Source organism: Channa argus, chromosome 8 (genome assembly GCF_033026475.1).
Source record: "Channa argus isolate prfri chromosome 8, Channa argus male v1.0, whole genome shotgun sequence".
NCBI lineage: Eukaryota > Metazoa > Chordata > Actinopteri > Anabantiformes > Channidae > Channa > Channa argus.
In genome coordinates, this window is record NC_090204.1 from 6254753 (window position 1) to 6398931 (window position 144179).

General features: G+C 39.8%; 7 protein-coding genes across 15 annotated transcripts; 3 read left to right on the forward strand and 4 right to left on the reverse strand.

Moving 5' to 3' along the window:
* Nucleotides 1-14156: 14156 nt before the first annotated feature.
* Nucleotides 14157-31087, reverse strand: fam20b (FAM20B glycosaminoglycan xylosylkinase). Its single transcript, XM_067514620.1, has 9 exons — nt 30864-31087; nt 29441-29767; nt 29009-29256; nt 28848-28934; nt 28641-28750; nt 21228-21399; nt 19080-19271; nt 15285-15344; nt 14157-15193 (listed from the first exon to the last, which is right to left on the reverse strand). Exons 2-9 carry the CDS (start codon nt 29567-29569, stop codon nt 14962-14964), a joined length of 1230 nt encoding a protein of 409 aa, XP_067370721.1. The 5' UTR covers nt 29570-29767; nt 30864-31087; the 3' UTR covers nt 14157-14961.
* A 1944-nt stretch (nt 31088-33031) lies between these two features.
* ralgps2 (Ral GEF with PH domain and SH3 binding motif 2) lies at nt 33032-100347 on the reverse strand. 9 transcript variants are annotated; one of them, XM_067514612.1, is made up of 21 exons: nt 100035-100347; nt 82611-82715; nt 80878-81012; nt 80416-80520; nt 79705-79755; nt 70799-70882; nt 67946-68035; nt 67756-67848; nt 66137-66263; nt 44259-44396; nt 43221-43311; nt 42903-42970; nt 42643-42781; nt 42369-42523; nt 42213-42267; nt 41561-41638; nt 40589-40694; nt 38039-38131; nt 37115-37220; nt 36657-36748; nt 33032-36584 (listed from the first exon to the last, which is right to left on the reverse strand). In XM_067514612.1, the coding sequence occupies exons 3-21, from the start codon at nt 80935-80937 to the stop codon at nt 36555-36557; spliced, it is 1761 nt and encodes a 586-aa protein (XP_067370713.1). In that variant the 5' UTR covers nt 80938-81012; nt 82611-82715; nt 100035-100347; the 3' UTR covers nt 33032-36554. The 9 variants fall into 9 exon arrangements, 8 of the variants coding, with proteins under 8 accessions (XP_067370713.1, XP_067370714.1, XP_067370712.1 ...); XM_067514613.1 differs by having other exon boundaries at nt 42381-42523; nt 80416-80523; XM_067514611.1 differs by having other exon boundaries at nt 42369-42520; nt 80416-80523; nt 100035-100346.
* On the forward strand, nt 46260-62940 carry angptl1a (angiopoietin-like 1a). Its single transcript, XM_067514619.1, has 6 exons — nt 46260-46583; nt 55774-56021; nt 57621-58238; nt 60399-60592; nt 61336-61606; nt 61738-62940. The coding sequence occupies exons 2-6, from the start codon at nt 55832-55834 to the stop codon at nt 61923-61925; spliced, it is 1461 nt and encodes a 486-aa protein (XP_067370720.1). The 5' UTR covers nt 46260-46583; nt 55774-55831; the 3' UTR covers nt 61926-62940.
* Nucleotides 100348-102950: 2603 nt separating the features above from the next.
* coa7 (cytochrome c oxidase assembly factor 7) lies at nt 102951-104772 on the reverse strand. The gene is made up of 3 exons (XM_067512805.1): nt 104434-104772; nt 104182-104322; nt 102951-103664 (listed from the first exon to the last, which is right to left on the reverse strand). The coding sequence occupies exons 1-3, from the start codon at nt 104537-104539 to the stop codon at nt 103219-103221; spliced, it is 693 nt and encodes a 230-aa protein (XP_067368906.1). The 5' UTR covers nt 104540-104772; the 3' UTR covers nt 102951-103218.
* Nucleotides 104773-104843: 71 nt separating this feature from the next.
* Nucleotides 104844-111104, forward strand: zyg11 (zyg-11 family member, cell cycle regulator). The gene is made up of 17 exons (XM_067512803.1): nt 104844-105290; nt 105416-105581; nt 106082-106293; nt 106394-106711; nt 106864-106977; nt 107066-107182; nt 107259-107399; nt 107633-107809; nt 108937-109001; nt 109204-109303; nt 109384-109434; nt 109518-109679; nt 109810-109857; nt 109960-110157; nt 110239-110291; nt 110695-110792; nt 110904-111104. The coding sequence occupies exons 1-17, from the start codon at nt 105267-105269 to the stop codon at nt 111083-111085; spliced, it is 2226 nt and encodes a 741-aa protein (XP_067368904.1). The 5' UTR covers nt 104844-105266; the 3' UTR covers nt 111086-111104.
* A 541-nt stretch (nt 111105-111645) lies between these two features.
* On the reverse strand, nt 111646-117474 carry echdc2 (enoyl CoA hydratase domain containing 2). The gene is made up of 11 exons (XM_067512804.1): nt 117057-117474; nt 116114-116181; nt 115952-116039; nt 115761-115847; nt 115558-115650; nt 115077-115133; nt 114918-114980; nt 114693-114817; nt 113877-113927; nt 113760-113807; nt 111646-113643 (listed from the first exon to the last, which is right to left on the reverse strand). The coding sequence occupies exons 1-11, from the start codon at nt 117277-117279 to the stop codon at nt 113566-113568; spliced, it is 981 nt and encodes a 326-aa protein (XP_067368905.1). The 5' UTR covers nt 117280-117474; the 3' UTR covers nt 111646-113565.
* Nucleotides 117475-121406: 3932 nt separating this feature from the next.
* Nucleotides 121407-138201, forward strand: LOC137131483 (leucine-rich repeat-containing protein 52-like). Its single transcript, XM_067512806.1, has 2 exons — nt 121407-123261; nt 134536-138201. Exons 1-2 carry the CDS (start codon nt 122613-122615, stop codon nt 134877-134879), a joined length of 993 nt encoding a protein of 330 aa, XP_067368907.1. The 5' UTR covers nt 121407-122612; the 3' UTR covers nt 134880-138201.
* The last annotated feature ends 5978 nt before the right edge of the window (nt 138202-144179 follow it).

A 144179-nucleotide genomic window follows, 5' to 3' on the forward strand; every position in this document is an offset into this window, starting at 1 on the left:
TGTCAGTTTTATTTTCCTTCCTATTAAACCACACAGGTGTGGCATCATGCCGGCTTTCATCGAACAAAGTAAAAGCTGCTTCCTCTTTATTTACTTACTTGCACTTGGTGACTTAGAAATTTCAATGCAAAGTAATTTCAAATTTCACAATGAATATAACTGTAGAGCTGAGTTATTCTGAGATACTGTAAATAATTAACATTTTCTCAAACTGACTCAAACGACATCAGCCAGATCTAAAAAAATAGTAGTGCATGCTTCAGCATTGAGTAGCCTACCAAAAAGCTGGAAATTTTATGGATGTTCTGTTTTGAGCTCTACAGCAAATTCGTTTCTGTCTTCTGAGGCATTAACCAATGAGCCTTAAAACTACAGTCTATAAACTTTTTAAAATGGTTTTATTTTCATTTTTTTGGTTAGAGATGTGAAGAGCAATTTAAAGAAATGTTCACATATGCACATCTAATCTTGTTTTTCTTTATAATTGCAGGTAAACAACACATATTAACATTCTGTTACTCATCAAACAATAATTATCAACAAAAATGCATAATCTAACTGAATAAAAAGTTAGGACAACCTAATACACGCTTTGGCTCATTGAAACACTAGCCATCTACCAGTCATGTACATTGATCTGAGGAAAGTTTGCAACACTCCTCAATGCTGGAATCTTTCAGATGTTTAAGGACATTCTTGCATGTACAGCTCGTTTCAAGTCACCCCACAGCATCTGAATGAGATTAAAGTCTGGTCTTTGACTCGGCCATTCCAGGACTCCTTTTTTCTTAGTTTTCAGCTAGATCAGTTTTAATGTTTTTTTACAGATGGTCTGACATGTTCCTCAAGATCCCTTTGATACATGGTAGAATTCCTGGTGGATTCTATGATGGCGAGCTGGCAAGGTCCCCCTGCAGCAACGCATCCCCAAACTACGACACTTCAACCTCCATGCTTCGCGGTTGGTATGAGGATCTTTTCTTGAAAATATATATTTGGTTTACGCCAAACATGTCCTCTGTTCTGGTGTCCAAATAATTCAATTTTAGACTAATCTGTCCAAAGAACATTACTCCAGACGTCCTGGCCTTTGTCTATGTCATCTCTGGCAAACTTCAGTCTGGCCTTCATGTTTTTCTTAGAAAGCAAAGATTTCCTCCTTGCACTACTCCCGTGAAAGCTCAACTTGTGTAGTCTCTTTCTGAGTGTGGAGGCATGCACTTTCACATCAACAGTAGCAAGAACCTGCTGTAGATTTTAGGATTTTTGGTGACTACTTTAAGCATCTTGCTGTCTGCTCTCAGAATGAACTTGCTTGGACGACCAGACTTGGTACGTGTGGTCTATTTTCCAGACAGCAGAATGGCCAACACAAATTTCCAGTTTTGCTCAAATTATACCTGTCAACAGTAAGTCTGCAGCAGTATAGCGAAACTTTTGTTGTGACTGTAGCAATTTCAGGCACTAAAGCTTAGAGTGCTGAATAACATCGAAGATGCTTTTTCTCTTTTGCTAATGGGGTTTTCCTGTTTGCCCCTCAAGTTAGTAATGTGGGTTTGCTTATCGTGTAAGGCTTAGGTTTTTACTTGGGGCAAAGGTGTGGTGCAGCTGTCAGCTAAGTAAAAACAAAAGTCTTATGCCAGTGTCTTTCCGTTTAGGGTGGATTCTAACAAATTCAAAGCCTAGGTGGTAAATTTGCACAACACTACTGATAAATGTTTTACAAGCTCCCAACAGGACATCCTGCCATTCCAACCTGCCAGGTCACAAGTCCACATGTCCAGCCACATTTATTGGTTCAAATCCTCTCCCACTTTCTCTAAAACAAAACAACTTTGTAGAAATCAGCTGATATCACCCATTCAAGGTTGAACCCTGTAATTTTGTCTGTAGTGACAACATTTGTCAGACGTCTGCTACGGATTTTGATGTTTGCATTGCTTAAGTAATATTACTGTGGTCATATCCACGGCCTCGTGCCACCTCGTCACCTTTTCCCACACAGACAATCAATTTATTTAAATGTTTGTTACACCTACGCTGTCTCCGGATCTTTTAGTAAATTATAACACAAAACCCAATTTATTCGCTACTTCTGCCAGGCCACTCAAGTATGGCGGGACAGTCAAAAGCACCAATAAAGAGGATGATTTTGCTGGCTCAACGTGCAGGAACTAGTGGATCACCCTGAACTCCTCCCTACCTCCCTTGAGATTAAAAAAAAAATAGTATCTGATGTCAGCATCCTATAGGGAATCCTTCTCTCAGATAATCTTTATATGGACCCATGCAACCACTGAAAACACTTCTTTGAGGTGTAGATTGTATCTCATTGTTTTATGTAGGCTGTAAAAATCTATTATCTCTATTAAAGCAGATGGACTTGGAACTCACCAAGGAGACACACATAGTGGTGTACGTTTGGTGTTCAGCTAGTTCAGCTAATGTTAAGTGTGTGTATGTGGGTGTGTTAAATTTATAGAGCTAGTGTTTGAGTTTATGATTTAGTAGCATTTTTATCATCTGTCTGCATTACCTTCCTAATTATTTTACTACATTATCTTAGTTTGTGTTTATTTTAATAATGTATTGGTTCATCCTGAATCATATGTTGTTGCTTGCCATTTTGTGTTTAATTTGTTTAATACATTACCTTGCAATTGTCAATGGAAACCCCATCTCTGTCTCCCTGTTCAATCTGTGTAACTGATCTGCCAGTAGTTGGCTTAGGAAAATCACTGTCTTACCTACGTGTAGTGAAGCTATAATGGGCCACAGGTTAGGAGTGTGGAGCAGTATCAGTAAAAAGGTTCAAAGTTCAGTATCTGCAAGAAGTTGATAAATCAAGTCTAATCTGTTGCTTGTTCAGAGGGTGCTGTAGACCACATTAGCCATGAAGAGATATGATTTCATCACATATCAACACTATAATATAAGGTACGCCTGATACTCCTTTGGTTTAAGAGAGACCAAGAAGGACAGAACCACAAGTGCAACTATTGTGCGTGTGTGTGTGTGTCACACTAACTCTATGTGCTCAAGATAGTCCCAACATCAAATTTCCAAAATGTTTCTCTAATAGAATCTAAGGTTTCTGCAAATCTACCCAGAAAACTAAATATTGTGTGTGTGTTTCTGTGGAACTGACTACAAAAAACAAGAACTAAAGTATTCGAGCCTATCTTCTCTATTCTTTTTTAGTATAATATTCAGAATGGTGATACAAACTATAGGCCTAGTGATAATACTTAATAATCAAATAAATGTTTTAAGCTATGTAACATGTAACTTTAATCAAATTACCAAATGTTATCACTGAGCTATGAAAGAATGACTGCATTAGGGGGGGAAATGTGTGGAAATGCAGCTTTACATTTTACATGAGCATTTCCAATTGACCATAAATATAAAATTAATATTTTTATAACCTTTTTATAATCTTTTATCTTTTAAAGGCAGTAGTACAGAGATGTTCCTTACTAATCACTGAGTTTCAGTGAGGCTCACCCTTGCCCAGGTTTCTTAGTAAGTTCTGTTCTTATTTAGTGCAATTTGACAAAGCCTGATGCATCACAGGATTTGCAAAGAGGAGTGTTGGAGCTAAGCCAGTGGTAGAAAACCATAACAGAGCAGATAGAGCGAGGCTGTGCAGAGTGCATTGATTTCCAGGCTCATGCTAGTGCTAGCGTAAGTTGCAGATTTATAATGTCATTTAAAGCTACAATATCAATATGAGAGGAGGGGTGAATTTATTTAATTATTTTATTTGACATATTGCTCAATTCATTTTGGTAGAAAGTGACCAAATGGAACAAAAAACTGCCCTAAATTAGTAAAACCACATTTTACTTAGCTAAAGATCACGTTCTATTTTAACAATAACCACTGTCTGTGCACTGAGATGGCCAACATATCAGCCCGTTTACGATTAAACTTTCCACAAAAATAAACCAGTTTTACTCGTCCGGTATAGAATAGTTCCAGATTTCAGGGCTTTTTCCTGATACCAAATTAGCAGTCTAACATTGTCTTGAGTCACAAGGGAGGAATTTTCCAAATACATTTACAAATTCCTCTTGTTCCACGTGGAGGTAACAAGAGCCAAAAAAATAAATAAAGTAAACCCCAATAAATCAATGTTCAGTTTATTTTGTGAGCTAGTTGGCCAATGGTACAGAAAGACGAAATCTGTCAGCATCTGTCCGTTGTTGTTTGGTGCATTTGTAATTTTGATTTGTTTTACAAAGCCTCGTGTGGAAAACAAATAAACTGAGGTAGTCAAATCATGCCAGGATGCACATTTAATTTGCCTACAGCAAACTGTCAGTCTCAAGGAGGGTATTTCCCACATACTTTATGTTGGAAAACCTGCCAAGGAAAAAACATGTCAGACAGAAGTTTGTCTATTATTAGACAAGACCAGAACCAATCAAATCACTCATTCTTTGTTCTTCTTTTACATTCAGATAACAAAATACACAGAGAGTTACGATACACTCTTTCTATGCCAAAAATACACCAGGACCTGAGTCTGAAAGTGCAGCCTTAATTCAGTTCAATTCAATTCAACTTTATTTAAATAGCGCCAATTCACAACAAAGTCATCTCAAGGCACTTTACATAATAAAGTCCAGACTACACAAGTATGTAGAGGCAACCCAACAATTCCCCCTTGAGCAAGCCCTATGCAACAGTGGAGAGGAAAAACTCCCTTTAACGGAAGAAACCTCCAGCTCAGGAACCAGAACCAGGCTCAGGATGAGCGGCCACCTGCCCTGACCGTTTGGGGTGAGTGGAAAGTGAAGAGAGAAAAGAAAAGAAAAGAGCAGCAAAAAGCAACAACAAAACATCGGACAGGTTGGTAGGAGGAGTAGCTGCACACTAGAAACACACAGCTCCAAAGCCAAGGACACCTGCAGAAAGGGACAGAGTAAGGGAGACAGGGAGGGAGAAGCACAACTTCGGGCGAGGGAAGACACACAATTAATAGCATCCAGTGGTGACAAATAAACGTATAGAAAGAAAAAGGAGAGGAGCTCATTGCACTTGTGGGATTCCCCCAACACTCTAAACCTATAGAATCTTAAGTATGAACTAGTTCAGGTTGACTGAGCAGTTTTAACTATGAGCTTTATCAAAGTGGAAGGTTTTAACCCTTGTCTTAAAAGTAGAGAGGGTGTCTGCCCCCTGAATGTGGATTGGAAGCTGGTTCCAAAGAAGAGGGGCTTCTAGATCTATTCTAGATTTTATGGGAAGCCAATTGAGAGAAGCTAATAAAGGAGAAATATGATCTCTCTTGCCAATTCCAGTCAGCACTCTTGCTGCAGCATTTTAGAGAGTTATTAGGACACAACAAAAGTAGGGAATTACAGTAGTCCAACCTAGAAGTGATACGTGCATGGACTAGTTTTTCAGCGTCACTTTGAGACAGGTTGCTCCTAATTTTAGCAGTGTTCCGTAGGTGGAAGAAGGCTTTTCTAGAGATTTTTTTTATATGTACGGGAAACGAAAAATCTTGGTCAAAAATAACAAGGTTCCTCACCGCAGCACTGGAGGCCAAAGTTAGTCAATCTAAAGTAACTATATTGTTAGACATTTCTCATATTTTTAGGCCCAAATAGAATAATTTCAGTTTTGTCTGAATTTAGAAGTAGGAAATTGTAGGACATCCGGGCCTTTATGTCTTTAGACATGCTTGAAGTTTGACTACACTGTACTACTTACAGTAAGTTCTTCAACCTTGCACTTGTAGTGGTGCAGCCGCAAACTGACTGATCCCTCAACCTAGCTGTGCCACATCAGGTTAGTGTGTGGGGCTTAGTTCAGTTTCACTTTTGGTTAAGCAGTGCTCAACGTGTCAGGTAATGATGACGAAACTGCTGACTCTCATAGTGCCCAGAGAAGGAAACAGGCAGAGAGAGAAAGCATTGAAAACAATGGGAAGCTTATTGCAAAATGGAAACTTGTTTTTATTAAAGTTTCATTACAAGAGGTGGAGACAGCTGCTTATTTTAAGGTCAAGGCTTAAAGAAGGAAGCTGCACATTCCTTTGACTGCTGTTTCTTAAAACTATTTAAACCGTCACTGATATACAATTTCTATTTCCAGAAAAGTTGTAATGTTAAGTAAACTAACTAAAAGAGAACCTTATGTTTTGAAAATCATTGGAAGTTTTTTGGTTTTAAAAATGGTACAAAAATGTGTTAGATGATGAAAATTAGATTGTACTATATATCCTCATTTTGAAATTGATGCCAGTAACATGTCCTACAAAGTTGTGATAGGGGTATTAAAAGAATGGAATAACTGTGTCATACTTAAAAAGTGGTCTGGTGGAACATCTCACAGATGCAGAGGTTACTTAACAAGAGGGCCTCTGAAACCACTGTCACTGAGCACAGTTTGTCATAAAAGTGAGTTAAAACAAGACCCAGGAACACACCACCGTTTCCATTTATAATGCAATGAGGTAAAGTGGAAAACTGTCCTGTGGTCTGACAAGTCAAAATGTGAAAATCCTTTTACAAATCATGGCTGCTGCATCCTCCAGGATAAAGAAGATAGGAGCCATCTGTTTAAAAGCCAGTGTCTGGGACAGTTAGGCAGTGCAACCTGAACACCTGTATACGCACCAATAATGCTAAACCATATACACAGGTTTGAAACAACATATGCTTCCATCCATGATGACATTTACAAAGAAATTATTTCAGCAACCTAATGTTACCCAAATGAAAAAAAAGACCCTTGTCCCAACATTTTTAGGACGTGCTGATGGCATAAAATTCAGAATGAGCAAAAAAAAAAAAGTTTTAAAACAGAGGTTTCAAATGATTTTCTTTTCATTTACGCAGCATCCAAACTTTGTATATTCATTTTCCAAATGGATTTTTAAAAAAATTCACATGCAAAGTTTTGATTTCAAAATGCAACTTGTACAAAATGTTTTATTTATGTTATATCAGAAATGAAAACAATCAAACCCATCAGTTTAAACAACAGCAACACTGAATATAAAATTGCTTAAGAGCTTGGATCAGATGGTAAACGTTTCTGTATTATGTAAGAGTACAGTACAAGGTGAAAGTATACTGCAAAACAATTATTCCATTATTATTAGAACTTGTTTTTTCATTGAAAATGTCATAGCTTAACTAATAAAATATACAAAAACCTCATATGGATTGATCATTACTTGGTTTTTGCTTTACAACTATAGGAATATTTTTTTTAAATACAAAAAAGTGGCAAATAGTTCACATATTACGATATAACAAAGTTATGGGATACAATCAAAAAGGTAAAAGCATCTTTCTCCTCCTCTCTGGTCTTTTCCCTGAGCTGTGTATGTGCCAATGTGACTGCAGCATTTGAACCTGTCTGACAGGATTTTAATTCTTTAGAAGCACCAGCCCAAGAAACACCAGATAATGTCTGGTATCATCTTAGTGATAAGAAAATAAAATGTTGAGGGTTCTGGCTGCCCACAGAGCATTGTTGTGTTGAACTTTATTGGTCTGGTATTCTTGGTGTGGCAGCCACATGTCTCACAGAGAGTGGAATCAGATTGGAGTGCAAGCTGATCAGTCACAACATTATTAAGGCCTGGTGGTTTTCATATCAAATATGATATGTTCTTTATATTAAATGGTGACCACCTGTCAGCACATACAGTGGTTAAAATTAGATCCCCCTTCACCAACAGTGACATTTGAACCTTATTTTTTATTATTACTGTCCATGTTTTACCTTAATACCATAATAAGTGTTGCCAGTGAAGGTTCTCAGTGATCCAGGTTTGGTTATCTGATGGTTAAATCGTGTCAACTGGACGTCTTTGTTCTTGGCTCCAACCAACCTTCAGATACATAATCTGTGTTGTTTAAACTACATTGTTTTCTTATTGATGAATTTTTAATTTTGTACTTGAAATAGTCATCTGCTTATAATCGGTTTAGTATTTGAGTAAACGATTTGAGGTGGCACTTGTAGTGGAATTTATTTAGGTCAGTACTTGCACTTGGGTACTTACTTGGGTATTGAGTTTGTGTAGTTCTACCACCTCTGCACACAGTGTATCACATTTTGCTGTGTATGGGGCTGTGGAGCTGCAGATTGCTCAGAGTGGTCATGCTGACCCTTGTCATTTATGACATTATTAGGACCACCGGTATTAATGTTGTGGCTGATCAGTGTAGATACACCAATATCAAATACATTCATTAGGTACTACATGACTAAAGTGAAATAAAGTACAAAATAATAGACATATTATTTAGATCTATAACTAGAAGGCACCTGAGTGCAGACGTTTCAAAACCCCACAAAAAGAAGCGGCCAGCACACAGGCCTAGAGAGGGTTTCGTTACATTAAATCTTTGACAAAATATATATTATTCAATAGTACAAAACATGTGTTTGTGTGTTTAATAGACTTTAAAGCTACAATATGCAATTTTGTGGAATGAACTTCAATCTGCTCTGCTATGCCCTGCCCAGGTATTACTTGTTATTAAATTATAATAAATAACAATGTTACAAAAGTTACATACTGTAGCTTTAAGCTTGCTGCAATAACAGTTGCTAAATTTGTCAAAAGGTATGCTTATTAAAAAGAAGTTTCAGCTATAGATGTGGTTTTCACCTCAATGAGCTACTTTCTAAAAGGTCAAGTGTCATTATTGTAATGAAAAATATAGCCGACACAATCAGCACATCAATCAATTAGGTGATTGGAAAAAATATCTAACAAATAACGAGTTAAAGTCTCTTTTGCAAAAACGGTTGATAGTAAGAGCTTTCTTAATCTGACAACTTGTGGCTTTTCAGGCCCTGTATAAGAATCAACTGAATATCTTTGGGTTTTGCAGTATTTGTCCAGCATAAAAACAAATTTAGATGTGTTAGCTTGGGTTTAAGGAAATCTCGATGTGCATTTTGGGAGTGTTTTCTGAAGTTTTGAATCATAGTGAATTATCGTCACAAAATGCAGTCGTTTCGTACTGACAGTCAGACTATAGCTGAAGCAGAGCTGCATTGGTGGAGGTAATAAACACAAGTCTGTCAACACAAGTCCTGCCATTGGTGTGAGTCCTGCTTAGTGTGTCTGTTCTCACGGTGGCAGTTGAACACGTGTGCATGGTTCCATTCGTCATTCCAGTGAACTCGGACCTTCATATAGTTTTCTTCAGAGAGCGTTTAATGGCCCACATCAAAAGTAACACTGACTCCCCAGCAGATAGCTCAAGCCCAGAGATGCACTCTTGATCTTTATGTACGCACTGGCATACCAGTGCACACTGGCCTTGTCACCTGCCCTGAGGAAGACTATACTATGGAGCCCCCTGCAGTCCTCACCTGAGGTTTGCAGGGGGAAAGACGTGGCAGGAGTTGTACTCCCCTCCACCTGCAGCTGCAGGATCCCAGTGTCCACCTCGCCCGTGTTTGAGTAACACACGTCCATATACAAAATGTAGGGTCCAGTGCACTTGACGTCGATCTTGTTGCCACTCATACCCATCCTTTCTTTGCTTTGGGTGCTATTAAAATTCAGTGTCACATTGCCTGTGTTACCTGGATGGTTAAAGGAGGGGCATGAGAAGAAGAGCACAAAGAGAGAGAAACAGACTTACAATGCTTGTGAAACCAAAAATTCATTTTTTTTTCAATATGAGTGTTAAACAAAGATAAAAATCAGATCTGAAACTAAAGCTCTTTTTTGCTACTTACCTGAAATGACATCAAACTTTATGTGCACGATATCTTCAGAAGGCTGTTAAGAAAAGAGACAAAACTGTCGTTAGAGAATTGACCTTCCACCTCTCCCGGTTGGTGGCTGGCCTTTACTGACATTATGATTCTGACTCTTGAAATTTTGTTCAGTGTTTCTTGAAAGGTCACACAGCTCTGCTCTGCTCTGTGATCCCTTGACTCTGGGAAGCTCAGAGCTTGTTTGTTTGATACAGTGGTTAAGTGACATGGTGTGAAAATAGGCACGCTGACATAAACTAGGGAAAGTTCGCACTAGGGTGATTAATAGCTGTAGTGAGAGTAGCACTGCAGCAATAAACAGCACAGCCTAAATGTAGAACAAATGTTAGTCATTAAAATGATTGTGCTACAGTAACCGTGAAGATAGATCTGTGTAGATTATCAGTCATCAAGGTCATAGGATAGCTGGACAACCTCTGCACACCCATGCTTCTGGCTTTTACATAAGGTAGTCTCATATCTGTATCTTCGCTTTATCATACTAAAACAAACTTTTACTGGATTTCAATATGACTCTAAAATTAAAATTGAAAACCACAGGTAAAAGTAGCTTATTTAAGGACAGTTATTTTTATGGTCCCCTTAAAGATAAACTCACCCAATAAGAATTCAAATACCATTGCTTCCAATAAAAGGGAAGGTCCAAGAAGAAACTCCCTAAGACATTAACAACAGCCATACTTGTTCTTACTGTCTCATTTTAAAACTCCATTATTGTTTATGCTGGATGCAGCCTCCTGTGCATGCATGACCCAGACACTTCCTTCCTATCGCTCTCTCTCTCGCTCTCTCTCTCTCTCTCTCGCTCTCTCTCTCTCTCGCTCTCTCTCTGTCACACACACACACACAAACACAGCATGAATGAAACAAAGTGGCACTGAAGGGGAAGTTTTCAGACAGTGTATTAAAAAGAGGGGAAGAAAAGGCCGGATGTAATATCTGATGATGTTTGTCTTAGAAAATAATCTGCTTCTAATATTAAGCATTTACTGGACCCTGGTTTTAAACTGATAAACTGAGCTTGGTTTGAATCCATTTGTGCATAAACAAACAGAGCAGTTAGAATGTTGTGATGATCACGTGTTTATAATAAACGTTTGAGATAAACTTGATGACATTTTGTGTACATTAAATAAATGTAGACCACAGCAGGGATATGTAACTTTTAGACTAGCTTACCCACTATCTGTGCTGTCCAGACTAACACATTATTTGCTCAAATGTCATCCAATGCTATCCAATGCTTAAATGTCAAAAATCTATGGAAAAAATGTCTTATTTTAAAGAAATATATTTCATAATAACATACAGTGTCTGAGCGTCCTGTACATTTACAGTGTTATATTCTGACAGCTTACTCACCTCTGTCTGAACGCCCCAGTAAACGTAGAGCGTTATCAACAGGCAACCGATCACCATCACGTTCTGCAGGGCGACAACCACCGCCAGCTTCCTGGCGCGCCTCTCCCTGTGCACCACGCGGCCTCCCTCAGCATCCATCCTCCTCCCGTCCATCATCGTTCTGAGCGCCGGCTGGAGCGCAGCGAGGCTTTTTACGCGTGTGGGCAAGTTGAAAGGAGGGGAGTGACTGGAAACACGGTGCTCATCATCTACAGTGTATGTTGTCGTTGCCTTTGTGTGTGTGTGTGAGTGTGTTAGAGGGAGAGAGAGAGAGAGAGAGAGAGAGAGAGAGAGAGAAAGAGAGAGAGAAAAAAAGAATAAAAGAGCGATACCAGCGCACCGAGAGTTGATTGGTTGAAAGACTCGCTAAGATACGGGTACACAAGTTGCGCCCAGTCAAACTTCCCACCTCATGTCCGGTTCAGTCAATGCTATGTTCCATAATATTCATCAGAGGGTGTAAGGAGAAATATGAACCTGCTACCCACTCTAGGATGAGCTGTGGTAGGTGGGAAGCTCATTCAGCTACAGACTAATTCCAAGTCAATTTCCTCTTTTGAGGATCATTAAATTCATATATAAAATAATCAAATAATCACAATCTAACTGCTAACTAATACTGTCCAGCTTCTGGACCTCCTGCTTGTTTTTATGCGTTATTGCCCACAAGACAAAGCATAAAGCTAAACCTGGCCATAGTGAGTCAAGCTGTGACAACTGGGGACAGTTTATTGGCAAGTCACACATAGTATCACCTTTCTTGTGTCAAATAATGCCAACAATTTCCATGGTGATACAATACACTGAAGTGAATTTGGACACACTAATCACCCACCCAGGACAAAACTCCAAAAAACAATAGGGGACACTGCTCCCAGTCTGTGGACCAACCTGCCAGTCCATCTTAGGGCTCCACAGATGGTGGATACTTTTAAGAAAGGACTGAAAACCTTCCTTTTTGGGAAAGCATATTTTAGCCAGACTTTTTTCAGATTATACTGCTGTATTATTGTCATTGTAGATATTTCTACACTGTTTTTGCATCTTCCTTGTAGCACTTTGAGATTTGCTTGAAATGTAAAGTGCATTGTGAATAAAATCTCTTATTATTATTATTACTTATTGACAAAGCCTCACTTCTGACAGAGTACTTGTATTGGGTTGGCACACTATGTTATACAGGTTTTTATGCTCCTGTGATAGTGCTGGGACTTCTGAGGTGCTTGTCTTTTTGAGTGGTGGGCTTACAGTCCTGTTTGCTGCTGCACTATTCACACCTGCTGGTATCAGCAGAAACAATCCTAGAGGGACCTCTAGTGTCTGTGGTATATAGTAATGAGTAAATAATATTCTACTGGAATTTGTGTTGTACTTTATTCGACTTTGTTTCCATTACAAGGGGGCAGGGATTGGTGGAAACAAAAGAAAAAAGAAAGAAATTCTACTGAGATCACAGAAACGGGAAAAGTCATACATATGATTAATTGTTGAATATCATGAGGGCAGCTAGAGAAGAACATGAAAATGATTTATTCTGATTTTTTTTTTAGTCTTCCTATATCTCCCTACACTATACAAACACACCAAAACTCTCATATTTGCCCTGAAATGACCTGACAAGCCCATGCATGGTAAAGAGCTGTGGTTTCCATTAGTTTCAATGTTTTGGTACACGTATGAAGAAAAACACCTGCTTAGTCTAAATGAAACAGGTGTTCTACATCATCTGGCTCGTTGTACACAAACACACAGGAAGAGGCTGGAGGTGACAGCAATACGAGGCAGGCAGCTGACTAAACAACTGCATGTGGGGAAACAGGGGGACCTGCCACGTTGTTTCACAATTATGTTTCCCCACTGTGGGTGTACAAAACACAACAAAACTCAACCAAGTGAAATAACATGTACACTTTGTCACCATGATACCAGTACTACCACAGTTAACAATCAACATGAATAAATGTCAAGTGATAAGGACAAGCTCCTGTGGTGAAGGATGATCTGTAACAGAACCACATGCTCAAGTGGGGAAACCCATCACTATGTGCTCTAGCAACACCTAGATGCAGTCCCTGGTCAAGTTAAAAGACACTCTGTAATAAAATTTAGAGGGATAGTTTTGTTTTTCTTTTTAAAGTGGTGTGTATTACAATGCAAGCAGTCGCGACAAGAGGAAAGTTTGAGTTTGTGGAAGAAGTGTTATCACAATAATCATCAGCAACCTACACACATCCTTTTATAAAGCCCCAGATAACTAATGGTGCAGGGATGATGTTTAAGAAACTGCAAAAGCAAAACTGGTGCTATAGCTTTGTTTAGCTTTAAAATTAGCAGAAGGTGAAAACCTGACCATCGGGATCATGTTGAGACATGTTGCAGCGAATGTCATGCCAACTGCCCTGAAAGTGGAGCAGGATTTTGGATGATCAGAACTCAGCTGTTAGATGGTGACTCAGTTGCAGGTGCGAAAACCACAACTGAAAACATCTCCACAGCTCAATCATCAAAGTCGGTGTAAAAGAAAAAAAAAAAAGAGAAAAAAAGTTACTTTTGATGTACAGAGTGCACTGGCTCCTCAGCACCAATATCTGGTCAAATTTCCACGCTAAATTAAACAAGTGCAGAGGAATGCTAACACCTCTGATTAAAATATTATGAAAAGATGTCTTTATTTATACTGAAAGAAGGGCATGAGAGGTGATTAAAAAAACTTTTACAGAAAGTCGAGGACAGATGAGAACTAAATCTACTTATTATAAACCTAATGTTAAATATAACCACCGAGGTCCCAGTATGACTAGTGATGAACAGCAAATGAAATCTGACTAAAATAAAAATGTGACCAACTAAAAATTATAGTAAAGTGAAAGTCCCTTCCGACACAAACATAGTAGCATCAATAGCACCAACGCATATCCGAAATCAGACTTTCTGCTTTTAAGTGGTGAACAAATGGAAAAAAAGACGAGAGAGCGAACCACAAGTAAATAGTTCATAGTTTAATGCAGATAAACTCACGCAAACTGTACGCTTACTTCAAGTCTCTGTCAGTAGCTTCCCCGTTTTACAGCATGATATGGCACTCATCCTACTACACACACACCTTTAATATTATAATCCACATATTTAACGTCGTTCATCTCATAATTCTATATCACTACTTAGTTAAATATTTACACACTGATGTAGGAGGGCTGAGTTCATTCTCTTTTCCTTCCAATCCAAGTAAAATTTTGTTCAAAGGAAAAAAATGTAAGATTTCATTTTATTTTGGCTGGAATGGACTTTTACATTTTGTGGACTGTAAGCTCCAAACAGCCAGAAACTTGGCTGATGTGGGTGGCTCATTCCCACCCCCACCCCCACCCCTATTCCACCCTAAAGTTCTTTTGAGTGTCTACATCACTCTGAACTCTGCAGTTGACTTCTAAGAAAAAGCTGGAGAGAAGGGGAGGGTTCGGCATAAGGCAGGAGTGCCATCACAACCAGCAGTAGTAGATGAAGGAGTTCATACAGCAGACACTGTCCTGAGAGAACATTTATATAGCTGTTGACACAGTTGGGAGCCAAACTTTGATCTAGTAAATTCACCTTTGAGAGCTGCTCCAGTCTTGTCAGAGTGACAAACAGTGAAGAGACAAGGGAGGAAGAAATACACAGTCTTCATTCCACCCTATCAATCCATTTGCTCACTTTGTGTATCTTTCTTTAACACCGGGCTTGATCTGCTTGGTGAGTCTACTCCTTTCATGTGCTAAAGAAATGTCATTTTGTCCTCCCTTGTCATTTCTATGGGTGTGGGAGATTCATTCGGTCTTCTATCAAAGTGTTGTCGGGGCCTTGGGTCTCCATGCACTGCTTAACTGTTGCTATGACTCCAGACAGACGCCGGTCCAGGGCTGCGAGGTGTGGCTCAGCCAGTACCGGGTGGATAGGATCGAACGCTAGAGCTTGTCGCATTGCAGAGCTCAGAGCTCCACCCTTCAGCAGGTTTAACCTGTTCCACGTGGAAACACGGACCCTGACGGACACAGAAAAAGTCAAAAACAATTATTGGCATCTAACCATTGAGAATTAAGATATTAAAACATTGCAGTTTTTGGAGTACTCACATGCAGCATTGGTAGAGTGGTGCAAGGATGCTTCGCTCATCCAGAGCTGCATTCCCAAAGCTACACACAGACAAAAACAAACAAACAAACAAAAAAACACATAAAATAAAGTGTATAAGTAAGGCAACTGAAGCCAAAGGCCTGTTTTCACTGAAGTTAGGAAAAGCCATCCACATGTATTAGCCACGCTGTACTGGTCCTGCAACAACATTTCAACATGTCTGTGACACACTTCACCCTGAAAAGTCAACTGAGGCAGAAGAAAGAGCTCCTCTTTCAGTTACCCAAACCAAGCATGAATTTCTGTTATGTTTCTGTTCCCCTGTTGTCGAATGTGCTCCTCTGATAACCTATCAAGATTATAAAGGTTGAAAAACATCCAGTGTAAGCGCCAAGCAGAACCCATCAACACACTGAAAACACTGGCATTTTGGGTTTACAACATCAAAATTTGGGCAGAATAAAAAACTAATCTGAAATATCTAATTACTTTACTCCTCTCTAGATAACATTAAGTGAAACCGTCTTTTTATAAACAATGTCCCTGCAGTGAAACTGGTTCTAACCTTTTGTACTGAAATAAACTGAAAATCACAGATAATGACTCATTCCACGCGCAACAACTTAAGCAGTTCTAGTGCAAATTACTGGCTCTAAAATTTGCAGTGTGCACTGTTTTCTGTCATTTCTTTTTATTCTCATGCTGCATGATATGGACGTGCTACAGGTGACAAAACAAACCGTTGACATTTTCCCTCAAACCCACGACCGTTTTTCCAACCGTATTTGAATTTGGATTTATTTTATAGTTAATCGTTTATGTGTTCGCACATGACAAACATCTTTCAGTAACGCAACTTTTGGAATTAGCTGCATTCATGTATAAATATATCTTAAAATATGGTCAGATGTTCATATAAATTACAATTAGAGGCAAGAAAAAGCAACCCTTGTTTTATCGTATTAACATGGATGAATATAGACACAAACATTGTGCTCAAGATAATACAATATTTCCTGCCTTTTGAAACCCTTCTCTTCTGTAGGGTCCTCTCTGTGTGGAACGCTGCACTGTGGGGCTTTTTGAGTGCAGTAGTCATGCAAGGGTGTGTTTAGCTAAACGCAACCCAAGTGATTCATACAGTTCTTGTCCTACATTATCCTTTTTTTCTGTGTGAGTCTCGAGGCTCAAACGAGTGCTTCCACGTTAGCGTCAATAACTTTTATTCACTCTCCTTAACTTCACAAACCCATTGTAAATCACCAGGTTCAGACTGACGAGCTGCATCTCCATGAGATTTAATCATTAAATTAATCAATGGCCCTAAATGGCTGCTTGTTCTGCATTGCTTGTCACACTTTCATTTACAAAAATGGCATTTGAGACTGAAAAGAATTTCACACAGCTGAGCTTCAAGTCTGCTGTCAGAAATCCAGAATAGAAATACAACTCATTTCATAGTGTCGGTGTAGAATTCTCAAAACTCAAAACTAGAAAATGTTAACATTTGGCCAAATCTGTCAGTCATGACTAGTCATTAGAGCCGAGCTTTACTGAGCCAGAAATAAATAAGAAATTCTTCAGGCTTCATGAAATTTGAAACTAAAACACAGTGAAGTGAAGTGTTGGTTTTAGGGATTGACAATCTCTGAAGTTTTTGAAAATGGTTGGGAGTTATAACAGAAGATGATACTGAACAGTGGCACGCATGGAAAACCCAGACTGTAACTAATGGAGGGAGAGAATTGCAACTACAGTAGAGAAATATGGAAGCTGCTATTATGAAATATGACCACAAAAATCACTAAAATTAAAAATACCTCTCAGTGAATTGGCAGCCATAACGATGATATGATGAACAAAGTGATATTTTTTCCATCAAGTATATACAGCCGGTATATTTAATTAAATCTGAATCTTAGTTCAAAGAGTGAATTTCATTAATGGCTAAGAGAAAATCTGAAGTACGAGGAAATATTTGAATGTAATAAATCCTTTAATTGTTAATAGGCACCAGTTAAGAGAAAATCTGTTTATATGAGTGGTTTGTACAAGAGACCAACTGACTAGCAGAAATGTTGGTGCTGGTTAGGAAATGACTCAACTCTCAAAAACAGTGAGCAAAAATCTGCTTCGGCCTGCAAGTTTCATAGAAAGAGATCCTTTATTTGTGCCAAGACATTAGGGGGAAAAAAACAAAAACTAATAATACAAACGTAATGACTACTGTAGAATATTATTTTTTCCGTTAAAGTGCTTGATAAAAACCATTTGATCATTACTTTAATGATTTACCAGTCTAAACCTCATCCTGTCGAACTACTGTATACAAACAGACAGAAAACTTTCCATCACTGGGTTTTTATAAGCAAAATCAAAACTTAAAAGAAGGGTTAACGGCACTATCTCCCCACTTCATGGAAGTGGTTGTATACCATGAGTCAGCTATAAAGTAATTTAAGGAAATAACTTCATTTGATCAAAACATTGTCATGCTGGAAAATGCCACAACAAGCTGCAACTGAAAATGAAAATACAAATTAGCAAAAAAATATAAAGTGAAAATCCTACAAAGTCATCAGGCTTTGGTGTTGGATGTGCTAAAACATGTGGGTTGAATAAAGTACAGAAAATTCCAGTAAGTCCTCGTTACAGATTCATTTTATTGCTGTGGGTATAACAAACTCACATTAGCAAACTTGAGATTTTACTCAAACTGATAACGGTTTAATGAAATTTGCAACATTTAAAAAATGTAAAGCATCCTTTTCAGAGAAGTCTTTATTCATCTTCATGTTTGGCTAATATTGCTATGATGTGAATGAAAATGTGTATGTACAATGCACATTGGTATGTGGTTTGTTTTAATCTAGTGGAATTTCTGCAGAAATATGAACTTAAACCTGATCTGATTTTCATGCAAGCCTTAAAACCAGATCAAGGGAACTAGAGTTCTTCACTATCCCAGTCTGTTTTATAACGTGTGTCATGGTATGAACAGAGGAGATTTCTGAAGGCTGAAAAGAATCACAAAGACTTACGGCTTTTACTCCACCAGTTGACTGCCAGGCAGATCGTGTACCAATGGAGAACCCTCTCTAACCCGAGAGTGATCGACCAATGTGTGTAACAAGCTGGGAGGTCACAAGGGTCCATCAGGGTAGCATCTAGGAAATGAATCCTCTATACTATTTTTGATGTAGCTATGATTTCTGAGGTGTGCAACCACAACTCTACACGGAAATATTAAGTTATCATCAATAAACTAAAGGTCAAGAGAAACTGGAGCATGTACCCTAAACATTGTTTACCAAGGATTGGTTAAAACAGTGGAACTGCAATAATGTGAGGAATAGCAGCGTCAAACCCCTGATTTTTCTCCTACAGAAATGTCGTGGAAGGAAATTTAGTATGTAGTTCATGGAAGGAAGGCAATGTACATCCCTGAGCTGAAGCTCTTCTTTAGGAGAGACGGGCTAAAAATCTCTCCCAGCTCATGTGCAGCTCTGATAAACAGTTACAAGACCAGAAACATTTAGGGAAACTTAACGCAGCAAAAAAGATCCACACTAAAGTTGGTAAAGACACACGCATACTTCTGTCACACACACATACAAAATTGGATAATTTTGTACCATAAATCAATGATTACGTTTATTTGTTTTTGCCTCATTTATTTTTTTGGTTTCTTTTTATATTGTTTTTGAAAGGTGTGAAAATCGGATCACGTTTTAGGTTATGTTTAGGCAAAAGAAAAAAAGAAAATCCTAAGCGCCACTGAAAATTCTGCTCACCTCTTGGCATTGTCCAGCAGGATGAGCATACTTGCTCCGCCATCATCCTGGAAACTCTCATAGTGGTGTCGATCAGCGTTACCAATAAGATAGTCAAATATGGCAGTATCGATGACATCCAAAAGCCTTGGTCCTGCATCATACGGAGGCATTTTCTTCACCGCCTCACAGTAGCTCTCATCATACTCCCACCTGGATAATTAGCACACACATATGCCAATTCACTCACAATATACTATGCAGATGGTGTCTGGTAAAAAATGTATTCAACGTAATTTGATGATTGTTTTTGGGGGGGTATCTTTTTAGGTGGACTCTTCACTTTTAGTACTTGTTTCACCTTTAACCGACAGTACAACTCCATAGAGATCAAATCAATTCAAGTAAAAATTTTGAGCAAAATTTTGAAGTTACACTTCTGGTGTTTAAAATATTTAACCTAAAACTCAGCAGGTCCACTGTGCTCAGCAATGAGAAGCTGGAAGTGAAATTATGTTTAAATGCACCCCTCAGTTTTTATGAAAATTTAGCTTTTGCGTAACGTTTCATAGGTTCTAATTGAGTGAATGTAAATGCTCTGATATTGACTTGAAAACACAACGCTGATTGAACGACAACACTGATCACAAGCTTGTGAGCCGATGTTTGTCTCAACATAATGTGATCAACAACTGCAGAAATCCTGCTCTGCTAATTCAATTAGGGAAATGAAGGTAAATTAATATTTGGTTCATAATTATAACTTCATAGTTTAGCCATCACACTTTTAAGATACTCAAATACTGACAAAATAATACTGTATTTGATGGCATAGTTTTGTTAAAAAAAAAAAAAATTAAGGTTGGCAAGAGTTCAAAGTTATTTGGACTATGATGTTTGCAGATGAAATTGTGATTTGTAGTGAGAGCAGGGAGCAGGTGGAGGAAAATCTAGAGAGGTGGAGGTCTGCTATGGAAAACAGAGGAATGAAGCTTAGCCGCAGCAAGACAGAATACATGTGTGGGAATGAGAGGGACACAGGGGGAACAGTGAGGTTACAGGGAGCAGAGGTGAAGAAGGTGCAGGACTTTAAGTACTTAGGGTCAACGGTTCAGAACAACGGAAAATGTGGAAAAGAGGTGAAGAGGTGAGGGCAGGCAGGTTGGAACGGGTGGAGAAAAATGTCAGGTGTGTTGTGTGACAAAAGAGTATCAGCAAGAATGAAAGGAAAGGTGTTCAAGACTGTGGTGAGACCAGCGATGTTGTTCGGCTTAGAGACAGTGGCACTGAAGAAAAGACACGAGGCCGAGCTGGAGGTAGCAGAGCTTAAGATGTTGAGGTTCTCTTTAGGAGTGACGAGGATGGACAGGATCAGGAATGAGGACATCAGAGCTCATGTTAAATGTTTCGGACATAAAGTCAGAGAGGCCAGATTGAGGAGACTAAAGAGGAGATTTATGGATGTAGTGAGAGAGGACATGAAGTTAGTTGGTGTGAGAGAAGAGGATGCAGAGGACAGGGTTAGATGGAGGCACATGATTCGCTGTGGCGACCCCTGAAAGGGAACAGCCCAAAGGAAAAGAAGAAGAAGAGTTCAAAGTAATTGGTATATGATATTATTTTATAGGCCTGTGCTTTCCTTTTCATTTCCAGTACATTTTGTGCCAATAACACAATATTTTTGTACGAATTATAAAGAAAAGAACAAACTTGAAAAAGTTGAACTGCCTGAACAAATTTTTTCTGAGTAAATTAAAATTTTAAGAAACTTTAGAAATACTAATAATTAAAAAAACATTCAAGTTACAAAAAAATAATACACCCCCACCCCCACCCCTTTCAATTTAAGATAGAACATGAATCAAGTGGTTAGATATGTGATCATAGTATTGCCCACGCCCCTCACTTCCCCATCCTTTTCAACCACTCAAAAAAGAACAAAGTAGTAGGTGGAGTGTCGTAATTTTTGATATTAGGAAAGTCCAGAACATAGTTTTTACAACCACAGACCTAAAATGCCGCCATTATGGAGGGGCTGTTGACGAAACAACTTTTCCATTTCCTTTCTAGACTCACCGAACACAATCATTCAGTTGAGTGAAAGATGTTCCCTGACCTTATAAACTGATAACTATAAAGATTCTTTCCAGGCAATCACTCAACACCCACCTGGCCAGTTTCCCCTCTCTGTAGGTGCGTCCCCAGGGGTGTCTGTGTTTCTGCAACGGCCAGACATCTGGCAGCCAAAGGGTTAATGATCCCTCCATTACCTCTCCCTCTGCACAAGCAGGTTCGCTCTCGCGACAGTAATAACACTTTCCATAGAAACATGTATTATTACCTAAAGAGAGAGAAAGACAGAACGAGAGATCGACAGAGGTGTGAAAAGAGTGAAAAAATGTGAACAGAGAGATGTTTTTCCTGTATAGCACACACTTTGCCTTTCCAGCACTGACATTAGCCGCATTAGCCTTACCTAAATGTACACACATACACACGCGCGCGCACACGCACATCAGAATATAGCTCACTGAAAAAAAACCTCTTTGTCCATCTGTGCTTCCTGGTGTAGTGACTTATTACATTTTCAGACAGGAAGCTGATATTCCTGACACATTACAAATTAATTAACAAACATTTAACTTGATAAGACGTAATAACCAAAAAAAAGCCTATTTTGTTCCTGGTCAGTTTTTTCTCCAAAATTATTTGCATAGCAAATAAAATGGCTATTTAACAAAAATAAAATAAAAAATCAGCACTGAGATATCTGCTATCTAAAATTGCAAGAGGCACAGCCAGCTAATCTGAAGGTTTCTGCATCATATATGCCGGCAAAACACTCATTTGCTTTCTTTAATGAAAAGGATGCTGTTACCGTTTGCTGTAATATTTAATTTCTAGTGTTGTAGTTCTAAATTAGTTCTATTACAGGTTTTGTTTTTTTTCTTATGAATAGATATGTTCTGTGCTTGAGGTCTTGGTGTGTGTCAGGTATTCCACCAGACCTGACTTATTGTGATCTTAGCTGTGAGTTGGTCCTGGGCTAGTTTTTGTCATTTGTCAAGACATGTTTGTCACAATAAAACCTGTTTTCCTGAGCTATCTTTACAGTATGAAACTCCATTCAGGTTCCTTATGAGCTGTTATAATGCAGTAACTAGAAAACACTAAAGAACATAGTATCAGTTTGACAATAAATATCACATACAAATAACTTTTGTAACAACAAAGGTTCACATTTCCCTTAGAGTGACTGAGAGACAAAATAATAATCATTACTGAGGTTGTAGTGCTGGTATGTAAATATTTCATAAAGAGTGAAATTGGGGGCTTGGTGGCTCAGTGGTAGAGCATTGGGCTGGTATACAGAAGGCCGCAGGTTCAATCCCACACTGCCAGGTGGTGCCAGAAAAGTGTAAGGAAGAGTTAATTCTAAATAAAAAAGCCTTCCTCAGTAATTTGGAAATGGTTTACAAGAGATCAAACATGAATTAAATCTCAACCAATAATCGGTGAAAACCACAAACAGGTTTATTGATTATTAAGACAAAATCAAAATCATTATTAATATTGACTAATATATATTTTAAAAAAGCTCACCACCATAATTTTAAAATATATTGGACAAAAAAAAACTGTCAGTTTTCACTAGCACTACTTTAATAGTAACAAGCACTATGAGGGTGAAAAATGATGATGAGGTATGTGAATAATCCAGCATGACTATTTCAAAATAAAATCTTACAACTAAAACAAAAATGTCTGCTGTAATTGGGGTGAATCAACCCTTTCAAGTTGTTCTTTATTAAATATCACTGTTGAGAAGTAAATGGCATATCTGTATCACTGCTTACACTGCTGTGTTAGTGGGAGTGGGATTCTGTCCACCTGCTGTAACCCACAGTGACAAAGGCCATTACAGAGATTACTCATGTTAATCTTATATGCTGTAAATCACAACGTAAACACAACCTAACTTACAGAACACTGTGCACTGTGATTAGAAAAAAACCACAATGCAGCACAATTATGACAGCATGGCGGCAAAGATGAGAAGTGGTCACATTTTGACTTTAACAGTCACTCAAAGATACACAAAACTTAACACCAACATTAGTAATAACTTAATTACTACCCCAAGTATCGTCACCACATTAATTTGAATCTTACTATAGAAAAAAGGCAAACACTTACTACTGACGACACAGAGATGTGGTTTCAGGTCACACCAAACATACAGCTTATGAAGCCAAGCCTCATTTTTGTGACCACAATGGTTATTATTAGCTTTCACAGGATACAAACATCAGCTAAATAACAAACAATGTTCATTGCAGTTATCTTGCCCAATGTTCATTGCAGTTATCTTGCCCAAATGGTGTAACCAAGAACCTTGTTTTCCCTGACAAAACAGTCCAAAACACACATTTTACTATGATGTAAGACATAAAAAAATTGCAAATACTCCTTAATTTTAGAATTTTGGACTAACATAAAATTACCAATTCACTTTTTCAACCACTTATATTTACTGTTTGTTTAAGAAATGGAAAGTCGCTAAAAAATTAGCTGAGCCCAGTATCTGTGTGTTTTAAGATCTCGTGGACTACTAATGCATAATATGTGAATAAACATGATGCAAAGCTTTTTGTTTGTAGAGTATTGTTTGCTGCACTATAGTATCATTTCAGCATCATCTTGGTGATGTGTGCATGTGCAACATTCGCATCCCAGGGCAGTGCGGTATAAAGTGAGGCAGGTTAATGATGCTATATGCAAGAAAAAGAAAATGTCATCCAAAAACAGTTACTTTGTCAACAGTACTTTAACAATGAGTTGACCAGAGTGTTAAATTACTTTATTGCCTCCACCAATAAAACTTCAGAGGAGAAGCCAGTGCTCTCCCTCATCCCACTTTCTTAGTGAGGCATTCATGGACCGACCAGAGCATAGATAAGTTGTGTTGTGTCATCTACAAACATTATCCAAATCACTTTAGAATGATTAGACCCTTCCAAACTTAGCTATTCAAGTAATTTAATGAAAATTCCTATATTCATATCCCAATATATAAAACAGAATTTGGCAATGTAGTTTATTTTTAATACTGTGCAACCCTACAACTGACAAAAGATAGACTGCCTTCGGCTTGTTTCGTCATCAGCGGAACACGTTCCGCCCGCTGATTTGTCATGGCTTTTTATCCTGGATGCCCTTTCTGTCGCAACCTCCCATTTTTGTCCGGGCTCAGGCATGGCACCAAGGTTGCCCTTGGTGGCTGGGTGGAGCCACACCTGGTGGAGTGGGATTGGAACCTGTGGTCTTCTGCATCCCGACCCAATGCTCTACCACTGAGCCACCAGGCCCCCCCAACCCTACAACTGACCTTGGCTCTATTTCATCCCTGACCTCCTCTCTACCATTACTCTATAATGAGGGAAAGTTGGCAGTTGGCTGAAGACTAGAGGTGCATATCTAGTGAAGCAAGTATTTGTCACTCACATTCACCCTGTGTGTTAACAACACTCTATTTCATGTTCTTTGGTTGAAAACAGATTCAGTTTAGTTCCCTTTCCACAGGAAAAATATACACAGAAACACAGGGTGGAAACAATATCAAGAAGGAGCTGAAAGAAAAAAGTGTGGATCCCCTGGAGCACCATGATCCATATCTACACACACACAGAGATCAAACTCTAAAGAAGCTGCACAAAGGTTGAGAGCACACAAAAGATGAGACATAAGTGGGGTTCACAATGTCTATGCTTGTAAAAAAAAAAAACAATACTAGCAGTATGTTAAAACACACATTAAACAAGCAATGGTAGAAAAATGGCAATGTAGCTTTCCACACGCTCTCCAATTTACAGTTTCTGTATGTCATGGTCAGCTGTGGATCAATTGGTCAGGCAGTTGTCAATGGATCACAGGTTCAGTGTCTTGTCCAGAGACACTGAACCCCCGAGCACCTTAAATGTAGCAGCCTGTCCACAACAAATTCCCCATCGACATTAGTAAAGCATGTAAGCTTGTTGGCTAATATAGAAAACAATAAGTGGTTGTATATATAAACTGCCACATAGTATTTTAAAACTCAGTAGGTTCAGGTGTAGACCACAGCTCCCTAGAACTAGTCCCCTTCCTCTACCAGCTGTACCTGGAGCACAGAAGATCAGTGAGTGACAGTGATTCATTTTGTTACTCATTGTTTTTAAACTTCACCCATTGGTTAAGGTCAGCGCAAATTTTATTTTTTTGGCGTTTTTTTATTTGATTCATAGGAGATATTGAAGATTTTCCTCATATCACGACAACAGAGAATTCACATTATAGTCTCTAGTCCCTAAAAAATGTACAGGCAAGGAGAGATTTAAGATGATTTACACTTAAGGCCATTGTTAACTTGATCATAGAGGGAACAAGGGGAACTTAGGAGAACAATAAACCTAACTTTGGAAGTCACTGTAACTCATATCCCTCTGTGTTCAGTGGTGCCAAATCTCACTGGGGAAACAAGCAAGCAGGTCCACAAAAACAAGCCTAAAGTAAGCCAGTCTAAAAACAGCAGGAACGTCCTCTAATGCGGTGGTGCCATAGCAGCAGAATAATTCATTGTCTGCCCTGTAAAGTAAGTGTTTCACATTTTACTTGCAGTCAATATTACTGCAGGCATGACAGATAAGGAAGTGATGTACTTATCCTTTCTTGCATGTGTTATTTTGTCCACCCATCTGTAATAACAAAATGTAACAAACGAAACACTGTCTGCAGTACACGCTATTCTCCGCAGCTACCTCTATGCTCAAAGCAACCCTATATCATTTTTAACATAATGACAAATAAAGTTTAATAGATTGTAACATGAGGTAACAGCATCATCAAAAAAAACATTCTCCTCATTGCTGACTTTACAACACAAAACTTAAAATATTCTGATCACAACATGATTTAACTACAGATTACATGTTGGTTGTGAAAAGCATTTAGATAAATAAATTTACTGCAGATATAAAAGCTTTAAGCTGCTTATGTTAAACATTCATCTCTTTTCTCTTAATTTGGAAATGTGCTGTGTAGCTCTCAGCTGTCTATCAATGTCAAATAAAAACATCTGTATTCTAAATTTGACTGGTGTAAGTCAGCATACCTGTTGCTTTGGGAGACAGAGGTGAGGAAAAACCTCTGTCCTTCATCTTCCTGATGTTAAAACTAGAGAAGTGGCACATAACAAACTGGCCAAGTAATGGATCATGCAACAGAGCTTCAACTTTGCAATTTCACTTTATTAGATAGGTATGGAGTGAGAAATAATATGCCTTAAATAAGCGAAAACAAGCCCAAAAATCTGCAACTTGTCACGGTCAAGATTTGTTAAAGTCTTGACAGAAAAGTAAGTGCAAAGTTACGAACTTGGCAGCAGGGTTTGTGTGTTAGATGTGAAATACTGTTCTGTTGATAGCAGAAAAGGATTTTTTTTTATCTTACACTGAGAATACACTGGGATTTACTAGACAATAGGACTTAAATACTCTTAAAGTGTAGCTTTAGTAAAATCCTAAAGTATAAAGAATAAACTACATACAGAATTACTTCTAGGAATGACACACTTCACAGAAAAATACATAAGTTTAAGTGGGAGGGATATACATATATATTTACAGTATATGTACTGTATGTTTATTCCAGAACTTGAAAGATAACTAAGGGCTCGCCATTTTGATTTCAGGAAACATCATTATGAAAATGTACCACATGAAATAAAAAACAGAAACACAGAGTATGGTGATCTGTAGAGGGGATTTCAGCACCACTTTAAAAACACAAAATGAACAGTAATGACAGAACTCCACAAATTGGTACTTTGGACATAGATTAATCCAACTACAACTAGAAATTACACAAAGTTCTTCTCAACACTTAACATGCTCATTCTTTTTTATGTTTCCACAAAGGAACTTTGAACCTTTCAAATCACTGTCAACTTTACTTGACTGTATCTTAAATAAAATAGATGGGCAGACAACTAACAAAGGAAATACAGGGTGTTTTACCATCGAGGGAGGAATGAGGGCTAAAATAACTTCTTAATAATAACTTCTTAACTAAGTTAACTAAGTTAATATAAACTTCTTAAACATTTCACATTTCTCAAACTTCTGCTGTTAGAACAGAAAAATGCTAGAAAATGGAGAAAAACTGATTGAAACCAATTAAAGAATCATGATATTTCAGTACCAATTCCAAAAATTAAACCTTTTCAACATAATTAAAAAAAAACTGTTTTTCTCAAATCACTGGTATATGATGATGGAAAAAGTGAATCATTTCAAGTCATTAACATGCTTTTACAACACATTAGTCTTTGCAATAACAAGGAGGAAAAAAATGGGCTGAAACCAAATAAGTCTTCAGGCTCACACAGATTCCTATCAGAGCAGTATAAGAGTTTCAGAAATGTTTTGACATCCTTGTGATGACAATATTTATGACATTTAAGGTACAGGATGCAACATGTTTCACATTTTTTATAGATATTTGCACCAAGTGTCTTAATGTGGAAAGGTGTGGTGGGAGCATCCCATCATTGTTTGAGTCTGAGTCAAAGGTTCATCCCTCTGACTAATCTCAGTAATGTAAAACGATTCTGCTTGATAATAGTTTTTTAAGCATTCTGATTTATTGTAATTTGATAACTACAATAGAAGTCATTAAATGAAATAATCTAGGGAATATAAACATTATATAATCAGCCCCCAGCTCTATTACAAATCAACTCGGAACCATGACAGTCTGGTACAATTAAGTGATCAAGAACTAAAGAGTGGAAGCAGAGAAAGAAACTAAGCTTATTAGCTGATGACATACCTGTCTGTCTATCTAAAAAGCCCAATACGATCATTATTATTGTTTATGCTTCTCAGTCAAAACGCCATAAAAAGACACAAGTTCTTAGTTTCGGCTACACGTCACGACCTTTGTGAAAAATATCTGCTAGTCTGAGACTAAAAGACAAAATCTAAAAGCTGCATAAACCTTGAATTAAACATTTTCACTCCACATCACTGAGAAACTGTCCTTTACGTTAGAAACTGCTGAGTTTCTCTTTCACAAAAGTGTTATTTATTACACCTCTGTATCTGGGGGGCAAAAGATTTTAAGATGTGCCTGATGTTTTCGGATGTTCATTCATCTCTCCTGTTTCACTTGACCTGAGTGTAGGCTGCTTCACCCTGTCTATCTTTGCTATGAGAAGGATCATGAATGCTTTTTATACATCTCTCTTATTCATCTCATCCACTTATCTATAGTGGTGTTCCTGGTGGAAAAATTTTGACCTAATCATACAGATTTAAAAAAAATAAAAGCGAGACAGGGTAAGCGAGACAGAGAAGGAACGTGATCAATAGAAAGTGAAAAGTGAAATCAGAGACTGAGAAAGAAAGTGGACGGGTGAGTCAAACAAAAGTGAAATCATTCATACAATAACCCCCAACTCTCAGTCTGGGATATCTGAAAACTCTTTTTCTAAAAGGGTTATTTAAGAAGTGTGGGAGAAGAAGAGAGTTAACGGAAACTCACCCTGCATGAGGAAGGTGCTCAGCAGCTGGTCTGTGGCCACAGGCTTGATCTCTGTTCGCAGGTTGATGTATCGCCCCACTACAAGAGGTGCCCTCCTGAACCCGAAGATCCTGTGGAGGGGACGGAGTGAATGGAGATAATACTAAAAGATTATAGCTATGCTCCACTGACGAGTCAGAGGGGCTGTAAGAACAAACTACTACACACCTGTCCAGGTGAAAAGCAGCAACCTCCGCATTGTGTCTGTCATAGCCAGCATAAGGCTCACCTTCAACAATGTATTCCCTGGAATATCTGAGTAACAGTGGAGAAAAATAAGAAAAAAATCTCTAATGCATATATCACAACCTCACTGAAACTCATCTGACCTTTTGGGCTTGAAGACCACTTTCTGTCCCCCATCCAGCACCAGCAGGGCTTTGAGTTGTGTGCCTTTATATCCAACATCTGCTCGTTCTATCCTGGCTGCGCTCAGGGAAGTGAGCACAGCAGCTAGCTCTGGAGTCTCCTCGGGGTACACCTCTCTCGGACCTACCCACTGGCTCGCTATCTCCCATGGAGACTGGAGGGTGTGGGTGAGGCGAGCTCCACGGGACAGAGAAAGGCTGGCTTCCATCTGTTTAGACAGGGGTAGTAATTACAGTGTGTACAGAGAAACTGTGTAAATTTTCATTTTTGATTACGATTTTAAAACACACATGACGCGAGTATTGTATATCCTTGGTTGTTCAACTTCCCAGTGACAGAACTAAATATAATTTTAATCAAAACTCAAAACAGATATTTAACCAGCACCTGACCTTGCGAAATGCCCTGAGGTCCCTTCGGCTGGCTGCAGATCCTTCACCTCCATCCAACAGAAAGATCTTGGCCAGGCCCAGAAGGAGGAGCACTGCACACAGCACCACCATGCGCTGTTTGAGCTTCATCTCCACACCGACCCCCTCCTCACCTGATGCTGTGCGTTTCCCCCCTAGGCGAATGCCCCCTCACCCCTGACGCATGGCCCCTGCAACTCCACGTCACACGCCCACCCGTCTGCCTTGTCAGACCAACTCTTCTGAAGGTTTATTTCCTCTTCCTCAGATCGAAAAGCTGACCAAACAAACCCTCACCTTCACCATCAGCTGAAAAGGAGAGAATTAAAAGAAGAAAAAAGAGAAGCAACAGAGAAATACATTTTAAAAAAATGTATTGCCAATAATATGTGTGTGTGTGTATGTATGGAGGGGCAGACTGATTGATTTGCTGCCCATCGCTCATTTCCCTCAGGGCTGACTGTGACCCAGTAGTGCAGCATCAGAATGTGAAAGTCTGCTCAGCGTATATATAGGTGTGTGTGCCACACTACAAAGGTTGTACTGTGTGCAAAGTTTTTGCTGTTATATGATGAACAGGCCCGTCACTGTATGTGCAGCTACACGTTGGGGCCACATTTACAGTACGCGAATTTGCTTGTTTTACTCCCCGTCCAACAATGGATGTGGGTAAATAGAGAACTCCATTTATCGACCCTGTCTGTTTCCACCGAGAAGCTGATGTGCATCTGTTCCTGATGTGGTGCAGCGAGGGGGGGGGGATGAGGCGACGAATTCACCTGCCGGCTAAACTTACACATATTTACAAAGTGGGCAGGAACACGGGGATTTGCCGCGTTGCATGACTGATTTGTATCTTGTCATCAAGGTACTAAAACAATAAACCTGCCACGTTTAACATTAGATGAGAGATAACGGCGGTTAAAGGTCGTTAGCGTGACGTTAAGCTCATCAAAACTCGTATTACCGACACCAAGCTAAAAAAAAAATGACATGAATAATGTCAGATGGAACATTAGAAATAAGGGTTCAGCTGGTGTTAGAACAGCTCAGCCTACACGGGTTTGGCCACGCAGGCGAACACTTTCTCCACACAATCGGTCTTTCATGATGTTGCTGATTTTTCTTTTTTTTTTTTTTTTGCACCAGTGAGAAAACGTCGGTCCAGCACTGACCAACACCACCTGAAACCTCCCGCTGGCGGCCTCACTCGGACGCTTTCTGCAATATTTATTCCGGCGATATTTGCCTTATCAGGGGAGCAAACGTGTACCGATGTGGTCGCATCTATCATGACAGAGCTAGCTACATAGCAAGCCGCTGTACACCTTGCTGTCTGGGTTAGCTAAAGCACCAGCTAGCCGTCGCCTGTTGTGTTTACAAGCTGTCGACAGGGCAGACTTACCTCTGGGCCATTTGCCGCTCACCGGACACAAAGTAGCTCCAGAGAGTCCGGCTTTACAGAGTTAAAACAGTTATCCCGCTGCTAAAAGTCACGGTGGTCTGTCATTTTGTGAATCCCACGGTGGGTCCCTTCCTCCGCCCTTTTCCTTCGACTCCTTCTCTGGCCTGACGAGTGCACTTCCGAAACACGGCGCTGCTGTAAGAGCAGCCGGTGGCCGGCAGGGGGCAGCGCTGCACCGCCAGTGGCGCACAGGGATCAACATCACTGTACAGTGTGAAGGCTTTAAAGGCATCAGAATGTAGCTGCACGTACGAGACTTGCGTACACATTTTAACAACGCCTCACCCGTGACATTTGATACTATTAGTGTTTTACAGTGTTGACTTTCAGTATGTTAGACCAGCTGTTTTCAAATAGCAGCATTACACCCGTAAATCTGCTTTGTTGTGCTGTGAAGTTACTTTTTCAACCATATTTTTAGTAGAAATCTGCTCTAGGACTCATCGGTGGTGCTGTCAAAGTTTTCCTTCACTCAGAATCAATGAGCAGCCTGACATCAGAGATATTCACTTTTAAAGGCTCATCCTTCTAACCAATATGGTCTTGACAGCTGTATTTTTTTTTTTTTACTGCAATTTCATGGTGACTATGACCTAAGAGAGCTGTGTGGTGAGGAGTGGATACACTTCGAGTTCCATGCTTCTGCCAGCTTGATTAAGCATATTATAGCTCTAAAGTGTTACCAGAAACAGAAGTACCACTTCTCCCAGTTTACGTAGAACTTGTGGCTGATTACTAATGTGTTTGAATAACCAACAAAGTTATAAAGCGTAGACTTTTCCAGTAAGTCAAGAAAAAAAAGTAAAAAAAGTAATTTCGTTTTTCAGCATCTTTCAATTTTCTCAATCCTCAGATTTGTCTTGCAACTCCTTGGTTTGTACTTTTGTTTAAAATAGATTTGAGTTAAAAACACCAGTTGCTCCTCATAACAGAAAAAACATGGTTGGTTGTTATATTTACAACAAAGCGTCGACCTAGGTGGCAAACATTTGACATGGCTTAAGTAACTTTGACTTTACACCTGTAAAGTAGGAGTTGACTCCTACTATTTTGTTACTTAAAAATCTACATATCTTGTATAACCTGTGGGAAATATCATTTTAAATAGGTTTCAGTAGCCCCAATAGCCATTCACACTGTTCTGCAACCACCACTGCAAATTGTAGCTTGAACAAGCCTGAAACAAATTAAACCCTCTTTCCAGAAAAGTTGGGATGCTGTGTAAAATGTAAAACTTTTCTTATGGTAAAAAAATGTTTCACTTATTTAATGTAGTCAGCTGGTACAAATGCCCCTTCATCAGAAAGTAAAGTAAAAAATGTTTCAGATTCGGCTAGTACAAATGTTCTGTTATCTTCAAAAGTAATAAAATCAATCAAAAGTATAAACACTTATATTTATACATAAAGTGCACTGGTCAAATGTTTGCATCACCCTTGATAAATGTATTTAAAAATAATTTCTGTTGAACATTTGAAGGGACATAGTTGAAATGTGCTGAAAGTATTAAGCTGATGAAAAGGAAAATAAATTTTTTCCCCCTCTTTTTTCATTTTAAAATAGGGAGATGCAAACATTTGGACACAACTGTAAATGTAGATAATGTATTGTCCACATTTAAAGACATTGAACACAGTTGAGGAAAGTAGCCCCATTATGCTTTTGAAAGACTGCTTCTCTGGTACAATATGCTGCTCTTATACATGATTGTGATGCTGACCTGTTGCTGATAAAAACAAAAACAGGTTAAACATATAACTAAAAAGGTTGAACCTTTGCACAACCTTTCCAGCCTTTTGCTGCCCCAGTCCCATTTTTTTAAAGACATGTCAGCATCAAAATGTTCAGTTATAACATTTAATATGTTGTCTTTCTTCTATTTATGATTAAAAACAGGTTTCAAATGATTCACAAATCCTTGCATTCTCCTCTTGAAGTTTAACACATCTTGCCAACTTTTCTGTAATTGGGGTTTGTAGTATTGAATCATCTAATCCAACCATGGTTTAAAACAGTCGCTAGCACACAGTCACTGACCAGTATCTACGCCTTTATATTCAAGGTTAACAAATGTACGTTTCAACAGAATAATGAGTATGAGACAGATGTGTGGAGTAAAAAAGGGCAAAGTGTTTATTGGTTCTCAGTCTTCACAACAGATAGCACATCACTCAGTAATGAGGTCACAGCGCTCACCACAGTCATAACCCAGGCAGACAGACACAAACAGAGCCAAGTGAATTTAAGTTCATTACCCTTGTTACCTTGAGGACCCCTATGAAGGCTGTTTTTGATATCCGTGGTAAACAGTGAATAACGCCTGCGCGGTGCACGGGACACAGGTTCACATTGGTTCCACGTCACCAAATTACAGGACAAATTCATAACCAAACCAAAAGCACTTCCTCGGATTGAAACCTTCACCTCAACTTTTAGATTTTTCATGACCAGTAAAAAAAAAAAAAAAAAAAAAAAAAAAAGATATATTAAGGGAGACAAGGAGAATTTTAAGCACTGCATAAATACACTTTGTAAAATCCAACACTGATAGTAGACGAGGACTGGGAGACAAGTGAAATTTCAACTATCCTCCCACGATAGCTAAAGATGGGATCCATATGTTAGCTTTTGGCTGATCAAAGCAATTAGTCACGTAAAACTACAAATTAAGCCTGTTTTTCAATATTCTGACCATAAACTGTAAAGAAATTATACTAAAAGGTCATGTAAACTCAGGTTACACTGAAAAAACATCACAAACAAAGTGATTTGGATATTTCTTGAAAGAAAGATTTTTAAATAAATGTATTCAAACAAACTTTACAAGATCCCCTCAAAATAGCACTTGTCTTGTAATTTTGATTTCTGTATCAGTCACATCTCTTATCTTCTGATTTGTATTCCTTTCATTTTCACAAATAACATCTGAGGTAAAGCAAAGAGAAAAAGGGGAATTGTGCTGAGGGATGGCAAGTTTTACATCCCAGCTACTTTTGTCCACAGCTTAACTGCACCAACTCTCTCAATATGCTGCATATGACAGCAGGTTAAACATGTCTGAATATGTCAGTAAAGAAAGAGCCCAACTAACATCTGTAGGTAAACTCACTAACACCCACCCTAAACTCTGTCTCACCCCATTTCATTCGAAGCCCTCTTTATCATATATTCAAACACCAGTTCACAACCAACCACGTCTGTGCTCCATTCTGCAGCTCCAGCCACAGTTGATACAGATGAGTACAGTTTCCACTTCCTATGTGCTCACGCATCCTCCTTTCTAGACACCTCAAGCCAGCAGTGAGTCGTAGCATGAGCCGGCAGTCAGTCATGCACATGATTAGGTAAGCTGGCTAGCCTCCCAGGTAGCTGGTTAGCAACCCTCCCCTTCCACTGCTCAGCAGGGATAGTAGCCTTGCTGGCCTTCCCTGTAGGGCTTCAATTACAATTTGTTTAAAAAACAGAAGTATGAACAAGCACAAATGCACACACATACTTGAGATTAACTACCACATTATCTTTGGTGTCCTCATTCATTCTTCCACAGGTTCATCAACTACCATTTCTACTTTAGTTAATATACAAAGCATTGAGCATCTTTTGGGACTAAAATGATTTTATCACAGTTTCTCTGTGACAGTTGTTGGATTGTATATTGTGCTAAGGACAGTTTTAATTTTTCAGATTAGACACATTGCAGGGAATCCAGTGCTGCGACTGTGGGTATGTTCACCTCTCTTGCTGATCATTAGTTATCAACAGCTTGAAACTAGGAAAGTGTAATGTACCCTATTGAAAGGGGAACATTTGTTGTTTACACAATGTTTCTAACAGTAGATACAGTACACGTGGAGCAGTAAAGGGACCAAGTAAACCTACAGTGTAAACAGCTGTTTTAAAACTTTTGGGTGAAAAGCACCCGATTCTTATTATCATCCACCATCTTGATCACATGTGCTCAAAAACAAGAGGTCTATAATGGCACACTGCAACATCTGGGATGTGCATCAGAAAATGTCAATCCCAGGTTTTTGCCACAGCAGCTCTATCATTTCTAATATTTCATCGTCTGTAAGAAAAACAGTGACAACAACATCACATGGCATTATTTACAACCAAGGTGCCTTTGCTATTTCCAAATCAGATGCAACATGGTGAGGGCCTAAAAACTGAGCTAGGGAAAACATAAGGGAAGAGGGGATAAAACAAACAAACAAACAAACAAACAAACGCATGAACATAAAATATTCAAAATACTTGCTCAATTGAAAAAACAAAAAGAATTTAAAAAAGTAACATTCAAATGTAACTACTAAATAATAATACTGTGAACTGCACCATCACTCCTAATAAAAAGAACATAAACTAACAACACAAAACCATATAAACAAGATTTAAAATAGACTCTTTATGGCTCCAGGTAGCCTCGAGAGTCTGCTCCAGACCACAGGCTCTAACCACATTAAGCAACAAGGAGACGTTGAGATCAAATGTGATGAGCTCTCATTTTTCTCTTTTGGACTTTCACAGTTTCAAGTCTTTAGTGTTTAGTATGTGTGAGAGTCAGGTGAACCGAGTGTCGCCTGGTGGCAGCTGACAGAGCAAACACCCATGGAGATCAAAGAAACGCAGGCTTGCAAAAAGCGGCAACTCTTATCTACCCACAAGCAAATGCATTGTAGCTTAGATTCTGGGATTATCGTACCTATGTGGAACGCAGATTTCTGTGATTTTTCCGCCCCTTCCTCATCCAAAGCAGTAATACAAATACAAACACACGTATGTACAGAACACTTAGTATATGACAAAAACTAACAAAACAAGGCTATGGGGTGTAATTTCTGTAGTAAAACCTAGACACATTCAGGAAGTGTGGGAATTGTTTCTGCTGGAGTCAACTGCGAATCAGAGCCCTTACATTTATGTTGCTGCAATCACATTTGTGTGTGTGTATGTGTGTTAGTGTAATCCTGTGACTCCAAACAAACTCAAGTGAATCAAAAGGGCAACTATTAAAAGAGTGATTCAATAAAGTAAAAAAATGTTTCAAACCATTGAAAATCCAATAGGTTACTCCGATTTAAGTATGCATGCAGTGATTGTGAATAAAAGACGGAAATCGTGCATTTGAACATGGTGGAGAGACACATATAAATAACCCCCTTGAAAAAAATTCAAAGTAGGGGTTTATTTTTGTCCATATGAGGACAATTTCTCATGAAGAAGTCCAATGGCTCGACAGAAGTGCTGAACGCTCAAAGTAAAAACAAAAGACAAAGAGCAAATAAGAGACCAGAGCAGTGGTGCAGGTCCTTGGTCAGTAGTTAACACGTCAAAAAGAGAGTCACCTCCATCCACACACACAAACTCAAATTGGCTTGAACATATACAAGCACACACACACACACACACACGGACACACACACGGACACACAGGTACTCTGGTTAAGGCAGTGGTGGCAGGTGAGGCTGCAGTGAGGCCAGAGCTAGAGTCCGAGAATCGGCGGTCAGGTCTCATGGCAGTGAAAGATCCCACTAATGAGTCAATACTCCTTATCCTCGCCTGTATTCTCTTTCTTTTCTCTCTCTTGTATCCTCTCTCCTTTGCTCAGTTGTACTTCTCTGCATCAGTCACTCAAATGACATCAGATTTGCTGGCACCTGGAAAAATGGTGAGATGTGTAAAAAGGCAACTTATAGTCAATGTGTTTCAGTGTATGTGCAGCTTTGTACCTGTTGCCTATTGCTCTGACAGGCAGCACTCAGATGTTTGAACCAGAGCAAAGCATTCACTCTGTTCCCTGCTTGGTACTTGTAGGTGTTACCTAGGAAACAGAGACAAACAGCATGAGATGCCAAGTGTCTTGTTTCAACCTGCTTTCCCAACAATTTGAAAAGATGGCTGAATTCTTACTTGACTTTGGCAGTACCACTTAAAATGTAAGTGGAAACATTCAGGAATAATTCACCTGTTTGTGCACGTGTGAATAAGCTGAAAAAAGTACCAGATATGGCACTAGCATGCAGTCACATACATAGGACGACAGGAAGGCCAGAAGTTCAGTGTGTTGAAGTTGTGTGTTTACATGTGACCCACTTTCCCTTTTTACTGCATCAGTTCAGAGGTATGAATGATTTATTTTCATCAGCCATTCCTCTTTAAATTTTCCTATTGTGTGTGTTTGTCTCACCATTCTCTGAGTCCGTCAGCAAGAAAACATCAGGATGCTCAGGATCCTCTGCCATCATGGCCATTAGACCCACAACACACACGCTCTTACTGGATGTTGACTTGAACTGGGCAGGGAACAAGTGGAAACGGGATTAATTTTCTTACTCGTAACAAGTCTGTTGTGTCTAAATGCTTCCAGAAGAAGAAATGTTAAGACAAGCTGAGAGTGTGTGTGTGTTTGAGTGTGTGTGAAACCTCTGGATGTTGTCTTTAAGCCTGCCTGTGCACAAGGTTCTCATTAGCGTGTGACTGACACACGGGGCTACAGTGATGTCACTAGTTTCATTATTTAATGAGTAGTACCATCTGTCTGTCCCCCAACTGCACAAGACCCAGTCCAGGCCTCGTTACACATAAACGCACCCGCACACACACACACACACACACACACACACACAGATTTATTGGTTTACACTTCAGTTACCCTCCCTGCCTCCCTTCTTCTCTAGATTTTCCTCTGGGCTCCTGTACAGTTTCAGTAAATATTCTTGTCAAACCGATGCAGTTCAAGGTGTCTCCCAAAGAAACACACCTCCAGCAAGATAAATTATTAACATGCTTCACTTGTTTTTAAATTAAACTGTATCCAGCTGACAATGTTGTAAATTTCCTCATGTGTCTTTTCTATTACTTCCTGTTCACCTGTGCATACCCAGTGTAAAAGAAAATCAAGAAAAAACAGTGTTTTTTGTTCAATGCACAATACACTTTCTAGGAATGAGTAGATAAAAGCTATCATGTGTTGTCTCCTTATAACACAGAGATTTCGTGGGTCATTTTGTACCGTGACTCTCCTTTTCACCTGCGGTTCACATGAAATTGTCTGGCATTGGCATGAATGTATCAAACAGTTTGTAGTGATGGACTGTTATGGATAACTTACATGTTTTCTCTCGGTGGCCTTCAGGGACTTGGCAGGGTAGTAGTACAATTGGTTTCCACAAAGCGCCACCCAGTATTTGGTCCAAGATGCCACCTGGAGATAAAGATGCAATCTTGTCATCATCTTTTCTTCAGCCTGGTACAGTCACTTGTGCAAGATCAGAGTTATTAAATAGTAATTTGAGGAAAGCTTTTTGTTTTGTCATTATAGGTCTGGTTCTGTGCTGCATCTGAGACAGGGACGGATAAAGACTGACAGGAAAGAAGTCTGTAATGTTTGTGGAAGGAAAAGTCTCTGGTTCGACTTCAGTGTGGAGGTTTGTGGCTGCAAGTAGAGTTGCCCCACCTTCTACCGGAAAAATATAGCAGGCCTAAATGTACTTCTCGAAATTTGCATGTAATTCAATGATCCCAAAGCTTTTGGGACTAATAAAAGGAAAGGTAGTAATAAAGAGTAATGAGGTAGGGCAGTAGAATTTGATAGAAAAAGGCATTTAAGGGAAATGTCTAATTTATACTCCTGCATTTTGTCTGGCTACTTTGGTAAACTTATAAACCTTTTTAGATCATCAAAGAAGTTCATAAATCATCCACACCAGCTTTGACAGCTTAAAAGTTATTTGTACTTGCAGATTTTTTTCCAGCTAAAACAGAATAGGATAACAGTAAACCGTGGCTAATGAAGCACAGGGAAAACAAATACAAGGGAAAATACAATGTGTAAAATACATGCATGTGTATAGGTATGCATGTTTTATTATGTTGCAGCCCGATACTCCAGTTGTTTAAATTCTTTATCCCCCATTAATCTACACTCAGTATCCTGTAATGACAAAATGAAAACTGAGTTGTAGAAATGTCTGTAAATTATTAAAAAGGAAAAACTGAAATATCACATGGACAAAAGTATTCAGAACCTTAGCAACAACACTCAAAATTTAGCTGAAGTGCCTCGTATTTCTCTTGATCGTTGCGGAGATGTTCCTACATCTTGCCTGGAGTCCACCTGTGGTAAACTGACATGATTTGGAAAGGCATACACCTCTCTCTAAAAGGCCTCACAGCTGACAATGCCTACTGTATCACAGCAAAAGCCTTTACCACAGTGTGTCTAGACCAGGGGTCTCCATCATGTCGTTCGTGAGCTCATGAGTGGTAGCTCTACTTTCCAAGTAGCTTGCCAGTGGGTTAATGAATCCTACATAAATTTGAAAACTTAATTAGTTATATTTAGGTGGTCACTCAGAAAACCAACTTACATGTATATACAATCAAATTCATAAAAGGATTATTTGACAATTAGTTGTCAATAAAACAGTGTGCTGCTGTCAAGCTTGATGAGGTGATGATCACTGTTGCCAACTCAGTGACTTTGTCACTACATTTACCGAGTATTCAGACCCATTTAGGAATTTTCAAAAAAACAAAACAAAACAAAAAAAAACTAGCAACTTTTTCTGGTGTTAATGGACTTTTGGAGATTCTGATGTGAAAGCATGTATCGTTCTCACTCTTCTCAACGAACAGCGGGTGGAGCCGTAGGGCCCTCCCACATCCCAAAGCACAGGCCCAGTCCTCGTGCAGCAGCCCCTCCTAGCTGCAGTCAGACCTGAAGATGTTCACCCCTCCGCCGTGTAGCGACTGCAAATGAAATGAATCGCCCATGCACAATAGAAAGAAATGCATGCAAACACAATAAATCTACATAATGAATACAAAAATATATTTATGATGTTTAAATGCAAATTGTGAGGTGTAGATACCAAAATTCCGTAAAGGTTCAGGAAAAAAGCTTATTAGTTTGTTTGGGTTGAAATAATATATGAGAATAAATGTTACAAAACATGTGTGTAGCTCTTGGCCATTTCATTTTGTAAAAGTAGCTCTCTGGGGAAAAAAGGCTGGAGAGTTTTAGGCTGGTTTAGATGGAAGCCTCCCTTTAGTTCAAACACACGAAAGCCCACTTTGCAAAAAACACCTAAAGGACTAAGACTGTAAGGAACCAGATTTTCGAGTCAAGGCACCAGCATCACCTGCCCAATACCATCCCTACAGGGAAGCATGGTGATGGCAGCAATATGCTGTGGGGTGTTTTTCAGCAGCAGACTGTGAGACTGGTCAGGGTTAAAGGAAAAGCTGAAGTCTACTGATCATCTCTATAGAGACCTGTCTACCAATAGTCCCCCATCCAACCCAACTAAGCTTGAGAGGATTTGCAAAGAAGAATTCCAGAAAATCCCCCAATCCAGGTGTGCAAAGCTTGTCCAAACCAAAAGACTCAAGGATGTAATTGCTGCCAAAGGTGCTTTAACAAAGTACTAAGTAAAGGGTCTGAATACTTACATTATGTACATTTTTTCTTTATTATAAATTTACAGACATTTTTAAAATTCAGTTTTCACTTTGCCATTATGGGGTTCTGAGTGTAAATTAATGAGAAAAAACTGTATTAAACAACTTTAGTACAAGGGTGCAACATACTAACTTTGGAAAAAGTTAAAGGGGGTCTGAAAACTTTCTGAATGCACTGTATGTGTGTGAGTATCCTTACTGTTGGCTTCTTGCCCTCCTTGAGCACAGTCTTGCGTCTTAATACCCCCTGCACTGTGACCGCTCCAGGATATAAGTGAACTGCAAGCTCCTCCGACTCCGCTGAGCTACAACAAGGCAAAGACAAACATTTCAAACTACATACAGAAACACACATGTTCTAATATGTGCATGGTCAATTTAGAAAAGAACTAGTAATAGAAGTAGACACAATCTGCAAAGCTATGTTAACATCTGCTTCATTAATAAGCATTCTTACATTACATACTGTGTTTTGGTACATATACTTCATCTACTTCTGTATTTTTTTGCCCAGCGTGGAATTTCATAGATATGAATCCTTATCAATATGAACACTGCTATCCGCACAAAAAAGAGCAGAGAAGGGCCAAGGAGCTGTGCAGATTGTCTGTCTGGAGGATCAGAGCAGGAAACCCAGTGCCAGAGCCTAGTGTAGCCAGATGGAAAGAGGGATAGAGAGAACCATCCCTAACTGAAAGGGACGCCTAATATTCATGAAAACTAATCTAATAACCGAGGAGTCTGTTCCTCTCTACTTTAGGAATGAGGATGTAACAATTTGTGAAAAACTGTGAAATATCTTGCTACAGGTCTAGATTGACAGGAAGTCCTATAGGTGTGTGTGTGTGTGTGTGTGTGTGTGTGTGTGTGTGTGTGTGTGTGTGTGTGTGTGTGTGTGTTAGTGTGTCAGATATGCAGAAAAAATTCCAGAAAGCAAAAAGTACATTGATGGTAAGCAGCAAAAGATGAAGCACCATAACCTGAAACTGACCCTTTGCCCTCCACGTGATTTGTGATCTCTCTCACACACAAACACACACCCCTTTCCTATCACAAGATTACCACAGCACTACAAACACCCTAAACACTAACACACAGCAGCCCTTTGTAGAAAATGAGGGGCATAAAGTGAAGTAAAAAGAGGGTTTGGTTCAGGTCAGGTTGTGTGTACCTGCTGGGCCTCAGGACTCCTCTGTAGGGGATGCGGGCCACTCGGGTCACTGGGCCCAGAGAGTGATAGAATCGAGTCCTGTTCAGAATAGGATAGGATGGGGGGCACGGGACACTGTTAAGGCAGTGTGGGTTTTTTTTTTTATTGTTTGCCTTTAAATTGCATATGTTAGGGCTGGATGGGAGAGCGCTCATTCGGTTAGCAGTTATTGATGGATGCGTGTTTGCAGTGTTATTCAAAACATTGAGGAAGTGTTTTGAGAAGGTTTATATGACTTTCAGGCTAGTACATTCTTGAGCTGAGAGGTTTTTTTTTTAAATTTGAAAACTACTGAGTGTGGCTCCAAGCATTTGTTGGCAGACTTGGACTACTGGTTGGGGGATTTCAATGCACTTAATATATTTCAGGCTGCCGAAGAAGCAGAAGCATCTGAGAGCAGCGTTGAAGGGATGAGGCCTTGGCTGCAAGGCTAAAAGCAAGGCTGGGCATGGCGTGTGCGAGATTTAATGGCACATGATTTTGCAGAGCTGTGTCTTGAAGCCAGAGATTTAAAAGCAAATTAGACAATGACGTGTGGGATGGAGGTACTTTATGATTTTTCTTGCAGATGTGATAAATAAAGCACTGCTGACATGGATTGTCTTAGGCTTACCTCTCAAAAGCTGCGAAAGACATCTCTTCACTGAGCTCAGAGCCCTCACTACTCCCTGTTTAAAAATAAAAAAACATCACAAAAAAAACATGGCATGCCACTGAAAATATGGTCTTCTAATAATCATCCTAGAAAGTATACATTTTTAAGTTTTACCAAGTGAAATACCACTGGACAGGGTGGAACTCTCTGCTTGACCCCTGGTGGGACTGTGGCTTTCCAACACACTGTCATCCAACAGGTGGCGAGAACCAGCATTAGGGAAGGTAGCGCTTTTAAACTCTACGGTATTCATCTTGTGCATAAAGCTGCTGAGACACATATTAAAGCAGGCAGAGAAATAATGGCAGATGTGTCAGTATTTGTTTTCATCTCTGAATTAACTGTTGTTGACTAATAAAATAAAAATTTTCACATGAGAAAAACTGACTTGTAGCCCAGGCTATGGCACTTCCTGTGCCCGTGGGGCAGCAGGTTCCTGGGGGAGGGAGGTGTAGCCGGGACTTTTGGCCCTTCACCCATTACCACACCCTTACGGCTGCAGAGAGGAGATGCTGAAGCTTCCTGGCCTTTAGGCAAGAGTGGGATGGAAGGTCACATTTATAAACAAGGTAGAAAAGAGAAGTAAGGAGATGATAAAGGAGTTCATTTGACATTTTACTCTCACTGAATAGCTACAGTGAAACTCACCAACAAGATCCTCTTTAGAGGCGTTTGCTCGTGGTGTGCTGGTGCCTGGTTCAATCTTCTGTGACAGCCTAAAGAAAAGATATAGATGTTAGCATCAGCTTGAATTCTTCTGTAAAAACAATGGGGGTGGGGGATGTTTGTTTCATTTGCCAAAACACATTATTAGTATGATTGGCTGAGCAATTAAATTAGAAACAGGATTTAAAAAAAAAAAGAGAATTTCCTGGCAGGAAATTGCTCCCTTGACTTCTTAAGAAATTATGAAACTTTTGTCCGAGTTGGCAAAGACTTGCTGTTAATATCTCATGTTTGTCTTACTTGTAATTATCGTCCTCCACAAACTTCTGCAGTTCCTCAATATACCTGACTGAGTTCAGATACTTCTGCACATGAGGCAACACTAGTATATCTGAAAGAGATGAGGTATTAGAAGATAATTAGACATTTGTGTGTGTGTGTGTGTGTGTGTGTGTGTTGCCATAAAACTGAGCATCTCAGCAACTGAACTTCTCTGAGCTATTAACTGTTTCCCATCTGCAAATGTTTCTTCAGTATCCTGGGTTGATAAGGTTTGTGTAATGTAAGTTCAACTACAGGATAAACCCTCTATACACCTATCCTGGTGTCTCTACTGCATCTAAAAGCACCCATGACAGAAAACATGTTGTATCTCAAAAGCAAGACTGGATAAACAACACAACAGCTAAAAGCATGTCAAATATTTTGGATTAAATAATGAAATGCTTCAAAGTAAATACACAGCCTATATTTACAGCGATCAGGCATAACATTATGACCAATTGTGCAATTTAATCCAATCCAATACAGCGGCCCTGCCATGCTTTCAACTTCACAAGGTTATAATTTCTCGGTTTTTATGTTGAAACTCTCAGACAGGTGATAATTCTACTATGTGTTTATTATTGGATCAAATTGGGAGGTGGAGTCGTACTGAAGTGTATTATAAAAAGAGGTGGTTCTAATGTTTTGGCCACACTTTTTTTTTTGGCCAAAACATTAGAAGCATCTCATGTTACAATGCATTAAACGATAATGTAATGCCTGATTGGTGTAAATTAAAGGATTTTTTTCTTTTTGTGACTGTTGAAAATTCTAAGAATTCCATTTCCTGGCATATGAAGAGATTACACATCAGACACAGATCATACACAGATGCCATTTCCTTCCGGGCTTTTTTTAGACTCCCGGCTCTCATCTTTGTTAACTTTTATTTTTCCACATGATGGACACAATCAGATCCCTGAAATCAGTTTAGACTCTAGTTTTGCCACCCACTATATCACACTGCTATCTAATAGTTAGGAGGCTAAGATGTGTGCGCACATCAACACTCACCATAGGTGCAGGATCTCTGCAGGTCTGATATGATTCTAAGGATGTTGTTCATCAGGTTCGATCTCTGTTCATTATCTAGTATGCTGTCTGTGGCGGGGTAGGCTGAGTCTATGTACGTCAGGTCAGACAGGTACATCCCTAAAATAGAGCAGCAGGCAGAAAAAGATGCAACATGTTACACTAAACTAGGAAAAATAAACAGCCATCTTTTCTCATGCTCTCACTTAGTGAGCTGTGGGCCTCTGTGGAAGCATAGGGAGAACAGCATCCAGAGATGTAATTTTAAACAAATGGGAAACACAACGACTTTCCTCACTGAGCACATAGCTCAGCTCATTAGAAAGAAAGCATGCAGACAAACAAGGATGGACATAGTAATACAGCCAGATTTCCTTGGATGCATGACGTAAGTGCTATGCAGCTGTGCTTTTCTAAGTGTGCACTGGTAACTGCAGACTGCTTATTTGATAGCATATGGACCTAAAACAGGCAGTAATAAAAAAACACTCTGCTAAAGCTCTATTTGCATATACTTTGCTCAAACTACTACCAGACTATCTTGCACCGATCTGCTCCCCATGGGTCTAAATACCTCTGAGTGTCAATTGGATGACACTCAGCCTTTCTCAGCCTTTTCAAGCCCATCTCCCCGACTTTGAGTAGAGCTAAGATTACCAGTCTCTCATTACATAAATATTAACATTATGAAAAAACCCAGGAGTAGCTTTCCACTGTTCTGAAAAGAGATATTAACAAGCTTTAAAAGTGAATTGATGGTATGTCCTCCTTTCCATTATGCTTTTTCTTGCTCAATGTTTCTTTCACACGCCAGTGCCAAATTGAGTCCAGATGTAAAAAAGTTATCACACACATAACACCCACCTCCCCCTCATACTTGGGAAGTGGTGTTATAGTCAGATGTGTGCGCACACACACACTTACAATTCTTTGCATGTAAAAATAAGCAACAACAGATCTAGCAGATAAAAGGACCAAACATTGTCTTACGGATACACCCACCCCACCCCCACACACAGACACACACATATACACGCACACAGATTAGAATCAAAGAGAGGCTGAGAGTACAAGGAGCAGTTTGCAAGCCTCTGAAAACTCAGCTGTGAGGGGGAAAAGTGAGAGATGAGGGGAAGAAGAGGAAGATTGGGTCCTAAATACTTAACTGTTATTGCTGCTCTCTGAGATTGTCAAGTATAGCCGTGGTTAGTCCTGCACAAATCCATACTGCTAGGAACACCCATGGATAGAAGCATGCTCAAAGAACTTGTGTTTAGTGTACATAAAGTACAAATTGTAAGGATTAAGTCAGCAACAAGTTTAGAATGAGGAAGTCATAAAGCAGGGAGAAAAGATCCCCTGTGTCTAGTTACCTAGAAGAGATATTTTACCAACACATAAATAAATCTGTCACATACCTTAACATATTGCAGAAAAGGAGAGGAGTGATAACAATCAAGAAAAGACTAAACAAACACCATGAAGCAGCACTAACTGTCTGCCTCTATCTACTGTTCTCATATGACCAGCTAGACTTCAACAGGAAGCTTTTGAGACACCTCAGCAGCATTACAATCAGTTCTTCCCATTACTGAAGGAGAAAAATGAGGTTGTAATAGTGAAAGAAAGGGTCAAAGTAGAGTTTGTCAGTGCTCCAAACTCAGCAAAACCTATCCTGAATTCAAACAGGTCTAATTTCCAGTCATTTGATACGATATTTCAGAAGAACCACAAATCCCATTGTTGAGGATGGGAAACTTAATGAGGCAGTTCTGTTATTCTCTTCTTCTGCCTTTTTCCATCAGAGTGACATCAGAGGCAGAAAGGGCCACTCTTAAAAAAAAAAAAATACAGAGGGGAAAAAAAAAAAAAAAAAAAAAAAAAAAAAAAGGCAGTCTCCAACTCCAACACCCACACCCTCATCCCCCTTCTCCTCCCCTCTCTTCCTCCTTCCCCTCCCTCTTTTACTCTTCCCCATCCTTTGTGAAAAACTCAAAGCATCAGTCATCAGAGCTCAGTCTGTTTAAGTGGATGGTTTTTGAACTATGTCAAATTCAGAACCTGGGAAGAGTTGAGTCTACAAACAAGAACATTGTTGGGAGTTAGGCCTTTTTACAAAAGAATTGATACTGTAATTTTCAGCAGCAGGACATAAGGAGTGAGAGAAGGCGATCACCTCAGAAGACTGGGACAAATGGAAAGAGACAGAGATGAGTCCTGAGCACTGCAGCTTGGTGAAGATACAATACAATACACAGGTGAAGCTATAACTGCAGGAAACAGACCCCCACTACTGGTAACAAAAAGGTAAATGTTGCCTGGGTACATTTTTTATTTTGGGTTCCTGCTAGCAAGATAGTGTGTATGTGTAAGCACGAGTGTGTGTCTGGGCATCTGTGGAAGATCTTAAGAGTTTAGGGAGGCTAGGACACTGCTACTGAAAGTTCTGCCTACAGATTCTGGGTTTCCTCTAGACTCTAAGGACTATGATTTACTTACTAAAATGCAGGGATTAATTACACTGTTTCATGATATTTGCATCTACAGGATAGCAGTTCATAATGGACACAGGTTGTGTTATTAGAATTGTTAATTGAGCAATTTAAAGACAATTTTTAAAAAATTCATTTTGAGGCACTGGTGTAAATCTGTCTACATAGACTGCAAAGAAAGAAAACAATCAGACTCTTAAACCGTTTTGAAATTAGGAGAGCCTTATCAAAGAGAAACCAAAAGCTAAATGGAAAAAAAGTGAAGAGAAAGAAAAGTGAGGCATTCCAGCAAAACATTTGAGGGAGGCTGGTCTGATCAGACAGAGCGATTTGAGCTCTGGAGCCAGGCTTGTTTATTTTTACTTGGCTTTTGGTTTCTTAATACAGCACCATCTGAGCCTGGCTGCTAACAGTGGTACTATGATGGAGTCAGATTAACCTGCTGGAGTCAGGGTTAGATCAATGTTACATATCGTGATGTGGTTACTGGTCTCTCAACACAAATCCTCCTTGTTACATATGGAGGCTGTGATATCACACATTTAGATGCAAAATGCACTGTAGCTTGTGGAGTCCTTGAAAGTGATGGTTTCAGTAAGCCTTCGCAGGGTTGTGTTTGATACAACATCGTGATGAAGCAATGTAATTCAACGTTAACCACATCCTCTATCGCATACACCCTTTGGAGATTAGTCACTTTAGTCACAACCTTACCATGACATCAAAAACTTTGAACAATAATAGCATCAATCTGGTACCAACCTCCAATTATCTTCAACTGTTCTTATTTACATCCTGGCCTGTTGGAAGGATCTGTGGAAAATGTTCTGTTTGCTTCACAGCCACATCTGTGAATGGTGTAAATGACCATGACTGACACACACACACACACACACACACATCTTCAAAATGTCTGCATTTAAAGTAAAAGGTGAAATAAGGATATGGCAAAAGGCTAAGATATTTTAACATTTTACAAGCTTCCTCGTATTACCCAAAGAGTAATAAATCACAAAATCAATACCTGCAACAACAAGAAGGGAGACAGTTAAAATGAAGAGGAGGCAGCTGCAGCTGTTTAAGAAATATCCAGAACATTGCGTGCTCAGCAGCAGTGCTAGGCCCTTGGGTTCACCTGAACCCCGGGTGCATGGGAGACAGGCCAGGGAGAGGGCTTTAAATGGGTCATTACAACCAATCCACACATAAAGTAACCGCTCTCTTCACCTTCACCCCTGACTATAAATCAAAACAGAAAATCTGTTTGATTTTTTTCCTTTTTAAAAGTTTTTAAAGCTTCATGGACAAGTCAGTAAACAGCCATCAGGTAGTGCTTGCTAGGGCTGTCAGAGATGGTTAACCACTACCCTCCCCCCAATGCACGACTCTGCTGGAACAGCAGGAGACTGAGAGCTCACTCAGCCAGAATTAGGCAGCTGCATTTTTTTAGGGGATGGGAATGTGACTAATTGTATCTCGTCGTATAACCTGAGGTTGTAAGTGAATCCTTTACAGGCAAAGATGTACAACAGGCAGTACGGCCGATCTTACAACAGAGCCGCATATAGGAGCGGATACAGATAACAAACTGGATACAGACATTAGCTTGTTCTAAAACACTGCTCTTGCGCTGTTCTGACCACATGCAATATATGTGTGTTTTTTGATCATATATTTGTTTGTTTTATTGATTTTCAGAAGCCAATTGACTGGGTAAATGGAGATCTTCCTCAGTATAGACTGTTATCCTCAGGAGTTGATGGAATGAAAATGGAAAGTTTTATGCCATTAAGTGTTAGTATTGAGCACCAGCTGTTATGTTCAAATATATGAGTGTAGATAAAAGTGGCTTCCCACATCCAACACCTTGGATTAAAACAAGATCCATCTTAAAATTGTGGTTGATTGGCGCTGGAAAGAGAGATTAGCAGCAAAGGTATAGAATTTAGGCATAAATTGCTTTTGAGAAATAATGTATTTAAATTTGGTTTAAATGTGTCATTTGCAGTAGAAAAATGTTATCTTATATGAGTGTCACTCCTTTAAGCATGGGCCAATGTTCAACTCATGTAAAGATCTTGGTTTCTGTACTTATTCAAAAGTCTGGTTTCTGATTATTCATCTGGCATTCAGGGATTCATCTAGCATTCCTTTATTTTATAGAGGTAAAATGTAACACAATACTACATAAGAAAGCAATTCAAGTCATTTTTTTAAAGTCATCAATTTGCACCGGTTTTGCCTATTTGTGGGGATATGGGAACCCCCAAATGTCAAACACAGATGTGAGATAATTCCACTGGAACAGACTTTTACAGTAAATAATAAATACCTGAGCAATGGCTCAGTCCTTGCGTACTTTACCTTTAGTTATAAAAAAAAAAGCCAGTTTAGTGGTCTCTCTGAAGAGAAAAAACTTGCCTGTTTTGTAATTTAGGTGAGAATATCAATGTAGTACATTTTATTCTGTAGTGTACATTTTGATTAGATGGATTTTTGTTGTTGTAAAAACTATACAATTTATGGTTTATGAGTTTTTTGAAACTTTTAAATTGTGTTTTAGGGAAGGCATTATTAAAGTGAATGTATGACACAAATAAAATGGAACTGACATGAACTGTGGTCAAGTCTCAGTACAGCAGAACAAACAGGACTCATGTCTTAAGACATAACCTTACATTGTATGTCACAGAGCCTGGTGGCTCAGAGTAGACTGACATTATACATCTTTTTTGGGGGGGAGATAAGCCTTTTCGGCTTATCCTGTGAGTTCAGGGTAGCCACACCACATCATTGTCTGCATGTTGATTTGGCACAGTTTTTACGCCGGATGCCTTTCCTGACGCAATCCTCCCAAATTACTACCGTGCTTGGACCGGCACTGCACAGCTGGGGATGGGAATGGGCTGTTGGGGGTTCAGTGACATTATACATCACAGTGTTAAAATTATAGCAGGAGTGTATCGGAGGAACAGCAACAAAAATTTAAAAATCTCTGGGTCGTGCTGTTGCAGCACCATGAAGATCTTTCTCTTAATGAGGGCTTGGGTACAGTTGAGTGGACAGGTCACCGTAAAAAGGAAGAGGTCAGCCAGGAGTTCGGCATAAACAAAGAAGGGGAGGCATAACTATGCAGAGTCAGTGTGTGTCTGTAAATGTATGTGTTGATTCAGGTAATACAAAGCATGCACAGTTGGAGGTATGACCTTAACGTGAGAGGTTACTCAGAATGTAGTCGTTTATGGGTAATCTCCTAAATATGAAAATAATCACTATTCACACAAACATTTTATTAATGCTCTAACCTTTTACTGGTCCCTCCTTCCAACCGTCCTTCCTTCCCTAAACTGCCTAGAGCTATGTCTGACTGTTCAAACCTTAGCAGCAAAATGTGTTTATTAGAAACCAAGTTTCACTTCACTAATCTAAACTAATCAGAAAGCAAAGCCACCTCAACAAGAAAGTTAATAGCCAATCTCTAATCCTAAGGGATTTATTACTGATATACAGAGTAGTTTATGGTGATGTCAACAAATGTGATTAAATGTTATGGCTACATTTGGACAAGAAAAGTGGAGTTTGATCTGCAATAGGAGAAGCAAAGAGATTAGAGTCACAGAATAATGGAGGAGGGTGTTGGGGAGTTAAACGACCTAATGATAATGACTACAAATGACACATAGGGAGGTCTAATATGAACTCTGTCTCCCTGAATACCCCAACCATACAAACAGAGCCTTGTACTCCTGTGAGTTAGTGAGTGAGTTGCAAAAAAGAAAGAAAAATGTTTTCCACAAAGACCAATTGATTACGGGGGTAGTGGAGTAAATGGGTGGGGGCAGAGGTAGAGGAAGGGTGGGACTGCACCCTAATCCCCACAAATAGACCTCTGACCTCTACATCAGCCCACATGTTTAGAGTTTCAAAACAGAAGAAGGAAAACAGATGGGGGTCTCCCTCCCTGGTAATACAGTAGCAGGAAACAGGCAGTGGGAACCCTTGTGGAGTTTTATTGGGCTGCTTGTATTCTAACCACGGGCAAATTTCTTATTAAAATGAACCACTTAATCTGAAAATATCTGTGGTTTCCACTTTATTGTTCATTTTGAATTCTAGAGGGAGGGTTCATAATAATAAAGCGAAGAAAGTCCAATCCTGATTTGTGGGGATCTGACTAGATTTTCCTTTTAATATTTCAAAATCACATTGCACAGTGTTGCCAGTCTTTGGATGATTCCTTCACATTTGGTAATGGAGATATTGTAAGGTTTTCCTTGATGTTAGTGCTCCTCTCAGCGTCCATGCTGTTTTCCTTGTTTTCATCATTACTTCATAATGTCAGTACTTTTACTACTCACTTCTTTAACCCATCTTTGAAACTTCCTTTTAGATATTTTGTCCGTCTATATCAGTCATTCTTTGTTCAAAGCTGATCAGTTTATTTCTCACCCGTCACTTCCTCTTAATCTCCCCTTTTTTGGTTCTGTGAGGACCTGCTTTAGTAATGGCACAACAATGAGTAAATTGGTGCATTTTGAAGACAGAGTTAGGTTGTGTAACTTTGCTCTATTGACCATCGAGTGGCTGGTGACATAATGTATAGACTAAAAGCTGGGAGGAAGTTTGTGTCTGGCTTTGTACAGCGTAGCTGGCTGGGCTCCATGTTTTCATGTAAAGCAGTACTGCTGTTTATTGATGCTCCTCTCCAAGTTCGAACCCTCTCCTCTCGCTACTCACTTACTCCCTTTGTTTTTGCTCTTCTCCTTTTCTTCTGACCGCTGATGATGTGTTGCCTGTTTCAGAGTGTTTTGGACTTGTTGTGGGAAAATTTGAGGGCCATATGGGGGAGTGGAAGCTGCAGATTTTGAAACTGGGAAATACATTGGCTATAAAAATAGAAATAAATTTTGTCCAAGTCTTTCTCCCCTGCTTGTTGAACTGCAATCCATCAGGCTACAGACTGACACATCAGAATTGCTAAATCACTACAGGAGACAGGAGATTTGAAACCCACACAACATTGTCAAAAGATACTTCTGGCAGTTAAAACTGCCTCAATCTAAATTTCACACTCTCACAGACTATGGTTCATGTTGCGTATGTATTTTGAATACTACAGCATTGACTGGCATACACACACACACACACACACACACACTGCAGTACTTCTTTTTGTTGATACATCTAGAAATGTTTATTAAATTGTTTGATTTTTAAATAAACAACCCACGTTCATAACATAATTAATATAATTATGTTAATTTAATTAATGTTATAATGAATATTGCTACATCATGGGAGTGAAAAGCTGACATGCTGAGCACATTTGTTGAGCAACAGAAAATTATATTATTCTTAATTTGTTAAGAGGTAAACTAACTGACTAACAAGTTCACCTTCCAAGAGTACAGTGAGTCGAATTATAAAAACATATTTATCCCATCTGATTATTAATCTGATTGATAACTTTTTTCTCCTTTGCTATGATAGCTCGGATCAACAAAATTATATGATGTGCTCCAAGAGGTTTTTTTCCCCAAAACTACAAGTCTAACACAAGGCTTTCTGATGTAACAAGATTGCCAAAAAAAATTCTTCCTGCCTAGGAGTAAAATAAGCATCATTGCTTTCTGGCAGATGACTTCTGATCATTTCTTCTCTTACAGTATTTAGAAAATGGCTCAGGCACAAGGCCAATCCACATTCATGTACAACATCAGATCCTACAAAGACAATCTAAGCAGATGAAAGCCAATTGTACAAACCTCCACACACACCTCTGTTTGTGTGTGTGTGTGTGTGTGTGTGTGTGTGTGTGTGTGTTAAAAACAATCATGTGAGCGTATTCGTTTTGTGAAGTGAGCATGTCAGCAGTGGATTTTTACTGCTATTATTAGATAAAACAACTCAAAGTCAACAGCCATCAAAAAACTCTTCTTCTTTGAAGAATTTAAAAGAGCTGTAAAAACCATCAGATATGTTCATCTCAAACCACGGCCAAAGACAAAAAAAAAACAAAAACTATATGTTACAAAGCAAAGCTGCAGACACATATGGCCCTTTTCTAAGTTTCGTTACAAGATAAGAGTAATAGTTAAAACAGTGAAATAATTGGCTTTTGTTCAACTTATAATTACTCCCAGTTGGACAATTTAGTGCGGTAAAAAGACCCAAGGAATTTGGCTACACAAAACTACTGTCCTTATACTGTTCTAATAACATCCATTAAAATAAAGTAATAGCTCAGAGAGAAACAGGGGGTGGTTAGAACAATTATGAAGCCACTGTCTCCGTACTATTAATACCCATTAAAGGGATGAGGACCCAGCAGTGCCCTTGGAGAGATTTATAAGCTCTAACTGTTGCCAAAACATAAAAAGGAGGCAGAGTTAGAGGCACAATTTAAATCCTTAATTCCACATAGAGATTCACTGGTTCCACATGGATGTTATGGAACACAAGAACAGTTTCCCAGGACGGCTGTGTAAACAAGAAATTTAATAAATCGTACTCACATAGGAGAAAATTTGTTCCAGCTTCTTTTATTGGTTACCATCTATAGCTTTCATATGGTTCTGCCTAACATATTTAGCTGAAAAAAACAGAAGGAGCATCAAACAGAGAAGGTGAAGGGGAAGAAAAGTATGCAAAAAAGGAAGAAAAGGAAAGAGTACGGGGGATTAATAAACAGGCAGATAAACCAATGCAAATCTGCTAAGTGTAAGTTGAAAAAAAAAAAGACAAGAATATTTGCATTTATGAGACGCTCTGCATTAATTTATGCTCATGATGTCTACTTAGAAAATGGAAAACGGCCATTATCCACTTCCTTCCACACCGTCTTTAATCCACTAGAGCCCAAGCTCTTCCTACTTCTGTTTTTGTAGACACAATTTGGTGCTCTAACGAGTTCTGACTGTATCCAAAATTTATCAGAAGCCCCTCTAATAACATTTCGAGGGATGTATTACCCAAGTTTGTATCAAATCAAAGCAAACTATCTTTGTCCATCAAATGAAAAAATGAAATAAATAAATAAAAACAGCAGTTAAAACTTTATTTGCTTTGTTGCACTTAAAGGGTTAAACGCACATACACTGATACCGTGGTTTTACAAGGTGTTCCACTCAATGAAAACCTTGTACCCTCGCAACACACTTTTGACCTTTCACATTGGCTGGAATGTCTTTGATATCTTGTGGTTCCATGAAAAACATTAGGCACTTCATACTCAGAATCACCACCCAGGAGAAAAATCAGACTCTGGGGGAGAAGAAAGGAAAGAGGGGAGAAGAATGGAGGGAAAAAAAATTACGATGAGAAAGTAATGGGACATGAAGTGACAGCTGATGAATGAGCTGTGATCTTGCTTGGCCGTGACCATAGTGAATATGAACACCTTCTGAGACACCCCCATGATTGTAGAAAGGATGTTATATTTTGTAAGAAAAGATTGACTTGAGAATTGATACTGCTTATGTTGCTGTTTAAATCATTAGCAGCTCTCACTGAGGTCATCAAGGATACAGTACCTGGTTGTGCTGGCTGACACACCAGCTGCTGGAAAAACGCATCACCGTGAAAATGAATAATGTCTCTGGATGGTCATGCACACATAGCATTCAATCATAACACACACACACACACACACACACACACACACACACACTATAGACCTGCTGTATTCGCTGTAATTTTGTCTCATATCGACATCATTGCAAAGTAACAGAATCCAAAAATGTTGGAAGAACCACAATGGCGTCATTAGGAAGACACATGGGGCCAGAACTGCATGATATGGCATTGACTGTGATGAATAATGTGAAGATTAGGAGGACTAGACAATCTTGGCCTTCATGCAGGCTACATAAAGCAGTGTGTACATCTGCTTGGACGTGTTTTTGTGGAGAAACTTGAGTAGAATTAGCAGGGATACGAAACAAAGTACAAGTACATGTTTAGGTGAAACATACACTACCCCTACTAAACAATTCTGCTGGATGTATGAAGCCTTGTTGTGCACTGATCTTTTTTTTTTTTTTTTGATGATCAAGTATGCCGTTGGGGGAATTACTAGAAGAATTCTCTGAGCCACAACAGGGATCTTGAACTTATTTTGGCATTCAGGTGGATGATTATTCTTATCTGAGTTAAGAATTTTAAGAACAGAGGGACACATATGTTCAGACTATAAAGGCCCTTAAGGCAAACTTGTCATCTATCACAAAATATGATGGGATTACATGATTGCATGTTTATAGTGCTGGTTACTAAACTAAAAACAATGGTGAAGCAATAAACTCATAAATATAGCGAAGACAGTGCATTAAGTTTTAATAGGAAATTACACAATAAGAAAATTATGAAACTTGAGGCAATGAGGTAGTAAGCTACATAAGTTAGCTTTATGAGAATATTATCATCTTTCCCCTACTATAAATAAAGCGGGACACACATACAGCAGTCAGAGGGCAGTCTGAGTGCTGTATGCGAAATGTTTATGGAAAAAAAAGCATTACCGTGTACAAGAGAGTGGGCGTTTCAGAAGAAGAAAAACCTTCTTTCAACACTAAGGATAGATTAAGCATAAGGCAAGATACCAAAGTAAAGCACAGACAGCTGCCACATATCAGTCCACTTAATACATGAAAAAACCTAAAAGACCTCAAAAAATGGGTTGTCTGTCTGCAGGGAAACTAACTGAGACAGAAAGCAGACATCCTCCTGTTGCCTAGTCATTTCTTTCAGTCTTTCCATTCCACATTATGTGGAACAATAGTTTGATACATCTGCCCTTGCACAATTAGTACATTTCCTTAACAATTATTTGAAACAAATATTTGAAAAAGTGTCTAATAGATTTTTATGGCAGTAATTTTATCAAGTCTGTGAGAACACCCAATAAAGCACCCCTGCAGTTTTCAGTGTATACGTTTTGTCAGTCTTTGTAAACAAAGAAGTGGCTGTTTCCGACTCTTACATTTTACGATGCTGTATTACAACAGGAAGATCTGGAGGGAGCTTAAGTGGCAGTCCATCTATCCATCTAACCAGCCAACAGTAATGCAGGGCCTCATGTGGAGCCTGTATGCCCTGCTCTGCCTCTCACTCTGGGAGCAAAGTTATGGCAGGAGCTCCAGGGATGCCCGGAGGACCAAAGAGCATTCACTCCATAGAAATAAAAGAGCTCCTCTGGATCCTGATGCCAAAAAGTGTTCATACACCTTCCTGGTACCTGAGCAGAAAATCACAGGTTTGTTAACCTTTTTACTTGTAAACCTTCAGTTGTATCCATCTTTGTTTCTCAACCAGTCTTTTATTACGATCCTAATTCCAGGATGTATAAAAAGTAAATAAAAACAGAATGCAATGACTTGCAAATCTCATCAACCCATATTTTATTTAAAATAGAACAGAAACAACATATCAGATGTTGAAACAGACATTTTACCATTTCATGGAAAATACTTAGATCTTAAAAAAAAGTTAAAATAGGGGCAACATAAGGCTAGAAAAGTAGTTGCCGAAAGACAAAAAGAATGAACGAGCATTTGAAAACTAATTAGGTTAATTGCCAACAAGTCAGAAACATGACTGGGTATAAAAGGAGACTTTCAGAGTGGCAGAGCCTCTGGAATATAAAGATGGGCAGAAGTTCACCAATGTAAGAAAATGTATAAAAAAAGTTGTGGAACAATTTCAGAAAATTGTGAAGATCACACCATCTACACTATATAATTTCAAAAGATTCAGAGAATCAGGAGGAATCTCTGACAAGACTGAAGGTCAAAACTGGATGTGAGTGATCTTCTGGCCCTCAGGCAGCACTGCATTAAAAACAGGCACGATTCTCTACTGGACATCACTGCATGAGCTCAGGAACACTTTCAGAAATCCCTGTCTGTGAACACAGTTCACTGTGCAATCCACAAATGTAAGTTAAAGCTGTATCATGCAAAGAAAAAGCCATATGTGAACATGATCCAGAAACGCGGCAGTGTTCACTGGGCCACAGCTCATTTAATATGGTCTGAGGCAAAATAGAACTCTTCTGTGGTCAGATGAACCAAAATTTGAAATTCTTTTTGGAAACCATGGGTGCCCTCTTCTCTAGACTAAAGAGGAGACGGACCATCCAGCTTGTTATCAGTAGTTTAAAAGCCTGCATCTCTGATGGTATGGGGGTGCATTAGTGCGTGTGGCGTGGGCAGATTACACATCTGGAAAGGCCCCATTAATGCTGACAGGTACATAGACATTTTAGAGCAACATAGGCTCCCATCCACAACGTCCCTTTAGGAGAAGGCCTTGCAAGACAATGCTAAACCACATACTGCATTCATCACAACAGCATGGCTTTGCAGGAGAAGACTCCGGGTGGTGAACCTGCTGCAGTCCAGACCTTTCACCAAAAGAAAACATTTGGGGCATCATAAAACAAAAAACAACAAAGGCCCAGGTCTGTTACGTAGCAGAATCCTGCATCAGACAAGAATGGGACAGCATTCCTCTCCTAAAACTCCAGCAAATGTTCTCCTTACTTCCCAGATGTTTACAGACACTTGTTAAAAGAAGAGGGGATGCTACATAATGGTAAACATCCTCCCTCTTCAAACTTTTTTGAGATGTGTTGCTGCCATCAATGTCTTAGTTTCATCATCTGATATGTTGTTTATGTTCTATTGTGAAAAAAAAACATGGGTTGATGAGCTTTGCAAATCATTGCTTTTTGTTTTTAATTTACGTTTTACACATTGTCCCAACTTTTTGGGAATTTGGAGTTGTATAAGCTTTTTCCTTTTCCCCTAATACATTCTTGACAATCTCTTAAATAATGAATATCTGTCATTAGGTCCAATCTGTGCCAGCACCACAGGCCCTGAGCCAGACAAGGACAGAGTGACTCGCATGGACATTGCAGATGTGCGAGAAGTGCTCAATAAACAGCGGCGTGAGATTGAGACACTGCAGCTGGTGGTGGATGTGGATGGTAACTTGGTGAACGAGATGAAGTTGCTGCGGAAAGAGAGCAGGAACATGAACTCCAGGGTAACCCAACTCTATATGCAGCTGCTACATGAGATCATTAGAAAAAGAGACAACTCTTTGGAGTTAGCCCAGCTGGAGAACCGTGTCCTCAATGTGACCTCTGAGATGATGAGATTGGCTTCCAGGTACAAGGAGCTGGAGTCCCGGTTTGCCACAATGGCTGGGGTGGTCAATAACCAATCCATTCTCATCTCTGCACTGGAGGAACAGTGTATGAGAACGCTGGGACGCAGCGAGCTGCCCGCAGTCCCTCCGCTGGTACAGGTGGTGCCACAGAATATACCAGTTAATAATCGTTTCACCAATGAGATACAGAGGGACAATAACAACCGGGCCTTTGCCCGAGGATCACGTATTGACTCTCCTACTGCAAGCCCCTTTGGGATCAACCCTCCACCACAGGGAACACTTACCTCAGATGGTATGTACGCATTTTAGAAATACAGTAACTGATGAAAAAATTATTAACTGAACAATGATAAATAATCAATTAATTCGTACAACTAAATAAAAACTATAATTCACAACACAACTTCTTACAACAGTTGGTATTGCTGAGGCACGCTTGGCTCATCCTTGGCATGGTTCAGAGTCAGTGAAATCATACATTCCGATGAATCCCACTTGGCCGCGGTTGTGTTGGCTGCAGTGCACTGAGCATATGTACTAAATTAGTAGAATGGGAATTAGGCTGTTATGAACAGCATTCGGAGACTTGGAATAAATCAACTGCTAGGCTTAAGTCAGATTGATGTACAAGAAATCAAAAGGGAAGGTATAGTAAAACAAAGTACACATTTCATGAGTGTGGTTCAAAAAGACCCATTGAATCAGATATGATTCTTTGAGATTGATAAGGCTTCTCCGCACTTTCCTCACAGACAGTCTGATTATGACATGTGACTAAGATTATCTACAATATGAAACCAATTTGCAAGTTTAGAATACTGCTTGGAAATGGAATTGAAAAATTGGTCAGGGTTGTTGTAGTTTGGTTATATGAGCAGATGGTTAAATGAATGAAATCATGCGTAGCATCCCACAGATAAACAGGAAAATAAAAGCAGCTTAGTTTGAATAACAACGGGCTATTCTCTTGGTAGACACAACACAGTTCAGAGGAATGTTGTAGCAAAGAATATTTTTGAATCAGATAATAAAATCTCTGTTTAAATGAGATACTTTAAAATTCTATTACTATCACATTACTTGCCATTGGATAGTAGGGCAAGTCCAGCCTCACTTAATTGTGAAAAACTACAAAAGTCTATATTGTAGTGTGAAGTTTTTTTTAATACCACTGGTGCCTATTATATAGTTTTAGCACTTTTAGCAACTACGCTAAATAATGACTGGCATTCATCAAGCTCAAAGCAAAGACAAGCAAATTGGCTATCTAAAAAGATATAGTCCTTTTGGAGGACAAAAACCAGGTGAGGTGTTGAAGTGGTTACTGGAGGTAAAAAGGCAGGAATAACCTTTCAAACCTGTAAGTATAGTTCTCCAAATACCTCTTTAGATCTTGTTGAATAAAACATTATTTTTTCTATCTTAATAATATAGATTGGCATTTCACAATACTAATTTTACTTCATAATGACTGCCATGGTTCAATAGTGTACATCTAAATCAGGATGGAAAAATGTTTACACCAAATCCAAAGCCGAGTCACCAATAAGTACTAATTGGCTTTCCTCCATGTAGGTTCACTTCTACCGTAAATACACATTGTCTGGCCACAGTTTGGTCTAGCTGAGCCCTTTTTAAACCATTATGGTTCAATTAATGAATATATTTTTAATCTTAACCCCATAAAGCTCTATTTAAAGAAAGTTACCAGAAAGTAAAATAAAAAGGAAAGAGAAAAGAAAATTGCAAGCTTTTTTAGCTATATATTCATGTGTATACAACAATGTAAGTGTACACATGCATGGTGGTGTAAAATTTAGACTGAAAATTGTTTTTAGCAAAAGAAGATATTTTCCAAAAATGTAGCCACAATCTTACATCTCCTCAAACCAAGGGGGACTAGCAAATGTTCCTTCCCCTCTTTCTCTCCTGTTTCACTTGTCTGTATGTTTGAATGATTATGATGACTTTTGCATATGCCATAGAAAAAGAAGACATGAATTTCAGGCACAGCATGGCATTAAACTAGCTGTGGCTCAGGAGATAGTTAGGTGTAATAGGAACGAAGAGGATTTTTTTTTTCCTCATCGTCCTCCCGGCTTATCCTGTAAGATCAGGGTCACCACAGCGGCTCATTAGTCTGCACATTTGGCACGGTTTTTATGCCAGATGCCCCTCCTGATGCAACCATCTCCAATGCTGGGGATGGGCGGTTAGGGGTTCAGTGTTCTGGTCAGGAAGACCAGGGCGCGAACCTCCAACCCTATGGTCGGTGGGCAGCCAATCTACTAAGTTAGCCATTGCCGACCCACTTAACAATATGCCCAATGTGCAAATTGCAATATGATACTATGATGTGGACAATAGTGATATGCAGTAGGGATCTCTTTATACATCTTGATTAAACAATTTTTGTTGTCCTTTTTCTCAACATCAATCTTTCCAAATCCAGGTCCCTTTAGGGACTGTTACCAGGTGCGACAGGCAGGTCATACCACCAGTGGCATGTACCTACTTAAGACAGATCGTAGTGATCATTTAATCCAAGCTTGGTGTGAACATGGGCTTGATAATGGAGGTTGGACGGTGCTACAACGTAGGAAAGATGGCTCGGTTAACTTCTTTCGGAACTGGGAAAACTACAAAGTAAGTTCAGTGGTCTTGTTCATTGAGCAATTTTTTATATTGGCAAAAAAAGAGCTTTAGGGTGGATTAAGATAATGTCAAATTATCTTATAGCATGAGGAAGCTCATCATTCAGATTTTTTCCTTTTGCCTAACACCTAGCAGTACATTTCTTCACACTGGAAATCACAGCCAGGAATGGTGGCCAGGAACACACAAGTATACACAAACCGAAATCCCCAGTGTGCTGAGAAGGAAATGCAGCTTTATTCAAACCCTATTAAAAATGATCCCTTCATGCCATTCCTTCCATGTGTCAGTCTTTGCAATTGAGATGTGATCCAAGACCTTACAGAGCTGGTAGGGAAGACAGATGAAGGAACACAGGTTATATAACACCCAGACAAAAACAAAAAAGACAGAGAACAAAAAATAATAAATAAATAAAATTAAAAAAAAAAAAAAAGACTGTTCTGTCTATATAAAAAAAAGATGGAGAGGAAGGGCAATAATTTCCCCCTCAGTCATAAAATCTGATTTAGGAGTCAATACTTCCATGTCATGGATCAGAAAAAGAATCAGTCTCTAGCACAGCCAACTCACCACAGTCTCTGTCAACTAATTCTTTTCAAATGAGAAACTACAGATCACAACCTTAACACATTATCATCTCAGCGAGAAGCACATTGGATTTCATTTTACTGAACTGTTGCAACCAGACACTGTAATGAAAATAACATGCTGTGGTGCTTGTCCCGCTATAGAAAGGCTTTGGCAACATAGATGGAGAACACTGGCTTGGGCTGGACAATATCTACAACCTGGCAAAACAGGGGGACTATAAAATGATGGTGGAGCTAGAGGACTGGACAGGAAAGAAGGTGTATGCTGAGTACAGCAGCTTCCACCTGGAATCAGAGAGCGAGAGCTACAGGTTGAGGCTCGGTACTTACCAGGGCAATGCTGGCGACTCCTTGAGCAGTCACAATGGCAAACAATTCACCACACTTGATCGTGACAAAGATGCATTTTCTGGTAGGGGGAAACTGCAAATGAATCCCAAATGCTTTTGGATTTCTTATATTAGCTGAAGTTATTAGATAGCCCATTCTTTGCCCATGCACCATACTCATCTTGTTTTGTGATCCTGTGCCTCTCTCCACTAGGTAACTGTGCTCACTTCCACAAAGGTGGCTGGTGGTACAATGCTTGCGGACAGACCAACCTGAATGGTGTATGGTACAGCGGAGGAGTTTACCGCAGCAAATTTCAGGATGGAATCTTCTGGGCAGACTATGGAGGAGGTTTCTATTCCCTCAAGTCAGTCCGACTCATGATCCGACCGATCGACTGAAACCTCTGACTTCGGTTCCTTTCAAAAGGCACCCGAGTCTCTATCATTGTCTTTTTCTACCTATAAAAATACTGTAAAGGCAGGAACAGAATTCTCTGCCATTGTTCAACTGTGCCTTGTAATATAAAAAGGAAGAGCAGGTGGCATGTGTTTGTGGCCAGATGATATTGACTCAAGCAGTCTGTGTGGTGGCTGGATCTCAATTTGACTCTATTGAAGAAATGAAGACAGATATCATTCCCCTCTGTAAGTACCTGCTCTGGTCCACCTTACAGTTTGGACAGCAATGGTCCATTAATCTCACTGGGAACATTCGGTATAGTCCACAAGTGTCCTATTTTACTTACTGTTGTAATAAAGGAAATTGTCATTTGCTAAAGAAATGATGTTTCTTCTGAGCAGCTAATGGTAACTTATTGAAAGAAGTGCTGCCCGTAGCATTGGGCTTTGCATGTATTGAGATGTTAAACCTTAGTAGTATGAAAACTTATACAATACATACAAGTTGCGTTGACAGTTCAAATAGCTGACAATCAAGTAAGTAGAGGGCAGGTGTTGAAAAACCTACTGTCTAGTCATATCTGGGATTTTTCTGGACTTCTGGGGTTTCATTTGATCCCAACACAAAAATGCAACACGTTTTCATCCAATGTGCATATTGGTGACCTGGCTTTGGTATGTAAATATCTTTGGTTTTATGTGTTAATTTAAGAGGTGTGATTCTACTCAGGCCAAATGTTCACAATGTTGTTACTCTGCCAGTCTTTGTTATTTATCACTGTATTTATAGTAAGTATAGTCTTGGCCAATTTATATTTAGCCCTATAACGATACACATATTGGTATTTTTGTGTCCAATATAGAGATCAATTAATAACCCTTGAACAGAAGCACACACAAAGATACCATAACAACAAATCCAGAATGGATGTCTACTTGACTTGAGGATGGAGAAATGTGACATGCACTGCCAGGTTTCATTCAACTCAAATTAAAAATTTTTGAAAACACTGAACCGTCTTTCAATCTTCACTCAGCTTCAGCTTCATCTTCATGAAAATGATTGTTTAAAGTGTGGCCCCTTCCTTGATAGAAATCTATCCCAGCATGAATTTTAAATGCATACAGCATGCAAAATAGCTCTATATGATGATATAATCATCTGATATGACCACTTTAAATAGGTTTGATCTGAATTGAGTACATTTAAGTCAAGAAGGCCAAGGGCATTTAAAGGACGACTTCACCAATTTTCAACTTTCTACAGTTTTAGTTTAGGGTATGAATGTACATTAATGCTTTTAAACGTGCCTCTGACTTCCCCTCCTCCAGTGGAGCTCTAGAAAAGCAGGTTGACCATGATTACAAACTCCATAGTGTGAACAATAAGAAGACATAATCTGCACTGAAGGATCCTCCAAGTGAAGTCATCCGGAAGCATTTTCAGCTAGATTTGAGATACTTTGATATAGAGAAGTCAATGGGAAGTTTAATGGCATTAATATACATGTGCTATCCAAGTTCAAATCATTGAAGACATCCTTTAATAATTAAGGAAAGTGCAAAGAACCAAAATTAACCAGTGAGAGGCTATTAAAATCCTATTCATCTTGTTCTGAATAAGAAAGGCCAAATGAGAGCATTACCAAATAAGAGCATTCAAGAAACATGTAAGAACCAGACTGAATTACATCTAGGCAGAGACACAATTGAGGATGATACTGAACGTAACTATAATGGCATTTAGAGTAAAATATGCGAGTTGGAGAGACACGAGAGATAAGATAAAGAGACAGAAGGAGAAAAACATGCCTTCCACATAAAGGCCTAAAATACAAATGGTCTTGGGGAAAAAAAAAAAAAAAAAACAAAACAGAAAAAAATACCAAAAAGGCTTCCCCTCTTCACCCTTCACTCCAAGCTGCAAGTCAAAACAGATAGGAGTTGTGTGATGCAAACACTGCAGGGAAGTGAAGCCAAAAATGCAAAATAGTCAACACATTTTAGCTGACATAGAGATACGCAGTCAGCCAACAAAACTGGCAGGTAAACATTGTGTTTCTGTGCTGACTAAGAGTTCAGGCTACTCCAGATCAGGAAAAAAAAAAATACTGTTTAAAAACAACAGGAGCACTTTGAATGGATGGCTAACTAACCGTGTTGGAGAACAGAACAAGCAGCTGATCCACAACAGGAACTGCCTAAATTTGTAGAACTCCACAGGGAAAATGACTTATTTAGACTTTTAAAAGGTACTGAGAGTTAGTTACATTTTCTGTCAGATTTTAGGCAGATGTTGTTTTAAAAGGCAGTTGTATCACCCCGTTAATAGTCACGCCTTTCATTCAGCTGTGCGTTTCTATCTGCACCTAATTCAATTCACTTCCCTAATTCCAGAAATCAGCTTTACCATTTACATAACAACAGGTAACATCAGCCTTTTTGGGAAAGCTGATTTCTTAAGTCTATATAAACACTGTCTTATTAAAAACAAAGCTTAATGACTATACAGCAGATGCATTGCTCTTTTTGCAGCTTCTTACCACCAAAGATAATAATCAAACCTACAAATGGAAATACAGCAAAGACAAAAACATGTCAGGAAAATGGACATGGTATTTTTAGGCCACCCCTGTATATGGAGAATTTAGTTTAAGCTTCAACAGGTACTGTGTTTAGTGAACAAATATGTAAACATACACATGCACGCACACACACACACACACACACACACACACACACACAAACAAAAGCATTAAGAACCCCAACCTATGTTTAACAATACTTACACCCACCCAGCACTTATTCAGGGAGTAATGCTCTGGAACAAGCACTGGATGCTCCAGCTTCCTGCTCATTTATTCCCACTTTCTCTCATAGGAATCTTGTGGATTTATTACAGAGGGGAATGTCCGAGAACAAAAGAACAGAATTCTCCAATGTGTGCCAACATGGCTCGCTCCAGCCCTGAGGACAGCCAGCTGGTCACACATCACACATCAACAACAAGCTCAAACCTTAAGGAAAACAATCCCACATAGACATAGAAGACTACAAAACACAAAAAGAAGACTCCACCCAAACAATGACTAAGACATACATCACTGAAGCGCTTACCAAATGAATAGTCTTTCTTTCTTATTCAAATAGCCACACAAGCATGGCATACAGTTAAAGCGGGCAACTGTGTGCAGTTTCACAGCAATAGCTTTGCATTCACCTCATGATTCGTCATTACTTCCAGACTTCCATGAAAATGGGAGGCTTAACGTTCCTTTAATGACAAACAGACTCAAGCACTCCATGTTTGTGCTTATGTCTGTGTTTGTTTGCACATACTTGAGCAGCTAAGTTTAATCACGCAGCAGTAGCTATGATACAAGGCTGATGGTAACATAAAAACGATTGTGGCAGTAAAGTACAGAGATGTCTAGTCAGCATCAAGTCAAAACAAGAACAAACAGTACAGCAATAAAACCACACACATGGGCATGAGCATTTCCTTGCTGTGGAGCCAAAGAAAGAGGGGTATAAATATTGCAGGAAAGGAAAAATACATTTATATTACGTCTCTTAGCTTTGTCACTGATTCATGTATCTGTTCCAGCTAAAAGTAAGTTCTAGATGTTTCACAACAGAGCTGCAAAAACAAGTTCCACATTCATTCTCCTCTATTCAAAAAAATAGAGCAGAAAAAAAGTGGAACCACAGATGGTAAACATGACTGCCTGATTAATGACTCTGGCACTGAATAATCCATGAGATAATGATAAAGTAAAAACAAATTTCTAGAGTAGAAATAAAGCCAGTAATAGTTTGTTTCTTAAACCCAGACACTTGTCCTAAGTTTAACCTTTACTCTCTAAACAAGCCCTAAAGATTATAATTTTTTTCTTCTCAGCAAGTTCAGGGTCTCCACAACGGATCATTGTCCGCATGTTGATTTTGGCAGGGTTTTTCTTTTTTACGCCGGATGCTCTTCCTGACAAAACCCTCCCCAATTTCCACTGTGCTTGGACCGGCACTGCACAGCTGGGGATGGGAATCGGCTGTTGGGGGTTCAGTGTCTGCCCAGGGACACTTCGACATATAGCCGGGACTGGCGATCGAACCACTGACCCTGACGTCCGTGGACAACTGCCTTATCCACTGAGCTAAGATTATAATAAAAAACATAATTTAAAGATGGTGTATAAGTGTATGTCTCCTACCTAGGTATGGTATGCATGAGACCATACTCTGGCTGCTTATGTAGTCTCGCAGACGTTTATACTTGTCTTCTTTGGACATCAGGAAGTCAAGACGATCAAAAGTTGCCTTGTCCTTCCGACTAAGTAACTGCAAGGTACAGTGGGGCAAAAAGGTTAAACAATTTAAAGAGACCATGAAATCTAAATGGGGGTTATATTATGTTAGCAACACATTAAGGGGAAATATAACAGTCAGAAAAACAGTCATAGAAATAAAATTACTTAACTAGTAAAACACAGAAGGAAAAGTCTAAGAATCAGCAATAGGCCAAAGAAAGGGACTGAGTTAGATTTGATTTTCATACTACAAGGTACTCAGAGGTAGTAAATTAAGTGTTATGATAATTGCCTGTTTCTTAGCCAGCTAGGAGTAGGCACCTTTTTTTCATCCTGTATCTTTACTTTTTAGTTTACTTTGCTCCAAGTAATTCCCTAGCTCTCTCCCGTTTCCTGTCAGCTCTTGACTTGTATCTACAACAGGCAGAAATGCCTAAACATTTGGCAAGAAATATTCACAACAGGTTACTTGAATTTAAAGTGCACCACATTTTTCACATGTTCTTAAAGCAGAAATATGCTCCAACTCTTATCTTAATGTGGAGAGCTCCCCTAACACAGACTCAATAAACAACACTGGTAGCAGTGCGGATATATTCACTTCTAAAAGCATTTCTGTTCTGACCAATTAAAAATAAGCAATGATTTCTTCTTGTATAATAACTTTGTTAACTTTTTAATTTATTGTCAATTAACAACTGAGACTACGTAAAGAATTGTGTAGACCGCGATAGTGCGTCATAAGTAACACTGCATCAAAGCAGGGAGAGGACCAGCTGGGCAGATCAGAGCGTACAGACTTAGAGTCTGACGTTAACGCTAGCTTAGATTCCACACTGTAACTTTAATGGACGAAAACAGCTGTGAAGATCAGATGAATGAATCAATAGTAGAACAGACCAATGAAAGCTACAGAAATTGTGTGTTTGAGTGTGCTTGTGTTCCTCCTCTTTTGTCGTTTAAGAGGCATGTGTGCCAGGTCCTGCCCAGCAACAGCATTCACTGACAAGTTAGGAGTCTCCTTTGGTTTTGTGGAACCAGGGATATAAAATTTCCACCATTACATCAGAGCATTGTTATATTATTATATAAGCTCTATGGCTTTAGTGATAACACTGCAAAAGATTTGTTGCTCTACACATAATTGTTGTAGATACTACTTCAACTAATTCGGTTTACTGTAAAAAATGTTCACATTTACAAGTCAAAAGTCGCTACTACTTAAGATCTACTAAAGTCTGTATAAAGACTGTAGGAATTTCATTGAAGGTTGTAATTACAGCACTAAGGCCTGCTGTGAACACTACCTACCATTTTATGAGATAAAACTTATTAAGAAGATTTTAAGGTTTTCTGAATGTCGTAACTTGCTCTCTCTCGCCCTCTCTCTCTAGTTTACCTATGTGTTACTTTTTATGAGCTTTAGCTTATGTGCCCAATCTTTTGGCAGCGCGACTTTCTTCTACTGACATTGCTTTACTAATAACCCCAACTTGGCTTCAGAGTAGGGTAAACACACTCACCGCCCATGTTTTGGTGAGCCTGAAGATGGGAGCACTTTGTAACCCTGACACCACAGCCATGGCTGCATGGAAGTTGTTTATGTCAAACAGTTTCTATGAAGTCAAAGTAAAGGGAATCCATTAGGTTGATTAAACAATGCGAGCGTAAAAAAGAACACAAAAGCGTGATGTTGTAAGTGGACAAGCATACCTTGGCAGTGCGAATATAGAGACTCAGCACCTCTGCTCGGATCTTCAATGTCTGCGCATGGAGAATCTCTCTTACCACCCAGAAACTCGTCTAGATAAAACACATATGCAGATGCACACATGAGTGCACGCACACACCCACACACCCACACACAAACACACCCACACACACACACACCCACACACACACACACCCACACACTAAAGCGCTGGGGAATACTCATAATCTCACAAATTCAGGACACTGCAAACCTAATGAAGCTGAAAATGTAATTGCTTGTTTGTTTCCTTCTTCAAAGCTCCATGAGTATTTCAGGTATGCTGAAAGACAGAGTTTTGCCTTGCTGTCTTCAGACTTCAAAGTCCAGAGCCAAGGGCTGCAGACAGTCATTCTCATGCTCAGCTCTGGACAGAGACCAGTAAAAAGCAGAGAAGGAGAGCACAGGGCAGACTACTAATGCTCCATTAAAGAGGATTAGAAATTAGCTCTTGAGGATAAACAAGAACTTCAGGAGAAAAACGCTGATTCCAACTGATTGCACAACAGATGCAGAGCATAACTCCTATTATGTCAACCAAGAAAGAAGGAGGAGCATGTGTGTTTATATGTCTTATTGAGGACATGGCCAGTCCAAGACTGATGTTGGAAATCTGTCTCTTTAGGGAGATCGCTGGTAAGCCAAAGTCCTGATTACACATACACAGAGAAAGAGAGAAGTCAGTGAATCAATGTTTAGGCTCTGGGGAGAGAGGGAATGGAAAGAGGAAAAGGGAGAAAAGTGAGTGAAAAGAGGAGGCAATGGGAGGGGAAGTCAGATTCAATGCTGCAGGGCTCTGAGGGTTTTCAAAGCCCACAGCTGTCTGCACAATGTGTTCTGATAAGACAGGCAGCTTGGCCTTCTCCACTTTTACAAGACCAATTCTACTTTAACCTCTTTTAGTTTCTGAATTTTTTTTTCTCACTTTGCCTATTCTTCTTTCCTGTGCATATGTGTTTGATTAATGGACTTCCCCGATGTGGTCAACATTCTTCCATTAAAGCCACAAACCACTCTGTGTACTTATGTGTACTCCTTATATATCCATAATGAGCACAACCTACAGCTATAGCTACAGATTTGCCTACTCCTGGAAACAGGGGTATGAGATTTGTTTCAGGGAAGAGGTGAGGAGCTGAGGAGTGAAGACACAAATTGGTCCAGCTACTCTCTTTTTCTTCCTGTCTTTTCTTATAAACACATGACATACATGTATCAACCTACATTCAATCTATGTGGGCACTGTGTATCCACAAAACAGAGGCATATGGGTTTAATTTTCGACATTTGGAGTAGTCAATAGGGAAGATGGAGGAGTGATGAAAATAGACAGGAGATACAATAACGGTAAACCCCGACTTCCACTGGCTTCCATTTTAATTTGCGTCTCATGCTTTGAGACAGTTATCTCATGTGAAAAGAAGTCTCCCAATGTCAAGATTCTTAAATATTGTCTCATCTGTCTTCCACCTTTAGCATACAGTAGACTGGAATTTCCATTGACTGTAAAAAGTGATTCCAGTCTGGGAGCAAAACAGTCTGCAGCGTCTCATTTGCTTTTCTTAGCATTTTACATCTAAGGTCAATCTGGACAAAGTATGTCTCTGAAATTCACTATACCACCGGGGTTCATTACAGTACATGTGTCCCCATCTGTCTTGGCCTGAAAAACTGTCCAGGGATGAGATCACTCATGATGTTGCAGACAAGTGTATGTGTTACTGAGTGAAGGGTTGGGAATACGGAGGTTGTGCAGACAGGGTCCAGTTCTTTACAGATACTGTATTATGTCCAGCAGCACATGTTTTGGAGCTGTGTTTACGAGTGTATAAAGGACTCCAGATGGAGCTGTGAGGTCCCAGCGCTTCAATAACTTAAGTGGCGAACGGCAGATCCTGCCACAAGCTGATAGCTAATGGCCAACCTATTAAATGGCCTGAATGGCAGACCTGAGGTGATGGTGGGTCAGATTATAGATATGCCAACATGTTCAGTGATAGACAGTCTGCTGCTGTAATAGGGCTGTGTATGTATTTCTGTTGAAATTACACAAATGTGATATCTTCTTTAGCTCTTCCCTTCTATTAGAACACAGACTATTCTTTTTGGTTACAATTGTTGTGCATTATTTATACAGGGTTTCAAATTATTGTCTAATTGCATCATTTTTAAAGCGTTGCTGGTTTTCTTCTGCACTACTGGCTCCCAGAATATTGTGCCATCAAAACATTGACCGAGGAAATCAGAAATATGGCTTTGGTTCCTGCTTTCAGGGACTCTCCATTCTCCTAGTCTTATTCAAAATGCTCATTTTCCTTGGCTTCTAGCAGCTGAAATGTGTGCAGCTAACATCTTGAATCACTGTTTGGGATGTGCTATACATAGGAGTTTCCACAGCAACACATTCTTGTTAGATCATCTTATATTTATATTGGAGGGCAATGAAGTGGGCCATAAAGGCCTGGCAAAAAAACTAGAAGGGGATTAAAAAGAATGGCTGTCTGTTACATCATTACCCACAGCAGCATGCTGACGATTTCACAGGGTACGGGGGAACACGCCACTCACCCTCTTGAATAAATTTTAAAATGTTCCTACACACGCTGCACCAACTTGCGAAAGCACAATAACTTTACAAATGCCAGGACCAAGGGCCAACTGAGGACACAATAGCATGCCTTTCTTCTGTCCTAAAGCACCTGGGGACTATTTATAATATATGAGTAACTGACAACGTTTTTTGGAGCATTTTTTTCTCTTCTTGTGGGTAATTTTTGAGGGAGTAATGAATTAGATATAGGTGCTGTGTTTCTCACCTGATTGAACCTGCGTGTGAAGGCGACAACATTGGGAGCAGAGCTGTGCTTCTCCTTCTTGTTCCAGCCACAGCTTGACAGCTCCTACAAAACATAGAAGCGAGTATGAAAAAAGCATTATTTACTTGATCATTTGTGTATACATCAGGGTTTTAGAGAATGTGCCTAGTCAGACGTCACAGGTGGAGGTGAGGTGATGGTATAATAAAACAGATGAGGAGGAAGAGAGAAAAACTGAAGACAGGATCCAGTCAAAGAGTCAAAGTAACATATGGCTGCTCTGTAGAAACACTCGATATAAAGCCCCACATTCATTAATGGTTAAACTACTGCAATGCCATGAAGATTAGCTATAAACTAAACGCTGCTCAATTACATTTTTGAGATACGTTCATGCATGTTTCTTATGCCTGAATAAAGAGCACACACACACACACCATACATTTTGCTGTGAATAAAATGTAGAGTAAAATGAGCCTGTAATATGTCAACACTGCAGTGACTCCACAAAACATCCTACAATAATGTTCTTGACATCAGGTTACCAGAGACCAGTGCTATATCTTCCAAATAATTATGTCTGCCAGCTGTCAAGAAATTAGGCTATTCAATTTAAACAGAAGATCCAAAACCTTCACATCTTAAACAAATGTTTGATTTCTTCTCTACATACAGTAAATAATAATTTCCATTCAATAAGCATTTCCTGATGTTAATGCTAGTCTCATAAAGCAGCAGCTGTGGAATCAGCAGCACTGATAGACGTTTCAGTAAACTATATTAAAAGAAGGGCTGTGACTTTGGAACTTGAACAGACAAAATTACAACAACACAGACATTTCTTTCCTTGTACCAATTTGGCCTCGGCTGCTTTGCTCGTGATGAGGCAAAGACATGAGACCACACAGGCACTGCAAGGGGAACCCAGAACCTCCTTTGGCCCCCTCAGGCTGTCCTTAGGCCAGGGACACTGATGTAACAGTAGGAAAAATGTTGTGCTAGCTCTCCTCCTAATCCCTGCCAGCTCAGGCGAGTTGAGCTACAATATGAACAGTTGATTCAGCTCCCCCTAACAATACCCCCTGTGAGGTAGACTGCCTGTTTCAAAACAACAACCTCCAAAATGACACACAACTGTCTCACCCAGAACGCATCAGAAAGTCATGCTCATTTATGGGTGATCCTTTGACTGGTTAGATGCAACCAGAGGGGGTATAAAGTAACGGTATAGAAATGTTAAATGCAGACATTATTACACGGGCGAGGTGATGTCTGGGGGCCTGGGTTGCCTGAGTCAGGACGAAGACATGACGAATGGAAAAAGGAGAACAGAGTGAAGATGAAGGAAACTCTGAAACTCTGAGACTGTTAAAGTCTAAAAATCAGTTAAAAAAACCGACAGCATCTTCCCACAGAGTTTACAAGCCTGTGTGGAGCGCTCTCAGAGCTTATTGACCTTGTTGCAGGATTATAGGAAAAGCAGCAGGTAGTGAGACATAGTTTATTTAACATTTGTACTTTTTAAATAAGCGCTTCCCTTCTTCCTGCCTTTGTGTCAATCATTCTCCACTAAAGCTTCCACACACAACCTTAAATTGCATAATTCTTAAACAAATGTTCCATAGTTAGAGTTAGGTGGCGGGATTTGCATGTGTCACAGCTTAAGCCACCACCTGACCACCCAGGTAGGTGGTGCACCCAAAAACGAACACACAGGAGGTGATTTTCCACCACATGGTACGAACTCAACTTGACACAGTTTTTTGGTTTTCCATTAAGAGAAAGTTGTGGATGGTACCTTTTTTGGCATCATCTCTGTCGAGGTTCCAAGTGAGTCAACACCAAGAAGTAGCGTGGAAACACTGCAGACTACTAATTCGTCAGGAAAAAAGAATTACTACCACTATGGCGCCTTTGAGTAACAGCAGTTATCTCGTCCTCACTACTCAAAAGAAGTATTCCCTAAGTTTTCATGTTTTTTTTCCATCAATCTTTCCTTGTGCTGCCTTCAGCTTAGTCTGAAACAACGTTTGTCTCCTTGCTGTGTCAAACAGCCACAAACAGAGTCACCATGGTTTTGTGCAGCGCCACTATGACGACCAGCTAAATTGAGGTAGTAGATTGCAGTGGAAAATAAATGACCTGCTACCAAAAGTGAGTAGAGTCAAGTAGACTCTGTGCCATGCAATGGAAAAATGCTATTATGTCTCCCTCAATTCATCAACTACAACTCTACACAACTGTCAGTGACTCTGTCTTCTAACCTCATGATCCATCCACCCATCTGTCACTTTATTGTTCTTCAGATGTGTAATAACTAAGCCCAGTTTCCTCATGTGCATTTACACAGCAGGGGACCCATCTACAGTCTCTCCAAAAGCAATTAAGATTTTATTTCCTTTATTTTTCTTACACTTTTATAGGCTCATTTCACACTCAGCCATTACAAACTGCGTGCATTTTTTTAACATTCTGACAACAGTTCAGTCTTTGGAGAAAGACTTTGACAAGGTAAATCTGGTAAGAAGAGGGCTTTAATTGCTGCAGAAAAAATGAAAAAACTTTCACCAAACCACAGACAGCCTGTCATTTCCACATTCTGGTCTGGCTCAGCACCATTTTCATTAAAGCCCAGTCCTTTGGGGCTGCTGGAAGCTGGCTGCATTAACAATGTTGGGCATGTACAGTTAACACCAGGGCCAAACCAGCTTTAACGTCTGCCTTAAATTGACCATTTCTATGTCTCGTCATATAGTCACTCTGCTTTTGTTTAAAACAAACTATAGATTGTACTCAGATATATTTGAAGAAGTATTATATAAACAGGGGTGCAGGCTGAATACAACAACCAGCTATGGCAACGCCACAAACTGTGATGACCTCATGTGAGATACCTCAGCAATGCCTTTTGTTTGTGTCTACATTGTAAATGGAAAACTCAAGTGCTCGATTGTAGGGAATTATAAAAAGGGAGGCCAAGCCAAAGCTCCGATAAAGATGACAAAAGAGAGGGAAAAAGGAAAGTCAGGAGAGGAGGAAGCAGTCAGGATGGAGAAAGAAGATTAGACACAGGAAGAGAGCAGATTTTGAAACCCTACACCAAGTGTCATGTATATAGGTCATCGCTATATAGATTTACCAGTTCTCTTCTTCTTCAGTTTGAAAAGAAAGGGGAAAAAAAACAGAACAGAAAACAAACAATAAAACGTGTTACAAAACCTTTTAACTTTAAAATAAAAAGGTTAAAATGGATTGTTGAGTCTGACAGCTCTAAACTATAAACCTGCCAAGGACCTAGAAGCAGAAGCATCTTCTGTTAGCTTGCTGTGCACATCATGGAAAAAATTACTTTTGCAGGACTACATGTGGTGTACATGACTCTTATGGTGCTTTAGCCCATCTGTCATGGCGAGCAAAACGCTGTCATAGTCCATTTGCCAAATATATTGTTATAATTACAGTTAAAACCTAAAAAGAAATACTAAACAATTATTTATTTGTAAGTACTCTTCCTCTAATTCAGACCAGATCCCCCTTGATAAGGGAAAACTCGTCAATGTGTTTTTTCTGTCTCCTCTGCCAAAACATTATGTTCTCCAAATTCACACCATGATAAATGTGTATAGACCATCATGCTGACAAGCTGTAGTATGTTTGCTGTATAGCTATTATTGTCCAATCCCAGCACTACTGAAAAAAGCCGACTACAGGGCCCTACAGAGAGCTGTATGTAACATCTCAGTTACGGTTGCAATTGTATGACAGAAAAACACAGTATGTGAGGAAAATATTTTACTCAAAATCATTGCTGAAAAACATAAAGATTGGTGATGAGACAGGCATCACAATGTGAAATGTTACCTTCCTCCAACTACAAGTCATCGTTGGTTCACATGAGACTTTCAGTCTGTTCAGAGGATTTTAACGCTGGGTGACCAGACATGTGAGAAACTGATACCTCTTAGGGTTACGTAAAATGCAATCCAATAGCTACTCCCTGAGAGCTGAAGCACAACCTTGCCAGCCAAAGCCACTAAATTACTCACTTGGCTGTTGTCATGGTTGTGTGTTAAAAACAAAGCCACTCTTCTAAATCACTTTTTTCCTGTTTCATAAACATTCAGCTGTAGATCATCAGCAGCACGTCTGATTATGAAATTAGAAATGGCCCACAAGGACAGAAGAACAGGAGAGATGAAAAGAAAAAAAGTCCTCCATCTGTCTTTTATTTCATCACAATTCCTCTACACTTTCCCTTTTTCCTCCTTACACATCATTTCACTCTTCGTTTTCCCTGTCAGCTCATCTAGCCATGCTATAGTGAGTAGCTACTCAGTCCAGGTCCCCTCAATGAACAGAAGCAACCAAAGCTGCAAACCATTAGGCATCAATGTATGGCAAATTTAAATGATAAAAAGGATTTAATGACAAAGTCTGTTGTCCTTTTCTCCACCTCTCTCTATAATCCATTTTGTCTTTTTAATGGCATTTTATTTTGCAAACCAACAGCCAAGACACACATCATCAATTCAGCTGAGGGATGTGGATTAAACATCAGTCTGCTCTGTACTATAGATTATTTTACCATAAAAAACCTTCTGCTTTCCCAATCAATTATACATGCATTCCACACAGAACATAATACTCTGCTCAACAGCATTTTGTCAGGTTGTCCACCATCTCTCTGTACTCTGATTAAGAGCAAATAGCATGAGTTCTTGGGTGCAGGATGTTAATGACGTATGAGAACTCACATGTACAGTAATGTCTTAAGAGCTGTCATTTACCATCATCAAAAGCAGATGTGTTTAGATTCTGTGTTTCTCTCTAAAATCTGCTGTTTTGGAGAATGGCATTAATTTTCCTTTTGGATATACACTCAAAATTTGGGAAAAAAAGGAGGATCCTGAAAGTGGACTATGATAACTGGCCCAACTTAAAACTACCTCCTCACATTGTTTTAGTGCCTTCATCCACAGTTCCCATGTAATCTTTTACTGCTATTGTGACAGACGGTGGTCTTTTCTTCCTCGTCCAGGGTTTGGCCGGACTCTTCAGGCACTTCTCCATACATCTGCTCCATGTCAGCCTTGGAGCACTTGAGTTAATAAGAACTTCTGTTCTACTGAAATCACGTCTGGGGCAATATTTTCCAGCTCATGCCAGAGTGTCTGTTTATGCTTCATATACACATGTAAAATGTTGTAAACATGAGCACACATTATGCCGTTTGGATGCTTAGCCTGTCTCTATGCCCCCCCCCCCACACACACCAATATTATATTAAGACAGTTATGATGTGTTTATGGATAGAGGAAAAATAAAATCTTAAACACCGAAATCAAGAGGCCAAGTCGTGGCTAAGTATTTTAAGTCGCCAGACCAGTTATTATAGAAATCACCAGAGCCTTTGAATAACAGCAAAAATGGGAACATTGAAGCAGCTCAAACATGGCAGACTGTGGATACAGAATTTTTAAGCCATGCAGTCAACAACATTTGCAATATGCAGCAATAAGAGTCAAGGGCAAGTCTATGCAGTGAGCACAGAAAGTTAAGTAAGTAGACATGTTTTTAATCAGTGCGATCACAGACCAGCAACAATTGGAACCACTCTGGTGGAAAACTTGATTCGTCTATTGTTTGTTATTATGCGAAAAAGTCAAAATATGTCAACTTGAAACCGTCTGAAAAACATCTGGACACATCAGACCTTTGTAATGCAAGAAACTCTCCTAGAGATATCACAACCAATTAGGGGCTGATTCCGTCACAACTATTTAAACAAAGGAGAATTACAACAGGTCATGGAAACTAACGCACTATGTGGCCTTTTTTTATTTTTATTTTTTTAATTCTCTCACTCATCTAAAAAGGTGCAGCAAAATGGGGATATTTATTCTGTATCATTTCCCCATTGACTTCTAATTATATCCATATCTGTCCATCTATCAGCAAGTAAAGCCAGTATTTTAGCTGTCACGTGTGACACAGACTTTAAAGGGTGTTTAAAAGGCAAAAAAATGGGCTGCATGTCAGTAAAAACACCATTACACAACTCAAGGATTTAACCAAGTTATTTAATATTTTCCTATTTAGGGCAGTGAGCTGAATGAAGCAGCAGGTGTTTACACACACACACACACACACACCTGCTTTTTCTATCTTATGTCTGTGAGGGGAGCAAAGAGACTGACAGCAGTGGAAACTAGCTGAGTTCAGCTCAGATGTAGCTGTTTTTTAGCCAGTGCTCTGAGACAGAAGCAGGGTGAGAACAGGAAAAGTCTTGCTAGTGCAATCTGTCCCTGCCAGGATGCTGCTGGGTCACTCTGCATACTGTACACTCTGCTCCTGCACTGCATCCAGCCTGCAGCCTTCATATTGTCAGCTTGTCTTCTCCATCTGCCCACTGATTCCTTTCCCAGTGCCCCTTTGCTGACTTTCCTATTGTTTTTCATTCCTGTCTATTCACTTCACAACAAGTGAAACCTCATCCTGACAGACCGTACCTCTAAATCTCAATGCTGAACCATTACTTTCCATTACATTTTACAATATCATTGGTCTGAAATGCAGGGAGACATTTTCATTAGGCTTATAAAGCCTTCTTAATGGGTCAGCAAGCTAAACCAGAATGAACATGGGAGCATGTCTGCATTCAGAAAAACCTTTATGGCCTCTGTGTGAACCTGGCCTAGTGGAGTTAAGAAGATGGGGCTTACATCCAGACATCATTAATAAATTCCCTTCAGGGGAAGAAACAGCAATACTCTAAAGACAAGCCCTGAAAAAAAAACCTGTCCACAGACTTTAATACATCTTTTCCATTACTCAGACACAACAAACTTTTTACAGGACTCAAAAGGATACAATACACTTTGACACTGTTATTTAAATTAAAAGGAAACATTGGCCTGATTGGAGGAGTGTATGAGCTGTTATCTGAGACTAGTGAGACTAGCATATGCAACACCGGGAGTCAGACCGTACCACACCACACTGGGTTGTGGTCTGTAAACACACATCTTAAACACACATTGTCAATGCTTGCTGTCAGGAAGGACCCAGTGATCCAAAAGAGAAAAGCTTAAAATTGCACTGACTCTCACTGCAGCAACAGACAAGATGTAAAAAACCTGGTAAGACACAGTTTGTCTTTTTGTGCATAGGGATAGCAACCACATGGAAACTTTTTAAAAGAAATAAAACAGAAAGAGAAAAAAAAATCAGAGAAATAAGAAACAATTTTTAAAAAAGTACACATTTTTCAACTGTCTGTATTTTTTATTTTACTTGTTTCTGTTTGTTTAATGTGCCTCACTAAACAATTTGATGTGTGATTGGTACACGTGTCAAACTTCATTATACACTATTTTAGTCCTATCACTCAACAGCCTTAAAAAAAAAAAAAATATTCAACACACTTTTAAGTGATTAAATTTAAACAAATTAAAAAGTTATTGAAATTTACTTAAAAGTCTTAAACCCATACTAAGTAAAGCAATAACTATGATGTTTGGGGTTTAGCAAAAAATAGCACTTACAAGTTGATCAATATATTTAGTAAATATAAATCAACTTAAGAAACACATTTTTTATGTACAGTCATCTACACTAAAATAAGTTTGCATTTAATAAATATTTGTGTAAAATTAATTTAGATTTACTAAATATTCATGTTTATATGACCTTAATTTCCTAGGTCAAGGAATACATCAAGTTCTGAGTCTTTCTGTGGCACATGTCCCCTTGAGGTCAGCACGGTATAAGAGACTATTTACCACGGTGATAGAGTGGATAGCACTACCACCTCACAGCAAGAAGGTCCCTGGTTTGAATCTACCTGCCCACCGCGGTCTTTTCTGTGAGGAGTTTATCCCTGTGCTTGCATAGGTTTTCATTCGTGTACTATGGTGTCTTCCCACAGTCCTCAGACATGCATGATAAGTTTATTGGTGAATCTAAATGCTAATATAAGATTTGTCTGGTTGTGTAGGTCTCTGGCCCAGAGATAAGACTGGTGACCTTGCCAGGGTGTACACACCCAATGACAACCCTGCTAGGCTCCAGACCCCTACGACTCTAAACAGGATAAGCAGTTACAGACAATGAATGGATGGTAGGTTGGATGTCACCTTGAGCAGCAAACACATTGACCAATTCAATATTAAAATCAGAGCAACATGGTGACCATTATCTATTAACAAACCTAGTACACAATGCTAGTTACAAACTAATTGTGTTTTCTTGGCATCTAGATAATTGTCACACTCCCCTCAGGTAGGGTTCAGTAATCATGCCCCTTAAAAAAAACATAAAAAAAAAAAAAATCAAACATGCTATGCCTTAACAGCTATATGGTGAAACTTGATGCAGTACAAATTAGGGACACTGTGACCAAGCAAGAGCTCAAAAAGTTAATTACCTACTGCTACGTAGCTAACAAATAGTAAGATAATATTTTTATTTTTTAAATATAGTTAGAGTTTCTTCTTAATAAACATTTATTTGTGCAACTCAGAGTTACAAAATATGATACATGACATTTCTGATTTAATTATTCTTAAGAAGCTGTGCAATTTTGTGGACAGCCTAGCACAGCACAGCTCTAAATGTTTATGGAACACAAACCTACCTGAGCATTATCATACAGGCAAGATCCATTGTGGTCAAAACCAAAAAGTTCCATTTCATCAAACATCTCTGTGTAGTGATTTTAGGAGGAAGTGGAAGTTTTTTTTAAAACTAAGGAGTTTGAGTGAAAGTTTTGACTTTTGTTTTTCCTAACTCAAAATTTAGTCAATATAATTGAACTATATGTTTTTTTAACAAAAAAATAGTAAATTACAATAATAATTTATATACATAAAGTTGTCAGTTTGCCTAGAGATTCAGGAAAAGCTCACCTCCGGCTGGATGGCTTTGAACACAGGAGCATCCATGAGCGTAATCTGGCCCTGCAGGAGATAAATCACAACACATGTCACACTTGCTACTTTAAAATTAAGACAAACTGACCAAATGTGGTCACAAACGGGTGATATGCTATTTCAAAGCCATTTCTTATGAAGCAGGTGTGTTTGACAGTGTTCACTTTTTGTTCCCAGGGCTGTTCTTCCACTTATAGCAGATTAAAATTAAGCTGTGTAAAGAGGCTGTGTAAAAGACGTGAAGATGCTTGAAAGCAAAGAAGATCAAGAGTGCCCCCTTGTGGCGGAACAGGGACCATTATTACAGCCAAGTACAAACATTAAAATCTGTATAATCAAGAGGAAAACTCATTTGATTTATTTTAACTGGGAAACCTGAGCAAAATTATATCTCATAAAAGGATAATTCAACATTTTTCCCAGTTCCTATCTGATTATAGCTGTCATAGAAAAAGTTTGCTCAGGTGCAGTCAAGGTAAATCTATATATGGCTTGTAGTCGCTGCCAAAACATCATCAATTATTACTAATTCAAACTCTGACCCCATTTCATGTTCTATCATCCTATCCCCTCCTGTCTCAAGTCAGCCCATAAAATTTGTGCTTAGTTAACATTTTATTTTTCTAGAGCACTCACAAGTAGTTAACTAGACAGAGCAGCGCATGCACAAACACAAACTTCACTTACTGCATATTCTTCAGGGGTGACCTTTAGGACATCAAACACAACAGCATCAAAACTCTTTTTCAGTTCAGATGAAACCTTATCACTGAGAGATTCTGAGCTGCTGCTCTTCTGGAGAGAAAGACAGAAACAAAGAAACACACACACACAATAAGTTGCTTTATGAGGTTCAGAGAGTTGAGATGCAGCATCAAGAAATGAACACAATGGCTGTGTTGTAAATACGCTGTCCTGCTCATGGAATTGAGAGGTATGCAAGGTTTGAGCTGAGTAAGCTACCAACATGCTATTTAAATGAGAATCTCTAAGAAATGTGTTGACTTATTATCCAAGTCAGAAAATAAATAATGAACTATACTTATTAATCATATACTAGAGCTTCCAGTGCTGAAATATATTATAAGAATTCACAGGGTAAATTTGTGAAAAGATGTGGATGCAGATCGAGAGTGGGAGTGGCATCACCTCAGAGACTGTTGCAGCGGTGGTGGTGATGCTTGATTGGCCATTAGGGAGGTCCATCATTCCCACACCAACAAGCTCTAGCAAAGGAGATCATTCATCATCCTCAGCTGCAGCAAAGCCCACCGGCCAGGCCCTCTGAACACACAAACAGACACACATACACGCAAACAAATACACAGTATGTGGGAGTGAATGCATTTTACACCACATCTCCGACACAATATTACTGTCCCTCCATTCAGATCAGGCCTCTTATGCAGCTCACAGCAGGAGCAGGACCAACAGCTAGTTGACACAGGTTAATCTAGGTATCTCATTCACCATTACTCACTCCTAACTTAACTTATAACTTTAAACTCACGCTGAGAAATTAGTTATGTTTAAATCTGAGATGGTGGTTAAAGTATTGAAAAGGTTTGTGCATGGTATATGGACGCACTTTCACAGCCTGTAATTTTCAACACGAGAGAGGGGAGGACAGAAGGAGCTTAGACTGAGCATTAGGAAGAGATGTTTTTAGAGAAAGCAGCTGTCCATTAGAGCCACAACATTAAACAGCTTACAACCAACTCTTGAGTACTACCTACTACAAATACTACATATACTCTGAGGGACAAGGGCTTCCTTTAGTGGATGAGTTAATACCACGTACGTCATTATTGATGCTTGACAAGTGCACTGTTTACTTTCGTCTATCAAACACCAAAACTTAAAAAAAAAAGTACTCAAAGCTGTAACTTTTCCTGAAAGGTTCACTCAATTTCCACAACTTACACAATTTTTTCTATGAACCACATAATCAATACATCGTTTTAATACGAGCAACTAACGAATGTTACACGAGCATAATCTTCTTTAGATAATAGTTAACAATCGTAGAGCTTCAGAAATTCACAAATTTAAATAATCTGAATCCCCACCTGAATATTTGGATAGATTGCAAGACAAATTATTTATGTTCAAGGATATTATGTTTGTGTCTACATCTTTCACTGATACACCGGAATTGTAATTGTGAAATATTTTATGACCATGGCAATATTTAATTTTCATTAATATGTTTTCCTGCCTAGGACTGAAAATTCCTTGGAGACTATTCTTTGCCAAAAGCACAGAGAGACTGTAATGAAAAAATATAAACCACTTAGAATACCAAATGCCAGCAAAGGCATCCCTTATGTAATTGCTTGTGTGTGCGCGTGTGCGTGTGTGTGCTCTTCCCTCCAGAAGAGCAGCAGCTCTGAATCTCTGTCTTTTTGGCTCAAGGCTCAAACTGTAATGGTCTGTGCTTCAAGAACTATTAGCTGGCCTGCACAGTGGCATTGTGCTAAACCAAGAACAAACAGCAGTACATCATGTGAACTTCCTTCATATGGTTTGACAGTAGATAATAATTGCACAGGAAGTAATAGCTACTCTGTGTTTACAAGTCTGAGTCTGTCTGTTCTTCATCTGTAATTACCTCACTTCCTGGTATAATACCTACATACAGAATGATCCTATCTTTCTATATGAGGTTTGCTAGGACAATGAATAAAATGTCCTTTGGGAGATTTGCCTACGGTTACCATGCACATATAACCTACTATATCTCATATCAACAGCTACAACTAAACTTTATTAAATATATATTGTTTATATGAACTACCCTTCTTTGTTTAAAAAAGGAGACACGAACAGCACACAGACATACCTCTGCTGTGTCCAAACCTCCAAAATAAGGCTCTACTTACCAGTTGTGTGTCAGATGAGCATAGTTCTGGAAGTGAGGTTAGTCTGTCGTTCTGTGTTGTCGTCTTTGTCGAGGTCTGTCTTTCACTGAGGCCAGCTGCTGGTGTCTGTGTGAAAGGAAAGGAACAAAAGAGAAAACAGGGAGACAGAGAGAAAGGCAGCATGATTCTAATGAACATATAAACCCACACAGCAGTAGTTGAGCATCGGGTTGTGAGGCAGAAGGCCGCAGGTTCACCCGTCCAGCCACCAAGGGCCAACTGGGTTCAGGTCCCCAGTCCAGATTTAAAAAATAAATAAATAAATCGGAGAGTTGCAGCAGGAAGGGCATCTGGCATAAAAATTCATGCAAAATCAACGTGCGGAACACTGTGGCGACCCTTAAAGGGACAAGCTGAAAGCCGCTGATATACAAGCCATAAGTAACAAACACAGGCCCCCCCGAAAATAAACTCATGATGGGATAACTAACCATTAGCTAAACACAGGAGAGAAAGTTTAACAAGAATAACCAAATAAATTTGCACTAAAATGTCTTTCCTGTTGTGCCTTGGTGCAATTATATTCATATATTCATTTATATTCTATAACTTCATTTTACAGAATCACTGGGGCTTTTTGCCTCTCATTTCAAAATACAGCAATCATTTTATAATCCCATTAGGTGTCAGGATGTACCCATCATTATCAGCCATGACACAGCAAATTAACCCATGGCCTTATGTTACCTTATGGTCCCCACGGAGGAAGATGCACAGATGTGGAGTTTGGGGAAAACTTGCCGCTCGTACTATGAATGGTTATTGTGCACTAGGAAATACTCCTAAATGAGTTATTGGAACTGGTATCAAGACAGAAGAAAATCTAATCAGTGCATAAATTGCACCTAAATACAGAAAAAACAAAATCCCTAGATCAAATAAATTAGTCATATCAGGAGTGTGACGCTCGGCTTTCACACCATTTGTCTATGGGTGCAGGTAAAAAAAAAGTGGTAGCATGCATGATGCTCAGTCCTGCATGTCCTACTGTGAAGGTTATGAAGGGTATACTCCACAGGCGGGACCTTTTTGGGGGCTAAAATGATCTCTCCAAGACTTACTTTATACATGTGTTTTTTCAGAATATGTAGAGAAAAGTCAGGGGAAAAGGAAAAAAGGAAGCCACACCACAGTACAAGCCAATCTGCAGCAAAGCATGTTCAGCCATGCTGATTGATTTTTTTGTGCTTAGAAAAAGATTTTCTCTCAACAATCAGTCCATAGAAAGCAAAGAGTTTGACACTCAAGATTTAACAGTATATGATTTTGATATTTCAGTTTGCATTGTGTATATCAACTGTAAATCATATCTAGCTCCCTGCCTCTAGACATTACATGGTTTAAATTAGCCAGCAGGTGTCTCACTACTCTAAGAGATAAAGGCTGTGTGCTGAACTTAGTGCAACTCAGTATCACTGGAGACAAATGCTGCATGTTGAGAGACAGCAGTTGGCCATTAGAGAGCAAACAGTGGAGTAAGATTTCCACAACAAAAGTAAACTCTAAACCTTTACAATAATAATCCATCAGATTTGAACTCAAATTAATTTAATTTGAGTTTCAAACAGCCTTTGTGTGCTGGGAATGTAGAAAAAAAATGTCTACACAAACTTTACATACAGGTTAACATCTGCAGCCTGTGTGTTATTGTTGACAACAATGTTCACCTGCTTACACCCAGATCAAAAGTAAACAACCCCAGCGAAAGCATGCTAGTGCTTGTCTACTGTCAGTTTGTTGTTTGTCTGAATGATTTGTCAGTCATCGTCCCAAATACCAGACCAGTTTTTATCTAACTTTACACACACACACACACACACACACACACACACACACACACACGCTACTTACAAGACACCCTTCTCATCCAAGTGTGCTTCGGGATTGACCCCATTTCTGCATCACAAGGACAATACTTCCAGAGGACATGACTTGGCTTAGAAGAAAGAGCAGAACATAACAAAAGAAGAATGACAGAAAGTGGAGTCATGATGTTGGAGCTTATAGCTGAGGATGTCTCAATCTCAAGCTAAATGGGACTCAATACACAGCATAGCAGGTGTTGTTGAATCAGACTGTCAGCCTCTCCCTCCCTCTATCCATCCTCCTTATGTTAGTAATTTCCTGAAAATCTTTCTGCATTGATAGACAAAAATATTTTCCAGCCAGTAAATGGTATATATGCAATATGTACCCCAAGGGCCATATACTGCAAACACAGGATGTCAGTGTTTGTGGGAGTGTGGGAACAACTTCAGCACTTACTCAAGAAAGTCATTTGAGTCACACAAAATTAATCACCAACAATTTTTGAATTATTATTGAAATAAAAATTCCAAAGAAATTTTGTTTTCATATGTGAAGGAGTTTTTAACACAAATGCCAAAGATCTGATGGCAGCAGCTTCTTAAATGTTAAAAAGTGCCTTTTCCCCTTGTCTTACTTCAGCGTAAGTCTTTTAGTTTTGGATGTTTTAATAATACAAGCAATTATTATATTTTTACTTTAACTTAAATCTTACAATCCTAAAAGTACTACTAATCCCAATATCATCACATAAAGTTCTCAATGGGTGAGACAGGCTGAACAGCATAGCATTAAATAGCATCTACACTGATTGGTACATTACCGGAGAGCAGAGCAAATAGTTGATCCTAACAGAATATTGATCCCACCCAAATGGGATATTAGTATGACATGGTGGGTGGTAATATTCTGGTAAAAGTGCTTTTGAAACTGTCCCATTAGCCTTGACCGTCTGTTACAGCACCTGTTTTAGTCAAATGTCACAATAATAACATTTACTTTTAATAGCATTTACTACTTAAATAGTGGCAGTGCATCCCAGATGTCTCTATGTAGAAGAACTGCTGCAAGAATCTAGCATTGAATGACACCAAGCACCAGAATGCTCTGAGCTCTAATCTCATATTCTTTCCTAGGGTATGGTTATACATGTCTACTCAGAAATCCAACATGGTACGCAAACAGACAACAAAACACAAAAGGGAGAGCCTGTGTATGTATATGAGAGATTGAATGTGTATCAGTTTCTTGAGCTGTACCTCAAGTGTAAGCTTAAAAGGGTTAAAAGCTGTGAATAAAAGATCAGATATCTGTGATTTGTGTAGTGGTCAGCATTAAAAGTGAGTTGTGTTACTTCGACAGCTTTGATAACTGCAGCCCAGCAAGGCTCACTTCCCAATCTGCTCCCACTGTGCTAGAGAGCAACACAAATGTCCTGGTCTCTCATTCTCACAGCAAGAGTCAGTGATGTTCTAATTATAATACTCTTCGTATTTTCACTGCACAATTACTTTTAAAAATAAGAGAGTGAAAAATCATTTATTTCTACATACATTTCATCGTGCTTTATTCAGACCTGCAGTGCCCCCTCTGCAGTGCCCCCCTCTCTGTCACTGTCTTTATAATGCATGCACTTTACAGACACTTGCTTTCTGTTTTGCCTAGCACCAGCAGGGGTCGATGCATGTTAAGAGCAAACAGCAGACGCACCAAAGTCAGGGAGCCAAAGTGGGTCAGTGTGTTGAGCTGTGCACTGAGGGACGTGACAGCCCATTAAGCTGTGCCCTCTTCTTCTCCAGTACACACACACACACACACACACACACACACACACACACACACACACACACACACACACACACACACACACACACACACACACACACACACACACACACACACACACACACACACACACACACACACACACACACACACACACACACACACACACACACACACACACACACACACACACACACACACACACACACACACACACACACACACACACACACACACACACACACACACACACACACACACACACACACACACACACACACACACACACACACACACACACACACACACACACACACACACACACACACACACAGACTACAAGCTGTTAGCATCTGTAGACCTGCAAAGTCAAAGCGGTTATCTTTTAGAAAAATTATCTTTGAAAAGCCTGTAACTAACCACAAAAATAGTTGTGGCATTTCAATAATGATATGCCAGCAAAGCCTAGATCAAGGCTCTCTAGGCTCTAGTCAAGCCTCCCAGGGGAACATTATTGATCTGGTGGTAAGAGTGCACAGGTTGATCACACACAGCATGTGGGTGCATGTCATACCCATTCGACATACACTGCTTTTACTCTGCAGGTTGACTGTTCAAGGAGGAGATTGGTGGCGCTGCATGTGGACTGTGAATGTGTATCTGCGTGTGAATTGGAACATGACTAACAGTCCCTTCACACCAGCACTTAACATGCCACTGATGTCCTGATCTATCTCAAGGTCAATAAGTGGACAGAGACATGTTTGTGGTAGTTTGGACCAGTAGGAGTTGACACAGTTTTTATGTAACACCTAGGCATAGCCCAAAAAGTGGTCACAGATCTACATGCACAAATAATTACAATATAAAGTGTTTAAAACAAAAACACATTGCTGAAAACCCGAACCTCCACATAAAAACAATGTCTTTCCTTTGCACCCAGGCTGTCTCACGGTCTTCTGGGAGAGAGGCTTACTTATTTTCACACACTGAACAGTTTTATCTTTTTGAGGAATCCCTCAATTGTTAGCCAACACATGATATAGTTCTTGCTGCTTTGCTATTAACACAGAAAACACAAACAGGTAGTGAACTTTCATTTAATGGATACACAATCATAAAAGAAGCCTGTCCACACCTGATTTGTCTTAATAACTTAATAACAACACAAAACCAAGTCATAAAGTCTAATATTAATTTATGCATTTTAAAAGGGCAACTTCACAAATTTTTTAGTTTAGGCTGTAAATATACAATAATGCTTTTAAACTACTCTCTGACTTCCCTATATTAAAATATTTCTTTGGAAAAGCAGGTTGACCACGATCGCAACCTCCATAGCGTGACCAACAAGATGACATAATCTGATCCGAAGTTTCCTCCTAGTGATGTCATATGGATGCTTTTTTAGAGCCAGATGAAGAGAGATTTTCTAATATATAGAAGTCATGGAGAAGTTTAAAAGCATTATTGTATATTTACACCCTAAACTAAAGCCATGGGGAGCAAGTTGAATATTGGTAAAGTACAGTACTCACACACAACTACCTACCCCCCCCTTGTCGTCTTGTCCCTCCGTGCCTTTAGCTCTCTGGATTGATAATTAGGGTCAGGCTTTACAGAAAGGCTGTGCAAGCCTACCATTGCTTCTGTCTTCTTCTCCCACATTGCTCATTGACACAGACTGACTTGGTATGTATAACTCTCACAGAGGTAGAGAAACCCTTCAGTAAATTTCCTGCAGTCCAGCACCACACTATAGGGTGAAAACTACACAAACTATACCTACGCATACAAAGACTCAACTGATGCTAGTATCTTATTACCAATCATTAAGAACCTATGATGCCAACCTTATGAGAAGTGGCGTGTGTCAGGGCCCCAGAGCAACCGGCCATCATGTGTGGGTCAAGCACAGGCCTATAGTTTGTGTGAATCTGTGTGCCATCTTCAGCCTGATTTATGGCCCAGATTGGAATGGGCATGAAGCCCAGTCTAAGTTCAACTCTGCTACTGAAGCCTGGGTGACCAATAAGTGGGGAGAAAAAAAGAAACAGGGGGTGGAAGAGGAAGCTGAGAAAGTGCAGAGGTGGCAGCACGCTGATGTTTGTGTCATTCACTGCCTGGACTATTACCAGGGAAATGCCAGTCTAACAATACAGGGCAACAGAGCAGTCAGCCAGAACAGTAATGTTTAAAGGAAAGCGATATGATCTCTATGTCTTCCTCTATGAGTCTCCTAGGACTGGCACTAGTCAAACTCACACCAGTGAAACCTCTTCATGGACGACGAGCAAACACTCATTCAGGCTTAAAGGGATTCTGTGCACCAGATATATGGGTAAAGCCATCACACCATTACAAATGAGACAATGTTCTCCGGGTACATGTGAATGAATATGTGCATTCACCCACAGTTTTTTGAACTACAGTGGCTTTTATTTAAATATAACTGGGTTCATCACTAATATATTTTGACATTGATTTGTGGGCATTTATTTTATCAGATTAGTAAAAAACAAATATGAATATTTATCTTTCAGTTACTATCCAGAGAATTTACGACATTATGATATTGTATACTGTATTTTAATAATTCCATAGACAAACATTTGGTGACAAATTTGTCAATACTGCTCTCCTTTCGGCTTTATCCCGTGGGTTCGGGGTCGCCACAGCGGATCATTGTCCGCATGTTGATTTGGCACAGTTTTTACGCCGGATGCCCTTCCTGACGCAACCCTCCCCAATTTCTACCGGGCTTGGACCGGCACTGCATCGCTGGGGAAGGGGGAATGGGCTGTTAGGGGTTCAGGGTCTTGCCCAGGGACACTTCGACATACAGCCAGGGCCGGGGATCGAACCACTCACCCTGTGGTCCGTAAGCAACTGCCTTTACCAACTGAGCTATAGCCGCCCCGGTGACAAATTTGTCAATAAACTGGGTTAATTTTACTTTCACCAAATGATAGTGTTTATCAAGCCCAACACTGACATTAACTATAACTACTAATCCTTTAACTGGCATTGTAACCGTGCGGTTGACTCTGAAAACGTTGGCCGTTTATCCTCATTCACCTCTATACACAACATCGATTATATCCACTGGGTGGTGACGATGCTGTGAAGAAATAGTATTGTGTGAAAGCCGTTGAAAAAAAACAGAAGTGACTCGGTGCTGCACAGCTCCTCAGAAATGACATGGAATCCATGTAAAAGTTGAAGTTAAAAAATCTTTTCAGATAGAATTTTAGACACCCTAACAATCATATTTTATTTGGGCATAAATCAGATAATAAAATATATATATCTATGATTTGTCTGGAAATAGGGTCAACCACTCAGTTGAGCTGCCACTGCAAGGAGGCAGTTTGATCAGCCTAGCTCAAGAGCCTAGTCCTTCGATTTGTAAGCTACACAGACATAATTATATCAAAAAGTTTGCCTAATTGAGAACACATTACAAATATCAATCCCGATTCATATGTGTAAATATCTCAGTTGTGGCTTATATACTTTTTGAGATAGAGCTGTCTGAACCCACACATGCAGTTCTGGATTGCAGATTAGCGTCATTCATTTGATGGTGAGCACTGCTGTTGAACAAATGATCACAGCCAACCAGCTGGTTGACCTGCATAAAAATTCTACCGTCAGCAGTTTTACTTCTCATCTAAAGTAGCATGTTTCAACTGAGACATTATGACTTCCTAACAGGCGACACTAGAATTAAAAATAAACAAAGTGGAGTTTTCTAAATGTTGGAAAATATGAAAATAAAAATGTGGCAAAATAACTCTTTGCTTGTACAAAAAAAATGTTCCATTGAGTCAACTCTTTAGTCTAGTCATTTGGACATGGAATGTTATGGCCTATACTTAAAACTCCTGTAAAATAATTTGAGAATATTAAAGTAAATGATAAAAAAAATAAAAAATAAAATTACATATTTAAAAAAGTGTTTCCTTACAAAAACATACATTATGGAATCTAAATTGTTTTATAAATATCCTGATCATATAGGATGCCAACTTCTAACACGTATGAACTAACAGACATACACTGGAATTCTGACACTCTTCTGACTTTTAGGAAGGTTGTATGTGTGAATGCAAATGTCAGAGTGAAACGCTGCAAAGATTATCGGGACAATGTCCTTCAAGCCCTCTAGTGCAATGTCCGTATCATGTGCATGTAGCCCATTGCTCTGTCCGAATCATCAGGAGGATTAAAAGCGAACAAGTGGGTGTGTTGATGATGTTTCTATCACTCAACTGTTGTTGTAGTCTAGTGATTGAACCTTTTTATATTAGATGCATGGGTCCGATGTGCTGCAAATAAAACAGTTTCCAACTGTGTTGGAAGTTTTATATCATGTTGTGCCTCCTGGCCACATTGATCACACATGAAAATTGAGCAGATTTTCACGTGCGACAATCTCCCACTGTGAGATTACATGTCGGAAAAGCCACTACACAATGTCCAAGGCTGAATTCGACTAACATGGTCTGAAGCTCATATGTGAAACAGGCTTATGTATAAAAGGCAGTTGTAAAAAGGTACCTAATACAAACGCTTGCTCTGGCAGGTTGCATAGCTCACTGCTTAAGGTTATTACCCCCTTAACAGACAGAAAGACAGGCTCTGCATGTGAGGGTAGGGAAAAAAGACAGCAGCAAGGAGAACAGGAAAAAGAGGAGAGCGAGGCACTAGTAGGTCAGGAGAGAAGAGACATTCATTACTACAGCAATCTGGGACTCAAGAAACCTTCAGGCACCAAAAGCTCTTAGTACATTTTTACATACAACAAAGCTAATATGAATTACACTATATATAATATTTCTAATACATTATCTAATATTTAATAGTCTACTTATATGCTGGTCCTCTACCAACATGTAAATGCAGGTTCGTTAGCATTGCGGCTAAAAACTAAATCCTATGGGAAAGACCGTCATGGTACCACAAATAGAGAAAAACAGCATTTTCGTGGACTAAATGCTAGATGAGCCCACAGGGTATTTTGAGCAAGAAACAGATTTAGACTCTGTCTGAGATATAGCATGCTGAAACCTGACTAAATGTACAATTACATGTGCACAAAAACACAAAACACCCACAGTCCTGGCACAACTTCAATCTAGAAATGACACACTCTTTAGTTCACATTGAATATTTGGGGGCTCCATAAAGGTCAGCAATGCATCAAAAATGGACTGTAATACAATATTTTAAGAGGTAGTTTTATGAGGTATAATGAAATTAGAGGAGTGGCTTGAATCCTAAAGTGCTTCCACTTCACAAAAAATCCACAGACCATGTCCCGTCTCTATAAGAATGAGCTCATCCTCTACCAACAAGTTATCTTGTCCTCGTTTAGGTGGGCCTACTATTCTGAGATCCCAAAAAAAGCAGTGCACCAACCACTTCTAAAACACAGATTGAATTGTCTTTAAAAGTAATCATGCTATAAGCTAATTACCATTGGTCTGAGATCCTGTGTTATGAACATCGGAACTGTAATTAAAATTGATTTGAATATAACCTCGTTTTGCTAATACTGCAGAGTTTGCATATTTGAAAAATTTTGATCCAAAACTCAATTGACTTTGAGTCTGCTTCACTGAGCATGACTGGGATAACAGGCCCTCCCATCCAGCTTAACACATACACACAGTGTATCATGCATGACTTCCCCCAACATGGCATTGGCTCCAGGGCCTGATAAACTTGCCAATTACAAGTTACAACAAAGTCAGCAGTACTGCAGAAGAACAATTGAGTAGGTAAATTGACGAGCAGTGCAGAGAAATAAAACGTGTGTGGTTACTACAGGTTTTATATTATCTATCCATCCCTCTCTATCTATTTATACACACACACAGTCAACCAAAACTGTTCAAAGAGGAACAACATGCACACAGTTGTTTACTCTTAAAGTTCACTAGGCCAGAGGTCACATGGGATAATAAAACATGACACCACCAACTCAGGTCAAGGAAAAGAAGACAGATTCAAAAGGACAATAGTAAGAAGTTTAGTCTCAGATAGAACCAGAGAGCTGGAGAAAGCAAGACAATGACAAAAAAAAGCAAATCAGAAACAACAACTCAATGTGATGAAAACTTAGGCGAAGATTTCTTACTATTCCCATTAGACAGCACCAATAAAAGATGAATTCTTGTGAGTGAGTGAGTGAGTGAAAAATGGAAGAAGAGCAACAGCTGAGACCGGAGAAACAGCTGTATGTCTTTGACGCCTGCACTACTCCCCTCCCCCTCTTAGTCATCCCCACTACCCCTGAATGTGCCCCTCACACTACTTTTCCTGATCCTCCTCTCTCCCACAGAGCAACATGGCCAGGGGCTATGCTGTTTGTGTGGGGCACCCAGACACACCAATTACAATGTGTCTGAAATACACAGATGCTACTGGTTGGAGCCTCAGTTCTTCTCTTAGGACAAAAACAGACAGCATGCATGTGCCACTAAACATTCATTTTTTGACTAAAAATAGGAAAGTCATCGTTTCCAGCAGCAATGTTGCCATCCCTTCTTAGTTCCCAAAGTCTTTCGACCCAAATAACCTCTGAGGCAAAGGGAAACCAGATAATCATCACATAGGCCTGTCTATCAAGTCTTTCTAGGTACTTAGATTTTTGTCAGTTTCCAGGCCTTAACACTCATTGAACACAGCAATTTTTCTCTTTTTTTTTCTCCCCTCTTCCTTTCAGCTTATCTCATGAGTTCAGGGTCGCCACAGAGGACCATTTGTCCACATGTTGATTTAGCACAGTTTTTACAATGGATGACCTTCCTGATGCAACCCTGCCCAATTTCTACCGGGCTTGGGACCAGCCCTGCATAGCTGAGGATGGGGATGGCCTGTTGGGGGTTCAGTGCCCAGAGACACTTCAACCTGTGGTCGGGAAGAGCGGGGCGCGGACCCTATGGTCGGTAGGAGGCCAACTGAGCCACTGCCGCCCCCCAAAACTCATCTGATACAGCAATAACAGTCACATCTATGAGTTTCTTTTCAATTGTTTTCACAGGACAGACATATTGAATCTGAGCATATAAAATAAATGCTGCAAATGACTATTAATACAAAATATTGAAAATTTATACCAACAGCTAATTTGTTTTAGCAGAGAGCCTAAAACCTATTTGGTATGTGGTAGGAGGAAACCAATAAATTCATAAAAGTTACATAAATGCCATATTATGTAGAAAAATGTAATGCGGTTTGAAAATCTTTCAAGTTAAAAATAATGAGTTACAACTTCTTACAAACTATCTAATTGTAATAATTTGAGGTTTAAAAGTGTTATTTTCTACACCCTATTTTTTCAGACACTTGAGTCTGCAGTGTATAACTACAGGCATGTAGGTGCAAGTCTCCTTCTGCATGTTGAGACGCGACCTGTGGGAAACCTGACAAAGGCGACAGGAAACAGGTTGTCTCAGTCGCAAACAAATGTTAATGGAGTCTTAAAGATGACATGAAAAACACATCTGCACAAGCAGTGAATCATCACCATTCACTCAGAGGAAGTGGATGGGGGGGAAGTAGGCAAAGAACAGAACAGGTGGCGAGGATAAAGTCTTACAGTTGCATGCATAATGTAAAGGAAAGACCACAAAAGAAAATGTTGGGAGAAGAAAAAAAAACCAAAGAGAAGAGAGAATAGAGTGTGAGAGGTGGAATCTCATTTGTCCTTATCTGATGTATTGTCTTTGGTAGGGTTCAGGACCGAGTTTCCATGACATAACCAAGGCTTGGCTCCCAGTTCAGCTCCCAAAGCCAAAACACTCAGGGGGCTTAGACAGATAGATGAGGCTGTGTTGTGAGACCACAAAGACTTGCTTCCAGCACTGACACAGACCGGTGGTTTAGGACAATATGCAAGGGAAGTGGAAGGGTGCGGCATCTGTCTATTTCTGTACAATTGGGCCAATGGTGGGATAACGGATAACGCTCCATATTCTGTGTCTGTAGAGTCATAACCACAGTTCTGACGCCTACTTTACTCAAAACACCAAAGCACATAGACCAGTAGTAGGACCAGCACTCAGATGTTACAGCTCTAAATATTAGATACATTCCGTTTTTCCAAGCCACAAGACAGAGTTTATGAGTGGATATACTTGGTTGCTAGTTAATATTTCGCTTTACTATGTAAAAGATAATGCAGTCTACTAAAACAGCCCCACATAAAAGTGTTGTGCTAATATTTTGTTAATCTCCTCTCCTTACTATTCGTGAGGGAAAACCCGGTGTTCTCCAGCCTGTGTGGTGTCTTGCACTACACATAAAGCATTGTTGCACTGTCCCTTTTTCTCTGTATTCTCCAAATGAAACTTCCTCTAGTGAGAATATCACATATGCAGGACCTGCCTCAAAGTGTCAGGTGGAATGAGAGTCTTATAGCTGGCAACCTGCAAGCCTGTGTCCTTTTATTACAATCCTGTTCCTGAACTCACCTTTGGCCCTTGGCCTAACAACAATTAACACCTCCAACCTGACATACATCAGTTAAGTCAACTGAGCTAATGGCACCTTTTAGTTTTAGTGAAAAATAAAAGTTGACCAAGGACAAATGGGGTGTAGAAAATAATCTACTGATCATAAAAAGTCAGTATTTCTACATTAGGCTTCATTATAAACTCTTTTATAGAGCATTTTTCATCCTGGAGTTTTTTACTATCAATACTGTATGTGTGTGTTTTAACATCAATAATTTGTGTTAAATTAATAACAACAATATCAAGGTTTCCTTTCAACAAAACCAATTAATTAACATGTGCGGCCTCCAGAGTTCTGTATTTTATTTCTTGTATTAAAAGCCTCATAGCAATTTGTCATATTAGTCTCTCTGAATATAATTTTTTGATTGATGTGTTTTTGCCATTTTATTATTGATCAGTGATTGATCTTTGTGTCTGTTTCCCTGCGTGTTTTTTTCTGTGTATATTTTCTGACAAGTATTTTCACTTTGAGTTCAGACACTATTAACCTGAAAAAAAAACACATTATTGGAAACACACAATGTTTTATTTATCCCCGCCAATATTATAAAACCAATAGTCTTGTGTTTTTCTTTTATTATATGCCATATGTCGCCCGTCCCTTAATGTGGATGCATTTCATTGTCAAATTTAAAAGCTATAAAAATTGGTGTCCCATATTTTACAGAAATGTGACCAGGCTTGTCTATACTTGCATGCAGCAAGTATAATAATAATTGATATATGGCTCAATGTTTTACTGTTCTTTGGCAGACATGCACCACGCAAATTTTATCCTCACTATTTTCATCTGGCCATATCTGATAGATTCTAGCTGACAAAGGCTAACTGAAATATAATGAGTCAATATTTTGAAAATGATGAAGGCCCCGTCAGCAAAAAATCTGAACTGATATTTCAACACTAGCCACAAATACAAAAAAACCTACATACACACATTTTTATGAGCTTGACCATGAATCAGGCAGCCCTGAAATTTCCTCAAAATTTTTGCCAGCCTAATGCTGGATTCAAAGCTCAACCTTCAGTAAGAGTCACTCTACTCAAAAGCATGTTAGGTGAAAGATAGAAGTATGATGACAATATACATTTTGAGAATTACACATATATTATCCATTTTATATAATGTTATGCCAATAGTCTGGTTAGACATCCATCTATATCCGTCATATTTTGTAACATTTATATAGGAGTACTCGCAGAGCAAAAAAAAAAAAATAATCCTTTTTCCAGCCATATGTTCAAGACAATAAGGTCAGAGGAGTTCTGCTTCTTTAAAGCTTAGTGCATTTTCGCACACCTGTTACAAAGCCCTAACGGTAAACAGGTATCACATACTATTTAAATAGCTTATTTGTGTATCTCAAATGCAGTATCAAAATTTGACATGTACTAAAATCTGCCCCAGAAAGAGATCCAAAAAAATTAATAACCAAACCATAGAGTAAAGCTTCATGTATGTTCTTACGCTTAGTACACTAAACATAGGAAGCAAGAAGTGTCGGGTCCTGTGCTTTGGGTCCTATGAATGTAGTTTCTATTACTGTAGCACAAGTGACATTGAGTAATAATTACATAAAATGAAATTTAGGCAGCCAAGGGACAAAGATGCCAAGACCACAATATAATACAACATACAAAAAAAAAAAACACAAAAAAACAAAAAGGTTGAAAATACAGTGATGTAAGGGGGACAAATTTGTGGAGCAGCTCATTGATGTGTGAACCACACCCTTTAGTGGCTACGTTCAGGGTAGAACATCCTCAAAGCGCAAGGTCTTCTGCTGTTGTTCAGCCAATTGCAGTGTGCCTTTAGCAGGATGTATGTCTTTGTGTAATTTAAGAGAGAGATCAGTCACAAGTGAGCCTCTGTGTACAGTGTCCACTTCGCTGTTTGTGTCCAACTGTTCTCAGTGGCTTTACTTCCCCTAAACAAGAGTGGTGATTACAACACAGCAGGAACCACATGGTAAATACACTAATAACAATAACAAGAGACTGTTTGTACTACTTCCTGAAATGCGGTTCTGTGTGAAACGAAAAGCACAAAGCCAAATCTATGCAGTGGAAGACAATGCCTACCTCTAAGATTTATGAAGAGAAACAAAGGGCATGCGTTATTCTCGTCTTTTATCTCCCTCTCACACAGTCAGCTAGTCAGGTGCTAGCCAAGCTTACAAAGCTCACAACACCCACTTCAACCAACTGCCAGCAACATTAATAACACCTCATATATATAAAAAGGTGTTTATCAAACACACAGTCATACACAGTAATTTTATCAGTTCTCCAAAACAACTTGCAGGGAGGTGCAGGGAGCTTTTATATTACTCTCAAAAAATAACTGGAGTTGGATGGCTTTGTAGAATCAACATAAAAACCAGAGCAGAATGAACACAGATAACTTGCTCTGTATTTGTTCTCATGCTGACAGAGCCGAGGCTGGAAAAACATCAGAGAAGGAGTGTGACGACATGTGACTTCACACTTCCATCTGTGCTGAATGGATATGCCAGACACATGCGTAAAGTTACCCTGGCAACTGAGCAACAACACTGGTTGAAGATCACAAAGAGTAAAAGCTTGATGCAGACCAAAACGTCACTGGAATTTGTACAGCACCCAGAAAAAGGCTAAGATGACTGCTTACACACCAAGAAGTCCCATAGTCAGTAATGATCTATATATTGTTTCATACAAATACACGTACCCTGCATCTAGCAACATAAAAGTACTCTGTAGTGAACATGACTGAATGCAGAGCAGAGAAACATAAACTGAGAAAGAGCAGGGGTTGACCTTGGTGACGCAAAAGTGCAACAGTGTTTTATTCCTTCACTTGTAAAACAGACAGCTCTGAATTGGAGAGGGGAGTTTCATTTCACACGCACAGATGTAATCTCTAACTAATCACATTTGCAGGCCTTGGACAGAGCAGTTACACCACAGTGCTGAACAGATGGGCCTATGTACATGAGGCATCTCTAGGATTAGCCTGGGCTGGAAGCTTGAGGAGGTATGTAGAGCTCCAGAGGGATGGTTTCTAAAATGTCACTGGAACACAAATGTGATTGAGAGGAGGATGATTTTCTCTCTCTGAATGAGTTTCAGTTAAGAACTTATATCCTTCAAAGACAAAGCACTTAGCCACAGGTGATTGTGTCTTATACACAAAGTCATGTAAGCAAAAATAAAAATAGTACTCTAACCTAGTGAGCTTCAGCAAAACCTCCAGGCACTCACAGTTTATGTTGGCAAGCAACAGATATGCAATGTGACGTTTTTGTTTACAGGCAGGAAGAGAGACAATGAACAGGAGTAGGCCAAAGAGACACAATGATAAATCAAAGCAGAATTTGTAAATATGCATACCTATGCCACATGTGCTGCTGAAGACCAACAGCACAAATCTGAATAGAACACTTAGTCAACTATGTTTTATTGGATTAAAACATAAGCCCAGTAAACTAGTTGGACAAATGTTTCTGATGCACACTTTACACAGACTGATCACTCTAAACTTTGACATATAATAATTGGTAACAACTTGCAGCTTTCCCCAAAGTTTGGCCTTAACCAGACAAAGTCAATCTGAAGAAATTCCAAAGAGATTCCTTCTCTTGCATACAGAGAAATGATGACCTCTGGTATTTGGAAAGTATTAGGTTTCATCTCTTCATTTGGGTTAAGTTTAACTGTGGTTTTATTAAATTAACTAACTAACTGATACAAAGCAGTCAGGACTGTTATGATTGCCATTATCAGCATTATCAGATGAACAAATACATTCAGCATTTCTTTCATGACATTATAGCCAAAATTAGATTGTTTTTGCATAATGTGCCAAAAGCAACAGCCCTGTAATGTGCCAAGTCATGAGTCTTAGGCAGTGATCTCTGGGTCAAATGTGAAGTGTTGAGAACTGCAGATCTACACAGCCATGCTACATATCAATATGATACATTCCTTAGAAGTGTTTGAAATGGGGTGAGTGGGGAGAGGTGCCAACAGAACCTTCAGCTTAAAATAAGTCTTTGACAGCTAATATAGCTGGCTCACTCATGTGTTAAAGAATTTACTACTATGCATATGTTTATATTTACAACATGTCACCAGATTAATTTTTAAGGAAAAGGTCAACACACATTCCTAAAGTGGGGACCCTCGTTCTAAATTGGGAACAAATTCAGAACATAAGAGCTAAGTTAGAGTCTAACTAATGATGACTGATATGATACGTCTACATATTGATTTTTAACTCTAACACTGTTGGGCATATAGTTACAAGAAAGAGATGCATACATAATTGAAAACTATCGCTTATTTAAATTGATATTATTGATCCAGAAATTAGATTACATTATAGGAGGGCGCATGTAGAATAGCTTGCTGAGTGTTGGTGCTGAAATGTTTGGTCTTATTTAAAACGCATCTACCAGCTGAACCTGGGAGGAAGCTGTGCTCTCAAAAGCCCCATTTACATGATTTGCCTATAATGACGAAGCGGTCTCCCCTTTACTGGGGGTAACATTTGTGCCTGTTCTATAGCCCAAAAATGTCATAGCTAACGCTGCTTATGTTACCCCCGTGCACAGTATTGTTTGTGGGTGAACCCACGCCACACCCTGAGCACCCCCCGGAAGAAAACTGTGCAGGGGGTTCACCGCCAATCAGCTATTCGGAGCAGAGCCCCTGCAGTGGGTATGGCTGCTAAATAAGGTCCGCTGGGCTAACAGCACAAACTGGTCAAAAACTAGTCTTTCTTCTCCATAAACAGAAGCAACCCAACGTTAACACTTTGTTAACTCGCCTCCTATCCCCACTGCTTTCTCGGAGATTTCCACATTAGCATACCCCTCGCTAGCTTGTCTTGTTAGCTTGATGAGGGAGTGCATGTTTTATTGCTCGCATTGGCGTTGTGTCAAACTCATCGGTGCCGCTTTTTGATGTGTGGTGGGACGACGGTACCTACTCGTAGGTAAATTACAAATTAAAATAAACTAATGTCGTATGGCTATGCATACACTGCATTACAGAGTGAGTGGGAGTTACTTTGCGTTTATCTTATGGTTTCTCTCACATCTCATTATACGCTCCTCTAGGTGGATGCCGATTTACTCTGATAAGGAAGCATCCTGCATATAAAAACAAACACACCCAAATCGGCCGTGGGGCTAAACGTTATGTTGAATTGCTATATCGACGACTGGGGATCTTCAAAATTAAGCCACCAAAAAACTTTGCCTTTTACTCCTGTAAAACTCACCGCTGTACTCCGTTGTCTTGTGTTTTTCGGATATTCCAGTGGGTTCATGAGAGGCCAGCAGACAGCTAACAGTTGCAGGCTAACACGTCGGACACGACGATGCTCCTCGCAACAGCTGTGTTCTGTTTTGAATGAGGGCTAACGGGCGGAGCTACCGACCAACAAATCAGCCCACCCTCTATCGAAGTCCTGGCTTAGTCTTCCACACACAGACCTTTTGTCTGTGCTTCCATCATCTACAGGTTGCTAATACAGTGTCCGTTAAAGCCGTGGCTGATGAGACTCGCGTACCTCCTGGTTATGGTGTTGTGTATGGAATAAATCGCCCAGAGAACTTGAAAAAGTTCATGTCTTTGATTGTGACTCCCTCTTGTGGTCCGACCATAGTTGTGCTTTGCTTTGCCCCAGTGTCAGTGAAACCACACTATATACTGAAAGTATCTTAATGGAAATAAATGTTTGGGGTTTTTTATTTGTTTGTTTGTTTAAATCTTATTCGGCTTTTATTACTCATAAATAAGAGTTGTTCTGACTTAAAGTCTCTGAAATGATGACTGAACACTCCTTATAAACATCAATCAACTCATCAATTTAAATCTATAGTGTGTAACATTCATATGTTTTTAAATATAATTATTTAAAAACATTAAATATAATTATTAAATATATTCAAAACATTAAATATAATTATTTAAAAACATTGAATACTGGACACATCCAGTACAGATATATTTTGAGCAAATCTTGCCTCTTTGACCAATCAGAGAACAAGAAACATTTCTGCTTGATTTGCAGGTTTTTTATCATTCCTCTGTATTGTAATTGATCCAAAAGGTGCTATTAAGTGGTAACTGTACTTCTGCTAGTTCTTGAAGACGTTTCACCTCTCATCCGAAAGGCTTCATTAATTCTGACCATCAGGCATTAGAGTTGTTAAGTCTTTGACACTTCAGTTGTCATCTTGAACTTTTTTTTCAACCAGGTTGTTGGAGTCACATGAGTTAAAGTGTGAACCACCGTAGAACCACCTCGGGAGTGAAGGCAAATATAGCATTGAACATGTTGGATAAGTTTGATAAGTGGTGTCACAGGACACTTCCTCTGTTAAGAGAGGGTCTTTGGAGTCTGGCATGAATCAGTTCATTTATATGAATTGTTATTTATATGAATCAGTTCATTTATATGAATTGCTATTTATATATTGTCATTTATATGAATATTTTTTTTATATCAACAGATGAAGTAATTTGATGAGTTGTTTGTGTCTGCAGTTTGCCCCTCTGTGGAACCAGGTTGGCTTCAGGCTATGTACAAAAGCAAAACAGGCCTTACACCTGAAAAATACAACACCTACATCTGAATAAAATGACAGTGAATAACACTGTCATTTTATGTCAATAGCTAGATCTGAATGACGCATGTACACTATATATCTGACTGTTTTATTCGAACCATGTTACATAGTACAGTTTTAGTCAGTAGGCACTGAAGTTATGAAGAAGTACTGATCTTCTTGTCCACTCTATTCTATGTCCTAGGATTGTTCCTCAAGCAGGTAATATGTCAGTTTGGAGATGTCCTGCACTTTCTCTTGCAGCTCACCTGAATAACCACATGGCTGTTATATGCCTCCTTCAACCAGTCAAGTTGCAGTTGCCCACAAAGCCTTCATATGATACTAGCAGAGTCTCTTAATGCAAAGGGCTGTAAAGTTAACAAAACTGTAATAATAAAATGTTAGATAGAAACAAAAATAAATACCTTTAAATTTTGATCTAGAAATGCTCTTTTTGGAAAAATTTTTCTATAAATCTTTTGGGGCATCCCTGTTACTCATGTTTTAAGATATATTTTATGCTGTATCCAGTAATGTGTGCAGGTGGTTTTAGGATGATGTTCCCAATTTTACTGTTTGAATATATGCATGATGTTCGCAAGGGTTAATTGCATTTTGCTTACACTGTATAGTGAACAGTTAATGTGTCAAGCACTTAGAAGCTTTACAATTTGAAACTGCACATTTAGAATGTTCTAGACGTAGATGTATACATGTATACATGATGATGTATCATTATTGGTGCAGCACCTGTCTGCATATAAAACGGTTAATATCAACTCAAGCTTTACCAAGTGAAATTTTACTCTTAATTTTTTATTAATCACTACACGTTTTGCCATAATTACCATAATCAGTATTCTTTAAACTACATTGTTTTCCAAGGGGAGCACTTTTACTTTTGTACTTTAAGTAAAGTGGAGATAAGATGCTTAGTACTTTTACTTGAGCCACAGATTAGAAGTGGTACTTGTAGTGGAAAATTCTTTAGGCCAATTCCTTGAGTATTGAGTTTGTCTACTTCTACTGCTTCTGCACACAGTGTATCACATTTTGCAGAGTATCAGTTGTGTAGCTGCAGACTGCTTAGAGTGGGCATGCTGACCTGTTATGGCTTTAATTTTGAAGCTGTTCTTTCCTTGACCGTCTTAACATTACCAAAGCCAAATAATTTTACATTTTTGAGGCACATTAGACAAATCTGTACTATACTGCACATTGACGTTACCGGCACCAATTCTGGTAGTGTTTAAAAAACTGTTTTGCTCTTTTAAAATCAGAAGCATAGCTAGACTTATGGCCATCGCAATCTATTTTAGTTGAACACTTCTTCTGTCTACACACTCCTGTACATTTTAAAGCATGAACTTTACCTCAGGTTAGGAATTTGAAGTGGTACTCCTTTTTGCAGTAAAGTACTTTCATAGGCAAGTACACACACTTTTACTAGAGTATTGAGTTTTTGTACTTCTGCCACCTCTGGGTATTATACACAATTTCTCTGAAGGCTAAGACATTCTGATAACAGCTCCAATTCAAGTTGCCCTTTAACCTTAAAGCTTGTACTTTAACACAACAAATGAAAGGCATTCATTTATTAATATCAATAACAATATCAATGTTATTGCGTTTACATTGCTTGTATGCATTTTGGCATAATTTGACTAATACAAATGTTAACACTCCTCCCCGAATGTCACCCTCTTCACATTTTAAATGAGGTAAACGTGTCCATTTAATTGTTTTTGTTTCAATCACAACTAAGTGTTGTTTGAATACAGACATGTCCTCATTCAAATGACTTAACTTAACACCACAACAATGAAAATTGAGTCAAGTGTGTCACATTCAATCCCCAAATTTGAGTTGTCGTTCCTTTTCTAAACCATGCAGCTTCCTTGCTCTATTCTTCAGCTCTTCTGCCTTCTTTTCATCCTTCTCTGTACCATCCCCAAGTCTGTACATGCGGCTTGCATTGGCACAGCCCCACACATGTCCCAGCTCACAAGCCCTGTTAGCGTACTTCAGAGCCAAGGTCATATCTGGTGCCAGCCCTTTTGAATCGCCCTTTATGTACATAGCACTGAGATTAAAGCAGGAAGGAGCGAAGCCACCTGAGCAGGCCTTCTCATAGTACATCCGACCTACTGTAAAGTCAGGTCCTCCTTCCAAAGCTCGTCCATCATGGGCTAACAGACCAACATTGTGGCAGGCATCAGCAGACTTCTTTCCTCCAGCATTGCAGGAGCGCATGAAACAGGAGTAGGCTTTTTTCAGACACTCAGTCACTCCACCTGATGGAAAAATGTATGAGTTGGACAGAGGTTTTTATGCAGGAAAATTATGTGAAAAAGTATTCAAATCCCTTCCTTCCCTTAAAGTGCTCTAGCAAAGTGACAGAGAAGTAGTAATTTAAAGAATTAAATTTAATTGCTGAATATTTAAATGTGAGTATATCTAAAAATGTTTTGGGTCTAAATATTAAAGTAACTTACAAGAGCCTAGACTGTTGCATTAAAGTCGCCTTTTTACTCTGACCAAAGAATAAAACTGTATTATTTATATGAAGCATTAATCGTATTTAGCTGAATTAAACAGTTAATGTCTGTGTTTTGCTTGTAAAACCTTATTATTCAATGTAGCCAGTTCTTCAGACTTCTTAATGTGATCCTAAATAGTTCTATACATAAGCAAAGAATTAGTACTATCCCATATCTGCGATGGCTATAAAACTAACTTTAAAATGTTTTAACCTCATAGCATTTTGTCCTGAACATGACAGGAGGTAAATGTGTCACACTGCTGCTTCACCTTTCCCTGTGATGTGGTAAGCCCCCAGTTTATAGCAGCTCTCTCCGTGCCCATTTGTCTCGCAGTTATGTTTGAGCACTTGTGCTGCAGATTCATAATTTTTCTTCACCCCTTCTATGTAGTCTGCGAGTCTCTGACACCCTATTAAAAGACACACAGATATATTATGAGGTTAATACATCAAGCGTTCAGTTACCAGCTGGTGTTCACGGTTTTAACACTACTGATGTGTGAACAGCGCAGGTATGTTACCTTCAGGATCCTTCTCTTTGTAGCACTGGAAGCTGTACTCCACTCCCAAATTGTCCAAAAACTGCTTGACTTCGTTTTCATCTTCAAAGTTTACAAGTCCAGCCATTTTTCCCACTAGTAGAGACACTACATATGCTGCTAGTTATGACCTTGATGAATGGGTTAATGAGCAGTTTTAAAAATTCGTCCACTTAAATATGAATTTAAACTAGGCAGTTCACCCCAATCAACTCAATTGTTGTTAAAGCCTGCATTAATAAAACAGGAATAATAATTATTATTATTATAGTTTCACATTAAAGAGGTAAAGAACGCGTGAGCACGATCGTCTTAATGTGAAGTCTACCTGCTTCCGGGCTTCCGTAGTCCAGCCCCATTGATAATGTACTTCCTGTGCCGTGACCTTTGTTTACTGTCTGATCAAAAATAGACCTACCTGGCAACTGCGGAAACTATTTTCTCAGTCTGTGTCCTTAATTCAGAACTGTGGTTGCTACAGGGATCACTCTTTATCTTTTCAGTATGAATTACATCACAGCAAATAGTTGCCGACGTTTTTGCACGGAGAGCGATTTGCCACAACGGAGGCGAGAACAAGTTAGCTAGTTAGCTGGTTCGCCGTGAACGCTGCTCTGTGTTCGGTTCCTCCTGTTACTGTACTGTTAATCACACCAGTATAACGTCAGGTTTACAGAGGGGTAAACACCGCAAAGTCGAACTTAGAAAAATTGAGCCGTTCGACGACTAGCAAACGAAGCAGCACCATTTCTCAGTGAGACAGACACAAGTCTCAGTTGCCCGAATTAGAAACTATAGTTTTCTTAACTGTGGCCATGGCCTGTAGTGTCTTGTACGCGGTAAGTTTCAATTTAGTTGTGTGACGCATTTTTATCTGTTCAACCTTTTACAAAACAATCCATATCTATCTTAGCATGTTACAAAAATGCATCCACATCATCAAACATCCTCGTATCGTTTTCAGGACGAGGCGGCTCCAGCAGCTCTGTCAGACCTGTGCCTGACCTATGTGGGTCAAAATCTGGAGTATTTCTGTGTGAAGCGTCCTGATGGTTCGCTGTGCTTTAGAGATGCTGTGCTCTTCCCACTGGGGTTAGCGGATCAGCTGTTAGCCAAGATGGCCACTGAAGGTAAACCTGAACCTCAAAAGACAATCCTGAGTAAATAGTCATAGTTATTAGTCCACTGCTGTGAAGAGGTATAACTCACTTCTTACACTATTACTTTACAAGATGCACTGCTAAATGCCAACCTGAATAAGCATCGTGAGTTTACCCAGCATTAGGCAGACTCTCAGAAACTCCACACACAGTTAAAAACATTGCCATTCTGATTTTAACTCTGTCCGACCAACTCTTGCCATTCTAGCTCTCTGTCTCTTTTTCTCACTCTAGTCCCAACTCCCCCTGTTCTTTCATGCAACTTTCAGCAGTGTATAAACTCGGGAAATACCAATCAAAAACATGCAAACATATTGCCAAGTTGCCAACGGAATAACGTAGCTCTTCTTTCATACCAGCAGCAATGTTCTCCAGAACACAGAATGTGTACTGTGACAATAAGCTGTAGTAACGTAACTCAGTATTTTTGATCCAACCTTAAGGTGATGTTCTCACACATTTTACTGTAGGTCTATTAAACGACAGCACAGTGGGTGTATTTCGGAACTGTGAATATCTGCGGCTGAGACGAGCCTGCATCCGTACAGCACGCATCTCTGCAGAGGCGTTCCAGAAAGGTCTCTGTCGTCACAGACTGTTGGAGCTGGATGCTGCCAGGGTCAATGCAGACCTCACTATTCCAGACATTCTACAGGGACTGGCCACCAATAAATATTGTCAGGTAAACTGAGAGAATTGTGATAGTTAACCATCTGTACAATGATCACTAGTAAAAGGATTAAAATGTATTGCTTGTTGTTGGTTTTTCAAACTTCTTGCAGGAGTCTGTCCAGAGACTTGTCTTAACAGGTCTCACCATGTCCTCACTTGAAGAACCAAGCCGGTATTGCTTTAGCTCTCTGCAAGGCCTCCGCTCCCTCTCCTTAGCCAATGTCGACTTCTATGACTCTGGGCTAGTTGATGTGTGTTTATTGCCTCGACTGGAGAGCCTCGATCTCTCCAACACCTCAGTCACCAACCTCAGTCCACTGCTGGGTCTGAAGGAGCGGCTGCGCTCACTAACCCTATACCAGCTGAAGAGACTGGAGATGAGTACGGCTCAGCTGCTGGGAGTCATAGGCCAGTTAAATGTTCTGCAGGTGAGTGAGCAGTTGGTGTTAAGTTAGTCCTTGTGCTTTTACTGTCAAATTTGTTTATCATGTATTGAGACAAAGATCCCTGTGATTTCACGTGCTATTGCTGCTTGTGTCTATCTGTGTGCTGTGATGTGTGTGAAACCCTGACTTTCTAGCACCTGGACATCAGTGATGATAAGCAGTTTACCTCTGACGTTGCTCGTCAATTGCTTGGACAGCCAGGCATCCTGCCTGCTCTTGTTTCCCTGGATGTGTCAGGAAGGAAACAGGTGTGTGTGTTTGCATTTGTCTATGAATTTTTCTATTAGATTGAAGAGAAAGTATGTGTCCCTAAAGCCAAATGTGTGAATGTTGCAGGTTACAGATACAGCTGTTAAGGCATTTGTTGAGGAGAGACCAGGGATGACCTTTGTGGGACTTCTGGCGACAGATGCTGGTTTTTCTGACTTCCTCTCTGGAGAAGGAAATCTAAAGGTCCGTATAGATGCATATATTATAATTAATAGCTGTGTAGAAATTTAGAAAGGTTATAATTGTTTTTTGCAAACAGGTGACAGGAGAAGCGAATGAGACCCAGATCTGTGAGGCCTTGCGTCGGTACAGTGAAAGGGAAGGTTTTGTTAGAGAAGCTCTGTTTCATCTGTTCAGTCTGACCCATGTCATGGAGAAACCACGGCCCGACATCCTTAAGGTAAACCCTTATTTCATTTTTTCCAGTGCCATATCTTATTGAAACAATGTAGATTATTCTGAAATATGTTTTTATGGTTATGCAGTATATATGTCAATACACTGTTGTCCACCTTTCCTTTCCGTCCAGAACTGTTACAGAGTAATATGTAAAGTCCTACATCCTACAAGTTCCTCATCCAGGTCAATTATCATAATATTACTTCCCTCTTTTCTTTGGGTTTTATTTTCTAGCTGGTTGTTTTGGGCATGAAGAATCACCCTGCCACTCTGAATGTCCAACTGGCAGCCAGTGCCTGTGTGTTCAACTTAACCAAGCAGGATCTGGCAGCGGGGATGCCAGTCAGACTGTTGAGTACTGTTACTCAGCTCCTACTGGAGGCTATGCGGACTTTCCCTAATCACCAACAGGTAGCTGTATGCCATTTCAGTCACAAAGCACTTTGTCCTAAATCAGCTGCATGTAGCATGCTTCCTCACATGATTTTATTTATCAACTTTTAAATTCTGTGAATGAAATATGATAAAACAGATGTGATGTGTGATGGACATGTTTATTTTTATTTATTTTATTTTTTTAAGGGCCCAGAAAATCACATAAAATTCAGTGTCAGTATTCCTGTTCACCCGTTGATGCTTTTCTAATTTAAAAATCAGTTTGCAATTGCTATTGGTCGTTGATGTTTATGTGCTATTATTAAAAGAAGCAGAATGAAAGAGAAATAAAATGTCAATAATCCTAATGTTAAGATTACAGTACTTTAGAGCAGCACAGAGTCAAAGAAAAGAGGCACCATGACTATAACCACTTTTCTAAGTATTAACTTAATGATTAATCCACAAATTGTTCAGACAATTTTACCAATATTTTTGTATATATTCTTCATTTGGGACACTCTCCTAGTTGAGAAACATCTGAGAGAGGATGAAAATGCAAATCTATGTGAATTGTGACAATCTAAAAATTCTGATATGGCTTAAAAATGTAGCTTCCCTTTTTTGCTTTCTTTACCGTAAAGCACTACTGTAGTACTGAATGTTGAACTCAGGTCTTGTTCATTGAAACCAAGGCGTTTTGGTTCAGGAACTGAGCAGATGCAGGGTGGATTACTTAGCATGTTAATTTATATGGCATTTATATTTTCCTAACTGTTGTTTTCAAATATATTAAAGAAATGTGTATTAAGATAAAATCTGCACAAGAGGCAACAAAACACTTCATTTGAACTTAAACAACATTACATAGAGACACTGAGAAAATTTAGAAATTATAGGGGTGGCAGTGACTCAGTTGGTAGACTGGCCGCCTACCGTCAATAGGGTTGGAGGATTGCGTCCCGCTCTTCCTGGGCAAGACACTGAACTCCTAACAACCCATCCCCATCCCTAGCCATGCAATGCCAGTTCCAACCCCAGTTAAAATTGGGGAGGGTTGTGTCACTTGCGGACTAATGATCTGCTGTGGTGACCCTGATAAGCCAAAAGGACAAAAAATAAAAATAAAATAAATGTTAAAAATATATTTTTTTTTTGTACAGCTTCAGAAGAACTGCCTGCTCTCCCTGTGCAGCGATCGCATTTTGCAGGAGGTTCCATTCAACAGGTAAGAAAAGAAAAAATACATTTTGCTATTAACAGTTTTATTATAATGTAATATGTGGTTTTAATGTAGCGTTTAAACTATTACAAAGTTATTTCAATAAAAGTAGACAAAAGACAAAAAGTAAAATAATTGGTGGTTGATTACTTTCTATCCAAGTAATCATTACATTAGTATCATTATCCTCCCTTTTCCTGTTAATAAGGTTTGAAGCTGCCAAACTAGTGATGCAATGGCTCTGCAACCATGAAGACCAGAACATGCAGAGGATGGCTGTTGCTATCATTTCTATATTGGCTGCTAAGGTGTGTATTAATGTCTCATTTGCTACTTATTCATACATTTTTTGCAATTTTGGTAGACTTTTAAATGTTTGCTTTTCCAGTTGTCAACAGAGCAGACAGCCCAGCTGGGAGCAGAGCTGTTCATAGTTAAGGTAAGATTTTCGTGCCAGCTGTATTCTCCTCCTTTCCTAATTTACCAATTCAACGTGGTAAATATGCTCTCTCTACGCTGCAGCAACTGCTCCACATTGTGCGTCAGAAGGCAACTCAGGGTGTGGTCGATGCCACCCTCAAATTTACACTGAGTGCACTCTGGAACCTAACTGATGAATCACCAACAACTTGCCGCCATTTTATTGAAAACCAAGGCCTAGACCTGTTCATTAAAGTTCTAGAGGTACTTTGAAATGGCAACATATAAATTAGTTTATTTATTTACCATACTAGTTAATCATCAGTTATTTAAATGCTGCTCTATACTAGCATGTATTGACCTATTGTTGTTTTATATCTATACATCTCTGCAGTCCTTTCCCAGTGAGTCTTCTATTCAGCAGAAAGTTCTCGGCCTGTTGGTGAGTTCACCATTTTATTATTACCATCTAGAAAAAGTCAATGTTGAATAAATGTGCAATGGCAAGACTTTATTATTCCATTACACACCTTTTGTTGTGAAGAATAACATAGCAGAGGTCGGGGAGCTGCATGGAGAGCTGATGGTGCAGGGGTTCCTGGACCACATCAGCACACTGCTGCACAGCCCAGAGGTGGAAGTCAGCTACTTCGCTGCAGGAATCCTTGCACATCTGACATCACGAGGACAGGAGGCCTGGACACTCAGCCCTGCTCTTCGATCCTCACTACTGAATCAACTGGTAGGAATAAGCAAGACTAATCACAACTCATAAATATGTACAAACTTATTTTGTAATGTTTCATACGGTTTTGTTCTGCAGCATACTGTCATCATGAAGTGGCCTCCACCAGAGTGTGAAATGGTGGCTTACAGGTGAGATACATGTTCTGATAACTAACAGTAAGTAGGAAAACAAAATAGCTAACAAATACTTTTAAAAACATTTATCTTACAGATTAAATGAAAGTGTTATCTTGACTTACTGACACAGAGAGAATACATAATAATAATAATAATAATAATAATAATAATAATAATAATAATAATAATAATAATAATATAAACAAACACTTAATAGCAAAAAAGAATAAATGAATGAGGCATCTGTGAAAGATCCCATTTAAACAAATACCTTGAAAATGAAGTCAGCAATATGTGCTTGATAACCTTGTACTGAGATTGGTACTATGTGATCTTTTGTTGAATACACGATCAAATTGTCACAACATCAGAACAATAAATGTGACATGGTTTTCATATCGTCTTGTTCCTGTAGGTCATTTAACCCTTTCTTCCCCCTGCTTGAGTGCTTCCACACCCCTGGTGTCCAGCTGTGGGCAGCGTGGGCCATGCAGCATGTCTGCAGCAAGAACGGTGAGACAGACATGTGCTCATAAAAAAAATGTTTTCTCACCTCACCAGTTACTGACTCACCTAGCCAAACCACTCACTTATTTGATATTGTGTTGTCCTGTGTTACTGTAGCCACTCGCTACTGCAGCATGTTGTTGGAGGAGGGAGGCCTGCAGCAGCTGGAGCTTGTTCATAACCACCCACAGACCCACAGAGATGTCAAACTGTTGGCTGAGAGCATTCTGGAGAGTCTGCAACGCCACAGAGTCCGCACTGGCCAGCCCGCACACACACACACAAGTCGCCACCTGTGACCATGGCAACCTCATAGAGGTAAAAACACATACAGATGGAAACAGTTTGTTTGTAAATCGATCTCAGACTGGTGGGAGATTATTTATTTTTGTATGCTTTCTTTTTCAGAAAATATGGCTCCCCGATCATGAAGACATTAAGCTAGGTTCCATCAAAGAGGGAACCCTGTCTGTGTGTGTGGTGTGTGTGTGTGTGTGTGTGTGTGTGTGTGTGTGTGTGGGTGAGTGTGCGAGTGAGTGAGTGTGTGCATACTGTGTGCACAAATACACTTTATCAAAAATACCCAGAGAGTATACATTAAAGGACAGAGACTAAATAATTACATGCACACACACAAATCTTATTTATTTTCTTTGTTTGTTTCAAAACAGGATTATTTCTAGGAATGCTAATATTGTGACAAAAAATATGCTAAACTGTTGGTAAAATTTCAACTTGAGATTTGTCTCTGTACTCACTCTTGTTAGTCTGACTGTGGAAACTTAATGATGTTTGTACAAAAAACGTGAGCGCACACGTACAAATCTCATTTTGGGTTTGAACCTCTCAGAATTTCGGCTTAGGGCCAAGAGTCTCTCTCTATGTGAGGGGGTCCTGTTGTCTGGATTGGTTGATTAGGTCATTAAATATATGCATGGCACTGCTGTGACCGCAAGCATGCTGGAGACTGTCTTGAATGCTCGCTCTGTCGATTTTAGGAATGCTTGCTTGTTTGTTTGTAGCAGTGTTGTCTTCACTGAACCCGAGCCTCTGTTTCCCCAATACCACTGTTGCTCTCTTCTTCATTTAATCTTTTATCAGCTAATGCTTCTGATTTGATGTGACAGGACATGCACCAATGGTGTGTTCAGTCAGATAAATGTTCAGAACATTACAGAGAATTATGGAAAAGATAAGATGGTTCAGTCATTTTTCCTTGTCTAAATGTTTGGCAGCTTAGCGATGTCATTTGCAAAACCAGATTAGCTGTAAGTAAGAAAAAGCATAGTAAAAACATCAATATAACACTCAGTTATATCTGACGTAGTGCACACCTCCCTTATTTACTCAACGGGCAATAAAAAATGTGGTCAGCATGGTTATGATGGATGTGTATTAAATCCCAGCTCTTTGCCGTTAGAGAAAAGTTGTGTATATAATAGTATGTTCATGTCTCCGTGTGTTAAAGGCAGAGACAGCACCTTGGTGTGAGCAGTGCATGTATGTATGTGTGTACAAGTCACTACATCTTTAAGAGTGTATGTAATTTGTACATAGAGAGGGGTGGGAAACTACGTCATTTGTTCAGGATTGGTTGAATCATTTGCATGGAAATTATTCTGTTGTATGTTCCATTATTTTGTTTTTTCATGATTTAGAAATAGTTGTTAAAAAAGGAAAAGCACACCATTCATCCCAAAGTGAACAGGGGTTGTTGTTGGAAGTATTTCTGTCCCGACAATGCGACATGATATTACTATCATGTCATTTTAGCAAACACTAGACTCTGTTTTCCAAATTACAGGTAATATCAAGCTGGATTATACAAACACCAAACAGTGGGGGAAGGGAGGCAAATTGTGGCATCTTTGGCTTTCAGTTTACACTCTCCTCATTCAGCTTTTATCAAGACCTTTATTACCATTTTTTGTGCAATCAAATTTGTTACTTTTACAAACTGTTGTCAAACCCTTTCAAATTAAAACCTAAAACGCATTTGAGGCACTGTGGGATTTGGGCTCAGCATGAATAACTTGCGCGAAGGGTCAATTTTTATAAATGTCTTGTATGTCAATGGAAAAATATATATTTAAACAAGGGTACGCAAACAGCTGTCAGCAAAATATCAGCCCATTTAAAACATACCCCTTCTTGTTTCACCTTCTCACACTATTTCAATGTAGTGAATTATGGCATTATTGTCTTCTGTGAGTTGTGGTACTGTATGACTTGGCTAATTCTGCATGTGTCCTGGGCTGATCTCAACAACGGCAAAGAGCAGAGTTGAGCAGAGAATTTTTATCTATAGCTCCCAATAATCTAGATTGTTTAGCTGAACTCCTGAACGTCGCCCTGGATAAAGGCCAGTTTGAATTAGTTTTGTTCATCAGTATTTAATACAGATGGAAGCTGCCAAGTAAAGATACTATGACTGTGCCATGTTACTGCTGAGAGTCATGTTTGCAAATAAAGAATGTACATTCCCAAAAAGTGGCGGTGACACTTTTAGTTTGACCTTTTTATTCACTCACTTCCAAAGACAATGTTTTTTTCACCAGTAAACTATGAACTGAGAGTTAGACTTTTTTTGGGGGTGGGGGTCTAATCTTGAATCTCACTAAAGCAAGTTCTCATTCTGACCTTAACTAAAGTATTGACAGTGGCTGGGATGCACACAGACAATCAATTGCTGTTAATTATCTGTCAGACATGAGATTAAAGAGCGAGTGTGCATCTGTGTAGATATACATCTGTGGGAGGAAAGAATCCATAGTAAAGATTATTCTCCAGTGTACTGCGGAGGTCTCTTCTCTATGAAGGCAGCCATACCCTCCTGTCTGTCTCGTGTGGGGATGACCTTAGAAGACATGGATATAACCAAAGCATAGGAATGGCCCAAGTTTATAGGCTGTTTAGAAATCCATAAAGGAAGAATCATTTTAATAAATCCGGAGTAGAGATTGTAGGTCTTACCCTGGCATAACACATCCTTTCTACGGCCATTGCTGAATATATGTCCACCTGGAAGAGATGTTTTAGTCATTATAGTAACCGATTTTGAAAAAATATAGTTGATCTAGCCTTGCATACCTCAACACCTCTGTTCATTGCCTCTTTTGCCATCCTCACAGCGACAGGAGCCTGGGCAACAGAAACCAAAGTTTAATCCAAGCTCTGACCTGATGACAACTAGGCTCATTTTAATGGATGCACAGGGTGCTAAAATTAAGTCCCAAGCTTTAAACTGTCTTTATAATATACATATAATATACTGTCTTTTACAAACAAATACATGGCCAAGAAGTGCTGTGTTGATGAGATTGTTTCTAAGGCAGAAACCTTCACACTCAACTAAAGCAGGCTGCTGTTTCTCATTTGTAGCAAACATATCAATTAAGTCTAACCTATATATAGGATGTGTTACAGTTTAAGCTGCAATTACATATGTCTAACTGTAAAATAAAATGTGTTCTTGGATATTATCCCAAAATAAAATTTTATGAATATTTTTTATTCTGAAGGGAATTCAAAGAAAAAACAATGATACCACAATGCTGTAAAAGCTTCATGTGCGCTTGATCTAAATGCTCATGAATTATCTTCACGTCTTGTCAACCGATCTAATCTACACAAGTACAAACAAGTGTGTGTGTGTGCACACGTGCACGCTCTAATTGTGGTCCATTTCTCCACTTGACTGCTACTCTGGCCCTGGTGAATTGCAGGCATCTGAACTAGACTGAAAGAAATATGGAATGACAGAGGCCTGAGGAGGGAGAAAGTCAAAATGACAAAAAGTGGACAAGAAGCAGGGGAGACTAAGCGGAGGAGGAAGAGGTAAAACAGAGGAGGAGGAGGAGGATCTTAGCTGTAGCAGAGAGGAAAAAAACGTGTTTGTATTAAAACCTGCGGCAGTATCTCTCTGGCCAGGCTGAGTGCTTCTCTGTAGGCAGCGTCTCCTGTCTGGTTCTGCTCTACAGCCCTGTTTAGAAGCCCCATCTCCAGGGCTGTCTTCCCTCCCACACGCTTACCTGATATCAGAGTGAGATTAAGTCAGATGCAGAACCCCTGCAGAACATTAAACATCCAGTACCTATAGCAACATCTATGTCAACATTTCTGTAACAGCACCTGTGAAGATGAGCTCTTTCGCCAGAGTCATGCCAACCAACCTCGGCAGCCGCTGACTGCCCCCTGCAGGACAAACCACTTCAAGGTCAACTTCTCACAGGTGATAAGTCTCCCTACTTTGACAGAGCAAGGTCAATTAGTGACCTTGGTTTGCCTTACCCGCTCCTGGGAGCAGCCCCCGTGTCGTCTCAATCAGACCCATCTGTGCTGAATACGCTGAAAGACACACATACACACAGAGGACAGCTGAAGGACTAAGCTGCTGTCTGCCCTAAGGCTGCGGAGGACGTAATGCAACCAATCACAGAGCTGCCATGCTTAATATGACCAATTACATGCAGATTCATCTACATGTAATTGGTTGTTTTGCCTCACAAGCCAAACGCATCTTTTGTCCCTCGGCTCATTAACAGATAATCATGGGTCAAAACAACAAATGTAGAAGAATCGCCCAGAGTGCAATTTACCATCCTGAACCATCCTGTTTAGACTCAACCACTGATCTAATGTTACTGGACAGGTGACAGCTGTGAAGTGAACATGATATCCCCTCTCATATCACCTGAAGGTAAAACAAAAATGCATTAAGGTGTGAACGCAGACTCATTGCGTTCAGCTTTCAGAGATGAAGGTGACCCACCAGCAGTGCGGAGGTCACAGGCTAATGCCAGCTCCAGTCCCCCTCCTAGGGCAACACCATCAATCGCTGCAATGGTCGGCACAGGCACAGATGCTGCCAGGGTTTTAAAACAAAGAGAGGAGGGTTCACAAACACATGTGGGACACTCTCTGGGTCTGACTTTAGCCAAAATACCAGCTCACTGAATTTTACATGTCTCTTACCAATCTGATTCATAAGTGATCGCAGGCCGTGTACGAACAGATCTGACTCAGTGTTGTTCATCACAGCTCTCTCTTTGAGGTCAGCCCCTATAAGTACACATCAAGACAAACACCGTCACACAACGTTCGGACACACTTTGATCACAAATCCCAACACATGGTAGGTTTCAGATATTTCGGGGCACATTTACCTGCACAGAAGACCCCTGATACTAAGCTCTTGAAGACAACTACACGCACTGCTGAGTTATTGGACAGGGTGGATAAGATCTCCCTCATCTGCACACACAGGACAATATATCTCAGTTGGTCCACTGTGTTTATGTGGGGGTGTGTGTGTGATATCTGCTCACCTGTGACACAAACACATGGCCCAGGGCGTTTCTTGCCTTGTATCGGCACATCAACACCTCCACTATCCCTAAGAAATAGCAACAGGAGAAAGAGAGAGGCACCTGACTCAAATCAAAATAGCTAAAATAGTGCATCTTGTCAGGTCTGTGTGAAAGTTTATTCCCGTCTGGAAAATAAAAATTGTTAAATCATTGTAAAAATGTTGGCAATGGCAACAAAAATTTAACAGTGAAAGCAACTGCATATGTGGAATTTACCTTAATGATCATTAAATAAACCAACCATTTAATGAGGTAAACCATGATTAGAGTGGCACAAAAACAATGGCAGTTAAGAATTTGGACAATAATGACATAAAAAAAACGCTCAACATTGAATGGCTGAGGCTTTTAAAATGTGCTACTTTAGTTTTCCTCATGTTAAAACTAATTACATGTATGTCTCTTAAGAAAAAGGGAGACGTCTAAAAGGGCTTTTGGTGGTAAATGACGTATAAAGACGGAGATACTGACTTGAATGACAAAATAATAGACGTATTAACAATCGATACTGTCAAACCAAATTAAATAAACCATCACTTCATAGGTCATAATCATAAGCTTAATTTTTTGGTTTTTTTGCTCTTTATAGTTTTATATATTTATTTAATGTTTACTTGCCCCTTTGTTAAGTCAGGATAACTCCCTTTTGAGTCACATTTGTCAAAATTAGCAGGACTAGATTACATGAGTTGCAGAGAATTCACCAAGTTCTTTCAACACATCGTTTTCCATAAATACAATCACCTGTTTTTGCTCAGCAAGTAGTTAATAGTATGGTATCAGAAGCAGAGTTTAATGTTCTCTTAAAACTGTGCGTACGTGCGTGTGCACTTAATGGTGACTTTGTCAGTGTGAGTTTGGACATTAGTGAATGTGTGTGTAGGGATCAGTGTGTCCCTACCTTCGTCTTCCCCCTCTAACCGCTTCAAATCCACCTCTACGGTATCTGCAGCCTCTGTGTGCAGCTTACGGCTGTGTGCTGTACTTTCCGGGGACAAAGTGTGACCGCTTCGGGCAGGGAGTCGCGCTCTGCCCCGGTAAATCTCCCGGGAGGTTCGGCAGTGCGTTCCCCGCAGAATGAAGCCCAGACACCGCCACGATGAACTGCGAAGCTGCGTCGTCATGCTGGTCGTACCTCGGTGTATAATTATCAGAAGCTGAAAAGTTGTCCAGCACGTTGTAGAAAGCTTGCAGGAAGCTTGGCGTTGATATCTTCCTGTGAGAGGAGGGACTTGGCTGCTGTTTACCTGACGTTCACATCCAGAGTGGTCTCAGAGAGGTTCAAAAGGTGACACACACACAGAGAGAGAGAGCCAGCTCAGCCTAGCTGTGTTATTGGTTGTTTGAGTCTGAAACGTTAAAGTGACATTGTTTCTGCGTAGTATTGTGTAAACAGGGAAATTTCTACCACCTGGTTCCAGCAATTGTTTTACTCAGTAAGACTCAAAGTGAAAGCTTGGTGATTTTGAAACTTCACTTTTATTCTGACACTGTTCTCCTGTTCCAGACATGTTTCCCTCACTTACATTTCCTGGAAACTTACATTAAACTTGACCAATATCACCACTAGGTTATTCCAAACCTGTTCCCCTAACCACAACCCAAAGCCAAGATACTTACATTACTTGCTTTCTCTTGCCATATGAAGATGTTGTGCAAACAGATTCACTGTACTGATACAAATACACACACACACACACACACACACACACACACACACACACACACACACACACACACACACACACACACACACACACACACACACACACACAAACACACACACACACACACACAGTGTGCTCTCTTTGGTGTGTCCATCCTTTGGCCTGACAAATCAGGTTGTTGAGGTAAGGTTTTCCGTCAACCTGCTCATGTCTAGTCTGACCATGTATTATTGAGCAGATCTTTACAAGTTATGCCATTACACAGCCAGACAGTGGCTCTGATGACACAACAGTTGGAGATGCAAGTGCATGAGATCCAGAAACTGACCACTGATGAAACAATACATAGTTGCTTTAGCATCCAGGTACATTCGATTACATTCATATCAATCAGATTATTTCTCTTCAGCGAGGACATTTTTATTGTCCATTTTACTGCTGCCTGTCTTGGTTTGCCATTTACAATAACATTGATGCAAGTGGCTCTGCGCAGCACATTAATTTCTAGTTAGCATATACATTTATTATAGGGGCATATAACCATTTACCAATGACCATTTACAGTATAACTTATAACGTAGGTGGCTACAGTACTGCATGTGTGCTGCAGGGTGTCGTGGCCAGAGTGAAACTGAAACTAATAAATGCAAATGCAACTACATACTACATACAAATGTACTTATCCCACACATTTTTACTCATGCATAAAATAAAAATCGACCACTCATCATAGGCAGACTAAATTCAAATGTTTAGCCCGATGAGGCGTGGTTTAAGAGGTAAAAAGAGCTCCTTCAGTTTTGTGTTAACCTGTAGCCTCTGTTCCAGTGGAGTGAAATGTCACCTGATGGATCAGGAGGGGACTGGCCGTTTCGATGTGATGCCTGTCAGGTGTATATTCCTCTTCTCATGTGTACATGCCTTATTGATGGAAAACTGATGGTAGATGACACATGCTGTTTGAGTGTGAGTGACAGAAACTGAAGCTGTTGGTCTCTGACTGATCCAGACAGTCGATCCCCGAGCTCAGGGCACTGAGGTTGGCCACACATCACAGCTGGGACAGAGACTCTGAGACACGCACTGGCCAGGGGCCCCAGTAAGGCTACCAAAAAGGGCAAAGGGTGTTTCACTGAGTTTGATGCATGTCTCCTCCATCCCGCCACCTTTCTACCAGTCATGTCTGTAGCTTCTCCGTGCATCAACTTGACAGAATCACATCTGTCCCTTTCAAGAAACATCCTGCTTGGCACTTTACAGTACCTGATGCCAACCACGCAGCATTTTCACCTCCAATCCTGCAGGGGTCAGCCTTGTATCAAAGAGTTGATTGGAGGACTGCACGGTCTGTTGCTCCTCAGACCATTTTATGTCATTTCACAATGAGCCTTTGCTGTTTCCTCCTCAACCTCCCTCATGTAAAGTGTTCATTTACTTAGGAAACTACAGCAGTTGTAAAAGAGTGTCACATGTTCATTCATTATGATAAACATGGATACTGCAGCTCCTAATGTATATTCACCCACAGCAGAAAATAGTCCCCAGCAAATGCAGTAATCACTTCTGTTTGATTAATTTTTGCCAAAAACTACAGTGTCCCACAAGACATTATTTCCTTTTTTTTAATTTAAATTGTGACTCATTAATAGATATTTGATTTGAATTTATGATATTTGATTTGATGATTACTTAATAGCAACACTGAAGTATTAGGACAGTAAAACACACACACACACACACACACACAAAAGAAGTCAGATGACTCCAGTCCGGAGATATATCATCATACTCTTTAGTTATATGAAACGTGATGATGGAAGTGGTTATGCTAAGAGCCCGAAAGATAGTGGACCATTCAGAGTCACAACAAGAGTTATGACCACCAGGAACAGAGCTCAACTTCTATTCTGCTGCTATGGAAAATGTTCAGCTGTCATTATTTGGTCCAGGGGTCCCTCCAAAGAAACACATTTTTAAAAAAATGTGCAATGATAGTGTGATACAAAGACAAGTGGCACATCTGGTGGCAGAGGTGGTTCTCCCCTCCCCCAGGTTGGTGATCTGAGGGGAGAGGTGGCCGTCAACTGTCTAGCAGTTGACAGCTGACACTGCATACCCCCTCATTAAAAAATAAAGATGTTTCACAGTTCAACACACTCTACAAATACAAAAATACACACACACACTCGCTGTCACAGAGGCAGAGAACATCCAGAGTCAATCATGGCACATGTAACACACACACATGACTGTATGACATAAAACCTCCAAATATCAGGCATCCCTGACACACACTGGCTGTGAAAATTTGCATACTCCACATGGACATACACGGTAGACTCAGGAAGCTGACACCATTTGGAGCAGTGAGGGAAGAAAGTTACAATACTGATCCTGGTGGCCAGGTTTTACTGAGGCAGTTATCACTGAACGAAATCCAGCAGGGACGTTAAAACAGCACAGTCATGACAGAGGGAGCAGACAGAAACTGACACTGATCAAATAGACTCATTTTCCTCCAGGCTGCTCTGTCCTCAGTGGAGCTTTTTTCAATAATGATACATCGGGCACAAGATAAACATCCAGGCCTGGCCACAGCAGCCCTGAAATCAAAGGAAGGAAGTTTCAGAGCTGTAATATTTTACAACTTATTATCATCCATGTGAGGCATTGGTGTGATGGTGTGTTTACAGTTGCTTATGAACAAGTGAGAACTTTAAAGACTTTTCCTTTTCAAATAACTTTAATTTAAAACTTTCTAAATGTCATAAATGAGTAAATCTATTCCATGTAACACATCACATTTTTTCTATTTGTGCCCCATGTTGTGAGGATCCCCCCCGACTTCCCGCTGCGGAGATGGGGTCTGTCGTTTGATTTCCTGGGATGATTTAGAAAAGCATCAGTGCAGTAGGTCAGTGATGCTACTATAGTAGATCAGTAGAGGAGTGCTGCCTTACCTTTGCCTCATCTCTATCTCTGTCAAATTGTTAACAATTTAAACAACTTATTATCCAAATAAAAATCTATAAGTAATGCAGCTGTAAACACTATTGCAGGTTGAGCGCAAACCTTACAAGACGGTCCCCTAAAATGGGCTGAATGCAGATTAGCATTCCAGAACTTTTACCATTAATATTATTCTCTACTCCAGTCACCACAAGATCGTCATGCACAGGTGGAAAACCCAGACTTGAATTAATAGTTTGAGATTTTTGGACATTTTTCCACCCAGCAGTCAGACGTGAAAGGGGCATTGATTCAACTCTCTGCAAGAAAGCAAAGAAATGTGTTTGAATTGGAAATTCATTACAAACTTAGAAGAAGTTTGTTGGCTTTAATAATACTGCTACTGAAAGACAAAAGACCTCTAATGAAAATTGGTACATTATAAAACAGAAATATTATGCTCACAAGAATTCTTTAACCTGTAGTGGTCAAACGACTCCATTATTGTGTAGTGATTTATTGATATTCCATTTTAATAATAAAAGCATGGCAAGCCTGTGCCATCACTTAGCATTATGATATTTCATCATTCATCTTAATCTAAAAGTCTATCTTCAACTACTTTTGTTATATTGAACGACACTGAGACTTTGCACAGACTTCAGTCAACCTCCTGTTAGCCTTCCTACTGAGTCTGAACACTGTTCGCACAACGAGCACACACATATGGACAGCTGAATGTGAGACTGCAGCAGCGCCCAAATTATAATAAATAATAATATACAATAATAATAATAATAATAACTGAGTAGCACACAGTCTTTTGAATACATTATGTTGTCAACAAGCCACTGGGAGATAGATTGAAGAGAAATTAGCCACTGGACCATATGAGATAAGGCCTGTTAAATCTGTGCATGACTAACAGGCTGTTGCTTTCAGGCAAGATTATGATTGACTTGTTTTTTTACACACTCACACACACAAACACACACACAAAGAGAGAGAGAGACACTTTCTTTGAGTATCTTTATGTCTCTACCACAAGCGTCTGGTTTTCCCGAGAGGGCACACCTGGTGACGTAACCATCATCGAATTACACCATCGCCCACTCACACACACTACAAACACTACTTCTGTGTGCGCAGAGCTGCAGTGTGAGCGCGGACAGGGAAGAAGAGAGGGAAGGAGCGCGGAGCTACAGAGCATCTCTACAGCGCGAGCTGTGTGAGCGCAGGGGAAGCGAGGACGCACTCTGCATCTCGCTCCTGAACTACTTGGCTGCTGGACAGTGCCGTACAACAGACCTCCCCAGCCCACACACTTTCTCAGACAACCCACTCTTGAACCCACAGATTTCGTTGAGTCTGGATTCAGGATTTTCAGGAAGTCTGAGCAAGTCATGGCATTTGTTTGGAAACTAAACCAACAATGCACTTTGCTGGCGATAACTAATTCACAAAGATGAATAACCGACGGGGTGATCGACAGCATATAGCGGTACTGTGGTCTTCTCTTGTGGGACAAAGTCCGGTAAGCTGCATGACTTTCACCCGCAGAGCAATTAGCGCCCATCGGTCACCTTCTGAAATGATGAGCCTTGTGGCGACGTGCGTGGCGCGCCAGAGTGCGTGCGAGTGACTGACCGATAGTCTGTCTGAGAGACAAAGAGAGGCTGGATATAAACAGCAGTCAGGCTTTCAGGCAGCGACAGCCAGACGCTCCGAGCAGCCATCTCGCCTCTCTCCCAGCTGCTCAGATCCATGCAGGATGCCCGAAGAGCGCCGGGGAGTCCTGGTCCGGCTCAGGCCGAGTTCATGACGCTCTTGGCTGCCTCGTCATGCGTCTCTTGCCCGAGCCCAGCGCCCAGTCCCTCCGGCTCCTCTTCCTCTTTATCTTCGTGATGGGGGTGGCCCCTTCACCAGCTCTCACAGCTGGGTGCCCTGACAGATGCGTGTGCGACGACCAGTTGGTGGTTCAGTGCGCTGGGCAGGAGCTCACCCTGTTTCCCAATGACCTGCCCCTTGCCACACGGCAGCTCATCATCTCCAACAATCGTATCGCGGATCTTCCAGCGCTGCAGCTTAACTACCTGTCCGATCTGGTCTATCTGGACTGCAGCAACAACTCTCTGACAGAGGTCTCCGAGTCCACCTTCGGGAACTTGAGGAAACTTGCCTACCTGGACTTGTCGTTCAACACCTTGCTGCAGATCGAGGACCGGACCTTTGGGCCTCTGGCGTCTCTGGTGATGCTCCGGCTGACGGATAACCCGAGTCTGGGAGAGATCCACCCGGATGCTTTCTCGGAGAACGTAGCTCTGCAGGTGCTGGATTTGAGCCGAAACAATCTGACGGTCCTCAACATCAGCAGCCTGATCGCCCTACCTGCCCTGCGGTCTCTAGGGCTCAGCAGCAACCCCTGGAGGTGTGACTGTGACACGGAGGACCTCTGCCTGTGGGTGCAAATAGAGGGCTTCAAGTTTCAAGGTGAGGGTGGATAGAATCAGCAAGATGTTCAGCACATGCACCGCTCAGCCACAACAAAAATACCCCTTAGTGGTGTTGGGCAGAGGTCAGTATGGGCACACAACCCGGTAGGGATCAAGCTGCAATTCAGTGTCTTCTGACACCCAGTCAGTCATCTCCCACATTTATCGACTTTATCATGCTGCCACTATCCACCACAGTAAGTAAACCACCAACTGATATTAATGTTGTGGCTGATGTAGTGGAAGGGAATCCACAGTCTGGCCAGTTTCCTGACACATAAACAAACCACTCAGCTGTTAAGACTGTGATTCAAAGATGCTCCAGGGACTTATCATTTATTATTGTCACATCAGCTCCTTTTTGGCTGCTCGGTCAGTTTAGCCCTTGTAGAGGGCCACTTAATGCACATTGTTTCCTTTTATTTTGTTGAGATAGATGGACACACACATTACCAAGGTTTGACCTCAGAGTCAGAGCAATCTGAAGATTTTCTTCACAGCCTCCCGTCTGCAATGTGATCCCCTCATACTGCCGTTTGAGTCCCTGTAATGTTTCAAATTTGCCCTAACAAATTAGTAGACTTGTGTTACAGTTACAGTGGAAAGAAATAGTTGTCTCAGCTGTCCACTAATGCAAACAGTGGTGGATTTAATTAGAGTAAACCAAGACATTACTACGAATGGGCCTTGTGACCCTCTCAGCGAAGACAAGCTCAGATGATCTTTGCATCGTACATTAATTGAGCTTAGTCCTAAGCAGGTGAACCGGGTCAGATCTTCTAACAATGTGGACTTTGTTGTAATGGCTATGAGTGAACATCCCATTTGTCTTGCTGCATTCTCTGTCTGGGTACTGAAGGCAGAGATAATGCCGAGAGGATGATCGTGTCCTTTACTACCTACCTTTTTGTTACTCTCTCTGGCTTGCCCTGACTGCCTGCAAACAAAACTGCCACACACACACACCCACACACACACAAACACACACAGTGCTGCCTGGGTGTCCTGGTGGTCCCAGCTTTGTCTACTTTGGCCCTTCAGTCCAGATGGTTAATGATGGTTCTTAAAAAAGCTGGACTCTGCCACTCCTCTTAAGGACAGCATGTACGTGTGTGTGAGTGTGTGTGTGTGTTTGTGTGTGTGTGTGTATACATGCTTAAGTGTGTATGAGTCAGTGTGTGATCTGCAGGTTAGGGGAGACCCTGAGGCCAGGGCCTATGGGAAACCAGCTTTTGAGGAAGGCCACTCGAACTCCCCAGAGTTGTTATCCACCTTCATTTTTAGATTTCAGTGAAGTTCACTCAACAATTGGCACAAACATGAACCCACAGGCACAGACAGACACTCATACATTATTGTAAACACTCTGCTCTACTTTTATCCTAGCAAGTGCACGATGCTCACAAAAACAGATATTCTGTGAGAAGGGCTTTTGAATTGTATTTGACACAACACAATACACCCACTGCCAAGCCACTTTGCATCCAAAACACAAACTAATACTAGTTTTAGATCGCAGCTAAAAACAATGAAATTACAACAGTTTTTGTGATTGCATCGCACTTTCAAAGTTGTGAGTGTGACCAAAGAAATTTGGACTGTGATCCAACAGAAGCACACAGCACACACTCACTACTAAACAACCACACAAACTGAATGGGCTCAAGTTTAAGTTAAAATTATGACAGATTAAAACCAGTTTTTATTCACTGTTTGTGTCAGAAGAGGGTTTTATGTTTTATGCTTGAATTTGTCTTGCATTTGTCTGTTTTGGGTCTTTCAGTGTGTCTTTGTTCATACCATGTGTCACTGAGAAAGGTTGATGTGACTCGACTCCGGCAGCCACCCAAGTTACTGTGAGGCTTCAAGAAAGTGGAAAGGTTGACAGGAGCATCTAAGTGCTTTCCTTGTGAAAGAATGACAGCAGGAGGGGCAGAGTGAACAAGGAAAGTGATATAAAGACAGGGGAGATATTTTCCTTCAGCAAAAGCATGAACCAGGGAGATAGAAATTTTCCCTGTTTGGTAATTATCTGTAGAAAAAAACATTACTTCCTGATGTGGCTCTTACTTCTCACAAATATTTTTTATATTTATTATCTGTATTATATTATAATTGCTATATTTGTTGCATGTGAACAGTTCTTAAATGGCATTAAATCTTACTGATTTTGCCTAGCTCATATTTGTGATATGTACTGAAACACTCTCACTTTCGTTTCCTGAGCACCTAAATATTCTCTGCCATCAGTTCTCAGCACTCGGGGAATATGCGTACATATCCTCTCTTGTCGTAATGGAATTTGAGCTTGTCAAAAAACCTGTTGTACTCACTTCACTGTATGTCAGTTTTGACAAGTGCCTCAGCTAAATACACAGAACGAAAGTGGATTGTCCTGGGCTGGCAGTGCTGTCGGTGTTGTGGCTCCAGTGCTGGTGAAAGTATTTCTGGCTGATGGTCTGTGCCCTGAACAGCTCACAGACGTGAGGTAAAGAGCCAAAGCACAGGGCCACACGTGGGGCAAGAGTTAAATATTCATTAAAAGAGACAGAAGAACAGAGGCCAAGGGATGAAAGAAAGCGAGAATAAAAGAAAAAAGTCAGATTTTTACAGAAATTAGATTTGATTTGTCTTTAATGAAAAAGAATATTAGATAAGAAGGAGATGAGATGAGAGAAGAGACCGAGAGAAATAGCACGACAAAAGAATAGAGGGCAGAGAGATGAGAGGGCTGGAAAAATTGGGCAAAAAGATTAAGATGGACTTTGGATACAGACGTGAAAAGGAAAAAATCTCACAGGCTAGAGGAGTTACCTATTGTCTGTGCCCTAGATCTGTCAGTCAGATCCATTAAAACATTTATTATGACAAGGAACCATGAATTCAATTTAATACAGGTAGACAATAAATTATTTATCCGCTGGAATGATTCCTTGGACCCATCTGGTGAGAGGAACCGTATCAAGTTCAACTAGCCTACTTGTTTAGCCCGAATATATTTTTATGTCTCTATGCATTTTGCAGTGTGAGCTTGAAAGTAAGATTGATGGTGTGTTTGTGATGTGATCACTCGAGGTGCAGAGGGAAGCTAGCTTAGTAGTGTGAGCTGCATGATGTGTCCAACTGATGTGTGTAAGCCAAGAGAATAAAATAGGGGAAAAAGAGCAGAGAGTGTGAAGATGACAAACAAGTTGTGTCGTAAATAATTTAACAGTGAGCTTAGGTGAATCCTCTGACATCGTGCTTACGAGGGGATATTTGTCTTTATATAAGACCACATACAGTATTCCAAATGAATTATGGCAACATGATTGTGCCACTGAATAGCTCTGTTGTCAGTTCACAGAATGAGCCATACAACATACTTAGCTGCTAGTGTCAACCCAACAACATGCACTCACGGTGTAGACACAACTAATGTAAAAAACAATTGTTATTTTACTTTTCATGTGTTGACGGAGAGAGGAGAAAATAAGTTGAAGCAAAACAGAGTGAAGTTCATAAAAGAGTCAGCAATGTTTTCCAGCAGCACTTAAATCAATTTAAAAGACAAACAAACAAACAAAAAATCATTTCTCGCACTTGCATCTCATGAAATGTGAACACTTTTCTGACGGGACTTTGCTTTGACGTTTTCTCCTTGACTTAGCTTTTTGCTTGCGTTTTACCTCACGTGTAAATCGCTTTAGACAAAAGTGTCTGCTAAATGACTAATTGTAAAGGTAAATGTAAATACGGTTGCCCCTCCTATCTGTCGGTGTCAGTGCTGATCTTGGAAACCGACCAGCTGATAATTTGGCATGGAGACTGTTTCACCCAGTCACAGTAGCAGCCACAAACACACACACGTACACACGCAGGCACACACACTTATACAAAGGGACATATTACAAAACAGATATATACTTACACACACAAACAATTTGTGGGTTTCTCTCATGCATTGTCTTTAACAGAGAATAAAGTTCCCATTCAGATTCTTGAAAAGCTCTGCTTTGTTGTGTGAGGTTTAGTGCAGCTTTAGTGAGGAAGTGTTACATGCGTGTATTACTATAATTGCTGCTGTTTATTTCCTTCGGTGCTATTTTTGTCTTTTAAAGCCTATGGCCTGTGTTGTGTCACAGAGCTGCAGGGGTTTATGTCCGGTCGACATGTTCTGCATAATGTCACACTGACACCACTTTTCACAAGCCTGATAATATTACCATAACACAGTGACATCATGCCATGCACAGGAGCAACAAGAGTCTTAGCAGAGTTAGGGCCAATGGGGGACCATCATGCTCTCTTTCTGTCCTGCCGTTTGAAGAGACACCAAGGATTAGACTATGTGACGTTTCATTCAAGGCAATATAACAATTTCTATGTCCAGGCCAAGAGGAGAAATTTGTTGCATAGATTAATGTTGTCTGGTTTTGACCAGACGTACTCATAAAAGAGGGCAGAGCAGGGGACAAACAGTATTTTATGCTGCAGGAATTCCAAGCCAGAGCCTGTTTAGACTTGAGAAATAGAAACTGCAGTGCAGCAAGCATGGATAAAAGTAAATCAAGGCTGCAGCAATGGTCCTGAAACAGTTGAAATTAGACAGCACATTTCAGCTAATTTGCAGAAACAGAAGGACACACACTTTTCCTGTCTCTCTGTCCCTGTTTTTATTCTCTAAAGTAAAAAAAAAATGGGATAAGTGAGTTGAAATTAGGTAGCTCGAATTTTCCAGAAATGGCTTAAACAAGGTCCAAATTCCACAAATAAAATGCATTTTAAAGCTTGATTTTCAAGATGGCAAATGAAGTTTTTTGAATAACTGCCTCATAATAAGCCAGAGAAATAAACACACCTTGCTGAGGTCGTTTTGCCTATTGTAAGTCATAAAACTGGACTGTGTCAAAAACACAAGTCCGATTAATTGAGATGAGGTTATAAACTGCAGGAAATTATAATTCCTTAAATACTTGACCTTTATTATTGACACACAGGAGTTTTATCATCTAACCTGCCTTTAATAAATGAGTCAGAAGTATCAACAACCACAATATTTTTAAGCTGAAAAAACAAAAACAGTCATATTCTTTCATCTCCTTATTGAACATACCCATTGAACATACAAAGTTATAGTATAAAAAGTAATGGCAACATTATTTTAATAACTGGTTGGACCACCTTTGGCAGCAATGACCTCAAGCAAACGCTTCCTGTAGCTTTGGATTAGACCGGAACAACATTCAGCAGCGACTTTGAACTATTCTCCTCACAGAACTGCTTTAGCTCACTCATATTCTTAGGACGTCTGGTGTGAACGGCCCTGCTGAGGTCAAATAAGCATTGGGTAAATGTCTAGGCTCTGACTGGGCCACTCTAAAAGATCATGTTTGTCTTGCTGCATCACCCAGCTTCTCCTGAGCTTCAGTTTGCAGACAGAAACCCTGACATTATCCTGTAGGGCACCTTGCTAAACTTGGGACTTAGTTTTCCCCTCCACAAAGACAAATGGTCCAGGTCCAGAGGCAGAAAAGCAGCCCTGAGTCATGATACTCCCTCTGCCGTACTTCACTGTTGGGATGATGTTTTCATGTTGTTACTCTGTTCTCTTTTTACTCCATACATAGTGCTCTCAAACTTCAGATGGGCTGCAATGTCATTCTTGTAGAACAATGACTTCCTCTATGGTGACCTGGCATGAATATCAGGCCTGTTCAATGTTTGCTTATGTTTGACTCTTGAACGTAGGTATTAACTATCTTCAATGAACCTTCAAATCTTTAGCAGTTTCTTTGGGGTTCTCTGTGTTCTGCCTTTGGATTGATCATGGCTGGGCCCCGACTTCTACGGAGAGTAGCTATGATACCAAATTGTCTCCATTTATAGAAAATATGTCCTACTGTAGACTGATAATTACCTTTTTTAGTCTTTAAGGTTACTCTGTAACCCTTTCCAGCTACATGCAAATCAACAACTCGTAGTTCTTGTGAGATCTTTTTTTTATAGGTTAAGGACGTTCTGAACTACACCTTCATTCTTGTTTTATTGATTGAACTCCAGGTTTGCTGACACCTCACTGACAATTAATCTTTAGTGACATCAAAAGCATCTGTGTTGCCATTCATTTTTCCACCATCACATTGTATGTTTAATAGTTGTGTTCAATAAAAACATAAAAGATTATGACTGTTTTATCGGCTTAGAATGTGCTTGTTGATATTTGTGACTTTGTTGAGGATTAGATCACATTTCATGATCAATTTATGCAAAAAGGAAATTGCCAACAGTGTCGTCACTTTTTCTTGCCACTGTAAAGATGAGCTTCAGTGAAAGAATTTGTGCCGGTGAAAACTGACAAACGCTTAAAATGTCAAGGGCATTTTGCCAGAATAATGTCTGAGTAGATTCCCAGTCTGAGTGAAAAGAGGAGTGAGAAAACACTGAGTGACAACAAAACAGACAGCAAAAAGAGACTGAAGGAAGGATGAATCATGCCGGCTGCCACATTTTCTTATTTTCACCAGTAAAACCCCAAATTATTTTCTCTTAACTCTGAATATAGGACACAGTGGCTGAAAAGAAAATTAGGGAGCTTGAAGATGGAAGTAAATTTTGTTCGTGCATCAGTGCTTGTTCATACAACTATGAGGAGTTTCGATACAAAGTATCTAAATCTGTCTATTACAGACAAAACTTGCTTGAACATCTACCACACACTCTTTGATTAACTGAATTAAAATCAAATGCCAAGAGTTTGCTTGGTACAATCCGACCCACTACTGTGGTGAGTTGTATGTACAGTACAATAAAAGGCAATTTGCTGAAATATGAAATTCTGCTGTTAATTCCATGTTTCTACTCTCAGCTCAAAAAGGATATTAGAGTGTATGATAGTGTGTTATGATCTTTTAACTATACTAACGCAGGTATACACTTGTCGTTACACTTGACTGTTATTTGTCGTGTTATAGTTTTCTTTATAGTCCTTATTCAATATACAGTGTACACTCATGTATGACATTTATATTTGTGTACAATGAAGAGCACAGTTATGACAAATACAAGTTTGATAGCTGAATAACTCAGCATTACACCACAGATTACACAGACTTTGGAATACAGAATTCATAAGCAGTGAAACTACATTCATGGCTACAGTGTAGCTTTGGCTTATAGTGGCCAACGTTTGGTGAACATCAGGCTGTGTAGTAGTCAGTAATACTCAGTCAATTCTGTGACATTATGACAATGTTTCGATGTATTATGCTTACAACAGTTTCATAGCTAATTGTTTTTAGCATTTGCTCACAGATGTCACCATAGTCCCTTAAATGGATTCTTTAATGTGAAACTCAAACTCAGTTTTCAGACGCAGGTTTCCACAAAACACTAAAACCCTCTTTTATTATTCACCTTAGTTTAAAACTAGACAGTTGTGACTTGCAGCCAAAAACAGTGTAGAAAGTCTCAACTCTTGCAAAGTGCAGTAAACAGCTACAGAGGAAGGACGACAGATGAGACCCAGACACCCAAGGGACTTGTTTGCCATTTTGTGTTTGTACAGCCACTTTTCCAGTATCCAGCCATGAATGATATATTTTAAAAGGTAACAGACAGAATTCTCTCTGCACACATACACAAGGAAAAAGTCTTACACCTGGCTGGAGAAAAGTTTGGCAGCGTAATGAGACTGAGCATATCAGCTAACCAGCCCAGACGGTCACAGATGGTATAAGAGATTGATGGAGAGATGGGTGATGCGCTATACAGAGAGGGAAATAAACTGTAGAGCATTTAACCAAATATTAAGAACAATTCTGGGGATGTTAAAGAAGCTAAAACAATTAAATAAGACCGAACAGCACTAAGGAAGTTACATTTTCTCTTCTTTTTTTCATTCTTCAGGAATTAGAAATTAAAAATAAAAGCTGTCTGATTGGTGGAAGATAATTCCTGAATCACAAATAAAACCTGTTAATATCCACATCCCTGAGGGGCCTGGTGGCTCAGTGGTAGAGCATTGGGTTGGGATGCAGAAGGCTGCGGGCTCGAATCCCACCCAGCCACCAAGACCCACTGATGCTGGTCCCAAGCCCAGACAAAAATGGGAGGGTTGCAGCAGGCAGGGCATCCAGCATAATAACACACAAAAGAGCATTTCCACATTACAGTTTTTTCAATTGCTAGTAAGCATTGGTCAATGCTGAAACCACGTTTTCAAAACTCTGCACACAGTCGGCATTACAATATGCATCTTATCTAAACAGCTCATCTCACCTCTTAAATTCTTCTTCACCAACAAAACATATCTTACATGTTTTAAAATAACCTCATTCATCCACAACACTGGCAACAAGTCTCACTCAGGAAGCAAACACTGTCACTCTTAGCACATTGAACTGCAAAACACCAGAGAGCATTACATAAAAGACATTTTATCTTTAAACTTTAAATGCTTTTTCAGGTAAATCAGCGTTTTATTATAGAATAAGATTCTTTCAGAATGTCTAATACCAACCCTGCCAGGCTTCAGGAGAAATATCTCCACACCCTGCATTCATAGCATTCAGTAAGGACAGCTGGTCATGTAGAGAGAGGTCATAAACCTTTCACCTCCACGCAGAGAATTTTATTTTTCATCATTCTGTTTTGATTACATTTTTAACTGTTATGTGCAAAGTATGTTAGCATTTGAAAAATGTGCTGCAGAAGTATAGTGTTTTGCATGGGATGGTCTGAGAAAGGAGTTCATGAAGTTTGGTAACTGTGGTCAGTGAATGCATTTTGTGTGAAAGCAATGAAAAGCGATTCACACTTTGCTCCACATGGACGTCTGTTTTGCTGACTGTGTGAAGAGTTTTGATAAAGTGACTTAAAGTTTTGACCAATGCTTGTTAGCAATTGAAAAAAAAAAACTGTAATTAAATTTTACTATCCAGATTTTCTCACATTTCTAGTGTATTTGCCATAGACACATAAAAGACTGAGGCCCACACATGCAGCCCAAGATTAAATGCTAAATAGTCGCTTATATAGCATTTTTATCCAAGGCACTTTACAATTTTGATTCCCATTCCTCCACTCACACACTGGATGGCGGTGGCTGCCATACAAGGTGCTCACCTGACCCACCGGGAGCAACTTGGGGTTCAGTATCTTGCCCAAGGACACTTCGACATGTAGCCGGGAGCAGGGATCGAACCACTGACCATGGATGGCTGCCTTTACCAACAGAGCTACAGCTGCCCTGATAGTAATAGCCCCCCTACCCCCCATCGTCCTTTTCATGTGAGGTTTGCTGAAAGACACACAGACAGAGGGTAGAGAAGGAATTTAAAATGACAGGTTGGGGAATTCTCTGCATGTCCTTCAACTGAGGGACACTTTAAAACCGGGGTAAAACAGTGTTTCTGTGTGACATGCAGATCCTGGTTCATCTATGAGCTATTTGCGGTTGATGCTGAATAATTTGCTTGCATATTGGTACCTGCTAACTCAACCTCATGACCTCTGTTCTCACCTTTCTAAGGAAAAGCTGTGAAATGACCACAGAGAAGCGGATCCATTCACAAATGACCATTCACATAAACTTACCATCACGTCGCGAGTCTTGCAGTTTAAATTAACCAGAACACATGAAAACAAAACTCATGTCTGAGACAACCCCCCCCCCCCCCCCCCCCCCCCCCAAACTGGAAAAAATTCTGTAATACTCAGTGGAATACGCAGTGAAAATCAGTTTAGCAGAATAATCTGTCCTGGGTTTTTATATTGGGTTTAATCAGGTGTGGGCATGATAAACCACGTAACATGGGGTTTGTTAAAGTTAATTCATGGCATGATCACTGCATGTACAGATACCAAACAGGGCTCAGACTCCAACACTTTGGTTTTATGAGCCGTCATTATCACAACTGTCTTCTTCAGCTCTTTTACTTAGACCGATGCTGCTGCTGCACTTACAAAGCCCTGGCAAATAGTCTGAGAAGTATAGATCATATCCCACTATTCTAACCATCTTTCTCCCGGGGCTCATTTCTGTGTTCAGACCTTTGGCTTTATTGGTAGATAACTGCAGTATAATTAACACCCTAACAGCAATAATTCATTAGAGGACAGAGCTACAGCCAGATACAAGCTCCTAGTTTGGCCTCTTTTCTCAGTTTGTTTCTGTTTTGTGCCTTTGTTGCTGTATTCCCATCATAAAAACTGCTGCTTCAGTCAGCCTGTCTGTCTTTCTTTTGGTTCTCTTATCATTTTGTTGTTCCCAGCTTGAAAAAAAACTTCTTTCCATTTAGAAACACGCAATTAAACATGCAGGGAGGGGGGGGGGGAGCTTGGGAATTAGTGGCACTGCTGGTGAGAGATGAAGTTAGATGAAGTGATAGAAAAACGCACGTCCTGCTCTCTCCTTGTTCCTGATCACACCATTAGATACATACAGAGCAAACTTCCCCATCCATCCACCATTTTCTCTCTTTTGAACTTTCTGCATTCATTTTAAATTATAGACATGAGTGAACCATATATGCTAACTCTTAAAAATAAATAAATAAAAACACACAGGAAAGCAGGCTGGGCACTGCTGAAATGTTTTTGAACAAGTCGCTGAATCCTCACACCAACCCTGAACTTTGACCTTTCTGTAGCGATGCACCAAACACCACAAAAAAAACCTTTTCATGTAATCACTGTGCCTGTTTTGCATATGCCAGGTGGTCTGTGTGGTCAAGAGTCGCTCTGGCTGATTATCATATTATTCATTACGAGCAGCAGAAGTTTTTTTTGGGAAAACGCTCATTTTCTTATCTCCCTGCTGCTGCAAAGTCATTTTTTAGTGTGTAAAGATGTGCACGAGGGGGTAGAAGGGTAGATGTGTCAGAGTCTTGCAGTCAAGTCTAGTCACCTCTGTGTGTGTGTGTGTCTGTGTGTCTGTGTGTGTGTGTGCCGCATAATAATGTTGCTATGTCCTAGACTCCACAGACCTACTGTACGGTACTCAGAGGAAATCTATGGTGTCCCTCAGGATCATTTATCACAAAGGTTATCACTGCATTGTTAACTGCTCTTCGTGTATATACTGTGTGCGTCCTGACCTTTTTTGATCATGCACTTTTTTCCTCTGGAATAATTACGTTTTTCCCTCTTTTTTCTCCTGATACTCTGCCCTTCATCTTTAACTACATATACTGATTGTTCTCCTTTTTTACTATACTCTTCCTTATTAATCTAATTTTTCTTTACATCTCTACTTTCTTTTCTCTCGCTCACTTCTGTCCTGCACCTCCAGATGAGGGACAAACAGTTTGCCACAGTCCCCCAGAGCTGGCAGGCCAGCGGCTGGCAGAGGTCGGCATGCAGCTACGGGCAGACTGCCACCAAGGCCTGGGCTACTGGGACTACCTCTTCTTCATTGCCATCGGATTCGTCATCTTCTCAGCTGGAACAGTTTCAGCCTGGGTAATGGGCGTGCTCATGGTGTTGTATGAGCGCTACAGCAAGCGGAAGAGTGAGGAGCTGGATAGTGATGATGAGGATGATAGAAGAGGGATGGGTGGAGGAGGGGGAGGAGGAGCAGGAGGAGGAGGGAACCAAGGGAATGGGGATCTGAGCAAGCCTGGCATGCAGGTGTGACAAACTGATGTGAAACAACATGAACATGAGGAGAGACAAGACAGAGAGGAGGCACTGGGAGACATGAGAGGACTCTGAGACCAAAGGCCCTGCAATGAACCAAGAGCTGACTGTCTGTTTTTGTTACAGATTTACATTTAGCAATATGATCTTTAACATATTAGATAGAAAGTGTGTGTGTGTGTGTGTGTGTGTGTGTGTGTGTGTGTGTGTGATAGAGAAAGAGAGACAGGCAGCGACGGCAATAAGGATGACTATACCTTCACTTCAGGATTACAGAACGACCTCTGAGATTATTAAGAGCAATACCCCCCAACCACCTATTCACACACACACACACACACACACACACACACACACACACACACACGCGCGCGCACACAACACACTGCTCATCTGAGCACAGTTGCTCTACGGAGCTGGTTTTCTGAGTGAGTGGATGTACTGCATACTATGTAAAGTGCTCTTTGTAAATGATGATTACAAACACACACACACACACATACTGTTAATCCATACAAAATAAATCAGATGATACTGGAGGTCACAAAGATAATGATGCCTTATCTCTGCTACAGTGAAAAGGGAAACCTAGTAGATATCAGTATTAAATGGGATTTTCCTATATGCCTTAAGGCAACTCACTTGAAAAAGTGAAAAGTCACTGTTGTCTCCTGTAGTCAGAATTTGTTCGTTAAACAGCAAAAGTTAGAAATCCGTTAGGCACTATGACAAAAATAATGTGAATGTAAACACTAATGGACAAAAATCATAGAAGAAGATCAAAGATTGAGACCTTCGTGGTCTCAGTGAACAACTTGTGGGATTAAATTGTTATTTTTGAAGTAAAAAACCCGATGCAGAGTTTTTGACTCCTAGTGATGATCTGGGGGAACTTTCTGGTAGCTAGGTTTCCATTTTGATTGCATCTGGTGTCCTTCTAGTACACACATGAGACAGAGGTGGATTTCTGTGTAAACCATTATGAATAGTAGTGTCTAACAAACACAAATAACATGGAAAAGTTTCACAAGTTTGTCAGCCTCAAGCAAACAAACAGACAGTTTCAAACAGACATTAGGGGTGGCACAGGGTTAGGGATTGAACATTTGATTGGCCACACCAGGTGTCATGCCCTGCCAGGGTGACAAGGTGGAAGAAAAAATGTCAGCACAAGGAGACTAAATCACTATTATTACCAATAGATAACATTTTATTAATTAAACATTAAGACAGTTGCATATGTTTTGTCACAACAGAATTTTACGAGCATCTTAAACCAGGCAGACTATCCCTGCATTATTACCTTTTCCCCAGCTGCCAGTTATTATTTGTTTATGAATCTTTGGAATTAGAAATGGTAGATAAATTATGCATTTGACAATTCTGACACTGAACAAACACTTATTAACATACAGTTTAATAATTCTAAAGAGGTTAACAAATTAGGTGTGTCTCAGTCTGGCCACCCCAATAAAACATTTCTAGATCAGCCCATGGTTAACATTAAAACTCAACAGCATGCCTTTTAGAGACCACCTTGTCACCTCTGAGAAAAATTAGTTTCAGTGGGTTTCACCATCCTACAGTTTACAGTTACAGTGTACAGTTAGGTGGATCACTTTCAGTTGATATTTGACTCATATGCTTCACCCACACATTTGTTCGCATTTCATCACACTTTGTTTTTGATTGACACACCAACGCATTTAACTTAGCCAAGCAAAACCGTATTTTTCTTAAGCTCAATTAAGGATGGACATAAAACGAATCCCGTCTGTTGATTTTGCTGTGGCTAAAGGTGAAACACAATCTATTACCAGAGAGGGGAAGCGAAACTGAACTTCAGAAGGGTTTTAGGTTTCTTTAAAAGTTATCCCACTGCAAATAGGGAAGTCTACCTATAGCATCACATTGTAAGTCTACCTTGTTTATTGTGTAGTGTATGCGTGCTAACTTTGTGTTTGTGTTTCTGTGTATTTACTGTATGCATTCTCATGCAGTCTCTCTGCAGTAGCTCCACAGTCTACATGCTCTCCAACCTGCTGTAGAAATGGGGCAGGTTTAACGGTGGCTGCGCATGAACGCAGCATGAGGCTGATTGAGTGAGTCGTATAGCTAAGAATAATTCTACACTAAGTGACTGGAAGCTTCACTTGGTTGACCTCATGTTACAGTTGTGCACATAGAGGCTGCACTCTGTAGCCCCGCTGTCAGTGAGTAAGTGAGCCCCTGGAGTAATAGTAGAAGTAGTGCATGTTCTCATGTGTGCGCGACTGTATGTGTGTGTGTTTAGGTGGGGAAGAGCGATCACACATTATCCCTGTGAACAGCATGGCCAAATGATTCATGAGCTCAGACTGATCTAAACCTGCCTCCTCCATTATGATCCACTTCCACCCTGTCCGTCACAGTACGGATGGGCAGTTAGAGATGATAAATGACAAACTCTGGATAGAGGTGGAGTGGAGAAACAGCAGGGTGAGCATCAGAAGCAGGAATTCAGCCTGCGTGATGTACTTATCAGCTTTATTTAAAGACTCCTAAAGCTCCAGACAAATGAGGGTTAGGTAGTGTTTGCGTGTTTGTTCATATGTTTATCTGTTATGATTTATAGCTTGTGACCATGTATCTTTATGTGTATTATAAAAGAGGTCATTTGTTATCAAAATCTGTCACACTGGAACCCGCTGAAGCACATCATTAGAGAAACACTTCCTCCCATTCTCAAACAAGGGTCTGTTCACACTTTCTCTCTCCCTCACGCACACATACACACATATCGACTCGCTCACATGCACAATAAATCTCAAGGGCACAGCTAAAGTCAAAGCCTGCAGGCCTGAGAACATTAACACTCCTGTTTTGGTCTCTCTTACCATGCATTGCTACACCCTCTTATCCTCCTCTCCATCTTCATTCTGACACTGTTATCAACTTTCACATATAGCACACACACACACATACCCACACACACACACACCTGGGCCTATAATTTATCAAATAAAGCTGCAGGCTGTCATTATCAAATCATTAGTTCAAAGAGGAGTTCAGATTCATGCAGGCTTTAAAGGACCGGACTGGTGGTGTAAATTCCTCTTGTGTTTCGTCACATTCATAAAAAGACATTTGACCTACAACAGTGACCTCACAACTGCATACTTGAACAACTCTTTAAAAGCAATGCTTCCTGTTTGGAGGAGCTATTTTGTTTTACTGAATGTCAGTTTCACACCACTGATAAATATAGAAATCTTTAGCAGACAGAAAATGTTATGTCTTTTTGCAGCAGTAGGTCAGATGGACAAGGGAGTCAGTCAGTGTGCCAAAAGGATGAGAGCCATGTGTGTCACCGGGCAGAACAAAGGGCACTGCGTAATCAGTTGTGAGAGGAGGGTAGAAGTTTGAGGGACATTTTTGCAGTGATATTTGCTTCAGCTTACTTGTTTGACAGTGGATCTTTGAAGCAGCTGGGGTTTTTTTTGTGTGTGAATTTAGAGGAGTCAGTGCAGATATTTGTGTATGTTTTGTGTGTGAGGAATTCAAAAAAATCCACACACTGTGCTCAGCAAATCATTGCCCAGGGCTGTGTTCAGGATGTGACTTGTGTAAGAAAGGGATGAATAAGAGGGAGCAGCTGCTTTGTAACTTCTCCCCTTCTCTTGCAATCTCTTTACGTGTGTGTGTGTGTGCAGCTAGTACATTCATTCAGTTTTACGCAGAAAAGTAAACATCAATATCCTGCTAATCAGACATCACAGGTGTTGTGATAGCTCTCTGTAAGAGCTGCAGATTACAGACATCCTCAAACGTAAAAGACCTACACAGTCCTCAGTTTATATTTGTGTATGTGTGTGCGTGTGTGTGTGTGTGTGTGTGTGTGTGCATGTGTGTGTGTGTGTGTGTGTTTGCCCACCATGGGATTTCTGATATTTAAATATCTACTTATATACATTGTCTGTTCTCTGTTATTTTATGTCTTTAGTTTTGTACGACATGAATCATAAGCAATAAAGAACTTAAGGACCAGGAATGGATGAATGTTAGTTTTCTACTGAAGAAGAAATGATTTGAGTTCTTGTGCTGTAATACGACAGGAATTCTTAGATGAATAAAAACTACTCTGTTAAATATTATAAGAATTGTTATATCTAGAATACTGGACATTCCTTTTACTTTTACACACACACAAACACACACACACAGTGGGCAGGTCAGGGCCTTAAAGTTTGTAGCAGGAAGCAGAGGCTCACAGGTGACTTTCCCCTGTCTCACCTGACAGCTTTTGTTTCCTCTCTTTATCTGCCCTCACACCCTGCGTTCCCACCTGCTTGGCTCACAGCACTGCACGCTTCCACTCCCTCCTCTCTTCATTTCAGTTGTGCTGCCAACTGCCAGCTACCACTGGCAAAGAGCAGGTTCTAATCCTTTACACAGCCCTCGAATTTCTTCCTGCTGGATCTCACAGCTTTGGAGTTTCTTAAAGCTTCCTATGAGGGAGACAGGAACGACCGCATACAGAGGCTTAAATCCATTGACAGAAAAAGTGACTGACATCCCTGTAGGTAAAAGTATACAGCACTAAGAACGCAAAACCCAGAAGCACAACGGTGATGGAAGAGACGAAACATTTTGTGTTCACATAAGTATTACTGTGCATATGTGGGCGTGTGCTTGAGTGTGTGTGCTAAGTTTGATCCCGTTATTTCTCTGAGGGCAATGTTAGAGCGTGAGCATGAAGCACAGAGACCATCTAATGCAATAAGTCAATAATACAGCCCATCATTGCACACACACATGCAACAAGGGCAGTACAAAACTGCCTTCCAGGAGGAAAGATGAGCATTTTCTACTTTGTTGCTCCTTCCTTCTTTAGACTTTACATCCTTTACATCCTTTGTACACACCACTGACAGCAGGGCTGCAGAGATCTCTAAAAACCATGTTTAAACATTTCAAATAGAAGCAGGAGAGGTGAAAATCCAAAACGCACTAAGCTGTTTATGTATCACTTTTAGCATGACCCCACTTTGAGAGATTACACACACACACATGCACAGAAACACTTCCTATCATAAATGCCGTTCTGCGGATGACATTGTGTGGGAGTGAAGGAGAGTTTGGCTGTAAGCAGGATTCCCTCTGCTGGCCTGCCCTTACGTGGAGCTTGAAAGACACAGCTGTACCACATAAGACAAAATAATAAGTAGATGACCTTGCTACAGTAGAAAGAATAACTGTGAGTCTCGACTGGAAATTGAAGCATTTTCTAGCGTAGGTCTTACTTATTTAACTATGTTGTTGTGGCTTCAGCAAAAAACACTCACTACCTTTGTAGACTCTTAGAGGTGTGGGAAATGTGACTACAGCAAAACAACAGGTAAACACATATTTGTGACTTCAAATAAAATAAGGAAAAAACCCAAGGTGAAAAGCTAGCAATAATAAAAAAGAAAGTCTTAACAAACATGACCTTCCTGAGGTAAAAGGAGATGTGCAAAAGAACTGATTTAACTAGGAAACAAGCCGATCAGAAGGTAGAAAAAACTAATCATTGTCAGACTATTAAACATAGTAAGATTAAAACTAGAAGACAGCATTTATTTAAATCTATATTTATTAGCGAAGCACTTCTGTAAATATGCCAGAACTAGTTGTAATCTTTCTTTGTGCTTTGCACTGACTGAGTTCAAACTTAGAGGCTTTGGTGGTTTTTATACAAACAGCATCAGGTGTGAAAAGTGGCAAACCAGCGCCTTTTGTAACACGCCCCAGTTGTTACTAGTAGAATGAGACACAGATTACAAGAGTGATTACAAGACACTGATGTTTCATAATTAGATCAATATTAAACACTTAGTGTATGTTAGAAACGAACACAATCAGTGGCCTATAAACTTGGTTGTCTGACTCACAATAGCTCTCTCATATTTGGCTTGAGACACTCCTACACACCCACACTGAACACATTATTATTGTATTATTGTATGAATTCACACAGAAGTTCTGTATGTGACTGGTAATCCTGGCCATTTCAAAACCGCAGTAACTTATATTAAGTGACATTTTATCTTTTAGTTTTATTAAAATTATACCAATGGCTGTTGTTTTGATCTTTTATGTGTCTTCTTGGGTTTATTCTGTCCATCCTTTCATCCACACACTGCAGTGGGTGGATGAAGGATGAGGGGGAAGGAGGACAGAGGCGTGATTGATTTAGCCTCTGCACAAACACCATTGCTCTGTACAAGGGATGGATGAAGGGAAGAAAAGAGACGCACTTCATGGTGCAACTGCAACCTTATTCACGTTGTCAATTTTGTCCATCCTTCCCGTGGACTCAGTGTTTCCTTTCCTGTTTGCTTATATTTACTCTCTCTTTCTCCAGATTTTGCTTGTCTTGTCCTTTACTTGAGTTCTCTCCCTTATCTCTTCTGGTCTTTTTTGGCAGGAACAGGGGTTTTTAGTATCCAACCTCACCTCTGCCAGGATGGGTCAGATGCTGCAGTGAAGCTGTCTTCACTTGGAACTTAATGTAGAGAGAGAGAGAGAGGGAAAGCAGATTGAGGTAGAGAGAGTGACACACAGGAGGGAAGTGTATCCATGTACTGCACAGGTTCTACCCAGCAGCCCAGCTAATGGTGTAAAATGTGTGTTTATGCATATAATTGTGCAAATGCAAAGAAGGTAAAGTGTGTGTGTGCTGTGTGTGCTGCAGCTCCACTTTGTTAGTGATGCATCACTGTTGCTGCAGGCTTTCCATGGTGGGATGGTAGACCAGACATGGCCCGCTGATGCCAGAATGCCAGTCCTGCTCTCTGCTGCCAGCTCTGAGGAGCCTCAATCGATCCTGACAGCTCAGTGTGTCACCAGGTCACGCTCACACACTGAGGCAGAAAAACAAGGACAAGGAAGCTTTTCACCAGTTAAACTTTACACTCCTCTGCTTTTATTGATGTTTTATTGATGTTTTATTGATGTGTGCACCATTAGAAAACCCTCATTACTTTATTTTGGAATCGCGTAGTTTTCGGTACGGTATTGATCATTAAATGTGATCTTCACCTAAAAGAAAACCTTTAAATTGATGCGGGAAAAGTCAGTGAACCCTTGGATTAATATCCTCTAATACGAGCTTCCTTTTGCTGCAGATCAGACCTACACAATATTCCGGAGGACTTTTAGTCTGTTCTTCCTCACAGAACTGCTTCAGCTTAGCTAAGTCTAGTGTAAACACCTCTCCAAAGACATTCCACTTCATATCTGAGTGCAGTTCTATGCCTGAGTGCACTTCCTATTCCATGCTACATAGTGCTGCATGTTTTTTGCAAACATATCAGTGTTAGTTTCCTCGGTCGTCCAAAAATCTTGCCCGTAGTGTTGGGAAATGGCGTGCTGTGTAGAGCAGCGTGAGGCATGCAACCATGCTCTATGATCTGTGCACAATTGTTGTGCGAGTAATAAACAGAGATGTTAACCAGCTCTGATTCCTTTGGACTGTAGATGTTTCTCTCGATTGGTTTTTCACTTATTGAACACTGAGCATTGTATCTTAGGAGCCATCTTGGACCGGTGGCCACTTCTAGAGAGAACATCCACAGAACTAAATGGTCTCCATTTAGACAATTTGTCCAACTGTGGACTGGTGAACATAAAAACATTTTGAGATTATTTAGTTTCCTTTTCCCAGATTGCTGTACATCATTCCTAAAACATCCTTGATGACACTTCTTTTGCTGATTTCTCCTGACTGTCTCGTGACCTAATTAAGTTTTTGATGATGGCAATCAACGCTATATAATTAAATGATTTATTCAAATGAATAAAATAACAATTAATGTCATTGAAAGTGTGAATGTCTGTCTTGAGAATTTTTTGAAAATTCTCTTATTAAACTTCATCCATTCCTTTGAAGCAGCAGCAGCAATAATAGTAACAAACTACTTGACAATTTTCCTGGCTAAATGAATGATTGCAACTCTTATAACATTCATTGCAGGGCAAACTAAACAAAAACATCACCTCCCAATAGGGCCAGAGGCATTTTTATGGGTAGAATTACTTTTGAAACATTTCAATTTATATTAGGCGGCATGTTTGTTGAGCTTATAAGGTATGTCTTACTGCATTTCCCTCATTTCAGATATGAGAATAGTTCCTTTTTTTTTTTGCATTTCCACTTTTAATGCACATTTATTCTACATAAGAAGACGTGTTTAATGTCTTCACACAGAAATTTGACAAATTAGTTAAATTATTTACTCAAGAAAAAGAAAATGTTTCAACAGTGTTGGCACTGTGTAAAATTCCCAACAATTCTAAACTTACAATACATTTTTCCATCTAACCTAAAGTTTGTATTATTTTCAGAGTTTCACAGTACTGTTTGTGTCCCAAGGTTAAATACAAGATCATGGTTAAATATCATGGGCAGACGTTTGGCTTTCTGACCTCGATCTGCTGACTTGTTGACCTGCGGTCTGATGGTAAATCTCCAGTCAGGACTGAACCTTTGAATTCGTAGAGAAATGAGGGCTGCTGTGATGTCTGGGTACTCAGATGATCACCTTCAAACCAGGATTCCTGCATCTGCCCAGAGCAGACTGACAGGAAGAGGAGGATGACAATAGAAAACACAAGAAAGGGGTAAAGGAACAGGGATAGAAACAAACACATCCCACTCAGATCACAGATTTTTTTTTTCTTTTTTTACCCAATCTCAAAGATCTTAGTGCTCTCTCACATTTAAATTCAGCAGGTTGTCAAAGGCAGAGCATGTATCTGTGCTGGGCAGCAGGAGAAGGTGAACCAGCCTCTGTGCCTCAGATTAAACCTCAGAATAGTAGCTCAGCGCTCCTGTAATAGAGCTCATCTTCCTCTGAGACCACACCTCATTACTAAAGGACTGCCCCCAAGGAGCCACCCACTTCTATCGCCTCACCTCTCTCAACATAACCTCATCCCTTGGATGGATCCCCCACACTGTGACATATATCTTCGTAAATACACCCCTCCTCCTATGAACTGTCACATTCTTCTTTTTACCTCCTGTTGTCTTTCCCTCCTGCTCTCAGGTCATTTCAGCTGCCCCCCTCTTGGCAGACATCTGGCCCAGCTTTCTTCTTACTAACCCCCCACTCCCCACTCACACACTCCAACACAATGCCATTGTTCCCCTTTGAAGATGGTGGCTCTTGTCGGCACCTTTCCCGATTTGGACATTTTGATTTGCGAATTCCCCACCTCAATCTTTTCTGTTTCCCTATTTAGACCTCCCTGAGGCTTTCTAGATCTGCTCTG

Bases quoted from the DNA above. Each gene is read 5' to 3' on its own strand.
- fam20b (XM_067514620.1), bottom strand. From the start codon at position 29,569: ATGAAGCTCAAACAGCGCATGGTGGTGCTGTGTGCAGTGCTCCTCCTT. The intron at 28,751-28,847 runs GTGTGTAGTAGT...TCCCCTCCACAG, and splicing joins GCTGCTTTTCACCTGGACAG to GATCTTCGGGTTCAGGAGGG. The intron at 15,345-19,079 runs GTGAGCAGAATT...GTCTGTGTGTAG, and splicing joins CTGCTGGACAATGCCAAGAG to CTTTGGGAATGCAGCTCTGG.
- angptl1a (XM_067514619.1), top strand. From the start codon at position 55,832: ATGCAGGGCCTCATGTGGAGCCTGTATGCCCTGCTCTGCCTCTCACTC. The intron at 58,239-60,398 runs GTATGTACGCAT...TTCCAAATCCAG, and splicing joins GGGAACACTTACCTCAGATG to GTCCCTTTAGGGACTGTTAC. The intron at 61,607-61,737 runs GTAGGGGGAAAC...TCTCTCCACTAG, and splicing joins TGACAAAGATGCATTTTCTG to GTAACTGTGCTCACTTCCAC.
- ralgps2 (XM_067514610.1), bottom strand. From the start codon at position 80,937: ATGATGGACCTCCCTAATGGCCAATCAAGCATCACCACCACCGCTGCA. The intron at 41,639-42,212 runs GTAAGCCTAAGA...TATTCTGAACAG, and splicing joins TCTTTCGCAGCTTTTGAGAG to GACTCGATTCTATCACTCTC. The intron at 36,585-36,656 runs GTACAAAGCTGC...CCATTTTTCCAG, and splicing joins GTCAGAGCAATAGGCAACAG to GTGCCAGCAAATCTGATGTC.
- coa7 (XM_067512805.1), bottom strand. From the start codon at position 104,539: ATGGCTGGACTTGTAAACTTTGAAGATGAAAACGAAGTCAAGCAGTTT. The intron at 104,323-104,433 runs GTAACATACCTG...GTCTTTTAATAG, and splicing joins CAAAGAGAAGGATCCTGAAG to GGTGTCAGAGACTCGCAGAC. The intron at 103,665-104,181 runs GTGAAGCAGCAG...TTTTTCCATCAG, and splicing joins TTACCACATCACAGGGAAAG to GTGGAGTGACTGAGTGTCTG.
- zyg11 (XM_067512803.1), top strand. From the start codon at position 105,267: ATGGCCTGTAGTGTCTTGTACGCG. The intron at 107,183-107,258 runs GTCCGTATAGAT...TTTTGCAAACAG, and splicing joins CTGGAGAAGGAAATCTAAAG to GTGACAGGAGAAGCGAATGA. The intron at 109,680-109,809 runs GTACTTTGAAAT...ACATCTCTGCAG, and splicing joins TGTTCATTAAAGTTCTAGAG to TCCTTTCCCAGTGAGTCTTC.
- echdc2 (XM_067512804.1), bottom strand. From the start codon at position 117,279: ATGACGACGCAGCTTCGCAGTTCATCGTGGCGGTGTCTGGGCTTCATT. The intron at 115,848-115,951 runs GTAAATGTGCCC...GTGTACTTATAG, and splicing joins ATCAGGGGTCTTCTGTGCAG to GGGCTGACCTCAAAGAGAGA. The intron at 115,134-115,557 runs GTGGGTCACCTT...TGTGTCTTTCAG, and splicing joins CTGTGACCTCCGCACTGCTG to CGTATTCAGCACAGATGGGT.
- LOC137131483 (XM_067512806.1), top strand. From the start codon at position 122,613: ATGCGTCTCTTGCCCGAGCCCAGCGCCCAGTCCCTCCGGCTCCTCTTC. The intron at 123,262-134,535 runs GTGAGGGTGGAT...CTGCACCTCCAG, and splicing joins AGAGGGCTTCAAGTTTCAAG to ATGAGGGACAAACAGTTTGC.